Source organism: Podarcis tiliguerta (assembly GCF_965153285.1).
Source record: "Podarcis tiliguerta genome assembly, chromosome: 13".
Taxonomy (NCBI): domain Eukaryota; kingdom Metazoa; phylum Chordata; class Lepidosauria; order Squamata; family Lacertidae; genus Podarcis; species Podarcis tiliguerta.
In genome coordinates this window covers 25213014-25348968 of record NC_139546.1, presented here as the reverse complement: position 1 = coordinate 25348968, position 135955 = coordinate 25213014, and the positions used below count along the sequence as shown (strand labels likewise).

Genomic DNA, 135955 nt, shown 5'->3' with positions numbered 1-135955 from the left:
ACTCTCAGGGTACTTGTTCAGTAAGTCTATTCAATATGCACTAGGTCTGAAAAGGGTCATTTTAATTCTTCCTCCTCTCTCCCCTGCTTGCCATTGCACAAGCTGAGAGGCTGGGGAGGGGGCTAGGCAATTGCTTTCACCACCAGGGTTTGCTTCGTACTAAAGTAATATTTAAGAGTGGTTGATGCAAGCTGTAATTTCACACACACAAGCCATGCGCTCGCCTCCTAGTTTGCAATAAATCCTTAACCATGGTTTAGAGTTTTTAGACATTACATTTAACTATGGTCAAGTATCATGTATCCAGTGGGCCTAAATCTGTCTTGCAAGGTAGATATTGGACAAGAGCTAAAAAAATGTTGCTGCAATCTTAGGGTTTGATAGATATTTACAAATAAGTGGGGTTTTGGAATTGCCTCTATCATGGGAAAGGACAATGGGTTTATATTAATTTTCTGTTACCTGGGGCCTCTGAAGCTGAGATATCTAAAAGGCTTAAGGTCTGAGCCAACAACTTGTGAAACAGTAACACAATGTCTCTGAGCATGTGCAATTAAAGCTGTTCTTCTGTTACCATTAACAACTCTTAACGCTGGTTAGGATGCAATGATTCAACCTTGGAGGTAGTGACTTCCAGAAGGACCTGATCCTTAGAATCACACAAGGGACAATTAAACACTGGATGTCAATTTCCAGAAGCATGTGATCTGGGGCACCCCAAGAAGTCGGCCTACTAACTAGCAATTTAGGGGAGCATAAATTCCAACTTTGATCACTGGGAACATCCTTCCTTTAGTTTCTGATACTGAGTAGAAAGTGACGTTATGTAAACCCAAGAAACCATGGTTACAGCTTGTGGTTTGTCAAAAGCGAGACAAACCATGAGCCCAGGTTCAGATGACTCGTGGCTTAGCTGATCGTGGCACAGCAGCAGGAGGAGGGCAGCAGTCGCAATCTTCTCTGGAAGCCCACATTCTCACGCTTAGGCACGGGTCATTGTGTGGCCTTGGTCAAGTCACCCTCTTCACTTACAAAGCGGGAATAATGGTGACCTTGAATGCATCACCGTAATGTTGTAAGGGTAAAAATAATTTTTAAAGAATTGGAAAGATCTGCACAAATAAAATGTCATGACAACAGAAAGAGTTAATATTTAACAATTATGTAGATTGTGTGGTTTTTCATATATAGTTGTTGGTTTTTAGGGGTTATTTCTGTACTGGGGTTTTATTATCACTGGATACTATTGTCACTAAATGAAGAGTGTGCTTGCACTTCAAAATGAATGTTGTTTTTATATTGGGGTTGAGGGGCATTTATAGGGTCAGCCAGGCTATTTTTGTCTTCTGCCCAAACATCGAGGCTAGACTCCTTTTCCCTGCCACACATAGAGTGAGATCGATAGCTATGTGTAAGTGTAATATTTCTCTTCTCTTGGGTACAAGACAGAGAGGGAGGTTCTTACAAATCTGGTTCCCACTAGACTAGAGCGGGACTGGGAACCCTTCCCATCCTCCTTTTTACCATCTGCCTGCCAAGCTGTCACTTAGGTCCCAACTGCTTACAATCTGCAGGCATGAATGCAAGAGTTATTTATTTCTTGAAGACTTGGTCCTTTTCCTACCACCACAGTCAAGGACAGGATAGTATCTCCCTAGACCCTCCCTTCCATCTGTCCCCCAAATCCAGAGAGGGGAGAGATCTTGCCATTTTCCTTAACATTGCTAACTGGGGTCAAGACAGAGTTGGAAAATGTATTATGCATTTCTTGCACACCTATTTCGAGAAGTGTATCTTCTCATCTCCTCCTGTATATAGATTTGCCACCATTTTCCAGACAGAACTCCTCTTCTTAAAAGACTGGATGGTAGGCAGATGGTAGGCAGAAATTCAACAGGACCAGCCTTGGTTAATGCAGAAAATGTGATGGGGAAGGAAGAAATTGCTAAGTTTCTGCTTGTGTGCTGTCAACCAGCACATGACATGTCCTGCCAGGGGAAGAAATATGTGAAACCTACCAGATTCCTACATCTTAGTAGTCTCTTGCCCCACAACCCTTTCCCCTTTCCTCCTTCTGGAGTGTCGGAGACAGAGCATTGAGTAGAATGGAACTGTACCTTGTAAAAGTTCCTTCAGTATTACGTTCAAAGAATATTGTGTGTAACGGAGACTGCTTTGGTTGCCTTCGTGGATGATCTACGTTGCAAAATGGACAGAGTGCGTGTGTCCCTGTTCATCCTGCTGGACCACTCAGTGACTTTTGATACCATGGCATCCTTCTGCACCACCTGTCTAGGATGGGACTTGGAGGCACAGTTTTACAGCAGCTTCAATACTCCTTGGAAGAGCAAGTTCAGAAGGTGGTGCTGTGGGATACTCCTGTGGCCAATGGGATCCCTTAGGGTTCCATCTTGTCCCCCTTGCTATTTAAAACATACATGGAACTTCTGGGAGAGGTTGTCTGGAGTTTTGGCATACAATGACATCAGTATGCTGATGACACACAACTCTGTCGCTCCCAAGAGAGGTAAGATTGGCTCTATCTTCTGTTATGCTTCTGCCAGCATTCTCCACCCACATCGTTCAGTCGGAACACGAATCCAGCACCAAGGGCCTTCTGGAAGTTCACACACTGCGAGAAGTGAAGCTACAGGGAACCAGGCAGTGGGCCTTCTCAGTAGTGGCACCTACCCTGTGGAATGACCTCCCATCAGATGTCAAGCAGAAGAGTACCATATTTTTCGCCCCATAGGAAGCACTTTTCCCCCTCCAAAAATGAAGGGGAAATGTGTGTGTGCCCTATGGGGCGAATGCAGGCTTTCGCTGAAGCCTGGAGAGCGAGAGGGGTCGGTGCGCACTGACCCCTCTCCCTCTCCAGGCTTCGCCCAGATCTCCGCAAGCCGCGGGAACCCGCGCTGGGCTTCCGCGGCTTGCGGAGAGTTGCCTGTTCTGGGGGCTGGGGTTGGGGGAAGCTCGGGCTTCCCCCGCCCCAGCCCCGTACCTGGGGGGGAAATAATTCCCCCCCCCCTTTATTCCCCCCCCCCAAAAAAAAACTAGGTGCGCCTTATGGGACGGTGCGTCCTATAGGGCGAAAAATACGGTAATTATATATATTTTAGGAGCCATCTGAAGGCAGCTTTTTAAGGTTTAATGTTTTAATGTGTTTTTATATATAATGGAAGCTGCCCAGAGTGGCTGGGGCAAACCATTCAGATGGGTGGGGTACTACTACTACTAATAATTGTACATACACCCAACAACCTTAACAAGGTATTAGAACACATGGTTGCTTTTCAAATTTGGATCCTCCTGGGCAAAACGGGGGTGTTTCTGAGCCCACACTCCTCCACTTTCTAGAATGGTTATTGCTTTGGTTGATGCTGTACACACAAAAATTTGACTGGACAGTCTACTCTATCAATCAGATTAGATCCTTTGGTAGCAGGTGATACTGTGGTCCGCAATATGTTAATATCACGACTGTTGACTGCTTCTGCTCCTTCCTGAGAGATCCCAATAAGCGGTCATCTCTTTGGAATCTTCCCATTAGGAAAATCTCATGGGTTTCTTTGTCATCTTCCCTTCTGTTCTGCAAGATTGTGAAGCTTATTGAGGAAGCTGCGTGAGAAATATGAAGTGAGTTGCCCTTAATATGTGCTTGTTTTTCCTTTGCCTCCTGAACCCACAGGTCCTGCCTATTTGGTTATTGGAAGTGAAGGGTCTGGATGGGGCCAAATTCCGAATCCAGGCAAATCCAGCCTATTGCAATGATGTTAATTATTGTTAATAAGTAAACACAGACCTGCCCAGCCAATCTTCCCAGCGCTGCCCCATCTGGCTCTCGAAAGGCCAAGGGAATTTGGCTGCGGAGGGGCAATGAGAACAAAAGGTAGATTGTCGCAAGCAGGGCTCTGCAAGATGCTGGCTCCCCCAGGCGTCCTCCCCACTCCAAAGCACTTTCTGCTGCTGCCCAGCCATGTGGTTTCATCTCTTTTTGTGCCAAGCCATCTGGACAAGAGATTATAGGGTGGCGCCCACGGGATGGCCTGCCTTAATTGTGTATGGCTCATATAGTCCTAATAGATAGGCAGATCTTGGAAGCCAGTTAGGTGTGGCTTAATCTGAGCCCGCATTTAGCCCTGAGAACTGTTTTTCCCAGTGCCTATGGTCAGTCCTGAAGCATGCAACTTAGCTAAAGAGTGTGTGAGCTGTGAACCAGGAGATTTCTGATTCAAATCCCACATTAGCCATGAACTCGTGAGGCAAGCCATTATCTCTCATCCTCAACGCCTGCTACCAAATTGTCAATACTGAGAGGATAATACTACCCTTCTTTATAGGGTCATTGTTAGGTTTACAAAGATAATGTATGGGAAGCATTGTGAAATGCTCAATGTGATGATATAAGTGCTATTATGAAGAATATATTTTTGAGCACTGGGAAAGAACTTTAACCCTCTCCAGTGTGTAAACAAAACCAGGCCTTGCAGAGAGGGTACTTAGAGATTCAAAATGTTTTCCACATCTGTGTGGGGTTGATGACTGAAAGTATTATTAAAATATTACTCTGCCTGCAAAATATTTAATTTCACTGTCAGAGGCAGAATGCTTCTGAATTCCAGTTGCTTGTGGGCTTCCAATAGGTATCTGACTGGCCTCAGTAAAAACAAAATGCTGTTGTATATTTTGTCTTGTGCATACACCTGACCTGAAGATCTCCTCCGACCCCCCCCCCCAAAAAAAAACACCACCCACCCACCTAAACACACAGCCAAGTTTGCTTTATTCTGGTCATTTGACACCATTTCTCCCTTGTTAAGTGTCTCATTCCACCATTAGCACTGGGAGAGAAGCATGTGATAGGGAACTGGGTGTTTTCCTTGTGACATCTAGTTTCTGCCCTACTAACAGTGTGTCTTGGTAACAGCCCCCTGTAACTGCAGTCCATGGCATTCTTTGCAGACCTGTCACAGTACATCCATAACTGTCCCTGCTGTAAGGGCATAATCTGAGTCAGAGCTTACTAAGAGCTCTGGGCCCCTTTTTTGGATTTGCATTGAGAGAACCTCTATGCAGGTACAGACAGGAGTTCTCAGCCTCCATCTTAGAACTTGAAGGGGGTTCTGAGTGGGTGAGCTGAGGCCTATATGTGTTGCCTAGCAACTCCCTACACCTCCATAGAGAGCCCAGTCCCCCCAAAAAGTATAGAAGTGGAATCTGGCTCCAAAAGGGCAGGGGCCTTGCTGTTTGTGCTAATGGGTTAAGCTGGCGATTTGGGGCCTGGTTGCGCTCCTGTAGTGTTTTCCCCCGTTCTAGCTTGATGGTGGCAACATTGCTCTTTGGGAACTGAAGCTCATGTTGCACCACCGTGAAAACCTATTCTGCTGTGCCAGAGACCAAATGCAGGTTTGGCTGTGGGTTTACGTGGAGGTCGTTTGAAACAGGGCATCTGAGAGACGGAGGAGGTAGTGAATGGCAGAGATGGAGCAGGCTGCCAAAATGGGTGCCGTGACTGACTCCCGGGACCCCACTTTCTCCCCTGCTTGCCCCCACATACATTTCCAATAACTGGGTGAAGCAGGGTGGTGTGGGCGAAAGCGTCTCGAGCTGATTCTCCGCTGCCCCAGAGGACAACATTTAAAACTATATGCTTCCCGAAGTCTAAATTTTCATTTGTAGCAGTGGCGACCCACGCCAGTTGCGGTGTGAATGCAAGATGGGAGTTTTCTTTTTCTTTTTAAACACAATTGAGTGAAGCAAGAGCAATGGCAAGATCTTGTTTTCTTCCCGCAGTCACTTCCCAAATTTTACCCTGAGAACCGGTTGCCAGGCAACCGGCTTTAACATGGCAACACACATAAAGGCGGCAGGAGCTGATGTAGGCCCCATCCTCCATCTCTACATGTCAACGCACATTCTGTTCCCACCTCAGAGAGGATTCCTCTCCACCCCTCAGCCCTTCCACTTGTTCGAAACAAAGCTCCAGCGGATATAACTGAGCAAAAAGCCAGAAGAGGCAGTTCCTATCTGCGTTTTCACAACATTCTTAAACCCATGAAGAGTTTTATCAAGTTTACATGTTTGTTATATTTCTCTTCCCTCCCCCTCAAAGAAAAAAGGACAAAAGAGGTTTCCTCACCTCATATTTTTATACTGCTTTCTGTGAAGCAGAAGGGGAGTAGTTTCAATGCAAAATCAAAGCAGCAGTACCTTGAAATACCCCAAGGAAGGACCCGGGTTCAATGGCAGAGCATCTACTTTGCATGCAGGTCCCAAGCCTCATATATGAAAGATCAAATAAAAAAACATATTAGGAGATAATTTGCAAGATTTAAACTGCCTAGGGGCCTCCACAGGATTTAATCCAGCACTGGTATAAGTTAGTAAAAGGTAGATTTCTATGGTCTGAAATTATTCAGAAAATACTATACATCAAATGAACTACCCATATATTATGAAGCTTTTATAATAATTTAATAATAATTTATTATTTATACCCTGCCCATCTGGCAGGTTTCCTTTTAATGGGGAGAAGGGCAGGGTTGTTGCTGTTGTTCTACATGTTCAGCTTCCTTGTGAGGAGAATACGGTAATATCAGTTTACACATTTTCAAACTGAGTATGAGAGAGCAGCTATAAGTGTGTTAGCACCTACACAACTGAAACAGCACCAGCTGCTCAAAAGCAAACAGTATATGCTTGGAGCCTCTACCCCCCCATCCCAATAATAATTCAGGGTTGCCTACAATCCTCAGCAAACCTCCCTTTCGGTGACTAAATTCTTCCACACCGCTTCTCTAAGCATCCTTCCACCAGCCAGCAGAACAGGTGGGATGGGACAAGTGGCCACAAACCCTCAGAAGTTATTGACCAAACATCATCTTGCTATTAATGCCTGTGGCAGAAGCATTTCTAGCTATTCATTAAATGAAAGCCTCGAGGAAAGCTCATTTTCTATATCCAAAAAATGATGCTTAAAAACAAGAAGGTTTAATGTACAGCAGGCATGCAAAATAATGATAATAAAAGGGGACTAAAACCAATGTCTTAAAAGAGAAGTGAGATGTTATTTATGAGTCTCGCCTTTTGCTTTGTCCCTAATTTGCTGGCTTGTAGGATTCTGGAGCTGCAGACTGAAGCTCAGCTGTTCAAGGGAAGGTCACCTGCTGTCAGACACCCATGAGGCGGATCTGGAGGGGTGGGGGCTTTTAACTCTCTGCCTCCCAGAGCTGAGGAGAAAGGCAGGCTTGTTCTTTTATAATTTTTAAAGCAGAGATGGGTGGTGGTGGTGATGATAGGTTTGAAATTCCCTGTCTGCCCATGTTCAGAGGTACTTTTCTCTCGGGCCAGTTTGTGGAAGCAAATAATAATTTAAAAAAAGAGGGTCAGGAGATGAGTTATAGGGAGTTTAGAAGTGAAAGGATGTGAAGTGCAGTAAAGGCTAGATCCTTTCCTGACCTATCTGCTTCACCTCTGCTAGCCGTGATACCACACTTGCTTTTTGGCTACTCGGACTGAATAATCTGGCAGCCACACTTAAGACCCTTAGTGTCTCACACAGGACTCTGCAGGAGGCTGCTAAGACATGTAGTAGATACATTGCCCAAGATGGAATATTGGTGCTCGGTTCAAATTTCTGGTAGCTTTGTCATTCAATTTATAACAATTGAACTCTCCCCTCTCCTAGAGAATCTTACCCAGGAGTCCTGTTCTGACGTCTTCCAGCAATCTCCCATGTGTGTGTGTGTGCGCGCACACACACACACTGGTAATTCAAGGCCATTTGCTTGTCTGTCACCTGTGTTTGTGTGTGTGTGTGTGACACCATTCCTGCCTCTCCCTCTCTCTCCCTCCCTCTCTCCACTGGCAGCTCTTTTCATCTGCATGGATGCTTTCTCCTGCTCAGCCATGCAGAGGGAGATTTTATGAGGCAGGCAGCCAATGCTTGGGCTATGGACAGTCTTAAATTAACTGATGTAAACCCTGTTGCTCCGCACGCCCCTGAGAAATCACTCCTGCCTAAACACCGCCTCTTGATAGACAGCAACTGAGACTGCAGATTCCTCAAGCACCGTCCCATCCCTGTGTCTTAATAGCATTTGACCACAAAAAGGGCCGCACTCCTTTTGTTATCATGGCATAGAGAGAGGCTCAGCCTGAAAACCTTTTTCCAGTGTCAAAGCTCAGTCTGGGAAACACTAGAGCAGGAATAGCCAGTGCAGTGCTCTCCAGATATTTCTGGACTTTAGTTCCCATCAGCCCCAGCCAGTGTGACCAATGGGCAGGGATGATGGAGTAGCCGTTCAGTGTCTGGTGGGTGCCATGTTGTCTGCCTTTGTAGTAGGTGAATGGTGCATTTCCTTTGGGTCAGCCCCTGACTCATCTGGAGGCGGAAGGCAGGACATTTCTGCACCCACCAACCTACCCACCCACCCTCAAAATAGATAAATAAAAATACAATAATCCATCTGAACAAAGCTTTTAATAAGAAGGGCTACTTTGGGTGATCTGATGAGGTGGGTGCAGCAATTCAAGTAGATTAGCATGCATTTACTGTGATCTAGAGTTTAAAACGAGCTTTGTTTATTTATTTCCAGCATGCTTTGAGTTTTTAGAGAAATAATATTAATAGTGGTAGTATTTATTAAGCATGTAAGTGTGCAGTCATAATACTACAAATTAGTGTTCTAAGTCACAGCAAACAAGAGAAGAGAGAGAAAGAGAATAAAAATACATGTTCCATTAACAAACAGCTTAGTGACAAGTGGAAAGATATTTACAACATCTGATTCTTTTCATTAAATTCTAACTTATTTATTTATTAATTTTAAAATAAATAAATAAAATATATAGTCTCAAAGTATTCTCATCAATGCATATGTATTTATGGTTTCATGTATCTTATTGCACCAGTATATAATAAAAATATTGCATTCTTCAGCAAAATTCCATTCTTCGGTAACCAAGATGGCACCCTCCAGATATTGTTGAACTCCAACTCCCATCAGACACAGCCAGCATAGCCAACGGTCAGGAATGAATTATTAATTTTTAAATTTCTGTCCAACCCTTCCTCCAAAGAAGAAAGTTGTAGCCCAACAATATCTGAAGGATATCATGTTTACTACCCCTGCTGTAGATGGAAATTGGGAATAACAGGGACAAAACTAGGTGTCAGGGGCTGGCTGGATGAAGAGGAGTGGTGGGAGGCACAAGCTGGGGAACCCGCAAGGGAAAACCCAGAGGAGGAAGGCTCAGAGCCAGGAGATTGGTGGTGGGACACTGAGGAGAGGTCAGAGTGAGAAGATTGGGAGGAGGAGTTGGATGCTGAAGGGGCAGCAGGGTTTAGTGAGCAAGAAGAGCCAGTGACAGGGAGCAGTTCAGACTCTGAGGCTGAAGCAGACGAGGGGGGTCAATATGCTGCTGAATAATCCAGGGAGTCTCCTGCTGCGACAGGCTCTCCTCCTGCCTGATCTCCAATAACTTGCTGAGTAATGAGACTAGTGTAACAGAGGCCAGAGGTGCGCAGACATGGTTTGAAACTGCTTGGGAAACATCCGGGAGAGGAGGAGCCTTAGAGAGGGTGGAGGTCAGGAATTAGTCCTGGCAACTGCTCCATAGGGGCAAGGCCTACTGGGAAGGGTTGCTGATACCACTAGGCTGAGTTTCCTTGAATAAAGCATTAACTTCAACAGCAACAGAGGTCTGCTGCTTTTATTGCTGACCTATGTCTGACTCCAGTCCTCACACTAGGATAGAACAATTATCCTTGACATTTATATATGCAAGGGATACTTTCTCTCTCAGTTGGATATGGAGAAACAGTAATGTAGGCCCCCACCTGAAGTGCCACCTCCTTCACCATTTGTGAGAAAAGAGATGCCTTCTTGCATATAACCCATAATTAGGGCCGCCATGTGTCTGGATTTTCCTCGTCATTATTGGGATTTCAAGGGTGGAATTGACTTCCAGGGGAGAATTTCCCAAAGGCGGTGTTTTGTCCTGGATCTTGGAGTTTCAGTTCTGGTTTTTACTTTTTGAAATATGGCAACCCTACCCATAATCAGAATGCCTAAGAAGAGTTTGCTTTCGTTCATGTGAACACAATATCAAGCACATATGTACGGTCTGTGCAGCATTAGCAGTATACATTGTTCAAAGTGTATTTTTATCTGACAAAACATTGCAGAGTGTGCTTTGCTGTTCAAGGGCTTTTGATTTAGTTCAGCTTGTATGGAACACTTTTGGCTAAAAACTGAAACAGACGTTTAGTTTCCATGGCTGCAGAACATGGGGGGGGGGGGGAATGTGGTTGGCCAGCCGCATGTCATAGAAACACATTGCAGAAACACAAGTGATGAAAAGTGTCAAAACAATTTCTCCCCAGAAAACTTTACTTATTTTTTTTAAACTTCACTTTTGTCTTTGTTCAACAGTTTTACAAAAGATCTTTCTACAGTTTTCTACAGATCTTGTGGTGGCAAAAAAAAGAGAGGAGCACCAAAAATAGCTGTGCAGTAATTAGGTGAGTATAAAATGATGTTGGCTTCCAACTTGATTTTGCTTAAAACATTGTTTTCACTCTTTCTGATAGTATTGATTAGGGTAGATAAAAGCACAGCAGTTTCAGGTTTGTTTTTAAGGCTTTCAACAGGAGCAACTTGTGCTAGTTACCTGCCTCCAAATGGTCTGTTTGAACTTTGTGTTGAAAGATTAAAATTCAGCTGAAATATGAGACCTTGTAAAAATATATATATGCAGATTAGCATAATTTCTCTTCTTTTTGCATATTTGATTCTGGTCTTGCTAGTGGTAGGAGCTTTTCAGGACACTGAAGGCCCAGCTCCAATCTTTGGAAATGGCATTTAACCATTCAATCTGGATCTTGAGGTTTCAACAGGCGTCGTTCAGTGTACACACACTTGTAAGCATATCTTCAAAGCCAAAAGGCCCCAGCTCTACCATTAGGCAGAGCTGAGTATATTTTAAAAAACAAACAAACACATAAAGTGTGAGTTGTTCACAATATTGTTGTATTTCTACTGTTGGGGAGAGGGAAAGGTGTTTGTGAGGTTTTCTGTCTCAGATGCCAAAATAATTTAATCAGTCTTAGGTACCACCTAGCTTTGACTTGCAGGCAGCTCAGGCAGCTTTACCTCATGCTCACCCAACAATACATTATGTGATTTATTGATTTACTAATGGGCTATCAATAAAACAGGTACTGAGTGTTGATAAACAGGCACTCACTAAACCATTCGGATCTCTGCCTCTTGATGCACTCTTTACCTTTCTCTTATTGGCTAATTGATTCTGATGTCAGAGATCCCAGCCAAGGTGTTTTTCACAATTCTTATGGCTGCCATTGGCTTACCTTACTCTGATGACATACAGAGGCTTTCTAGCCTTGACCTGGGGCAGTTAGCTCTTAGAGGTTGTGGTTTATCAGAAGTTAGAAATGGAAATCTGAGTTCTGTAAGCAGCCTAACAGAAACTGCCCCCTTCCTCTGTCTTAGTATTTTGTAGGCTTTGAATATATTCCTTTTTCTTTTTTCCCCCTTTTCTTTTTTTTGCAATTGAGTAGTCTCAGTGCCTTTTGATGAAAACAGTCAAAAATATTTAGTAATGTACTTACCACATTTATAGCCCTCCAAGTTTCTGGAGGTGGTATATATACTTCCACATTAAAAAAACCCACAAGTAAACAAGTTTGAATATACATAAAACAAATAAGTGGGTATAGAAAGAATCATTACACTTTCATTATATAGTCAGATAGACCATACAGATGTCATAAAGTTCCCAGGAGTATATATATATAGGTCTGCATTATCTTGTAAATTATTGCACCCAAAAACATTCAACATCTCCACCAAAAGGCTATCAAGTTGTCAACCTTCTCCAACTCTTACCCTATTAGTTAACTTGCCCTTACATGCAATGCCCCATGCCTGACTGGCCCAAGGTGACCTTCACTGAGTGACCTTCATGGATGAGTGTGGTTTTTAATCTGGATCTCTCTCTCTAGTCTGAGTCCAACACACTAGCTTGGCTATACGATTTAAACAAAAAAACCTGCTGACTATGTGTCTGTAAATTCAAGATGGCTATCAACTGATAAAATCAAGCATTATAATGACTGAAAACAATCTGTAAGCACAAACCATAAATAACACAACTGTGAAATGCTCAGACCTTGATTAGCCTTCTATGTAGTGCTTTCACTGGGTTTCAAATCTACACAGGTATGCTGAACAGGGATTCTGCCAACAATAATAAAGAACCCTGGGCCACAGGAGAAAAGGCCCTGCTCTGTTCTATAGCTCCTGCACAGAGAGAATTTAAAACAGGGAGATTCTCCCTAACTCTTGAGCTTAAGCATTGGCTAAGTTACCATTATACCTATTTTACAGATGGGCTATAACTAAGCCATATCTACTCTATATGTGCTGATACATATCCTGGCCATGTTTCTGCTCTACTGATATACATGTCTTAACAGTCATTGTATTACCCCAGGGAACTGCAGTTCTCGAAGGGTAGTTCTCAGCTGAAATTACACCATAAATATGTGTGCTATAGATATATATGGAAGGAGGGAGAATTGCTGAAGGTGACATAGTGAATCCAGGGCAGAAGTGGCACCTGCTGCATTTTGCCTCCCATCACATTGTTCTACCTAGGGGCTTGTGTGGGCCCTACTTTTCCTTCCCACCAGTACCTGCTCTGCTCTGCCTCTGCTTGGCACAGCTGCTGTTGCCACTAGGTTGCCCTGGCACATCTCGCTTGCACTGCTTGCTGGGGCTTGCTGGCCCTGTTGCTCATCCACCTTGACATTCCGGTTCCCCCACGCCCTTGCCTCATGGGGGCACGCAACCACCTGTTCTGCTTGGCTCCATTCACCTTGAAGGAGAGGAAAGCCCAGAAGCCAACAAAGGAGGCTGAGGCAGGGACAGGAGCTGCCTGAACCTGCTCTTGGTTGGGAGATGCCGTGGAACGGCCAGAGAAACAGTAACAGGGGGAGGAGAGCTGGCAAATGGAAGGGATTATCCAGCTCAAGCACATCTTTTCTCTTTGTCAGAGCAGAAAGGATCCCAAAGACGAGAAAGTGAGCTTTGTCAACAGTGGTGCCCCACAATGTGGAGTTTCCTCACTGAGATGTTTGCCGTGCTCACTCCATTATGACCGTTAAGGAACCCGTAAAGAGGTTTTTTTAGTCTGCGAGGCTTTCTAAAAACTATGGTTGCTATTATTGCTGCTAAGTGTTTGTGAATTTGAGTTCTGTTGTCTCAACTGTGTTCTGTGAATGGCTTTGGGGGCTCTGATATCTGAGTAGTAGTCAAGAAATCTGACTCCGAAATACAGTACATGTAAGATCATATTTGTGTGGGGCGAGCTGTTAGGGCAAACCAGCACATAATGCTCTAGAAACTGATGACTCTCCAACCCATGTGGCTCTAAATTCCCCTGACAGTGGTTAATTTATGCAGGGAGTTGCAGGGGGTGCGATGTCGCAAGCATACCTCAAACGCCTACTCTGTGAACTGGAAACCTTACCCATAAATTCCCAATGAGGGTGGGGGAATGACCCTTGAAAGCTTATACCACCTGGAATGGGAGGGAAGGTGAGTCAGGGTCAGCTGCTGTAAGCTCTTAAGGGCTCCGACCTCTTCAAACATAAGAGTTCAGAGGGGAATTAATTTAGGACCAGAGGGAAAGACCCTAATTCTACCTGCCTCCTCCAAGAGGTTATTAGAGGTTCAGTCAGGCACACACGGCTTTGCTTTTGTTTGTTTTCCTTTTAAACTGAGGCTTTTAACTTTTTTTTTTTTACTGTGTACCATGAGACAGGGACCCGGGTGGCGCTGTGGGTTAAACCACAGAGCCTAGGACTTGCCGATCAGAAGGTCGGCGGTTCGAATCCCCGCAACGGGATGAGCTGGGTTCTGTTTCTGGGTCCCTGCTCCTGCCAACCTAGCAGTTCGAAAGCATGTCAAAGTGCAAGTAGATAAATAGGTACCGTTTCGGCAGGAAGGTAAACGGTGTTTCTATGTGCTGCTCTGGTTTGCCAGAAGCAGCTTAGTCATGCTGGCCACATGAGGTGGAAGCTGTATGCCGGCTCCCTCGGCCAATAAAGCGAGATGAACGCCGCAACCCCAGAGTTGGTCACGACTGGACCTAATGGTCAGGGGTACCTTTACCTTTACCATGAGACAATGAGCATCCTCAGTCTCCATAAGGATGCTTTAGAGTTTTTATTTTATTTTATTTAAATTATTCCACACCTTCATGTACTTGGGGAAACTCACAAGTAGGCTGATTAGGTGCAGGACTGCCAAGCAGCTACGGGACCAGCATCACTGGGCACCTGGCAAGGCCTACTATACATTAAGACAATTTTGGGGACCTACACGCTAGGGGTATTTTGCCCATCCAGTCTGAAGAACCAGGCACTGCCATCAAGTGCCTATTGAATGTAATGAGAATAATAATGGTGAGATGAGATGATGACGTCAACCAGGGATAGGGAACACCTAGCCTTCTGGACATTGTTGGACGCCAATTCCCATCAGGCCCAGCTACCCTGGCCAATGGGCAGAGAATGATGGGAGCTGTAGTCCAAATATATCTGGATGGCCACAGATAGAGATTAGCAGAATCATCCTTACGTTGAACAGTGTGTGAGTTAAAAGCAGTGCTTTTTTCTGGAAGAAGGTGGGGGAACTCAACACGAAGTTTGTTTATTGCAGGTCCAGTTGCAGTGCTGGGCCGTGGCTAAATGGAAGATGTGATTAATAAATCAAGCAGACAATGACCTGGATTTGAAATGGCCACAACTTTATTGATTACAGATATAGGTGGATTTTTGGCTCAGGCAATCGGTGTATAGCTGTTCCAGCTGCCCCCTCCTGACAAAAATAGTTTAATTATTTAATTTTTAAAAGGTAAGGGAACTCAGTTCCCCTGCGTTCCTGCTCAAAAAACCTTGCTTAAGATGACTTGTATGTTTGCAAGTATTCTTGTGGGGAGGTGTGCCTCTCTGTAAGCTGCAGGATACAGCAGTCGGATGCTATCCTGTGATGTGTAGGATTTGTACTTGTTGCAACGTTCCTCCCAGGTTAACCTCTATACAGATGAATGTGAGTGCCAAAATCCTTCCCTATTGCTGTTGACCATAGCCAATTTAGCTGCATAAACCCACCGTGGGTGCTGTTTCTTGGTCATTCTTGCTGGAGTGTGACAGAACGCTGGAAAAGGGGCCTTGGATGGCAGGATGGATGGACAGGCAGATGGATGGATAAGGTCTTTGCCCAAGACTATATATGCTCTGAAGCAACCTTCCTCAACCTGGTGGCTTCCAAATGCCAATAGGGGTTGGAGCCAGCATAGCCAATGGTCAGGGATGATGGATGTTGTGTTGTTGTAAGCTGTGGATGGCACCAGGTTGCAGACAGGTCTTTTGAAACAGACTACTGTCCCACACTGTTAGGAACATGCTTCTGCAGTAAAAGATGTCTTAGTTGGGTGGTGGGGGAGAAGGTATGACACTCAGGTGTGCATTGCACCCTGACTCTAGTTGTATCCTGTGGGTAAGACTGAGGAAGGTGCCATTCATGGTGCTTTTCAGACTACCTAAGGTTTATCACGAATTTCAAAACTGGGCGTGTGCACCCTGTTCTCTTTACAGGTATGGGCAAGTTGTAAAAACATGTCCTTTGTTAACATGTTCAAAAATCAGGAAGGATTTTAGGGGTGGATAAGTACATTTCCCCATCCCCTGTCTGTGTGTTTCTGTCTGTCTGTAGTTTTGGTGTGATTCAGATTTTAGGTTTCCTTTTTTTTAATGGATGCCATTTGGAAAATATTTAGCCTTACAGAAGCAAAAAGGGAAAAGCATCTCATGGTGTTGCTGACATTGCAAACAGTAATGGTCTCTTATTGTATTAATGAACAGTGCGATCACATTACACTGAGGGCTGGCCACACACGCAACCCACCCAGAAGTTCTCTTGGGACAGCTACTTTGGAATACATAGGAGCTATGTGTTGCACAACCGTGCAGTAAATAATTTCAGCAAAGGTTGTGTAAGGATAACGTGCAGGAGGATTGCAGCACTGTATATTTTTAGGTATATATATCTAAAATGTTTTAAGGGAAAGGCTAAAATTGCAACTTGTGAATGTACTGAACAAGTGTGTGTGAACACATGCATTATACGATTGGAGGTGGTTTTCCTGGCTGAGTGTACACTACATGGCATTTCTGGTGCATTGGCCCAACAAGGGTGTGTTTTTCATCAACATTACTAGTTTTCATCTTATTAATTCTTAATCTTGGTTGATTATCTTGGTTGATTGTCAGATTGCACCACACCGACGGAGGGTGTTGCTTCACAGTTGCGATGCCTGCAACCTAGACAGGGCCACCCCAGGTCTCCGTGAGTGAAAGTGTCTGGTGCAGGTTCAGTGGTCTGTCCATAATGGAACGCCCAATTCCTTGTGCAGAACAGACCTCCTGGTATCTGCAAGAGGCCCTCTCTTGCAGAGTACAGTGTTTGATTTGGTATATAATGAACAAGATGATATTTTTTAATTATTATTTTTAGGTATCTTTGTCCCAAGCTATATAGCACTTTATACCCTAGAAGCAGCACCTTGAACAGCTCAGTAGCTAATTTGATGGTGTGTGCTCATGATGGCACTGGGGCAGTTATATGTGATCCTGCTTCCAATAATGTTTGTGCCTGCAGAAGTTCCTGGGCAGACATACTGCACTGTTTCCGGTCAGTGTGTGTGTCTTGTAACTTCCTGCTGAAATCCTCAAACTTTTTATATACCACAAAAGTGCCCAACCCAAGATTGGTGGAGGTTTTTTTTGTTTTGTTTTGTTTTTTGTTTTGCAGGTGTGTTCTGCAACATGGCATTGACACAGCAATAGTTCATTAGTGGTGGATTTATACTGGACCGACCCCACATCATACTGCCTTATTAGTTGGTCCACGATGCTATCCCCAATCTTACCACATTATTGCCACCGGGGGGGTGGGGGGTGGAACTCTTGCATTACAGCACAACAAGCACCCCAGAACACCATCATGAGTGCAAATAATCCAGATCGCATAATAAAAAGAACATGGGGGGCACACATTCCTGTTCATTTTGGGGCCCACTTTTGTTGCTTTCCAGGATGCATTCCAGACATTTGGCTGCTCTCATTCTGCCATCTTATAATACTGTAGTTCTTATCACCATTAGGGATGCCCTATCTCTCTTTAAATCACAATGCATTCGTGGTTTTCCCCACATCCTATTGCAGGCAGGTTCATCTGGCTGGTTATTTTGCTGCCACTCCTTTTAATTGAGTGCACTTTTATACTGCAAGCAAGCAAGGACCTACTCCTCAGAGATCACCAGCTTCTAATGTTTGATTTTTCCCCATCCCCACACCTCTTCTTTTACTTTCTTTTTCTTTGGGAACCGAACCCGTGTGAGCAGCATAAGGCAAAGCAATAGCTCCAGGCTTCTCAGACTGGTCCATGGTGATGTCTGTGGCCATTTAAGTATTGCTTCATAACAAAGGCAAACAGTAGAGAACTCACTGTACCCTTGGCTGTTGTTTGTCTGCTAGTGGCTCATGACCCACAACCAGGTCACGACCTCAGGACCATTTTTCTGAGCTTAGTGCAAAATTTGTACTCTCCTAACCTCTGAGGCCCTGGCTCTGTGTAAGTGACTGCTGTTGCTACGAGCTTTTTGAAGGAAAATGCAGTGAAAAGGAACTCAGAAAGCTGATTTATACAGGACTGAGTTGGACCTGCTGGTTCACCTAGTTCAGTATTTTCCACACTGGCTGGCAGCAATTCCGAAGTAATTGAATTCAATAGTGCTTCCTCCTAGGTAAGAAGGGTTAGGAATGCAGCATTATTCACATATTTGTTAAATGTGTTAAAACCAATTTAACAAATTTGATGTGCAGATTCCTCTGTGGCTCCTGCTGTATGAGGGCACAAACACTTTCCGGAACGGAACATGTTCTAATTAAAATGTTTTAATAGAATAATGATAAGCAGGGCTTTATCAAGGCTACCCTAAGTAGGGCAGATAAAAATGTCAGGTATTCTGCCTCCAATTGAAATACTAGTTTGAACATCTTAAGATGTAACTATGTCAATGCACAGTCTGTCCGTCCCCCCCCCCACAAATAGCACTTATTCATATTGCCCCTGAGTAGTTAGGTATGCTGAAAACAGGCACAGAAAATATCCAGTTAAAAATCAAACTATAATGGATAAAACAGATCAGTAACAGTATTAGCAATAAAAACAACAAAGAGTCTTGTTGTTTATTATTTATTAAGGCATAAACTCTCATAGACACTTTAATGCATGCGAAAATACTCTTTGTTGCCTTTTGCTGCCACAGAGTCACAGCAACCCTTCTGGAAGCTGTTATTCAGGCATGGCGGTGGGACGCGGGGGACAGGACCGACCCATCCCTAGGAAGCAGAAGGTGAATTGGGTATGGATGCCAAAGGCACAGATCTCTTGCCAGTTTCATTTGTGAAGGTAACCTCACAATCGTTAAGGTGTAAAGGAAAATAAATACTCATACTACACACACACACACAAAAATACTTTTTTGCAATTTAAATTTGAATATATCTTGGTGAAAGCCTTTAGACTTTGACGAGTATCTCCCCTCCAAAAAAGTCCCACTCCACTGTGCCTTTCTGAAGTGGTGCCCCTCCTTTGATGGTGGTCCCACAGTTGTGGACTGTTCTGCCTTGCAAAGCCCTCTGTGCAACACCATCTTAAGCTTTAGAAGACTGCTGAAAGCGTAGGCCTGCCACCGGGCTTTGAGGGATAATTAGGCAACTTTTGTGCTCTGTTCACTGGTGTTTGTGCATGTACGTGTATAACCATCGTATTTATGCCATTTAAGAGGAAGCTGTTGGGAGCTGGCATCCGGGGTTTTGGAGCGCAGTGTCATCAGCATGTGGATGAAATTCAGCTTTTTTACTCTGTTCCCTCTGCATCAGGAAAGCCTGCCTGTCTTTCCAGTGACGGATTGAGGCAGACTCCTGATAAGACGATGGTGCTGTGGTGAGGCCTTTCTCATGCCCAGGAATTTAGAGAGACAACCTGTTCTGGATGGGGTTCCCCTGAAGGAGCAGGTGTGTAGCTCAGGAGTGATCTAAAGCTCACCTGAGGCCCAGGTGGCTTCACTGGAGTCCTGTGATGAGCTCTGGCTGGTTCATCAGCTATGGCCATTCGTGGACCGGGATAGCTTGGCCATGGTAGTCCATGCTCTAGTAACTGTAATATATTTTATATGGGGCTTCCCTTGAAGACTGTACGGAAGCGGCAGCTGGTGCAGAATGGGTCTGTTAAGCAGAGCAGCAGGATGAAGCATGTCAGCAATCCTGAAAACACTGCACTTGTTGCCTGTGAGCTCTGGGCCCAATTCATGGTTCTGGTCCTGTTGTACAAAGGCCTGAGCAGCTCAGGGCCCCAGTACTTAAAGGAACACCTCCATCTAATATCTACTGGCCTGTGTTTTGAGATCTGTGGGATGGTGCTGATGAGTATGGCCCGTGGGGCAGCAACTCATGGCAGGGCCTCTTTCATGGCACTCCCTCCCCAGGAGTGCATCCATCCCCAACACTGATGGCCTTCAGGTGCCAACTGAAGAAGACATATCTGTTTGCTTGGGCTTTTGAAGCATGAATATTGATTGGCATTTCAGCAGCTGGTGTTCTTTTTTCCCCTTTTCTTTTTTGCATACGTTTTGGTTTTAAAGGTGTGTTTTTCTATGTTGTAATTATTGTACAGCTTGCATTTCCTCCGTTGTTCACTGCCCTCGGCTCCCACAGGGAGAAGGGCAGTCTAGAACTGAAATAACATACAATAAATAAATAATATCCTACCTTTTGGTCCCGCAGGGTCCTTACATTATTTCAAAAATAATATGCAGTTAAAATTGTAACATTCAAATCGGGGGTGGAGAAAACCTTCCATAAAGCAACCTGCAATTATTACCAATTAAAACCTAAAAAAAAAAAAAGACACCAGAAACACTTTAACAGATTAGAACAGAATTCAACAGCATTGTTATTATTTTATATGTGGAGCTTATTATTGATGTAGTTTTCTTTATGCTTTGTGACAATATGACTTAACTTGTACTGCATGCTAAGCATTTGAAAGCAAATTACGTACTTTAGATGTACAGTATTCCGCCCCAAAAACCCATACAAGATAACATCTATTAACAAACAAACTCAGGAGTCCAGTGTTGACATTTGGTGGGAGCACCAGTCCATGTTAAGCATTTTTTAAAGAAAAGGAGGGCTCCTTGTTGAGTCCACCTGTTTAGATATTATCCAGTGGCAGATCACACATTTTGTGCACACATTATCTCTGGTTCAGTTCTCAGCATCTTTCACTAAAAGGATTGCTGCTGGCAGCAGGGCTGCACAAGATCTGCACATGGTGCCTGACACCATGGAGAGATGATGTCAGTGCCAGAGAGTAGACAACACTGGGCTAGAATAGATAGACCAATGAGAAAGGGCACGTAGCTCAGTGCTAGAGCATCTGCTTTGCATGCAAAAGGTTCAATCCCCAGCATCTCCAGGGTAGAGCTACTGCCTGGAACCCTGGAGAGCCACTGCCAGCCAGTGTAGACAGCAGAGAGCTAGGTGGACCAGTGGTGGGATTGCATGGCACCTTCCCGCGTTCCTTCCTATCAGGCAGCAGAGCTTCATATGTGTATTCATTTGTGTATTGATTAATTCAATTTATATCTTGCCCTGCCTCCCTGAAGGGTGCCCTTTCTCTTACGTATTCAGAAAGGAGCCCTATAAATATAGACATAAATAAATTGAATAGGGTGTGTGTGTATAGTAATGGGGGATGCCAGCTGTAGTGACATTCAGATGCGTATATACCCAAGTAGGAAAAAGGCAGACATTCAGGGTCACACACACTGTTGAATAAAGGTGATTTAGAACTCAAAAAGAAGAAGAAGAAACCACTGCTGTGAAATTATTTAGTGTAACCAATATTTATCCACCGGGGCAAAGAAAAGAGTCTGAATGTATCAGAAATAACCAAGAGACTTGTGAGCCCTTGAAGAAGGCATAGGCAAACTCCGGACCTCCAGATGTTTGGGACTACAATTCCCATCATCCCTGACCACTGGTTCTGTTAGGTAGGGATGATGGGAATTGTAGTCCCAATCATCTGGAGGACCGGAGTTTGCCTGTGCCTGCCTTAAAGACTACAACATTTCTTGTGCCATGAGCCATTATGGTCGGCAAGAAGTGCCTGAAGTTTTCTTGAAGATATAAGATTTCCCTCTCCCACCATTTAAAAAGCATCCCGGAATTCAAAAGTTTATACTTTGTTGGTGTCTGTGCGTGCAGTTTGCACTTGAACCCATTAAACACACACACACTCATTAAGTAATATGAAATTGAGTGTGCAATAGAATAAAAATCTTTAATAATTCAGCCGGCGTCAACGACCCAAAATGAATCATCTGACTTTCACTCCAAGCAAGCTGAGGGCAATGTTTTGCATCAAGATGCAAATAAAGCCCCGATTAATCTTGCAACATTGCCCAACCAGCCTGATTTCTCACCATCATGCTTGTTGTTTTTAGTTGGGTTCCCCACCCCCCACCCCCAGTTATAGTCCAAGATTAAGGTGTGGATTTTTGGCTTCCTTGCCCCCGCGTAACAAGTGCAGGCAAAATTAGCGGCTGGATGAGGAACCGGTGCAAAGACGGGGGAGGGGCCGGAGGAGGCGGGGCGGGGCTGGGCTTGCTCCCCTCCGGAGGAGAGGCGGCGAGGGAAAGAGACTGGCTGGCTGCTGCTTTGCGAGAGAAGCCTGCCGACTGGCGACTCCGCCTGCTTCTTTCCAGGCCAGGAGGCACGAAGAAGGAGGAGGGGGGTTCCTGCAGGAGGGGGCGGGGGCGGTCAAGCAGAGAGCCTCCCCCATGCAAACTCCCCGGCAGGCAGGCAGGCTTCAGCCCCCGCTCCTGCTGCCAGTAGCTGCCTCCCCCGCTGTCATGAGCATCCATAAAGGAGGATCCCGCTTGCAGCGGCAGCAGCAGCCTGGCGAATAGGGCGCGCGCGCGCGCAGGGCGCACGGAGTGGCAAAGGCGAAGGAGACGAGGCAGAGGCTGCGGGCTGGCGGAGGAACAGGAGAGATTCAGATTGCAAGAAAGCCGGGACGCTTCGTCGGCTTCGGGAAAGCCCTGCGGGGGCCGAGGGCACGCGCCTCGCTTTGCTGGGCGCAGAGGTGGGGAAGGGAAGAATCTCCACCCCCCCCTCTCTCTCCAAAGGGGAATTACGCTCTCCACGTTTCTGGCGCGGCCGAAGGGAAGACTGGACTAGACGGCAATCCACCTGTCTGCCTCTCACCGCCTCCCACTTCAGGAGGGCGTCAGGACGCGAAGCCACCGGAGGCGCCTCTGGTCACTCCCCCAGCAGGGAGAGTCGAGCAGGACCCCGCGCACCCCGCCCCCTAAAGCCTTTCCACGCTCGGTAAGGTTGGCCAGAGCAGCGCCCCCGCTCCCCACCCCACCCCCCAACGCCGGACACGCTTTCCTTCTCCAAAGAGGCAGCTCCCTGCCACCTTCTTGGCCAGATCTTCGCCCGCCTCCAACATCTGGCATAGCCATGACTCTCTGATCGCACGTCTCTCCACCCCCGCCGCAGGCACGCAGAGTGCGCCGCCCCTGATCCCCAATTTTGGCCTAAGCTGAAAAGGGCACACTGGATCACCCCTCGTCCTGGGGCCCCGCTGAGCCCCTGGGTGCCCCTACTGCCGTCGGCGGGATGAAGCCTTTGGAGAAATTTCTGAAGAAGCAGGGGTCTCACTTGGCTGCCCGGGCTGGCCCCGGGGCTGGTGGGCAGCTGCCTCGCAGGCAAAGCGTCTCCAAGATCCTGCTGCCCGGGTTCCTCAAGGAGCCCCCCGAGGAGCCCCCCGAAGGAGGCACGGACACTGCTGGCGATGGGCGATGGCTGGAGCTGCGGCCCCCCGATTCCTCTCTGCGCTCCCCAACGTCCTTCTCCTCCGAGGAGCTGTCCCCAGGCGGTGGCGGAGGAGGCGAAACCCAGCTCAGCCCAGAGTCTGTACCCACCTGCTGCTGGGCACCGCTGGCAGAACCCGAGAGCCCCGATCGACTGCTGGGAAGGCTTCTGGAGAGGCTGGGAGGCGACCCGACAGCCCCCCATGGGCATGGCTGCGGTGCAGGTAGGGGACGAGGCTGGGACCCTGGAATGAGAGTGGGAGGTGCCAAGCCAAGGAAAGGAAAATTCACAGCTCTAATATCAGGGGCTGATAGTGCCATAGGGAAAGGCAGCAGCAGTAGCTGACATTTTTGCACAGAATACAGGTCGATGTAGGGACTGACAAGGGTAGGATCAGATGGACATGCCTTTACTTGGGCCCTGGAAGTCGGAACCAATTTATCTGGCCTGCATAGCTCAGTTGGTTAGAGCATGGTGCTGATAACACCAAGGTTGTAGGTTCGATCCCTGTATGGGAGAGCTGCATATTCCTGCATCGCAGGGGGTTGGACTAGATGATCCTAAGCGTCCCTTCCAACTCTAAAATTCTATGATATTGTGAATCAGTCCCAGAACATGTGGCATAATACTGAAGTGTGCCTCTGAGCATGTGCAAAGTGCCCTTTCCTCAGTAACTGAATCCTGTCTCCCTCCCGCTTCTCCATAATCCAAACTGAGCACCAAGCTTCCAGGTGCGATTTCCAAGCAAGCATGTTACCCTGTGTTTGAGAGGGTCTGCAGGGCCTCATTTTTAGGGAACAGAATCAGGTAGCAGGATATGGTCTCGGAATGATCAGGCTCTCTCACCTTTCCATCATAATCAGCTGGTATCATCTCTGTTTGGGATCTTTGATCTGGAGAAATAGGCCCAGCATGGAGGAAGAATTTTTTATGGGGGGTGGGGCAGTGAAGGAGCAGGGAGGGCAGTAACAAAGTTTAGGGGGGGGGGCCCTTCCCTCTCCTTCAGCCTGGTGATTGCACCTGTTTAAGGGATGATGGCAAACATAGGAAGAGCAGACTGAGTGCTGAGTGCACTCTCTGCTGGCAGGAATGCTGCAGATGGACCATTTGTGTTGGGGCAGGGGTGGAGAGCCAGTGGCCCTCAACATGTTGCTGGACCGCAACTCCCATCATCCCTGACCATGGACCGTGCCAGCTGGGGCTGATGGGAGGAGGAGTTCAACATTCCCTAAAGGGCTCCAGACTCCATATCCCTGGTGTAAGGGGTACTCGTGATTGGGGTTGGGTGGAATTATGATGTTGAAGGCTTGCCTGCTCTTGGGGTTGCCTAGAGGGGTTCAGTGGAGACTATGTGGCAAGATCAAACTTTGGGGGGCTTAAAATGTGAAAATGGATGCAAAAGAGCTTCTGCCACATGGTGAAGTTTCCAGTGAAAGTTATAACAACAACAACAACAAAAACTTTATTATTTATGCGCTGTCCATCTGGCTGGGTTTCCCCAGCCACTTTGGACGGCTCACAGCTAGTTGTATGGTAGGGGTTTTGGGGAAGAAGGTCTGGGGTCAAAGAGAAAAGACATCTAGGAATGGGTAAAGGAGGGGAGTGGCTTCTCCAGAGCTTAGTATTGGAGCTAGTGGAGTTTTAAGAGGGTGAACTGTCAGCTAGAAAGTGTCAGGTCAGTTTGATCCTGGAATCATTGACTCGCATCAAGCAACTCTTAGCTTCAGCCCCCACTTCTATGGGAATAGGGACAATAATCTCTGGTCTCCTTTGCTGTGTTGTTGTAAGGTTAGTGAATGAGGATACAGTGTGTAGGGTTTCGAACCCTTTGGCAAAAAGTGCTACATGAGTGCTAAATATTTTGTAATGGTTAATTTCTCTGTACAGTGGTACCTCGGGTTACATACGCTTCAGGTTACATACGCTTCAGGTTACAGACTCCGCTAACCCAGAAATATTATCTCGGGTTAAGAACTTTGCTTCAGGATGAGAACAGAAATCGTGCTCTGGCAGCACGGCGGCAGCAGGAGGCCCCATTAGCTAAAGTGGTGCTTCAGGTTAAGAACAGTTTCAGGTTAAGTACGGACCTCCGGAACGAATTAAGTTCTTAACCTGAGGTACCACTGTAATTAGGTTTTTGGTTTTTTTAAGTACAAAATGTATTACAGTACAGCGATTATTCTCACATCTGTCCTGCCTCGTGAGAGAGGTTGACTTTTACTGCACGCTTGTAAATAACTGCTTGACAAGTCACCTGTGGTGAGTAAGAAACACTTCCAAGTGACCAGAAAGGAATGTGTTTGTAGGGATGAGAGAGAGAAGCCTCCCCCTCTTCAGACCACTGAATGACTAATAATAGAACTAATTTGAATTGTGGACTTGTAATCTTTGTGATCTGAGTTGCAAGGCTGTTTTATCCTTGTTTTGCACATGAAGAAACAAGGTTGAGAGAAGGAGTCAATTTCTGAGCAGGCATTTGAACTCAGGCTTGTTCACACTTGCATGTACATCACCACTGGCAGCTGAACATGTGAACTGGCTCCATTGCAAAGCGTTGTATGTGAGGTGATGCAAAGTAATATCCAAGTTCTTTCCATTGCATTAGATCCATGTTGGTTCATCCACACATGGACTGTAGTCATTGCTGGATGCTGCAGCCCTCAGGTGATGAATATTGGAGAGATAGATTTGAAGTGGCATTAGGACATTGGCACAGTTTGCACATAATTCTAAGGCAAACCATGGCCAAGCAAGCATGTGGGTACTCAGAGAAAAATCATGGCTACTTTGCTTCTTCCTCAGCCTTATTTCTGCTGCACTATGCAGAGCTAAGCCGTGGTTTGGTTTAGCATTAAGTCTGAACATGGGTTCATGGTTTGTCTTCCCAGACTGGTGGAACGCTGTGCTAAACCATGGCTTAAGTCTAGGTAGCGTGGCAGCAGTCGGATTGAAGGAGGAGTAAAGCCGCCACATTTTTTACTTTGGGCGCCCATACATTTGTTTGTTCACGTCAAGCCATAGCCAGATACACACCACAAATTTTGATGAGAATGCATTAAAAAAGAAATAGCTATCTGTGTGTGTAGGGCTTATCTTCAGTGTTTGGAAAATCAAACCTAGAATTATATTCACTGATGTGAAACTCTGGTGATGAAAATTAAAGAGAAATAGTAAAAAAAAAATTTTTTTATGTGTTCTGTGCAAAGCTCTTTATATATATATAAAAGGTCTGTACATGAGCCATGCATTAAAATGCTACCATCTTTCTTAGTTGTCTGTAAGGTAACAAAAGTTAAGTATTGTCAGTGCATATGTGTGTGTGTGTTGTGTAACAATTTTGACATTTAGCTGCAGAGTAGGCATTCTTGGTATCCAGCCATTATTTGTGTTTGCTACTTGTGGTCCCGTTGCCCCAAAGTCTCTGGCACATGCACAGGACTTGGGAGATGGGAGGCCTCAATCTCCCACTTCATGCTTTTAGCATACTTAGCTTAAAGGCCCTTAGAAGTGTCTCCAAGGCAGTAAGAAATAAGGACTGCCTTTGGTAAACAGAAGTAGTTGGACTATAGCACACTACACCAGCTCCCTAATGAAAGTATCCTCCAGGATACTGGGAACAATTCTCCTTTTTTTGTTGAGGAGAGCCGGACTTTCTACTCACTGTTTTTTAAAAATTAGGAGTGTATTAATTTTAGCAATGAGATAATTTTCCTGGCTGGATTTTTCATGCCTAGTTACTTAAGCTCAGAACAGTTGTTGCAAGGCAAGAAAGGAATAAATATACAAATTCTTTCTGGGAATGTGCAAAGTGCTTTTGGGTTGTGTGATTGACTATACATCTGAGACTAGAAGGAAGAGCTTCCAGGTCAGAAGGCACAAAATTTCCAGGCAAAGGTGGAAATGTAAAAAGGTAAAAGTATACAGTGGTACCTTGGTTCTCAAACTTAATCCATTCTGGAAGTCCGTTCCAAAACGAAAGCATTCCAAAACCAAGGTGCGCTTTCCCATAGAAAGTAATGCAAAATGAATTAATTTGTTCCAGACTTTGAAAAGCAACCCCACTAAAACAGCAATTTAACATGAATTTTACTACCATGAATTTTACTACCATTGAGCCATAAAATGAAAGCAATAATCAATGTATTGTGCTATAAAATAAATAAGACAGCATTGTAGATGATTTTTTTAAAAAAAAACCTTACCTGCACTGATGATAGTCATTGTTTGGATGGGGGCTTTTATCCATTTCTGCAGTCACACAATCAATCAATCAATCAATCAATCTGTAGCTGAACTGGGTTCCACACAGTCACAAAAACAAATTAACCAAAAAAGCCTCAAAAACAAAAATGCAAAATAAATAACAAAAACAAAAGAGCCAAAGTAATCCATTCTGAAAGTCGTTTGACTTCCAAAATGTTCGAAAACCAAAGCGCAGCTTCTGATTGGTGCAGGCGCCCCAGAAACAATAGCCGACAGCCGCATCGGATGTTCAGCTTTCAAAAACCGGTACACTTACTTCCGTGTGTTCGACGTTTGAGAACCAAGGTGTTTGAGTACCAAGGCATTTGAGAACCAAGGTACCACTGTATTGGGAAATGATCTAAAATGAATTTGGGGAAAATGCTTAAAATTACTTCCCCCCCGCCCCGAGTCATTTTTATTGCTAGGTGTCAGAAAAGGTTATTTATATATGCAACCACTGCGGCCTGTATTTTGTTAGCCCCAAAATGGAAAGTGAGCCATGTCCCAACTAAAGAGGACTGGCAACTTAAGTTGACAGAATCTGCAGGACTTGCAGATTTAACACATAGAATAAGAGAGCAAGAAGAACATATATTTAAAGAAGAGTGGAAAACATTTATTGAATATATGGAAAATTACTGTATACAGCTGGAAACGCTGGCTGCATTAAGATAAATTCAATGGCGTAAATAATATTCGATTGATGTAAAAGTGGAAAACTGATTTGAATGGTTATAGTAAAATGTGCAGGAATGTATGACATGTAAAATGAAGCATGGAAGGATAAGAAGGGAAGTCATTTGATATTTTAAAGTTTGTAAAATATTTATTTTGAAAGGTACAATTGAAAACTTAATAAAAAATATTATATATGAAAAACAAAATTTCCAGACAAGCTTGAGATCTCCTAGAGATTGGCCTCTGGGTGGTGAATATTTCAAATCTTAAGCAGAAATTTGCAGTCAGCTGCAGTTTAAAGGGACCAACGGGGCAGAGGAAATCAAAGTTGCCTGGAGTGGGTGGCTACATGCATACTTCCTTCAGTTACTATTTGGGCACAATAAAAGATCAGGTGGGCACAAACTGTATCAAGCCAGATGACTTGGAGTGGACTTTGGTTTCACGTCTTGTGTCGTATGTAACACAGATATCATAGGCCCCAAGTCCCTGAACCTCTCTGTTAATCTTTAACACCACTCCAATGCTAAGGTTAGCTAGTATGAGAAGGAAAAGGCAGAAACGGCCTATGCTCTGTCTGGGAAAGGATGCTCATTAAACAGAGGCCCCTTTCAGGTGTTCATTTTCTACCTGTTGGTGGATTATTATTTTTTAGGTTGCAGCAGCGCTTGGTTTATGTCCCTTCCCAGTGCTCATTGGAGAGCTTTGGAAGATGTATATTATTTCATTCTTGAGTTATGTGGTATTTAAAGCAGAGGACTGCAGGAATCTTCATGGTACAAAGGTTAAAACAAGAAGGACACACTCAGGAAGTGAAAGCGAGAGCTGTATTGTGTACTTCAGACTCCTACATATGGAATAATTGCTGCTGCAGACTTTGATCGAATTGCATTATCTTCTGGGTGGAGTTAGGCACATCAGGTGGAGTGGAACGATATTGAAATAGTTTCCTGTTCCCAACTTGTGTCAGAGATGTGGGCCATTTCAGGAGACCTTTTGCATGGGGAGTTTCCTTGTGAGGTTACTAGAAAGAAGTTGAATGTGAGAGCAGGGAGCACCACTACATCCTACCCAACCACCTGCAAAAACCCAAGCTGCTGCTTTCTGCTCCGACTATATAGACCAGCTTTCTTTCTAGCCCTGTGCCAAAAAGGAAAAAGGAAAAAAAAGAAGGAACACTGTTCTCAGCTCATATACTCTTTTTACTTTCTGGTGGCCACCAGTCATCAAAAGTCTATTAAAGATGCGTTGCTTCATGGCACATTGATGCTAGCTAAACAAAAGCTACCTCAGTTTAAGGACAGGAGTGCTGTGGCAGATTTGTACTGCAAACACACCCAGCCACTACACAGTTCCACAGTACCCAGTGACTCAGCTGAACGTGTGAAATGCATCCCTCGAAAAGTATTTCGTTTCAGTTTGTCTTGAATGCTATGGAAATTCTCTCTCTGGCCGTTAATCCGTGCTGGCTCCTTCACACATGTCTGTCTTGATGCTGCCATTGACAAATTCAAAATGTGTATGTCTGTGCAATATACACAAGAGAAATGCTTAGCAGGTGACAATGACCTTCCCCCTTTCTGGCCTTCTTTTGCTTATTCTCACTCCTTTCTGCCGCTTGCCTCGTTCCTCTTCCACCCAGACCTGGGATTGTCCTGTGAGCTAAAACCTCTACTCTGGCTTCCAACACCAGTAATGGTGCCTTTTATTGCTCAGGTTGATCCAGCAACTGCCCTGAGCTGTAGACGCAGCTCGGCCTTAGACGCTGCTCTCTCCTGGGTCGTTCACAGCCCCAGCCTGACCTTGACATGGCACATTCACAGCTTGAGAGTGGGCAGGCAGCATTGGTTTTTAAAGCAGTGTCAGTTCCCCTCAAATTCAAACAGCAGCCCCTAAGCTAGCAATAACAGTGTGTGTGTGTGTGTGTGTGTGTGTGTGTGTGTGTGTGTGTGTTTTGCTGGCTACATTCCACCTCCTGTCTTGGTGGAGACAGGTAGAAATTAAAGAAGACTGAAGCTTGAGGGCTGAGAGGACTCTTTGGTTTACTATGAATATATCCACCTCCTTTCAAAACTAACACATGGATGCCCCTCAAGTGTGTGTGTATGTAAAGCCAGGGATTAGAGTTCCACAAAAAGAGGCAGAATTATTTGAAGATGTCTCTCTGAGCATTCAAGGGATAGAGCTTGTTTTTAAAACATTTGCTCAGCCACAATGAGAGCTAGAAACTTGCTTTTAAAAATAGTAATAATTATAACAAAATCTGAGATTCTGCAATACTGTGTGATGGAAAGGAGGGTGGGAAGATAGCTTTTTTTTGCCTTGTGGGGAGGCTGTTAATTAACTAGAGCATTGATCTTCAGGACTGAATCCTGTGGAAAACAGCGCAAACCCTCCACCCTAGCCCAGGGCTCTCAAATTGTGGTAATTGTGGGTATAAAAAGCAACTTTATACATTGACTCAGACCAGTGGATTGTCTAGCCCTGCAGTGGAACTGCTTTTAGCCTATCCGAAACCCAGTTTTGCAAGCCAATGGGCAGAATTTATTTCCCAGTCCTAACCAGGGCCCTTTAACTAGAACTGCTGGGAGATGAAAATAGACTTCCAGTAAAGCAAACTTGGCTCCCATGAATAGCTGGATGAAAGGAATTGAGGTTTCCATGCTCAGTTTTAAAGACCTGCAAGGCAAAGTACAAAATGCATAAATTCACCCTAAAATGGTAGACTCCTAAGGACAGGAGTCTGTACTGTTTGATATTCCTGCAAATCAGCAAGCTCTGACCAAAAACGTTCAGCACATGTTCAGAGAAAAAATGGCGTGGTGAACAAGGGAGAAATGGATACACCCGGCAGCAGTGATCATAATTGCAATGGGGGGGGGGAGCCGAATTTCTCTGAGCCTGTGCAGAGTTCTTTTCCAGTCTTTGCTGGCTAACCACAGTCTGCTCCTCCTATGCATTTTGGATTAGGAGGAAGTGGGGGCTTCCAGGTCATGGTGGGTGGCTTTCAGAGAGGATTGTGCCCTAGAAGGGCTCCTTTCAGAAGCCTAATTTCATCCTCCCCGCCCCCTGCCACCACTGAGATTCTCCCCTTTCTTCCCTTCCTCCCCCACCCATTGCTGTGGGCACCCCTTCTCCTCCTCTGGCAGAGGGTGTGTAGTGCAACCCAGAACTCTTGGCTCCAAGACCTCTTGTTAATTTATTAGACTCCAGTCGTCCTTGCTCCCAGCTTCCCACTCCAACCACTGGAGACACAACCTCCTTTTATGTTGTTCCCCCTTAGGATATAATTATATGCCCTTTCTCTCTCCCTCTCAAAAAGAAAGGCAAGGCCTGTAGGCTTCTGAGGGCTGGCTGAAATGTTTGCACAGGCCTGCCGCGCCTGGGAAAAGAAAAGAAAAAAACACGAGGCTTGCTTTTTCCTTCCTTTATTGTTGCGCATCCTTGCTAATTGCAGGACCACCCCAGCCGCAGAGCATGGCTCCCCATTGTGCCAAGGATTTCCTTAATCCTCTCCTCACTGCACTGCCTCCGCCGCTGCCGTCACTTGTCCAAGATTCCCTCCCCGCAAAGCAGCCCAGAATCGCTTTGATCTGAGCTTGACATCCAGGCCTGTGCCTCTCTGCTGGAGCCAGGAGGATTTCCCATGCCTCACCACTTCTTTCCCTCCCGGTGGCTCACAACACACATCACCGGTGAAAGAAGAGTGGCAGCTTCACCCATCTGAGCCAGAGAAGGCAAGCGACAATCTTTTTGCTGGATCAGGCCAGGGATGCATCTGGTCCAACCGCACCCTGGTCAGCTAATGTCCTTGGGATGCTCAGAAGCAGGGCATGATGGAGATAGTTGATTCGCTGCCCTCCCCATGGTCTAATAGGAGACAATGGGCCTTGGAGCATCCATTCCTCACCACTTCCCATCTAAGACTGCCGTGGCTTCCTGCCCTCTCTTGCTGCCTCCGTGGCATAAGCATCCATTTCTCATTTCCCAAACTCTTCCCTCTCTGCCTCTTGCATGCACCTCTTCCTTCATCAGCATCAGAAACCACATAGCCTTGCCTGTTAAGCCTGCCCAAGTGACTTGGCCCTAAAAATCTAGATTAGTTTGCCTGTCCAAACATGCCTGTCTGTCTGTGGACAAAAGCCCAGCTTTGGTGAAGTTTCTGGAGGCAATTCTCAGTTGTTAGGGGCCGCCCGGCAGGATGACTGTTAACATGCCTTCCATATTCCCCTTCCAGCTCTCCTACGCACTCATCGTCCACCTCCTCTCTTTGCCCCCTTTGCCCCCAGTCTGTCTGTTCATTATACCCAGGATAGCCTTTCCATTCACTGAGCGGTTTCCTTCTCTTCTTTTGGAGGTCTTTCCTTGAGATCCTTTTCTCCTGCAGAAGCTTTGCTGAACCACTTTATCCGCATCTTACCTACACAGTCACTTGACTCTCCCTGATCTCATGCTTGCTGCTTATTTGACCGTCTGTGACTGTTCCTCTCCCTACCCTGCAGTCAGACTCACATATAGGCTGTGCACACATTAATGGTTTAAACTGCAGTGAGGTCGTTTCTTCCCCTGTTGCTTTTCAAGTCACATTTGCATGTTGCTGTACACACCAGAGAGGGGGCAGGGAATGTCTTCCCCCCATGTGCGTTATTTGTTTGGTTTCCCCACGCCTGCAACCTCCACCCCTGCGCTCTTATTCATGAAGGGGTCACCCGGGCATGAACTGTCATCTGCACACAAGCAGTGACTGTCTTAGATGTACACACCTCAGTTTAACAGCAAAGCGAACGTGGCTTGCATTTTCAAATCAGGTGGAAGCTGGTTTGAGGGGGAAAGGCACCAAGCGGCAGTATTTCTCAAGAAACTACATGATAGGTATGGATTGCGGCTAATGTCATGTGTACATTCAAGCACCAGCAGTGGGAGCGCAGTGGAGTATAAGAGTAAACTGTAACGTGCACACAGCCATAGATTGCAAGCCCTCTGGCACTCTGTTGGGGCTATGCAACTATTCAGGAGTAACAAAAAAGGGGTGTGTGCATGTGATCGCTCTCTGACTGTTATCCAGTCTATGGATGGGGGAGAAATTAATTCAGTTTGCGTTTTAATGCGAAATCACCCAATTCACAGCTCTCAAACCAATGCACAAACTGGAATTTGCACCTCCCTGAATTTTGTGATGCAGTTCTCCAACCATCGCCAACACACACCCCTCCAGCAAAATGTATTAAAAAAAACAAGGATACATTAGGGGAAAATGTGCACCAAAATGTATCTGTTAATGAAAAAATGTGCAAAATGCAGAAAGGTGTATATTAGTTGAAGTACATACAGAAATGCATACAAATTTTCATGCAGACTTAAAAAAAAATATGTTTGCAACCCGAGGCAAAAATGGGCCAAGCTGAATTTAAAACTGGGAAAATGCAGAAATGCAAGAGAAACTGAAACTGACAGGTTCACCTATCCCTAATCCAGCCACTGCTGTCTGTCTTCATCTTTTCCTACTCCTTCTTGGACCCTGCCTAATGCTCAGCATTTGTCTCTAGGCTTCTGTGCCCTGGAGGCAGCTGGCAGCATGCTGTTCCTTGCAGTGAAGGGGGTGACTCTGTGACACTTATTCTTGCCTGCTAATCCCTCCCCTGTAGAGCAGTCTCGAGAGCCTGTTGGCTTGCTCTCCAATCTCTGAGCAGTTTCTCTGCCAGAGTTGGCTGGCCATTTCGGTGTCCTTTTGCTTATTAATCACACTGGGCTGGCATTGCTGAGCTAAGAAAGCCAATATCCAGGGCTGTAGCCCCTTTCTGTGATTTGCTGTCAGGCTTGCTGTTGCACTTGGCGAATCACTGTCCCAACCTCACGTCGCTCCTCCTGCTTCATCTGACTGGCCGTCCTTCTTGCCTGGGATTTTACACATAAACCATCCCAGACCGTCAGATTCTGCTGACCTGGAACCCTGAATTCTGTCACGGGGATAAATAATTCCGAAATGCGGTAAAACATGGGGAAACTGCTGGATTGCACTGCTTTGTACAACCCATGTGACACAGCAGCTAAGAGACTGAGCTGTAAGTTAGGAATACAGTGGTACCTCGGATTAAGAACTTAATTCGTTCTGGAGGTCTGTTCCTAACCTGAAACTGTTCTTAACCTGAAGCACAACTTTAGCTAATGGTGCCTCCTGCTGCCACTGTGCCGCCGGCGTGGGTTTTCTGTTCTCATCCTGAAGCAAAGTTCTTAACCCGAGGTAATATTTCTGGGTTAGCGGAGTGCAACCTGAAGCGTCTGTAACCTGAAGTGTATGTAACCCGAGGTACCACTGTACCTTCCTTCTCTTGGCGGATCACTTCCTCAGGCTCATCCCATCCATCTGCTCCCTAAGGATAATAATACTGGCCTGGCCAGTACAGGGCTGACCACTTTAAAGCACTTTTTAAAATGCTAAGTGTTATCAACAGTACTCCTTTGTCATATTGTGCTCATTTGCACAGACCGTTCCAGCAACAGGGTGTATGGTGGTATCTCTTGTTTTGCTCTGGTGGTTAAAATTTAAAGCTCCCAGCTGTGTCACAGGCTGAAGCCCAAAGGACCTCTGGACTTAGTCGCCAGTGGGGCCCGATCTATAAAACATTTGGGCTGCAGATTGCAGGAGCATTTACACTAACATTCCCAGAATTATTTTGGGTGGGTGGTGGGAATTGTGCTTGAATGTATTTAGCTAGAGTCACCCAGTGAACCCCAAGACTAAATGGGGATTTGAAATTGGTTGTCTCCTCTTCTCATCCAGTATTTAACAACCATACCACATTGGTTCTCGTGTTCAGAGCCCAGATTCCTCTGACGAACATATACTGGAGGCAAACACAGGCAATGGCTGCCTCCCACCATGCTGTCATGCTTGTGAAGGTCCTCAGATGATCTGGGTATGCATTGATTGCTAGACTTAGATGGCTCTTTCAGTCTGATTTACGGAATCAGATCAAATCACATGTCCTTGGGCGCAATATGAAAATAAAATGAAGACGCTGGGCGAACCTTTCGGGCGATAATTTCCTCCATCATTTCACAGATGGAAATCAGGACAAGTCTGCTTGCGTCATTCCTGACTCTCACACCGTGGCTCACTGTGTGAGTCTGCAGTCCTCATGCCTCACACTCCCCCTCACCTCACTTGCTTTGTTAATTTACCATAGCCTGTCCTGTGCTGGTTTTAACGCAAAAAGGAAAGGGTTTCTTCTGATTAAAGATATTTTAGCAAAGCAAAAACAATATGCAGGCTATCAAATGTATTTAAATAAATGTGCAGAGTGGGCCTGCAGGAGTGAGAATGTTACACCCCTCCCCCCGTCCACACCATTTTGGTCTCCCTCCAGTTCATGGAAGGCGAATGTTATGAGTTTGTGGGTGCCAGACTCCCCTAAATTTCTGGGTCCAATAGTTGATAGAATTTAATCAAGACTTGGGGGGTTGAACTGGATGCCAGACTCCTAATTCCTGGACCCATCTTCTTGTGTTCAGGAGATCATCTGGGAGATGGGCCATTAAGACAACCAAGGAAAGGTAATGTGCCATTAAGAAAGCAAAGGCTCTGGGCCAAGTGGGTGGAGCCCCTCCATCATTTCAGAGTGAGTTAGGAAAAGAAAGCCAGGGTTGAGAGTTGGCTGTTATGTGACCTAGGAGACTAAAGGTTGCAGGCTGGAAAAGAGCATGGTCATAGAATTAAAAAAGCATAGGATTTGATGTCTGCTTGAATCCAAGGCTGCAACTGTGGGAGAAACAAGACCCATTTGAGGTGCTGATGCTGTAAATCCCTCCATCGTAGGTTCAGGTTGTATACATGTGCAAATAAACTATATATCCTAAATACACCACAGTCTCTGCTGTGCCTCATTTCCAAGTGGAAACACAAACCCTGGGTAAGTGCCTGGAACCCTGGAACCTTGCACCTGGAGTCTAGCATCACTCGGAGACTGGGGTGGCATTCAACAGCAGCCTTTTGAAGCAGGAAGCCTTCCGTATCCGCCAAGGCTCCTCACATGTTTTGGAACCTTGATTTTTCAGAATTCCTGAATGCATGGGGAGCTTTCAGGAGTGCAGAATGCTCCACACTTCAGAAGGTCACCTTCCACGGCTCCTTCCAGATGGCAATAATGTGGTAACATTGGGGAAGCCTCACAGAACAACCAATTAACCAAAGGATGTGTGGTGGAATACACCCTAAAAACCAACCCCAGTCTGGAGGGCCCTAAAATCTTGTGAGGCCAAAAACAGCACAGGGGAGGTGCCAGTTTTATGGCTGCTCAGACCACCCTTTTGGAAAACCTCGAGCTGCTTCCTGGTGCTGCCCTGTTGTTGCATCAGATAAGATTCCCTGTTTAAGATCTCCTCCTGTAGTATAAAATCCTTTCATTCTTTCCATTATTCTGCATGCAGCAAATACCGTATTGGCCTGAATATAAGCCATACTCCCCCCCCCCAATTCCGACCGTGAAAAGTTGAAGTGTGGCTTATATTCGCGACCTTACAAAAATTATCCAGTATGCAGCCAGGAGTGTGGGGCAAGGAGTGCCAGGCACGTGACAAAGTGGTGCTTGCCCTGAGCGTAGTCCCCTGTCCTCTCCCCCAAGGCCGAGAAGGGAGAAAGCAAGGAAGGGAGCAGCTTATATTTGGTTATTGTCTTTTCCCCCCTCTCCCCTCCCCCCATGACTTTTAAATGTGCAGCTTATATTCGGGTGTGGCTTATATTCGGGCCAATACAGTAGTGGGAAAGTGACAACTGGTAACCGCTAGAAAGATCCCATCTGGGTATGTTCATAAAGGGGAAAGTGCATGTCCATCTGAGAGCACTGGCCGCCTCTTTCCAAAAGCATATTCCTAACGTTAGGTCAATTATTCCCAAATACTGCAAGATAACACTTACTGTATCATGAAAAAAGCAAGAAAAATGAAAGGTTTGATGTGTGTGTGTGCGTGTGTGTCTCACCCTCACCCACACCTGCTGCTGTATCACTGCATGATTTGCTGCTCAGGTCTCAATTATTTCCAACCAACCTCTGCTGTAAGTTGCTCATATTCTGCCCCATCTCGGCATCATGTATGGGGCTGGCTGTGCTGTTGGCCAGATTGAGGCAACTTGTTTTGAGTGTCATGAAAGGACAGCATTGTACTATACCAATAATAATGTCTTATTATTTTATTTTTGCTGCCAATGAGAGCAAGAGGTCCTTGTGGACTTTTCTGCCTCAGTTTCCAAAATAACTTGGCTGGCCTTCAGTATTATGTACCCTAACATGGAGGTGGGGACACAAACAGCATTTGCTCCCCCCTCCCCACCCTCAAACAGCAAGATTCTTGGGCCTATCAGGTATGGTCAGATCATTCAACCAACTCACACCGAAGACTTTTCTAAGGGCTGCTTATTCTTACTACTTTTTCACCACCTGAAAGTAAGCTCATGAGGGTACAGTAGAGAAGGGTGCCTCCAATTATAATTCAGAAATGAATTAAGCATTGGTTTTCAGTTTGGGAGATGATACACTTGGCTATCTGCGAGTCTGACTTCTTCCTTCCCAGCAACTAGTAAGAATGAGCAAATGTGACAATATCGGTTTCTCCTAGTTTCTAATTTTTTCAAGTCAAGTTCAGTTCTCATTTCCACATCACTATGCAATATTTTTTTAAGTCCTCATGAAATTTCATTAGCAGTGTGAATTTCTCCTGACATACTAATTTTTGTATGCAATTTGGCCTTACATGCATGTTTTTGCAAAGCAGTTTTCCCAAATGCAATCCATTTCTCTATGCTTATTTTCACTAATGCGTGCATCGTTGTGTGCGCGTTACCTTTCTGGAGAAACGCCCTGCAAAATTTGGAGAAGCAAGATTTTCAAAGAACCGCTGTGTTTTGGTTTGTGTATAGTTTTGGAAAGAGCAAGCCGGGTGGATTCGCCTTTAAACGCAAAAACTGAATCAAATTCCTCTCCCAGCAACAAGTCAGTTTGGCTGCTACATTGGTGATTAGCTGGAGCTGACTAGGCTGAAGTGGGCATCAGCGATGGGGCATTCCCTTCTCTGTTGCTAATCTGCACCCTGGCCAGTTTGGCCTGGATTCTTGCCTCGCTCAGGCTTTTATCATCCTTTCTGGGATACTGTCTGGTGCAGTGGAGGCAGGGATCTCTTTCCCAGCGTCACTCTCCATGGACTGTTTCTCCCTTTCCAATTAATTAAGGCTTAGCTCAGTAGCAGGCAGTGAGCCAGCTTGGCAAGCCCACTGGATTGCAGAGTTTGTGATCAGCTCTGCTGAATGAATGGTGTTTAGCCGTGGCCAGCGCTTGCCTGAGACCTTCTGCCCTTCCTGGGAAAGATGCTGGACCCCTTTCCACACTGGTGAGCTAAACTGAAAACACCTTTTAGTGGTGTGATGACTATGTCTCCAGCCAAAAGGCCCTTGTGTGCACTGTAGCAGTAGGGTGTCGGTTCACAATATCTCCTTTTTATTAAACTGCGGTAACTATGCATTGCCCCCACCCCATGAAGAATCTCTATCCTTATGATCACTTACAGAATCAACTCTTTAGAAGATGTCCTCAAGCTCTCTTGGCAGGAGTTAATTAGCGGCAGCATGGGTGACATAATTGCCATAATTCGTTTTTGTAGTGTTTCTCAGCCAACTGAAAGTGTTATTTAATATATTCTATTTCTTTACGTGTGTGTGTGTGTGCGTGCGTGTGCATGTAACCTCTGACAACCTCTGCTGCAGAAGGAATATTAATAGCAGAAATCTAAATTATTAAGAATACCTTTTATTATCTCCTGAGTTGCACACCAGCTGATTGCCGCACACACAGTATAAACACATATCAATGGCCAGTTCAGAAAGCAATTATCTTGTGGCCAGGTGGACATAGACTTCTGTGTGCGCTGACAATGTGCATAGCTGCAGCGCTTGCTAAATCTTCCCTGAGCTAACTGCGTGCTGCATTTGATGCGCCCAATATTGGGTGTGTGTGCGCGCACAACATCATGCACATTGCGTGTGTGCATGATGACTGTTGCATCGGCCGACCAGGCCTCCTCCCTCTGTAACATTCACATGCCAGGCTGTGCTGGTTGGCCTGGGATAACATCCCACCAGGCCTCCTCTGCCCCCTTCAAGATTGGGGTAGGTGGGTTAGCCCCATCCCAGTGGACATGGGGGAGTTGTAGAGGCCTCAGCTCCATCGAGTTGGTATGCCTGCTTCTAAATACCAGTTGCTGGAAATCACAGAAGGGCAGAGTACTCTCCTGCTCGATTCCTGCTTGTGGACATCCCATAGCCATCTGGTTGGCCACTGTGACAACAGGATGCTGAACTAGGTGGGCCACTGGCCTGATCCAGCAGGCCCTTCTTATGTTCTCATGAGTTTTCCCCACTGGAAATGCACACCCACTAGAACAGTACAATATTTTTCACTAGTAGAAAATTAAGGAGCTGCTACTTATTGAAGAAGGGACGCAGGTGGCGCTGTGGGTTAAACCACAGAGCCTAGGGCTTGCCAATCAGATGGTCAGCGGTTCGAACCCCCGCAACGAGGTGAGCTCCCGTTGCTCGGTCCCTGCTCCTGCCAACCTACCAATTTGAAAGCACGAAGTGCAAGTAGATAAATAGGTACCGCTCCGGCGGGAAGGTAAATGGTGTTTCCATGCGCTGCTCTGGTTTGCCAGAAGTGGCTTAGTCATGCTGGCCACGTGACCTGGAAGCTGTACGCCGGCTACCTCAGCCAATAAAGCGAGATGAGCGCTGCAAGTCCAGAGTCGTCCGCAACTGGACCTAATGGTCAGGGGTCCCTTTACCTTTACCTTTACTTGTTGAAGAGGAGCTGTCAGTGAAATTCTGGATGTCTGGACATTTTGAAGAGCCCCAAACGGGTCCAAAAGGTGAGTCAACTCTGTAGATAGATAGACCACAGTATGGCGGGGAAGAAGGCTAGCACCCTGTTTTGTGACTTAAGGTGGATTCAGGCAGAATTTTGTTTTGTTTTTCTGAAGTTTCCTTACCTGATGATGTCTAGAAATCTAGCGGAATCTAGTGGAGGTTTAGCACTATTTCTTTGTTAATCACTTCCAGAAAAAAACAAAAACAAAATCCATGTCGAACCCTGTTAGCCTGGAAAATCCGTAGGGATTTTCCGCTATGATTTTCCCACCATTTACATGGATCACAAAATTTGGACGATAAAATTCGGGGCGGTATCCTGGTGTACAGTTCTTTCCTGACATGGGTGAATCCTGGGGGAACAGAAGCACTCATGTGCATGAAGGGTGGTGAAATGCCCAGCGACGCCTGCTGCTATGTCATGCCCGGTTTGAGTGAAATGTAGTGTGACGTGGCAGTAGATAGATATATAAAAAGACACAGTTCCATAATGCAACCAGTACCGCAGTGTAAATGCAGCATTAGAAACTGTGACAGATTAGAACCAGGCATGCTAGCACAATAACCTCCTAGTCTGAATACATCCTTACTTAGCACAGTGATTAATCCAGCCCACCCTGAGGCATTCTGCTCCTGATATAGAAGCTTGTGTACGTTTTAACGGTTTATTTAGTGGGTGTCAGCCTCGGATTAGAACCCTGTCGCTGGCAAAGGCACAGCACAAAGGTGGCTAATTAACTTCCTCTTCTTCTTCCTCTCCCTCTCCCTCTCTCCTAGTCAGACAGTTTTGATTGTCTGGGAGCCTAGCTCTGAAGATCCCGCTGTCTTTTGATGTCTGGCTGATGCAAGGGATTAACATGCTGGCCTCCTTTCTCTGTCTCTTCCCTGCCCCCAATATACTGAAGTGAATCCAATAGGATTTTCTTGCTCACGAGGGCTATGCTAAATTTGCCAGGAAGCAATAAGTTCACACTACTCCCTTTCCTGTCGTGTGTGTGTGTGTGTGTGTGTGTGTGGTGCTGTGCAGAGGAGGTAGAGATACGGACAAATTAAAACACATGCTTTAGCCTAAGCAGTAGCCATAATCAGGTGGTGTTGTCGGGAGAAAGATGCACAAGAGCAAACATCCCAGGTGTCTCTGACTGCATCCTCTTCTTTCTATTTACGCAATTTCTTTAAGCAACCCATAGTTTAATGGTAGGGAATATGTTTTGCATATAACTTGACACCGCATGTACACACACACACACAAAATCTCCAGTAGGAGAGCTGAGAAACAACTTGGAGGACAACACAGAAGGGATAGAAAGGTTATACACTGGTGTCTATTCCTCTTCCTTCTCTTCCCTGGGAATATATAGGGCAGTGGTGGGGAAACATTTTCAGCTTGAGGCCCGCATTCCCTCATGGGTAACCCTCCACATGTGGCCTTGGCCAGAGACAAAAAATGGGTGGAGCAACTCTTGCCTGTGTATTCCAGCAGCCAGGCACAAGCCAGAGGTGTCTGCACACCTACACCAGTCTCTCCATCCAGACAAGCAAGAGATAATATCATAGTGTGAAGTCACATTCCAGCCAAGCAGAAGCACTTAAGGGTGCAAAGCTGTGCCGGTGAGGATGTGTGTCCTGAGGATCGGATAGAGAGGCTTAGAGGCTGCATTTGGTCCCTGGGCTTGAGGTTCTCCACCCCTGGTGTAGAGAAACAAAAGCATACCCTCCAACATTTCTCCAATGAAAACCAGGACGTCTTATTCCATCGTCATCATAATTTTATTACTTATACCCCGCCCATCTGATTGGGTTGCCCCAGCCACTCTGGGCGGCTTCCAACATATATAAAAACATAATAAAACATAAATCATTACAAAAATCTTCCCTATACAGGGCTACCTTCAGATGTCTTCTAAACGTTGTACAGTGGTACCTCAGGTTACATACGCTTCAGGTTACATACGCTTCAGATTACAGACTCCGCTAACCCTGAAAGAGTGCTTCAGGTTAAGAACTTTGCTTCAGGATGAGAACAGAAATCGTGCTCTGGGGACGTTGCAGCAGCAGGAGGCCCCATTAGCTAAAGTGGTGCTTCAGGTTAAGAACAGTTTCAGGTTAAGAACGGACCTCCGGAATGAATTAAGTACTTAACCCGAGGTACCACTGTATAGTCACTTATCTGCTTGGCTTGTCCATCGCATAACACCATACCCTTCAACATTTCTCTGATGAAAATAGGGACGTCCTAAGGAAAAGAGGGACTTTCCGGGATCAAATCAGAAACAAGGATGGCTTCTATAAAATTGGGACTGTCCCTGGAAAATAGGTACACTTTGGGGCGGGGGGTCTGCAAAAGGTGTGATGTGACCTAAACCTCATCTAGGCTTTAGGAACTTTGTTCTCTGAGGTAACATTCTCTCCAGCCCCTGATAAAACTATGTTTTCAGTTTTTAAACCTAAAAAGGACCTCATTTGAATGTCTGTTACCTCCTACACTCCATCTTCAGTCTCTTACTCGATGCAAACATGGATGGTTTGAACACAAGCCAAAAAAACTCTACCTTCTCACTTTCAGCTTCATCATGCATCTAGCTGGATGAAGAATTCTGGAGAGCTCACAAGCTTGCATATGGTTTTCTAACGTTTTGGTTGGCCATTATACGGACAGTGAGAGAAGACTCAGGACGGTTTCTGATAGAGGGGAGAGAAACAGACTGAGGAAAACATGAGGAATCAGACTCTTTTCAGGCTCAAAGGCTAGATGCTTTGGTTCTGATTAGCATCTTGCTGATACATTAGCCAAGCTGTAAGATAATAGCTTTCAAAATTAGTGGAGCAAATGTTCTGGGAAGAAGCTGAACAATTGTTAAGAGAACTCTGCTGCTTAATTGTTATCAGATCTTTCCCCCTCGGGCATTTTAAGGAAGAGGCAGCTTAGGAGGCCTTATTACTTTTCTGTTTTACAACAAAGATCAGTTGGTTATAGGTGGAGGTGAGGGGTAGTTATTATATAGGTGGAGGAGCTTTGATTTTTAGTCTCCTTGTGGGAGGGATATGTAGACTTAATATTAACAGAATAATTTTAGGAATGGATGGTTAGGGAGATCTTCTGGTCTTTGGCGGATTGATTTGCAGACTTGTTCCTTGTCAAAGGTCCCTGGTTCACTTATTCCCTGGCATCTCTGGGTAGGGTTGGGAGAGACCCCTGTCAGAAACCTTGGGAAGCCACTGCAAGGCAGTGTGGACATCTTCATCAACACCTGGAGCCAAAAGGTTCCCCACACCTGCCCTAAAAGTTGCGCTCTTTGATACCCTCACGTGAAATACACAGGGGCTGATTCTGGTTCATTCCATGCTGCCTTACATAGACACAATTTTGCCACATGTTCAGAGACAACCTGTTCCAGGTGTGAGATGGGACATTAGGAATAGTTTCCGGGTCTGGGTCACACCACAGCACACCACTTTTCCGACGGCGTGAAGAAAGAGCTAACAGGAAAGCGGGAAGAGATTCCATTTCCCTCCTCCGTATTTGAGATGAAGGTTTTGCAACGCTGCCTTACCCTGAAAGCCTTCTCTGTCCCCAGTGCTGGGATACAGGAGGCGGGTCCTTTGTAACCAGTTGGATTGGGCCTTGTTATAAACTCCTTGTGACCATGCTTATCTGCCTACGTGCCCTATCCCGTTACACCACTGAAAAGGAAGGGTGGACCGAATTCTTTGTCAGTGCTGTCGCCTTGCACTCTCAGGGCGGGACAGCAGTATAATCCCTCTCTTTTCTTCCTTCCTTGTCTTTTCTCAGACCTGCTGCTAGACGACATCGTCCTCACCCACTCGCTGTTCCTGCCCACAGAGCAGTTCCTTCACCAGCTGCACCAGCAATATCCTTTCTGCGTGATGTTTTGGAACTTCCCATAATGGTCGAAGGGTTGGGGGAAGAAGTGGGGGGGTGGGGGAGGAATGCATGCCATTCTGACACATTTTCCTGCAGGAGAAACTCTCTTCGGGTCACCTCATATTTCTCGTTCTTGTTGCATAGAACCCTGTGGCTTCTGCGGTTCGGCAGGTTTTATTTATTAGTTTTCTTATTTAAGAAAGGTTCATACCTCACATTTCACTGTGTGTCTCAAAGCAGCTTGCAGAAGAAGAAACAAAACGTGCAAAATGTACAGCACAGATTTTTACATCCAAAAAATAGGAAACAGAGCAATGTTATATAGCGCAAAGGCCTTCTGAAATGAAACCATCTGCAATGTAACAGTGATGGTGCCTGCCAGTTTTCTAATGGGAGGGAGTGGGCAGAATGTGCTAATGCAGAAATTTGGCTTTGGAGAACAAATTTAACCTCTTGAGAGTGTGAGTTCTTATTGTTGTTGTGCAAAATCACCCTTTCGGTTCCAAGCAGCACGTTATAGCAAGACGTGTGGGGGAACCGCTGATCCACGTGTTTTCCAGTGTGTTCTCGGTAATATGTAGTAGAAAGAAAATATATGATGTCACAGCATCTCTTCACTTCCTGCTTCACTTTATTGGCCGCTGCTTGAAGGAAGCAAGGAAATACTAGCATAATGACATCACATGGGGAGATGTGCGTTGATGATGCCCGCCAGTCCCCACTCACCTGTGCTTTGGGTCTTACCCTAAGCAGTCTTAACAGTATTGCTATGAGGATAACATTAGATGATACAGTCCTAGTTTATTTTCCCATGTATGTGTCCTTGAACTTTTTGGAGTTTTGGTGGTCATGGTGATGGGAACCTAATAATAACCTTATGAAGAAATCTGCTCAATCCCACATCATTTGCCAGGCAGATTAAATCTCAGCCTCTAGTGTGTTACATTTTGGGGTCTGCCGATCAATCTTCCGCGTGTTTACTCAGAACTAAGTTCCTCTTCCTTAGGGTGTATAGGATTGCAGCCTTAATCTCTCTCCTTTAGCCTCATCTGTCAACTTCTCTTGTCACACAGGGCTCTCAAGAGAATAAGATAACATTACACAGCTCTGAAAAAATAAACAACCTGGGTGGACTTTGTTAATTTCAGCCAACAGGTAGCAATTAAGCTGCTCCTCCCTGTTAACAGCTCCCACCACCATCACAAATTCTGGTATTGATAGACTGAAGGGGGTGTGGATGTGGGTGTGCGGAATGTGACCTCCTCTGGTTCTGTGAGTTTCTGGTGATGACATACACACAAACATATAACACTGCATTAAAAAATCAGCCCTGGTTTTTTGCATTTCCTTAGGAGCGAATTGTACATGACATTTTGTCTACTCTTATCAGCCATCTCAGTTACCCCTATTTGTTTGTTTCCCATCTCATCTCTGCAACCACAAAATCTCGAAACTTGCTTTCTTTTCCCCCCTCGTGGAAACACTTGAACTTAAATAAACTGGGATTTTCAGGCTAAATAGCTTGCAGGGGCAGCCATTGTTGCTTTCATTTCTCTCTCTTTCTTCCAAAGAGCTCGGATAGTTTACATGGCACTAGTTCCCATTTTTGTCTTTCCTCACAACAACCCTCTGAGGTAGGCTAGGCTAATGGAAAGTGACTGGGCCCAGGGTCAGGTGGTGAGCTGGGTGTCTTGGGTGGGGATCTGAACGCAGGTCTCCTGGTTCACGATTGAAATGTGAACCACCACACCACTGACATAAATCAAGATTCTCCATATTCTGAATTCTGCACCAAAAGATACCAAAGTCCACAGCCTCCTGGATGGCTGAGGGATATGCAAACTATATCCATTAATGGAGAATGGGGTTGTTGGCCTGTTAGTGATCTTTGCAGTTTCTGTGATCTGTACTTGCCATCTTGCTATCTGGACCCAGAATCAACCCACCCCATTCCAAACCTCATCACTTCGGCTGTTCTCCTTTCTTCCAACCACTCCCTTCTGTGGCCGCAGCCCCGATATTTTCCCTTGACTTCCATGTGGTCACCTTCATGACAGCGTCGACAATCCCATCACCGCCATGTTGGAAGGAAGGCGAAGCCATGCACCGAAAGCGAGCAGTTTTGGTTATTTTGCTTCACTTCCTCGAGACGTACAAGGGGATCTTGCAGGAGGAGGAGAAAGCAGGCAAAGTTATCAAGGTACACCATGACACCCCTAACCCTATTCTCATTACAATGAGAAACTTTTTAAGAAAAGAAGAATAGCAACAGATTGCAAAGTATTAGTCCAGCCACAGTCCCCCGCCCCAATGTCCTTTTGCCGTACTTGGTGGCAAATAGCCATCGATCCAGGGGGGCAAAATAGAAGGTACCCCTTCCTATTATATCAGAGCATGATGGATCAGGCGACTTTCTCTTTTCTCCTAGGACCTGTATCTGCTCATTATGAAGGACTCCTCCCTCTATCACAAACTGGAAGATGAAATTTTGAAGCTTCATCAGCTTGTGGAGACAGTTGAACTCAAGTAAGGGGGGAGGGGGAGTTGGAATATGGAATGCAGAATTTCTCCTGCATGGGGAAACCTCTCAGGCTGCTTTTCCTAAGTGCATTATGTTGCCGGTATTGCATTCGCAAGAACGGGTTTCATATAACCTCCTCCACATCTTGGCAAAACAATTGTTGTGGAGGTTTGCCTGCACAAACTTTGCCGCTTTCCACAGTTGCCATGTTCCTCTGTCACCGCATCTTCCTGGGCAGACCACTGTTTTTCATTTGTGCATTTGCTGGGCAAAGTTTCAACAAGATAGCTCAGGTTAAATAAGCCCCAGGACTCCAGGAATTCAAACTTCTGTGTCAGTAGTTGTTCTCCTCATGCAATCACAATCCCACTCCATATGGAGGAGCTACATGCATACAGTGGCACCCAAGCAGAACGTTTGAACATGGTGTTTGGTGGTGTGCAGGGCCAGATCCCTCCTGTGCAGTCCTGCGACACACACACCTACACACTTTCTTTCTTTGTTTAGAGGGGATGATATGAACTTCCCCAAAGGTTGCAAACTAAGAGGTCATCTCCTTGCAACTAGAAATCAAGGAGGACCATGCTCTTAACCACTATGCTATACCTAGTTCTGAATAGTGGAAGCTTTCATAAAGCTGAGGTCACCGCAATCCTTGTTACTTTGCAACCCAAACAACTTACTTATACCTTACATGGTACTGATGTATATAAGAACATAGAAAGCTTAGGGTTTTTCCATATTTACCTTTCGCCCTGTGGCTTTCCAGGTCCAGGAGACAACTCTTGGGGTAAATGTTTAGACTCTTCTAATAGTGGCCAGCTGTCTAATGGTGGGTTGTTACAAGCAGCAGCCTACTCTCACAACAATCTCCCTGGCCAAACTGCCTCTGAAATCCCTAAATCATGATTGGGGAACCTGTGGCCCTTCAGATGTTGTGGGACTCCCAACTCCTATCAGCCTTAGCCAGCATGGCCCAGTGGGTGGGGATGATGGGAGTCAAGTCACATCTGCAGGACCTCTAGCTCCCTGCCTCTGCCCTGAATGCTCCTTAGAAACTGCATTCAGAAATTCAGACTCCTTAACCCCTCACAGAATGGCACGGATGCCCTGCTCCTCTGAAAATTTCCCACATTGTCGCCCATGTTGCTTGCCCCTTTTCTAGCTTCTAAATCTTGCCTTCTTGGCCGCAGGGTGACTGAAGAAAGCCATCCCCCCAGCAAGCAAGTCAAACCCCTTTTCAGGCATTTCCGGCGCATAGATTCCTGCCTCCAGACACGGGTCGCTTTCCGTGGCTCAGATGAAAGTAAGTATTAAAGGAGATGAGGGCGTTGGTGATGGTCGTGTTGGGGTTCCCGCTTGGATTGTCTTTAAAAGGGCTGATGAGTGCAGCTGCAGACATGGTTCTGCAATTCCACCCATAAATCCTCCTCATCAAATTACAACCATAGAAAGCTTTGGCAGCACACAAGTAATAGAACAAAATCACTTCAAAAGCTTGAGTGAAAAGGTAAACCTTTACCTGGTGCTTAAAGCACCAGGCGGACCTCACTGGGGAGAGCCTTCCACAGACTAGGAGCCGCAGCTGGGAATGCTCCCTCTGACATCACCCTCCAAGTGTCCCTCCGAGGAGGGGGCTGGAGAAGAGCCTCTGGGAAGCCCCTCAAGGTTATGAGGATGAGTCGACAGAGGGGATTGAATCCCACAGCGACAGTAGGCCGAATCCCCTCCTTATTGCAGGATGGTTGTTATTTTTAGTTTTTCCCAACCTAAGTGTATTTGTTCACCATGGCTGTCCTTTGCTGGCTATGGATTCCAACCTCCAGCCTCTCGGCTCTGTTTCTTTCTAGTCTTCTGCCGTGTTTACATGCCAGACCACTCATATGTCACCATCCGCAGCCGCCTCTCGGCCTCCGTGCAGGACATCCTCGCCTCGGTGACTGAGAAGCTCCAGTACTCGGATGAGCAGCCCACCCGGGAGGAGGCTCTTATCCTGGTGGCAGTAGCGTCCTCAGGAGGTAACTCATAGCATCATAGAATCATAGAGTTGGAAGAGACCACAAGGGCCATCGAGTCCAACCCCCTGCCAAGCAGGAAACACCATCAGAGCACTCCTGACATATGGTTGTCAAGCCTCTGCTTAAAGACCTCCAAAGAAGGAGACTCCACCACACTCCTTGGCAGCAAATTCCACTGTCGAACAGCTCTTACTGTCAGGAAGTTCTTCCTAATGTTTAGGTGGAATCTTCTTTCTTGTAGTTTGGATCCATTGCTCCGTGTCCGCTTCTCTGGAGCAGCAGAAAACAACCTTTCTCCCTCCTCTATGTGACATCCTTTTATATATTTGAACATGGCTATCATATCACCCCTTAACCTCCTCTTCTCCAGGCTAAACATGCCCAGCTCCCTTAGCCGTTCCTCCCGAGGGCTGGGGTGGGGGACAAGGCAAGAATGGCAGAGTGACAATTCCCAGAGGGTTTTAACAATCAGTCCCTCTTCTCAGGGAACTCTGGGAATTGTAGCTCTGGGAGGGGAATACGGGTCTCCTTACAACCCTCCGCATTCTTAACAACCTATAGCTTCCCAATTTTTTTAGGAGGAGCTATGGTTGTTTAAAACGGTATCATAATGCTTTTAAATGTATGTGTGAATGTGGCTATAGTCCAACAATATCTGAAGGGGCCATGGGTTTCTGACCCTCTGCCCTAATAGAATCCTGGCCACATTGCACTGTGAGCAAATGCCCTATTTCCATATGCCTCAAAGAAGTGACCTACATGCCGGAGCGGAAGGGGGTGTGGGGGAGCAAGAATCCCTGTCCACTTTGAAGTTGAGGAAAAACCCTACCAGACCCTGAACAAATACTATATATATATATATATATATATATATATATATATATATATAACATTTCCACAATATAAATGATAATACTCGTCTGTTTTGAGATATGTTCCTGCTGTTGCTCCAGATTGTTCAGGAACTCTTTCTTTCCTTGCTTTTTGCCAGAGAAATCTGTGCTACAGCCCAATGAAGAGTGTGTTTTCACTACCCTGGGGATAAACAGCCATCTCTTTGCCTGCACTAAGGAGAGTTTCCCATCGCTGGTGAGTGAGCTCCTTTCTTCCCCTCTGCTCTGCTCCTCCCTCGGCTGGCAGGGACTTTTTGTCATGCGGGTGCTGTGTTTCTTGGTGTAAGCAGTAGTGTAGAGGTAAATTTTGATGTGCAGGAGCTCTTCATGACAGCTCCTATAGCAGTCTATTGTGTAATACCCAATTTATCAGGCTCAGCTGACAGTCATAGAGCATGTTAGGGATGCAGGTGGCGCTTTGGTCAAAACCACTGAGCCTCTTGGGCTTGCCAGTCAGAAGGTCGGTGGTTCGAATCCTCACGACGGAGTGAGCTCTGTTGCTCTGTCCCAGCTCCTGCCAACCTAGCAGTTTGAAAGCACATCAGTGCAAGTAGATAAATAGGTACCGCTTTGCGGGAAGGTGAACGGCATTTCCGTGCACTCTGGTTTCTGTCACAGTGTTCCATTTTGCCAGAAGTGGTTTAGTCATGCTGGCAACATGACCCAGAAAGCTGTCTGCGGACAAATGCTGGCTCCCTTGGCCTGAAAGCGAGATGAGCACCGCAACCCCATAGTCGCCTTTGACTGGACTTAACCGTCCAGGGATCTTGTTAGCTAGCAAAGGGTGGTGTATTGATAGTATGTTGGAATTTGGCTGAGGACCTGGGTTGACATCCCTGATCAGCCAGTTGGCATGACTACGGTCCTATGCATAATTACCCTGAGAGTAAGCGCCATTGAACTCAGGGCCATGTACTTCTAATTGCATAGATTCAGCTTGTAGAACACATTGAGCTTTAATGAAAGGCCTTCAGCCAGCTGAAATGCAGCCTTAGATTCTAATTAGCAGTGCAAACAACCCTGCAAAGAAGTGTTACCATTAAATTGCCAGTGTGAAGTAGGAACCCTATCAAGGAAAAGGGGGGGAAATGTTCAATCTCTGCTTGATTATTTATCTGCACTTCCTCTGTCCTAAACCATCACTAGTAAAACCTGAAAGCCTTGTTATCAACTCATTCACTTTCCAGAACAAGGAGGTCCCCTCAATCACCCTGGTGGGATCTGGTAGGCAACATCGCCTCTCTTGCACTGAAAAAGGTTCCCAGCCCCTGCCCCACTGTGAGCTTCTGTGCCTCTGTGGGTTCAGGGAGCTGCAGTTGCCAGAAAGACGCCCCGCCCCCCCACCCCTTGTGCTCTAAAAACACCCAGGTTTTCTTCTTGGTTCTAACACATACATTGGAATCTCTCTCCCTGCTCTCCACAAACTTGGCCTTTCCCCCAGGTCCCTCTCCCTGAGGAAATCCAGGTGTCGCCAGGTGACACGGAGATCCATCGAGTTGAAGCTGAGGACGTGGCGAATCACCTCACAGCCTTCCATTGGGAATTGTTCCGCTGTGTCCATGAGGTAACAAAAATGAATTTGCCCCATAGCTGGTGAGCACGGAGGAAACTGGGCGAGGGAGTTGGATTGGGAATCTGAAAATGTTGCAACTTAAGAAGGATGTGCATGGCCTTCAGAAGTGATTGGCAGCTAGGTTAGGGGCCAATATTACAGGCTGGATGCCCTAATTCAGGGGGTGAAGAGTTTGTTTCAGCGTGAGGGCCACATTCCTTCATGGGCAACCTTTGAGCGGCAGTCACATGACAATGGTGGGCAGGGCAGAGGCCAGAATGGGTGGAGCAACAGTTGTGAGCCTTACCTTGGTTCAGCAAAAGAGCCATGCACAAGGCAAAGGCACTTGAGGAAAGTGCAGAGCAAGGCTGGTGATGGGTGTGGCTTGGGGAAGAGTCCTAAGGGCCAGATAGAGAGGCTGTCAGCCCCTGGGTTCTCTGCCCCTGCCCTAATAGGGTGGTGCCTTCACATTCAGAGCAGCCGCAGATGAAGGATCAAACTGCACGGGATATTAATCACATGGTTTGCCCTCAAGTGCACGATTCAGGAGACAATTAGCATGTCAGGGAAAGGGATAGGTGTCTCCTTGGCAGCTAGCTTTCTATGTGGAGGGAATTCCACCGTTGCCCCATGACTGAAGGAGCATTCAGTCATGGGAGCCCCTCACCCCTCTGAAGTGGTGAAGCCCAGAGACATGGTTTGATCATCTCAATCTGAACTAGGTCCTCAATTCTATTATTCTTATGTTCCCTCTGTGTAATCACTCCTCTGCCCCTTCTCCATCCTTGATATATATAAAGAGGACTGAAGGATGAAGCCACTCCTTTTAACCGGATAGCTGGTGTTGTGGCTGTAAGGCAGGGGCACTCAATGTGTCCCCTGCCCAGTGGTGCTGAACTACAATTCCTGTCACCTTTGACTACTGGCAGTGCTGGCTGAAACTGATGCGAATTGTAGCCTGCTGTGTAGAGTGAGGCATCCTTTCCCTTCACTACAGGCCAGGGGAGGGCTACAGGCACGCAGGCTATTAACTTCTGCTCTGGCATCCTTGTTTGTAGCTGGAATTTGTGGACTACGTGTTCCATGGGGAACGTGGTCGGCGGGAGACAGCCAACCTAGAGCTGCTGCTGCAGCGCTGCAGTGAAGTTCAGCACTGGGTGGCCACGGAGGTGCTGCTGTGCGAGTCGCTGGGGAAGCGGGCCCACCTGCTCAAGAAGTTCATCAAGGTGGCAGCCGTGTGAGTGCCGCATCTTAACCCTTTTCTGTCTGGGGCCAGGGTAGAGACATGCAAAGATCAAGCCTTTGGCGACTTTTTGAAGACTTTGCACAACCTGAACAGCTTCTCTTCTTTCTCACAATGCATTCTGAAATCCCCCGTTTTCCCAATTAATGGCGGTGTCACTAAGTTACGGAGTTGCGTAAGAAGCTCTGCATGTTAGAAATGTTGCTCAGGCGCACGTTTGGCTTTCTGAGATTTGAGCAGGAGCTTGTCCACACATTTTCCAGCATCACAAGGGCTAGGAACTTTACTAAGTCTGAAAGCTGAGATTCTGCACCTGCTGCGCTTTTTCTGCACTCCTACAGAATCACATCGCACACCCAGCCTCAAGTTTACAAAGTAGTCGCCTCTGTCCAACAGAGTTCCTGCAGCTACTCTAAAATCTGAGAAAACAGGGTTGCAATGGTTTTGGTGAAATTTGCTTTGTCGGCGCTTGGACATGTAACTGGCTCTCCATGCAGTAAGAGACACAATTTGAGAAGTCTCTTAAGTGGCTGCTACATAGCATGTATTAATTTGAATCCCCTCTCTGAGATTGTGTGCCTTACTTGCAAGGGGTTGCCAGTTTCAGTTCTGTCCAAAGTGGAGGCTGTTCTGATAGGGCAAAAGGGGCACTGTGTCATCAACCTCAGTCTGCTTTAAACCAATCCCTGCCTTCCCTTCCTTCTTTTTTAGAACCAGTCCAGTGGGTGACACTGCTTGGCCGCTTCTTCCTTAGACCCATTGTTGCCCTTGTAGAACTCAGCAGGGAGGAGGGTGGGGACAACGCTAGAATTAGTTGGCTCTGCCTGCCTACTGCCAGTCTGCCTATTGTCTTCCTCCTTACCAATCCCAATGGCCGCCACTGCCTGTGCAGTAATTTGGGCTAAATGTAGTTGGGTTTACCCGCTAAAATCTTTCCCCTAAGAATGGACGATCATGTTTTATTGAGCAAAAGTGCCCCACACACCAGTAGAATAAGTCACCTTCAAAGTAGCCTTCAAATTATGTTTGCCACCCCTTTTTCTTTCTGAGGCTCCTGTATCCTTAAGGGCTGCATGATAGGCAGAGAGCCATCACAGGGGGCATTTCCAGGCACAAAGAGGCAACAGTGGGGGGAAATTCACTTGCCAAATTCCTGCCTATTCCACTGCTGCTCCAAGCATTGGAGCCCTACCAAGAAAAAGGTGTCAAATCCTATCCAGAAGAATTGGAGCTATCTGAACCCACAATCATCTACCCACTGCTTCCAAATCATCACCGTAGTTTTGGTAGTGGCAGCGGCATCGAATGACTGAGGTGGTTTTGGCAGCAGCAGTGAGCAAGCAAGCGGCCAACATTGAGAGCAGGTTGGAGTGCTCTGGGAATGCGGAGAGGCACTCCAATCTCCTCCGATGTTTCCCAAAGGCTGCTGAAACACTGGAGAGGATCAGATTGGTCCTTCCTGCTTTCAGGGTGTTCCCACCAGCCAGCCATGGTGGTGGCTTTTCTCAGCTTTGCTACAGAACTTGCCACCCAACCCACCATAATTGCAGTAGTGGCGGCTTGCTCAGGGCCACTGTATCTGTGTGGTGAATGTGGATGTGTCTATATGGGGAGGATGTGTTATGCATGTTCGGCATTTGTGGTACATGTGTCTGTATGTGTGGTAGCCGTGCCCACCACTTGGACATGGCCCTCAGAAAGTTAGGGAGCTGTCAGTGCAATCCTTGGGTTGAAAAGGTTAGCCACCCCTGCTTTGATTAGCACCTGGATGCAATAGCTTCCTTTGCGTCACTGCTTCCTGCTGAGCACACTGGTGAATTGCCCCTTCATTTCCCCACAGTCAGCCCTGTTCCTCATGTGGGTGGGTTAATGCCTGAGTTTCTCTTACCTTTTGTAACAAAGCAAATGATGACCATGAAAATATGACTGTAATTAACCTATTTATCAGCAGATATGCATAGGAACGGGTTGATTAAGGGGAATTAATCATTATAGCTTGGCTGCACTCAAGGGAAAGCAAACTGGAAGCAGAAACTGCACAAAGGAAGCTTCTAATTAAAGCTGTAGAGTGTTTTTGCTGAACAGGATTTAACTTCTGAGTAAAAAGTATAGAAATATATTGATCTGGGGGTTTGGCTTTGTCCTGTTATATTAAGCAGCCCACTGAACCTCCATTTTTATTCTGTTTCCAGGCGATTGCAGAAAAGTAATGCCTCAGCATTACTCAAGTCCCTTGTCTGTCAAACTGCTTATAACTAGGGCTGGGCAAAATTTGTGTTTGGAATTGATAATGAAGCATAAAGTTCATTTGCATAGGCTTGGTTTGTGAAGTTGTAATCTGAAACCTTTGAGGAAAATAAATCCATGGAGAAGGAAATGTTTTATTAAGATGTGCAATTGTTTGCAAAGAGGCTATAAGGAGCTTCCTTATTCTGAGTCAGACTACCAGAGTGCAGTGCCAGAAATCCGTGGGAGGCAGGGCTGAACAAGAATTTCACTGGATGAAGATTGGGGTGGGGCTTCAGTGCCCTGCAAAATAGAGGGGAATTGCAGAATAAGTTGTGCAAATGTACTTAATTTATGTAATTTTTACATGTTGTAGAATTCAGAATTTTAATTTTTGTTTGTTTGCTCTGCACAAAGTGCACATGGCCCCAGCCATGCTAAAAGTGTACCGTACCTCCTCAGGGTAAAGGTAAAGGGACCCCTGACCATTAAGTCCAGTTGCGAACGACTCTGGGGTTGCGGCGCTCATCTCGCTTTACTGGCCAAGGGAGCTGGCGTACAGCTTCCGGGTCATGTGGCCAGCATGACTCAGCCACTTCTGGCAAACCAGAGCAGCACACAGAAATGCTGTTTACCTTCCCACCGCAGTGGTACCTATTTATCTACTTGCACTTTGATGTGCTTTCAAACTGCTAGGTTGGCAGGAGCTGGGACCGAACAACGGGAGCTCACCCCGTCGTGGGGATTCAAACCACCAACCTTCTGATCGGCAAGCCCTAGGCTCTGTGGTTTAGACCACAGTGCCACCCGCATCCCAAAGTGCACCCGCACCTCCTCTGAGTGGTGCCTGTCAAAACAGAGATCTGAGCATGGTGGCATTTGGCGATTAATAAATAAATAAATCTCAAGACTCTTCTTCTAACTGTATTCCAGTGCAGGATGCTCTGTCCCAAGTGTTTTGAAAACACTTTGGCTGCACTAGCACAGAACACTAATCTATGGTTTGCTTCCCCATGATAGATTTCACAGATAAGCTAACAAGCCATGCCTTGCTTCTCTAAAGCTTGGCTTGCTTCCCAGTTGCTTTTGCCTTGTGCCTTTGTAGCTTGCCTTGTGAGTGTATTGGGTGGGTGGGGGGAGTAGCCAAACAAACCCTAGTTAAGCATAGTTTGTTAGGGGTCAGACATGCCAAACCATGGTAATGACATCATGGTTTGTAAGCCAACCACAAACCATGGCTTCACATTATGGCTTGTAGCCAGAAATACAAGCCATAGTTAGGCTGCTGGATTGACTTCAAACATTTGGACAAGCCATACTTCAGCTAAGCACACTGTGGCTTTTTGTTATGTATGAACCTTTATGGGTAGCCGTTTCCTAGTCACTCTTTCCCACCAAAAGGAAGGAAAGGAAGACAAAAGAGAGAGGGAGACTGAAAGAAGATGTTGGGGAAAGGGGGTGGGTTAAGAGTTTAGTATGGGGGAGAAACCATGAGGCAGTGAAGCCAATGGTCTGCAGATGCAGGGAAGAGATAGTGTGGGGCTTCGTGAGTGGAGACTACAGGCGACCACCTTCCCGTGTGGTTCCATGTAGTCAGCTTTTGGTCATCTTCCAATTCTGTGAATTCACCCTGAAATATTCATGTCTGCAGATGCCCAAAGTCTGTGCCTTTGCACTACAAAATTTCTGCTGCTTTCCCCTGCCTTCCCATCTTTGCTCTTGTCTTGTGTTCAGCTGCTGCTGGGAATCCCTGTCTGCCTTTCCCCCGCATGCTCAGGCTGCCTTCCGCCTCCCTGGGCGCTAGTGGCTGGTGAAGTCACAACCTTGACACCATCACCCAGAGTGACTCTAACAGCCCACGACAGCTGTATTATTGCTTCGGCTTCCTTCTCAGCTTGCTTTCTGCATTGAGGAGTGGGGAAAGGAGGCCAGAAAGGCTGGAGGCTGGAGTGAGGAGCTGAGCAGAGCCATGTACTTGGAAGCGGGTTTGGTTAGGCTTTCTGGTCTTGAATACTATGAATCAGAAGTGCTTGGGTTGTAGAGAGGGCTTGTGGCCTCCTGGTTTTTATTTATTTGCAGTGGCCCCCATTTGCTACAGGTGGTGGGAGCTCTGGGTTGCGGCTTGTGGGTTTCCTTAAGGGGAACCACTCCGGCCCCTACATAATTCAGTTACTATTGATTTGCATTTGCTTTCTGTCCAGAGGATGCTAGGTGATGGATGCTGAATGTAGAAGCAAAGTGGCTGCTGTTCTAGAGAGCTTACAATAGTTATCCCAGCAGAGGCTATTGCAGGCTTGAGCTTTATCAGTGTCTGACTTCTTACCTGCCCCCTTTTCCCCCTCCCCACAGATGTAAACAGAACCAGGACATGTTGACGTTCTATGCCGTGGTTATTGGGCTCAACAACGCACCAGTCAGCCGTTTGCGTCTCACCTGGGAGGTAAGAAGAACCAGGGAGCCTGATTTGTTCACATATGTATGTGGGGGTGGGTGGGTGGCAGGGCTATGTGTAATCCTGCCCAACCCCATCCAGATTCTGCAACTAATCAGTTCCTCTTCTACAGTCAAAACCCCAAAATCTACACATTGGTTCGTTGGCTATTTAAAACAGCAACAGCTGGTTTGGTGGGGTGGAGCTGTCCTCTTGACACGGCTGTCATTGTAGCTTACCTAGGCAGAGTTGGGGTGAGGCCAGGCCCTGGTAAGGTCAGGGCAGTACCTACTCTGCCCTCAACCTCATCACTGTCCTGCCCCACCCCAGCGTCGTTTGCCCTCTCCCCACTGGCCGCTGCTGGGGCGGGGTGGTTGTAGCCTTTATCCTACGAGTTCAGCCAAGAGCAGGCCCTTGTGGCAATGAACAAACGTAAAACACGTGTAATATAATAAGCAGCTTAGAAACAATGCAGAAACGCTGGAAAACCAAAAGCACTTCTGCAGAACCAGGGAACTTGAGATGAACCAGCAAGTAAAGCAAGGCCTTCAGAGACACTAAAAGGATCTAATTGTGGATGCAGCTATGCTCTTGTGTATACTTTAGAAAAAACAATTAAAAGCGAATAAATGCAACACTTTATGTTAACACCCAAAATAAGAACAGATTCTCAGAAGCCAAGGTGGATCATAACAAGGCAACACTCACAGCTCTCAGGTTGGTATGTGTGGGTTGGGTTCAGTTTTCCAGAACCCCTTCTCTCTCTCCCTCCCTCCCTCTCTCTCTCTCTCTCTCTCTCTCTCTCTCTCTCTCTCTCTCACACACACACACACACGCACTTACTTTCTCTTTAATATCCACCCACACTCCTTCCTCCTCTCTGTATTTCCAGCCCTTTTGCAATTGCAGTCTTTCCTGTTTGCCAGGAGTTGTAGGTGCACGTACTTTTATGAAAGGGTTTCCCCCTCCTTTCCTTTCTTGTGCTCCTCCCTAAGAATTCACACATAATCTTTGCCATCAAACTGGGTCATCATCCCTGAGGAGGGAGATAAACAAGGAGCCGTCAGGCTTCTGGAAGCAACAGGATCCTCCCCTGTGGGAAATGGTCCTGATCCTGGCTAAACATAGCTGGGCATTCAAGAAGCACTGCTGCCTCCAGCTGTGGAGGCAGGTCATAGCCTTCAAGGCTAGCAGCCATTGATAGTGTTATCTTCCATGAATTTGTCTAATCCTCTTTCAAAGCTATCCAAATTGGTGGCCACCGCTGCCTCTCTGAGTGAATTCTATAACACAAAGTGTTATATTGCCTCAAATGTGGAAGTAAGATTCAGCGGCTGCTCCAATCAACTTCTGTGTATGGAATGGGGAAGGGACAATTTTCTCCTTCACCTCAGGCAGGATAATGTGTTGAATTGGCCCCGTCACCATATTATATGCTTCCTAAGCTTGGGTGTCAAGTGAATATATTCTTGTTTGGCTAGGTCTTTAGCTGTTGCACCGCCAAAGCCAGCGCTTAAGATGGCTTGTAGGATAATATCTGTATTTACCGTGCCACTTTGAGGGCGCAACCCCAGACAAATCTAAGAACATTTTAAGTCTCGTTGATTTCTGTCGGAGAGAGTTAGGCAACTGCTTTCTGATGAAAATCAATGAGACTCAAAAGAGCTTAAGCGTTCACTCGGAGGCTGATAGCTGTGACAAATGTATGTCACACGAGCTCCGTGTATAGGGGCAAAATGCTTTGGAATACTAGGTGATTTCAGAACGTCGTTTGCAGAGCTTGGTTGGGGGCTCCAAGAGGCATCAGGCTAGCAGGCTGCTGTTAGAAGCACAACACTGGACTTAGTGGGAGAGGATGGATTACCATATTTTAGCATAATAAGTTGAGGTGTGAATGAGCTTTTGGCCCAGGGCTGGCCCTGTCATTAGGCAGAGTGAGCTGGCTGCGTCTGGTGGCAACTGCTGGGGGTAGAGGGTAGGCAGGAGCAGTGAGGTGTGCCACACAGCCTGCCTTGCGCCCTGTAAAAGTGAGCCTTCTGCCCTGTGCTGGAGGACTCTGCCCCGTCACCAGTGTTGCAATATAATCCAGCTATCAGTCTGGTTGGCGTCCTCACACAGAACTGGGGCAGGATGCTATTTTCTCCCGCAGGCAAGTGCTTTTGCCTATACATGCATCCCCTTTTGCTCTCTTCCCTTTTACACGAGCCAGCAAACAAATCAATAATTTCCCCGCTGATTTTAGCTTCCCGTTTTGCCCAAACTCTGTGAGCCCACCCAGTGAACTTCCATTAACAGGTGAAACATAAATATTGCAAATAAACAAATAACAGCAGCAGCAGCTTTGGAGGATCCTAAACCATGGCTCGAAGTAGATTTAATATCTTGGATTGTTCCAAAGCTGTTTTCAGGCTTCAGTGAAATGTGAAACTGTAGTTAATGGAAGAGTTTGTGGTGTCTTTGCTCACTTGCAGGGAGGGAGGGAGGCGTAACGGGGCTATATAGGCGAAAGACCCATTCATAAGGGCTCTGTCATATATTGGCATATTAAGCCAAGGTATCATCAAATGTCATCAAAACCATCCAGTTCACAAAGGCGGTTCTTAGGTTTTTCTGGATTATGTTCATATTTGCGTATTGCTTACTTAATCACATTTACTTATAAAAGCATTTCTGTACCTCAGTATCATAAAGTATTATCATTATATACAACATTAAAACATAAGGAACTATTCAAAACAGTAGAGACAATCATTAAAGTGACTGGCTAATAAGAAGAAAGAGAAGTTAGCTGCAAAGGCCTGTTGGCATAAGAAAAGTCTTCAAGAGATGCTAGGAAGTCAAAAGCGAGGGTGCCTGTCGCATCTCTGCCGGAAGTGTGTTCCATAACATGGGACCAGTGACACTAAATGCCTGGCTTCTGGTTGAGGTCTCTATAACATGGGGGACAGTGCCTCTACAGATGATTATGTTGCTTAAAAATAAAAAGCCCTTGGATGGCTTTTCGAAGTGGAAATACAGTATGGAAAATGTTAAAAGATTTGGGGGGGAAATATTTCACAATAGTTCAAAACATGTTTTGGTGCTGGCGAGTCTTGGGTTTCCTTTTCCCTAAACTGAGCCTGCCACACCCTTGAGGGCTGAGGGCAGTGCCTGCTGTCGGGCAAGTCGCTGCACATTGCATGTGCACATTGCATGTGCGCTCCCAGACATGCTGCCCATCGGAGTTAGTTCAGCACCAACACCTAGGCTGACTCATTGCATGAGACAAATCATGTTTGGCACATTTCCCCGGGTTGGTTCATCCACGCCCCAAAATATGCAACGAGGTTACCGTGAGACAAACGGGAGACGGGTCTTCCATAGGAACCTAAGATGAGCCTTGCAGGATCAGACCAAAAGCCTATCTGGTCCTGCATCCTGCTTTCACAGTGGCCAGGGAGGTGCGAATTAGCCCTCTGCTGCTGGTGTGCCTTGACTAATACTGAAGGCAGTATATAGCCACAATGACTACAGTGGGCACTGATAGCCGTACCCTCCGTGTAAATCCATCACATACACATCTGACTGCTCTTAATACCAAGCCTATTCATATAGCCTTGGAGGTATGCATTATAACTGTGCACCACTGAGTCCATAGACTTGTTATTTACCCCAAATCCAAATCCATGGAATGCAGGTTTTTCAGTCCCATTCTGGAACTGGAATTTCGGACCTGAGGCCAGACTCAGAGTTGAAGCCTGTGCTGCAGCTAGCCCAGCTCATACGGCCTGCTGATGTTGCGCTCCCCTGTTAGCTCCTTGGAGGAAAAGATAGTATTATCAATGTGATAAATAAATATGACCTAAATAAATAAGACCTATCGAGTCACTGTTTTGAACTGAGTTTTTTTCATTTGCTTTTTTTCCAGAAGCTTCCAGGGAAATTTAAAAACCTGTTCCGGAAATTTGAGAACTTAACGGTGAGCCTTTTGCACTTCTTCTGTTTAGAGCTGGAGTAAAGTAGAGGCCCACACTCTAAATATTCTCTGCTTTAACTATTTTCTGCCTAGCCTTAAGCAAACCCTTATCTCTCCTCTTATGGTGCCTCCTGACTGTCACTGTTTTGTGGGAAGGAGTCATGCGTGGACCAGAACTTTAGGTTTGTGCAGTTGAAGTGGATTAAAGTTCTCTGTTCCAGAAGCTCCACAAATCCGATTTTTAAAAAGTAACAGACTTTTGCTGTTAGGAAAGTGACGTAGAAATGCATTGAAAAGTGTGAGATGAACCAATAATTAACAGGGAGACCTATAAATATCCCACAACCAAGTGAGGATGGATGCAGGATGAATGATCACTGTCATGTAACTTAGGATTTCTATATTTCAAAAAGTGAAAATCCAGGCACAAAAGTTCTGTCAAATTGAAGTTTTGGGCTATTTTTATGGAAATTCACCAAAATATACACTTCCGACATGGGTTGCCACATGTCTAGATTTCCCCGGACACTGTTTCCGATGGCCGAATCCTGACTATGTCTAGGAAATTCCAGACGTAGGGCAACCCTATTTAACTACCCTATAAACAAATCAGAAAGAATGTTGAATCAAGATTAGACATAGTCTAACCACCTTGTAAGCTTTGTGCAAGCAAATGCTAAATAAAGATGCCTTATTTGATATAATATTTAAATTTCAGGGTTGTGATAACTTTCACTGAGATATCTCTAGCATTTTTGATCCAGTTAGGAAATATACTATGTAAATACAAAGTTGTATAGTTATTCCATTCCCAACAATCAGGATATGGCATGGGTCTTTTGCCCTTTGATGATCTCAGATCTGTGGTGTGAAATACCCCTACTGCTGTCCTCTAGCAGAAAATAACTTTTCTACTTCCTTAATGCCGCAGAGAACCCTGGGGCTCTTTGGGAAGCTCATTGGAGAAGTTTGGGGACAGTAGAGAGATTCCCTGAAAGATAGGCCCACTACTTCTGCTCTCCTGCACAACATGCAGCTGTGGAAGATTTGTAGGTTTTGTTCTAGGTTACACTCTCAGTACAGATGCAGCAAGAGCAGGGAACCTGTGGCTCTTCAGATGTTGTTGAACTAAAACTCCCATCAGCTTCAGCCATCATGGCCATTGGAGAGTTGCCTAGTGTGAGTCCAGCTTCCTCATCTATGAGGTAGGGCAGTGAGTGAAGCCCAAGAGGCCTAGTGCAGCTGAAGTGAGTGTCTCCCAAACATGACCTTGCATGCTCTGCAACCATGTATTGGTTCAACAGCATGCAAGTTAGTGGGAAAAGAGTTCTCTGCTGGTACGAAGATTTGAAATCACTGCCTTGATAAATTAATTAGTCAAGGAGATGGGTTTTCATCGTCAGGGGGGTCACAGATAAAAGAAAGATTGTGACCATTCCCTTCTCTTTCCCCCCTCAGTTTCCTTTTCTCACCTTCCTTTTTTTTTAAGCCCTGTGTTTCTAGTCCAGACTTTCTTCATATTTTAAAAACAATATTTTAAGAAGTCCCATCTCTAGATGCACCTGCATGCTCAGCTGTCTGCACTTAACAGTGTTAACTTTTTGGTATTCTGGCCCCAGCTGTACTTTGGCAGCAGTTGTTTTTCTGCATCTTCCTCCAGCCGAGAAACAACAGCATCTTTTTCTCTCTCTCTTTCGCCTTGCAGGACCCCTGCAGGAATCATAAAAGCTACAGAGAGGTCCTCTCGAGAATGAAGCCCCCCATTATCCCCTTTGTGCCCCTCATCCTAAAAGGTGAGTCACACCCACTGGAGCGGGGGTTGCTGTTTTTGAACTGGGGTGTGTAGAAAGCTTTGTCTTGGCTATCCTGGTCGGGGCTTAATTTGAACTAGGGGCACTTGAAAAAATAACGTGCCTCTGTAGGAAAAGCTCGCATGCAGTGTTCTGTCACACTGAAGTGTAGCCAAGAAAGAGAACCCTGAACCAGAAAGGGTGGGGCTATGCAAAATAGGGCCAGGCTCGATTCCCAATGAAAGGGGTGACCATGTCTGACTCACACGCCAGAGGTGACCGCAAGTGCATGCTGTCTTTTCTCCCTATACATGAATGTTTTTTGTTTACTCCTATGGGAAAGATAGATTTGGGGTCTGTGTTGTGATGAGTTTTTAACCAGCCATCACTGGATGGGATCGTGAGTGTGTGCAAGTTCACACACGGTGTGTTTCAAACACTTCACCTCCCCTGTCACCTGAGTCCTTGCAGTTTATAAGCCCTCCCTACACTGTATACAGCTGCTGTCATAAGAGCATGTGCAGAGCTCCCCTTTCTCTCATCATTTAATTGCCACAAACCATCCTGGGTGCCTGGGCTTGGAGGGAAGCGCTTCCAGGCCATAGTTACAACCAGGCACCTTTTAAAAATTAGAATTTAACTGTTGCCAGGCTACCACTCCTCCTCTCTCCTCTCATAAACTTTTCCTCTTCTTTTTTCCCCTTCTAACACTCAGATCTGACATTTTTGCATGAGGCTAGCAAAACCTTGGTGGACGGACTAGTCAATGTAGAGAAGCTGGTAAGAACATCCCTCCCTCCAAGTCTTTTGCCCCTGCATGTTCTTCTGTCTTCAGTGCTGAGCACAATTACTTAATCTCTACAATGGGGATAACAACCAGAGAACTGGGAGGAATCCAAAAGTTATCAATTCCAACCTGTTGCATGAGACAGATCTGACAAAGTGGAAGGCTGTGAAGTTAAATAGGAAAGCAGTTATCCGTATGATAAAGGATCAGGCAGTTTTTAAAAGCGCCGCAACGATTGCAGAAATTTTGGATGGGAATAAGCAGGAACAGGGCTGACCACCTGTTGCAGAAATGAGACGTTCATCCCCAGAGACACTTCTGAGGGCAGCTGCAGATGTTTATTTTCAGATATGGGGGGGATACAGAAACTGGAAAGAATTGTCTGTCTGTCTTGCAGAGACCCTTTCATCTGCCTGGTAATAGTGTTGAATAATACTGCCAATAATACTGTCTGGGCCTCAGGCTCAGGGGTCAGATTTGACCCTTCCCCCCCCCCCCGAGCCTTTTTTACCTTACCTCTGGAGTTTTCCCCTAGCCTCCCTCCGCTCCCCCAAGGGCACACCCCTCCCTTTTCCTGTCCCATGCCCTCCTGACCTGAGTCCTTGAGCTGTGATAATGTTGTTGGCTTGGCAAGACGAAGGTGTGTGTGTGTCTGCGTAGAAATCAGAAACCTCTGGCTTTTGCACAGCTGGAATGTTGTCAACTCTATAAAGCTAAAACTTACATCTATGGCTCCATCCCTTTAGCTCTGGAGCCCCACCCACCACGACTGGCATGGTTGCCCATGGAGGAATGTGGCCTTTAGACTGGAAAGCTTTCCCCACCCTTGTTTACAGGTAGCAGTGAAAGACGGCCTCTCCGTAGCAGAACACCTTGCCTTGCATACAGAGAGAGGTTCCAGGTTCAATACCCAGCAAATTCAGGAAGGGCTGGGAGATAACCCCACCTGAGATTCTGCAGGGCCACTGACAGTCAGTGCAGATGGACCAATATAAATCATCTTCCTAGGTTCTAGTAAGTTGCATTTATATGCTACCTCCTTTGGTTCTGAGTTGGTGCCAGATTTCCTGCTGGGCTCTGGCGTATGTGTTTGGCTCCGCTTTTGCCACGCTTATAGTGCAGAAGCGCCCCTCTGTGTGACGGCATTGGAGAAGCAACGCAGAGCTGCTCGTGAAATGGAGCAATTTGCAGACAGCCCAGAACGAATGCACCCCTCATGCACTGTGCTTGCACCAATGACATGTTGCAGAAATTTTAAAAAGAAACCCCAAATCAATCTGGAGGAGACTTTGGTGTTTTAGCTGTGTGTCCGGAGGCCTTCCTCTTCCTCCTCCTCCTGTTGCCCCTTTTGCCCATTCGCCTCCCCTTTCCTTCCCAAACTGCTCCCCCAGAGTGGCTTTAGAGAGAGAGGCAGCAAAGGATCTTTGGCATGAATTTTGTCCCTGCTGCGTATCTGGGAAAGAGGAGAGATGGCCTGGCAGGCTTGAGCATTGAGCTCTGCTCAGCAAATGCAGCATGACCTTGGGAGGATCTACGAGCGCTCAGGTGGTCTCTCTCACCCCACCCCCACTGCCATCTCCCTCCCCCTGCGGTGGTGGTGGTGGGGATTAACTAGCGGTTGGTTGGTCCTCTGTATGGTTTCTAGCCCAGTGGGACAGTCGGGTTGCCATGGCGATGGCTTCACAGAAGCTCCTCCAGCTCTCCTTGTCAAGAGACGAGTGTGCGTCTGTGCGTGTGTGTGTGGTATGTGAGATCAATGCTGGAGTTGGCCCAGATTTTCCTGGCCTCTAGGGAGGAGGGGATGGGGAGGGGGGGGAGAGGGATGAAGCTACGTCACTGTCAGCTGAGCTCTAATTTCCTTCCCAATCCCACACTGTGCAGAACACAGAATTATTCCTGTGCTGAACATTCATATCCTCCAATTAAAAAAAAAAGTCGTATAATTATTAATGTATTCCAAACAAGGGTATTTCTACAAAAGTGCTTATTTTACAAAATGTGACAATTTGTCTACTTCTTCTTTGAACCTGTTTTTTGTGTGTGTGTTTTTAAATAGGTGGGGTTTCTCTGGTAGGGGGAAGAAACTGGATAGTGAATACGGGAGAAGCAGCAAGGAATTATTTAGGAAGAAGGAGCAGAGAGGCTATGTGGGAGGATAAGGGATTAAAAAAAAGAAATAAGGGAGTCATGCAAGGCAATGGCTCTCCATCCTTAGAGTGCTAGAGGCGCTTTGCTGATAGCTTGAGCAATGAGAACTAGAAACCTGATGTGTAAATCATAAAATTGTAGGTCCTCAGTAGTTCAAAATATGTGTTGGAGAGCTTCTAGGAATCCTTTTTGCTGGGGAATCGTTAAGAACATAATTACTTTGGCTGTGGCACCCCAGTAATTCCCCTAAGCACAGCATTCTGTCTTCAAACAACTAACTGAGCCAAACTTGTGCCTTTAGACTGTTAACAGACCGTATCTACTCCCGGTTAATCCCCAGCATTTGATAGCCAGAAGTGGGGCTTCATTTAAATTGGGGTTTCACTGGAGTTTAGTTGGGAACGTGATTTTCTGTACCAAGGCTCAACCTGTAAAATATGTGATGCAGATATATAGAGGGCTGACTTTGTGCGTATGTGAAATATACTCAGAGTTGCAAAGTGATTTCATGCTCTTTATTCAGCTCATAGTGGTGAGGAGGAATAAATGAAAGTCCCCTCAAAGTATCTGCTTTATATACATTATTTACACAATGGGCTGCACATGATTGGCTAATTCTGGAATTCTACTGTAAGCCAATCAGGTTGTGGATTCACTTATATTTGGAGCATGATTGGGTGGTTCCTGCCAACCAATCATACTGCTGCATTGTTCTAGGACCAATCAGACTGCTGCAGTTTGGATCCTATTCAACTCAGTACATAACAGTATGCAAACCCCTTATGCTCTTTCAGTATTGGAGGGATCACAGCCAAACCTACCCTCCTCAGTATATCTTAGCAGCTGAAACATGGAAGCATGGCCAGTTAATCCCAGCAATATATATGTGTGTGCACTGAGGAAGGCATCGCTCAGGAGAAAAACAATATTTTACCAGCCATAAATAGTCATATTTGTTGCAGGGGAAATGCAGTCCTCTTTTCCCTCTCCTAACTTCTCTTACAGTTGTGATAAGTAGATATGTATCGTTAATGATGCCTTCCAGCAGTTTTCCTGGAGCGGACGTTAGGCGGGCAGGCCTGTAATTTCCCAGATTCCTGCTAAATGCGTTTTTCAAAAGGATTGGCTGGTTTTCCAGTCCCTGTGTAGCGAGGCTGATCTTTGGGACGAGTTACATATTTCTATAAGGAGATCAGCTATGACAACATTAGCTGTCCTCCGTGAATAATGCTCTCAGCTGCCGGGAGCAGAAACTTGCTGGTTGCAAAGTTCTACACGAAGCAGCCATTCGTACAGGCCAGAAGCAGCGCACAACAGCACTGTCTTTTTACAGCAAGCCAGGTGCTGCCTCTCACCTGGCAGGAGAAGCAGCAGAGGGAGAAAAGCCCGGGATGGGGGGGGGGGGGGGGTTAGACGATGCCTGTTTACATAGGCATTTTCTTGATCTCTTTACCTGAGCCTCCTGCTTTAATTAATGTGTTGTTTTAATGGGATTGTTTTATTGTGTGTTTTAATTATGCACGTCTAACTGGTTTTTGTACTTCATAAATAGCTTAGAAGCCCATTTTGGCATTAATTGGTTTTCTTCATTTGGTGGTGAGGCATCTCCACGCCCGCCTCCCTCAAGAACTCTGAGGGCACCATCCAATTCTCTTCTGCAGGGATTGCTTGGGGTAGGTGAGCGAGACAGTCTTTCAGCGAAGCTTGTCCACTGATCTCCCCATTGAGGAACCCCTTGACTAGCTTCTGAGGACCCGGTTGCAGGAAAGGTTTTTTTTAAAAAAAATAAATCACTGTTTTAACCACTGGGTGTTGTAGAAAATCACGGCAACTAAGTGAATCGGCTTCAGAATACAACAGTAAAATGTGGTCCATGCCCCCACACCCCATTTAAAATGTTTTTGGTATCTTTACACACCCACTGGACACGGGGTGGGGAACCTGTGGCCCTGCAGATGTTGTTGAACTACAACTCCCATCAGCCCCAGGTAGCATGGCCAGTAGTCATGGGTGTTGTAGTCTGGAAACACCTGGAGGGCTACCTCTTCTGTACCCCTGAAGTGGTGCAATGAGTGAGGCCTAAGAGAGTGTCTTGGTTTTTCTCACCTTCCCCTACCTTTTAAAATGTTTGAAAGGTTTCTTCCTGTCTTCCCCCACTCTTAACAACAAGTTAAGAGTGTCTTCTTTTTTAAAAAGCATAAAAGTCAGACTTATTAAATTTACTCCTTGGAATCTGGTGGCAAAGGGAGCAATATATCCAGCAGACACAATTTCAAATAGCTTGATGGAAAATAATATCAGCATAAAACCTCTGCCAGTGGAGAGCGTGGTGTTAGGCTCCCTCTACTGGTACAGAGCTATAAAGGCATTTTATTTAGTCTGCTGAAAAGCCTTCGTCTCTCAAGGCCCTTATGCATATAACAATAACTGTGCAGAGATCCAAGTTTTCTGTTCAGCAACTAATTTTACAACAGCTGTGCTTTGTGGAAAGGATAGTCCATCCTCAAAAGTAGACTGCCAACAGGTTCTTTTTTCCAGAACCACCTCTTTCTCCTGTCTTTGCTTCTGGGTTGGCAGCAGTTCTGCTGCTACTATTCAGGGGGGCAGATCTGCCCTTCGGGCCTCTAATTGCTGACCTCTAGCACAGTATAATTTTGATGAATTTAACGCATATTAATAATAAAGTGTGATTTATTTCATTCACTGAAATCCCTGTCCTATTCACACTGGAAACTATAGGCCAATTAATGCAAATGAATAACTGAAATTATATATCCTATATTTAAAAAAGCTATTTCCTTATTATATTAACTCTCCCCTACTGAGAGTTAATCCTGTGTACTCCATGAATATTATGTTTTACATTTCACCCGGGAAAGCGAAACTCTGTGACCTGTATAAATTCTGCAAATCAGAGCAAAAGATGTGCATTTTCTTAATTTGTAGAATCTAGTCAGCTTTCCCACCTTTATTATTCTGCATAACTCTGGTTTTGCTAGCCTTGCAAAGTGGCCTAGAGCTATCCAGTCCCCTAAATCCCAACTCTTGACAAGTAAAAATTTTAATCAGCCTCCTCAGCAGGCTCTTCTTACGTTTTTATAATGGACCATTTGGACGCATCCATTTTTGTCTCCTGTCCAACTCACATACTAGGTGTTTCTGTGGCTGTGAAATCTAGCATTTTCTCTATGGTGTTACTGAACAGTTGGTAAATATTGATGGAAGATGTAAAGCAGTGCCAGATCATTTGTTCATTTATGACATTTATGTTTAGCTAAAGGTGGTGTGTGAACCTTGTTCTTCCCCTTTCATCCTCACAACCATCCTGCGAGGTAGGTTAGGCTGAGATAAAATGACTGCCCCGAGGTCACCCAGTGAGCGGGGAAGTGAACTCTGGTCTCCCAGCTCCTAGTCCAACACTCTAGCCACTGCACAACACTGCTGCTCTCTGTTTTAGATCTTAGCTACAGTAACACCAAGGTTCTTGCAGAAAGGGATTCCCAGCTGCAGATTTGAAGGTCTGGTGCTCTGGGACAATGAAACATCTCTCTCTCCTCCTCTCTTATGCAGCACTCAGTAGCAGAGAAAGTTCGGACAATCAGGAAGTGCCGGAGCCGGCCCCTCTGTGAGTATCCATGCCCCCACTAAGGATGCAAAGGGAAGCCAATGCAATTACTTCACTGCTACTCTTTTTTGACAGGTGCTCAGTACCAGCAGCATGCTAGGTGCTGCAGAGCAGTGCTTGCATGCCTTTTTGGTATGGCAACCCACAAGACCAAATTCACTTGGTATGGTGACCCACTGTTTTATTGTCACATGAATAGGTCTCCAGCTGCTATCAGTTTTCTGCATCATAACTGCGAATGTGCCTGTTTCATAACCCTTACTTGAGGCATCTAAGCAAAAAAATTAATGTGGAAACTGTTGAAATATGTGCAGTACTTAAAAAGTTATGTTTATGGGAATAAGAACACCAACCATCAGATTGCAGAATCATGCTTTGTAAGCTATAAAAATTTATTCTAAAAACATACAGTTGCACGAGCCATGTTAGATATAACCAACTATGGATATTTGTGATAGTTTTCTTCATGATAAAACCCATTTTAGCAACTGTTGTGGGGGTGGGGTGCTGAGCTTGCCTTTTGCCACCGAGTAGTTCTGTTGGTTCTCAGACATCATCCCAGATCATTATGGACACATAGGGTAAAGGTGTTACAGTCGTACATTGGAAGTCGAATGGAATCCGTTCTGGAAGTCTGTTTGACTTCCAAAACGTTCGGAAACCAAAGCACAGCTTCTGATTGGCTGCAGGAAGCTCCTGCAGCCAATTGGAAGCTGCGGAAGCCCCATCAGACGTTTGCTTCCAAAATTTGTTTGCAAACTGGAACAGTCACTTCTGGATTTGCGGGGTTCGGGAGCCAAAACGCTCGAGAAGTAAGCTGTTCAAAAACCAAGGTACGACTGTATTTCTTATTTTTGCTAACCAAATCTTAAATCACACTTGGCTTGACTATTAACTAACCTTGGCAGCAGATCTGTGGATAGCTCACCATAAAGTCCTCATAGATGGAGTTGCTTTGAGTAGTTATTATTACTCAAATGGCATCAAAGGTGAGTTGTAATAGTCACTCAAAACAGCTCCCTGTAAATTGTCATTGGCTCTGCCACCAGCTGCCAGTGAGGAGTTCCCAAGTGTTAAGGTGTAAAATTTAAGCCTTTCTGATGTTCAGTTACAAGCATCAACGCAGTATTGTAATAAGCCAACAAAACAAAAAATTGCACAAGGTATTCATCATACCTGTTAAAAAATCAAAAACAATAATTACTTAGGGTTTACTTATGAAGCTCCCACTCACACAGGCTTTGTGACCCATTTGCGGGTCACAAGCCACAAGTTGGAAAATGCTGCTATAGAGAACATAGAAGAAGCATGGTCTTTTCTCCAGAGAGCTTACAGTCTACATAAAGCAGAATTGTGGAATCACAGAATTGTAGAGTTGGAAGGGACCCATGAGGATCATTTAGTCCAACCCCATGAAGTGCAGGAATCTTTTAGCCCAATTTGGGACTCGAACCCACAACCCTGAGATTAAGACTCTCATGTTCTACCAACTGAACTATCCCAGCAACAGAGATGAGGAGATTTTTGGGGTTGGCCAAGCTGTCACCAGATTTCATTCGGCATCGATGCCCATATATCACATTTTAAGTCTATCTTTGCAACTTTGAAGAAACTTGCTTTCACTTTAAATATGAGTTGCAGATTTCCTTAAGATTCTGCACCTCACACTCATTTCCATACTTGAGCGATGCTGTAGATTTGCAAAATACACACCACCCTGGGTTTGTCTGGCCAGCCGTGTTTGAGTGTCAAAATCCTCGGGATACGAGCGTCAAACAAATGTGCATGGGTCCATAACTGAGGTATCTATTGTTGGGTGGTACCGTTTCATTCTTCAGGCATGGGAATCGTGTGCAAATGCTCCCACCCATCATATTCTCATTTCATCTTACAAAACTATCATGTCAGAGAGAGTCAGACATGAGTCTTTGGATCCACAGGTCTTGGGTGTGGAGGGGAATTTTACGTGGGGCACACATTCCTTCCCCTGCCTTCAATATGAAACAATTCGGGACAGCAAGATCTTATCAGGTGGGGCTAATCCTGGACTCCTTAAGGAACAGATGGGGAATCTGTGGGCCTCTGTATATTGGACTGCAGCTCTTAAGGTCCCTGGCTGTTGACCATATTGTGTGTGGATGATGGGAGACTGAATGCAATAATATCTGGTGGACTACCAGTTCCCCGTTCCTGCTTTAGAGTACCTGCTTATGCTAGGCATGATTGTTGTGTTTAGCTTTAGAATGGTGTCTCTTCCCAAATGACTGTCTTCTCCTTCTTCCCCCAGGCCTGGAAATGGAGTCATCTCCCCAACAGCTGCAGACGAAAGCTTACGTCCGGCAGTTCCAAGTTATTGACAATCAGAACCTGCTCTTTGAGCTCTCTCACAAGCTGGAGTCCAACAGCCAATGAGGCAGATGCCCACAGGGCAGGCGTCACTAGCAAAGAATGTTTACTCTGCGCAATACTCGAGCACTTTTTGGGTGTACAGGGGTTCCTCCTTAGGGTCTGACCCTGTTGGGAGAGGAGAGCACGGAGTCGCCAAATGGCAGGGATGGCCAAGCTTGGTCCAAGAAATCCTGGTGACTGAGGTGCAAAATCAAAACAGCACCTCGCCTTCCTACGGTTTGAGCTTGGGACACAATTCGCCACAGAGTTCTCCTGCCAGGGCTGGCCCCGAGATAATTTTGATGCCAGAGATTGAAAATCTAACTAGCACCTTCCTGTCCCCTCGTCCCTCCCCCAGCAGTAAAAAAGCAAACAACTATTTAAGTAACCGAAAAATGTGCTGCTCTTTTAACCGTGCCCCCAAATCTATTGCCTTTGCCCATTGGCAGAGCTCTCTTGGTCTCCTGTGTGAGCTTCATTTAAGGGAAGGGAGACTCCGCCAGAGCATCCCGTGAGAGGGACTTGTGTAGAAGAATCTCCCAGGGAGTATTGGGGCCCCTTATCCTCCATCTGTTGGTTTCCCTCTCCACCACCTGGAACGGCGCTCCAAATCGGTTGCCTGAGGTGACTATCTCACTTTGCTTCACGGCAGAGTGTAGAGCGGTTTGGAGGACTGAACCCAAAATGGCCCGAGCAGATGGAACAGTGTTTTGTGGAGGAGGTCAAGACAAAGCAGGACATCTTGACTTGCTTGTGGGACAACTCACACTAGCTGCCAATGCCCTTTCTGGCAGTTTCCCTCCCCACTATAACCGTAATCGAACAAGTCCTTGAAAATGAACGCTTTGTGAATCAGAAAAATAAGCTTCCGGTCTCATGAGTCGGACATAGTACAGTTGCCAGAGGCAGTGTGTGCAGAAACGTCAAGAAATGTCAGTTTTCTACCTTTCATTTCTCCTATTACACTACTCTTTATCAGTGGGCATTTTTATTTCTGTATTAGAAAGGTTTGATGTGGAAACATTATTATTATTATTAAGAATAATTCACAGGAGACTCTCAAAAGTATTTTTTTGGTTCTGTTCTCACAGAACGTTGCTTTGTTTTTAAAAAGCTGGTCCAGGTAAACTGAAGTGGGAAAATATTTTTCCCTGGTCTTCTTAAAATTCAGTTTTGATTGGCTGTGACGGATAAGACAGTATTCAACAATTTCCATTCTTTGGGACCTAAGCTACAGGAACTTTAAACAGGCACCAAAATTACCGGTATAAGGCTGTCGTAGTTCCTTATTGAGGCAGAGCCAGTGCAGTATAATGGTTAGAGTGTGGGAGGCCAGGGTTCGAATTCCCACTCAGGCTTACTCAGTGACTTTGGGTCAGTTACTGTCTCTCAGCCTAACCTACCTCCCAGGGCTGTTTGTTGTGAGGATAAAATGGGCTACAAACTTAACTGGCCTAAAAGTCATTTCAGGCCCCCACAGTACTGCAGTTCTCTGACGGGGACTTAGGGCTAAAGATCTGCCTTAACAAAGAATCCTCGTCACTTTCACCAAACTACAATTCCCAGGATTCTTTGTGGGAAGCCATGACAGTTTTAATTGTAGTCTAGATATACAGTTTCTGGTTTTGGCTGCTGTCCGAATGTTTTTTACATCTCTTTGTGTTGAATAAATTTATTTTTAGGTAGGTTATTTTTTGGGGGGGGGGAGTGTTGGCAAGAAACCAATTGTCTCTTCCTCTTGAACTGGGCTCTAGATATAGGTCACTCTTGAGTCCTGGGATGTGTCCTTCAGCAACTTTGAAGAGCCTTGGAGGGGCAGGGAGATTTCCATCTCAGGATAGGATAGTGGGGTTTCCCCTCTCTATAATATCACAGGGACGTTCACAATAACACTTAACTATATTGTCCCTTGTTATTCACACAGTTTTGATGGTTACACAGTGATAAAACAATTTTTGTTCTCACTTCTCCAAAGTGCCTTTAAAGGATGCAATGTGTTGATTTCAATCTATCTTCACGTTAATCTGGAATAAACTATTGAGATTAATAGAAGACTGGGGAAGATTTCCATAAACTTTTATGGAAACAGCATGTTGGAAGAGGGATGATCTTTTTCTGTACTTCCCCTCCAATTGTGTGAACAAAAAGTTGATTTGAAGTGTACTGTACGAATAAGGTCAAGTGACCTCAAAGAAAGACTTCAGTTCTCAAAAGTGTTGAATTTAATCCATGCTGGTAATTGTGAGATCAGAACCAGAGATACTATTTATTTTGGATTATTTAATCTGGGACAAGAATTTAGTGGACCCTCCCAATAGGTTTTAACCAATTTTCTGTGACACAGATTGCCAAACACACATATAGCCCAGCCCTTCCCCCATAGACAATTTGTAATCCACCCTACAATTGATTATGAGGGTCAGCAGTGGGTTGCAGTGGGATAGTCCTGCTATCTTGCAAAAGTACTGAACCTCCTAGCATCTTTCAAGAAGCACAGGTGAATTATTTATCTTCGTTCTACTTGGAGCAACTGCTTGGAGCAAAGCAACTAAAAAGTTGCTTTGAGCTTAGGGAACCCCTGTGATACCGAGTAAAAACTCTTGGTCTTGCCCTATAACTTCTGCATGGAAGAATCATATCTCAGGGCTATGTCCCAAAAGCTGTGTGTTCCCCCTGGAATTTGTTTCCAGTGCCATGATCTAATCCTGGAAATGTGAAGTAATAATAAGAATGCCTCTGAGCCAGTCCAGAGTGCATTGTCCACACTACTGAATAACCACAGCCCATTCCCACACATTTCTTGATTAGGGGGCAGGGATTTCAGGTCAAGAGAGAAAGGCGCCTGCTTCTCTTTTTAGAAATGAACTGCTTTCCCTACCATGTTTCTAACAGCTTTAATATTAGGTCAAAAATTGATATCAAAGAGCAGGTGTTGTAAAGAATTTCTCTCGTTTTTTTAAAAAAATGGCTTTTCTCTTTGCTGACCTCCTCCCTTCTCTTTGATAAGGGTTGTTTTTATTTGTGTGTCTTGGGGGGGGGTTGCCTCTTTTGCAGGGGTGAGGAACCCGTGGCAATCTGGATGTTTCTGAGCTTCATCTCCTATATATCATTGTTGCTGGCCATGTTGGCTGGGGCTGATGGGGTTACAGCAACATCAGGAAGGCCCCAGGTTCCCCATACCTGATCTAGTGGCTTTCTGTTCAGGGACTTTTCATTTCAGGGTCTCTCGCTTTTGTCTATATTTCTTTTTCTCTCTCCCGGTGAGAGTTTCAGGTCCTAATGCGAGGATGTGTATATATTTATATATATTTTTAACAAGACACTCTTGAATTGTACATTTATTTTTTAAAGAAGAGCCTTGTATCATTGGGCAATTGTACAGTGAATTTTCTACTGTTGGAATGAGGGGATCGCTTGCCTACACATATAACCCTACAAGCTTCCGCGAGGTGGAATGTAAGATGTATTGTGTTGTTCTGGGGAAGCTTAGGTTTTTTGTTTGGGGGAGGTCTGGCTGTTGTTGATATTATTATTATTATTATTAATTATTGTTGTTATTGTTTTGGTACTGCAGCACTTGGGTAAGAAGCCAATGGTGGAAATAAATAATTGTGAAAAATAAAATCAGTGGTCGGCTTTTATACAGATTATTAGGTAAAATTCTTTTATATAGTGCCATCAATGTATGTGGCTCTGCACACAAGGCATACAATCTAAAAAAACAGATACAAGAAAAATGAGTAGTTTAAAATGCAAAATTCAGTGGAACGCAGTGAGCGGGCAGCAATATTGTGACTTCTTCATATGAAATGTGAGTGAACAAAGGATGGCAATTTCAGACAGGTAAACTTCTAACGTGGAAGCAACCCATGAGTTGATAATAGAGCATCCATCTTTCGTATATATAAATCTGTTTGAATTTGAGACTGAAACTAGCTTCTGGTTTTAACCCAGAAAAGGAATTATGCCTAGGTATCACTGCTGTGCTTCTAAGAGCACAAAGCCCCTCAGTGTGAGAACAACCCCAGCACAACAGGGAATCCTCCTGCTTGCAACTATGGGCTTTTAATCAAGGCATCTGTCCTCCAGCATTTCATAGATGCAAACGGGGCATGCTAGCAACACCCCTATTCTCATACCAAGACTAGTCTGCTGCATTCATTCATTCAACAGCCTGTCTTTCATTGTTTCAGTAATCATGATGATGCTTATTCTACAATCTGTTATCAACAGATTGCATAGACAAATGCATAGATTTGTGGAGTTGGTAGGGGGCTTGAGGGTCATTTAGTCCAGGCCCCAGCAATGCAGGAATCATTTGCCCAACCCACAAGCCTTGAGATCAAGAGTTTCATGTTCCGCCGACTGAGCCAGCCCAGCTGCTAATAAGTGGGGAAAAAGAGGCTTCATTCAGCAGACATGCACTGGAGGGCGGCAAAACACACACACATCCCGTATGCAGTCGAGATTTACTGTAATTTACAGGCTACAGATGAAGACTTTAGAAAGTCTCTAGGCACAAAGTAATGGGCAGTATAACACCCGCTGTATTATACAAAATATAAGGCACCTTTTAGGGGCTGCATAGCCGCTTTTCGGAGACGTTATCGGGCGATCTTTGAGATCCCTATGATTTCATGATTCTTGTTGTACATCGGCGTGGCTACTTCGATGTGGTTAGATGTTTCTAATTTACACAACGCCTCCGGACTACATTGCAGGGTTGTCGTGAGCCACCTTCCCTGCCTAATCCTGCAAGGGCTTTCAACCTGCAATGTGGAAAACAATCCAGAATTGCCGCAAAACCCCGTCCAACATCCATCCCCGTACAGTTTAAAACGGTGGGCTGCGTCGTGCATTGCACAGCTCTTGCAAACTCACAAGTTATCCTCAGCCTAAACCTGCCGCTATCCTCCTTTGCTGTGCCTGAAGAGATATTGGGGCGGGGAGAGAAATCCCCTTCACGGGCGCTGGAATTACGAGTCTGAAAGTTGCGAGTCTTGTGATTTCGTGTTTCCACTGCCCTTCCCAACATGGCCAAGCTCGGCACCGATTCTTCTCAGGCCTCTTGGACCTTCTTAATATGGCGACCCAGGCACCCACCCAGCCTCACTTCCTCCCACCTACTCCAAACGGGAAAAGGCGGAGCCACGTTGCGCGTGCGCGTTGGCCCCGGGGAGTGCTCTTCGACGCCATTTTGCGTGGCCGCCGGGCGGGCACACGGCTGTTTCCGGGTTGCAGGCCCCGGAGCAGAGAGAGAAAGAGAGAGAGAAGACCAGAGAGGCAGAAGAGCTTGTGGGTAAGCGAAGAGGGCTGCGGAATCCACAACGAGGGGCGGCTGGTTGGGTGTGGGATCCGTGGCCTCCTTGAGAAGCCTTTGGCTGAGTGGTTGGGTGGGTGGGCGGGCTGCGCTTTGACATTTGACCCGTGTTCCTGCGGAGGTCACGGGGCTGGGGAGTGGGCGAGCAGGGGCGGGGTGGAGCGAGAGGGCTCGGCGGTGAGGGACCAAAGGGATGGCGGGAGGAGGGAGCACAGCAGGAGGGACTGGGAACAGGGGGGGAGAAGAGGGGTGGGCCCCATTGGCCTGTTGTTGAAGGGGGTGGGCGATTTGGTAGGAGCCCCTGGGCGCTGGGGGAGGTGAGGGGGAAGAAGAGGGGTTTCTGGGGTGAGCAAAGGTGAGAGGATACTTTGATTCGTTGACCAGGAGAAATTTAGTATAAAGAAAGGGGCCTGGAAGGAGGAAGAGGAGGAGGAGAGATTGGAAAATTGTATTTAGATTTTATTTTCCCCCAGTGTCGCCGCTTGTTTAGGTACTGGGGTTATTTCAAGCCAGGGGTTGGGAAAGAGGAGTTGGGGGGAGGGGAGAGAGAGACCCTTGGTGTGTGTACAGGCTGGGGATATTGGGAGGGTTACGCCTGCGAGAATTTATGGGGAGAGGTGGGTCAAGAGCATTGCGGGGCTTGGTTAGCCCGGTTTGAAATATACTGTAGTTGGTATTGAGCAGGTGCTTTCCGGGGAAGGGGTGTGTTGCAGCGCCAGAGGTTTTTGTCTGCGGGTGGTTGAGGATTTAGACATAAGCTGAACAGGTGAAGCAGATAAATATGTGGTGGCTTATGTATCTGGGTGATACATTGAGGGTGAATAAAATGGGAGCAGGTGACAAACTGTCAGGAGGGAGGGAGGTTTACATAAGCTGCTGTGAATTTTGTGAGGGCTATACATGATATACTTTGCTGCTGAAATGGTGGCATGGAGAAGTATCTGTGGAAGGGGGCTAGGTTATTTAGAGGGTGAGTGAGGGTGTGGCATTGAGGAAACTGCCCTTTTTCTTCCTTATTCTTCTAAGTTGCTGGATGTTGAGGGTCAGACACAACAAGAACTGGTGACGAGGAGGGATATGAGTTTCTTTGGAGTGTCACCCATAATATTTTGTTCTTAAGCTCCAAATGAGGCACTCGAAACTTAGATGCGCACAAAGATTGAGGGAGTTTTAGTATGTCCTCTGAATATGAGCTGAATGCGCTTGGAATCTGACATGCTTACAGGCAAACTGCATCTGCTTAATTCCCAAAGTCCTCTATTCCTTTTTGCTCTCTTCCAAACCAGGGCCTCTTCCGGATTATATGTTGTCTTTCCCTTTGCTGTAAATGGCCTTTTGGGCATATGCTGGGTGTGGTCACCTTTTTGTTCCTCCTTCAGAAGTATGTGTTGTCAGTCAGTGAATAACTTTAGTTCAAGGAACTCTGCACTCACCTTTCTGCAGGTGGAGTTGCCTTCCTCAGTTGCTTTTCTTAGAATGTTATCAGTGCTTGTCTGACTGTAGTATTTGTTCACTAAATGTGTGGTTCTCAAAACTCTCAACATACTTGGAAGTGGAGAGTGCAGAAATACCTGCAAGTTAGGTGGGGTGGGATTATGTATTAAGGCAGCGTGCTGGCATACAGCTTTCTCACTGAACAGTTGTTTGCATATATCTTTTCCCCATAGAGCTTTCTCTTTCCATTAGATTCCTCCTTCATTGCAGTCCTTGCTCACTGGGGATCATGTTCTGCTTCAGTTCTATGATGGCCTGCTGGAGTAAAATGATGGATTTGGGCAATTTTTCAGCTTCCCTATACAGTGGTACCTCAGATTAAGAACTTAATTTGTTCTGGAGGTCCTATCTTAACCTGAAACTGTTCTTAACCTGAAGCACCACTTTAACTAATGGGGTCTCCCGCAGCTGCCGCTCCGCTGCTGCACAATTTCTGTTCTCATCCTGAAGCAAAGTTCTAAACCCGAGGTACTATTTCTGGGTTAGCGGAGTCTGTAACCTGAAGCGTCTGTAACCCGAGGTACCACTGTATTCTAAATTGGATATGGTCCTTGGCTTTGCAAAGCATTGTGCGTTTTAAGACTGCAATGTAACTTGTTCCTGTTGCGGTCAACATTGCATGGCACTCCTGATTTGCATGTCTTGCCCTCTTAAATGTGTTGCTATTTGCATGCCTGTGATGGGTAATTGTCATTCCAAAATGTGTGGAACCTTCTTTGAAGTTTTATAAAACAGGACAGATTGCACAGTTATCTGGCAGGGATTACTTTTGGTACAGGATACCCTGTAAACATGAGAAGGCTCTACTGCAGAGATGGGGAATCCAGTGCTTTCTAGACGTTGTTGGACTCTCTAATTCCCATTAGCCCCAGTCAACATGGTCTGTAGTTGGGGAGGATGGGAACTGTAGTCATGAAAAGCATCAAAAGCCCACCTGGATAATCTAGTTTGGTCCCAATTCTGGGTTTGATTCTAGCACCTGCCTGCCAGAGTATTGCTCTTTGTTCTTGTGCTGGCCTGACCGGTGACAGGGCCTTTTCAGACCCTGGAATGCCCTCCTTAGTGAGGTGTGCTCTCTCTCATTATTGATGTTCACGAGAAATTTAAAAAAAATTCTGTTTACCAAAGCATTTGATGACAGAAGGAAACTGTTGCTGACAACCCTGATCACTGATTGTGAATGTTTTTAACTTTGAAAGAATGTTTTTAAACTGTTTTTAGATTTTAAAAATATGTTTTGCCATTACTGTGTCAGCTGTCCTGGGATGTAAATCCAATAAATAAAATAAATATTGGTGCCAGTTCTGGAATGATGCATGTGTTTCTTTTCTGAGCAATAACCACAGTATCTCCTTTCTACATGCTGCTTTCTCCGCCTGTAGTCTTGTCCTTGGCCTTTCCATTTTCCATCTTCCAAAATCTGTTGTTGTATAGAGATGCTAGTCCTCCTTGTTTCTGATTATAGTAGGCAGAAGAGTGGAGCAAGAGACAGGCCTCAAGGTGATTAAACTTGATTGTGGGGTTCTGGCCAGTGTAATTGGTACAACACTGAGAAGGGAGGCCAATTATTCCAGCAGGTCTTTAGGAACTGACTGGTAAAAGGGCTCGTGCTGTGATGTTTTGTTTTCTTCCACTTAGCTATATTTTCAAATATATATTTTTGTAGTGTTTCAGTTCTGTAAGTGTTTCATTACTTTTAACGTCCATATTTTCTGTTTTATTTGTAAGGCACCTGGGGTAAGGCAGGATAATAATAAGAAGAAATACTGTGGGAAGGATCCATTGGATAGGGTCAATTAAGCATTACCTCATTGATACAGAAGCCACTTATGGAAAAGCAGATTGGCTCCAGTAATTTTTAAAGCAGGGGTCAATAAATTTGTGGCCTTCTAGATGCTGTTCACCTTATAGTATGGCCAGCGACCAGGGATGATGGGAGTTGTAGTGCAGCAACATCTGGAAGGCCATAGGTTCCCCTACCCTGGTTTTAAGGACCCCTGACTTGATTATGTTTGGCATGCCACTCACAGTCTCTGTTTCCCCTATGATAAGGTAAAGGTAAAGAACACCCGGATGGTTAAGTCCAGTCAAAGGTGACTATGGGGTTGTGGTGCTCATCTCGCTTTCACGCCGAGGGAGCCGGCGTTTGTCCATGAACAGCTTTCTGGGTCATCTGGCCAGCATGACTAAACTGCTTCTGGTGCAACTGAACACTGTGACAGAAACCAGAGCACACGGAAACACTGTTTACCTTCCTGCCACAGCCATACCTGTTTATCTACTTGCACTGCCGTGCTTTCAAACTGCTAGGTAGGTTGGCAAAAGCTGGGACAGAGTAATGGGAGTTCACTCTGTTGCGTGGATTCGAACTGCCAACCTTCTGATCAGCAAGCCCAAGAGGCTCAGTGGTTTAGACCACAGCACCATCCGTGTCCCCTGTGTAAGTCTGTTTCCCCTATATGCAATATGGGAATATTGATGATGTTTTTGGAGATAGCTAAATTATATAGGCAGATAATACATAAAAATGTGCTTCCTGGAGAAAAAGTTTATTAAATACCATTTTGGCTGGTATTGGATGATATTCAGTGCTAGTGCTACTCAGAGTAGACCCATTGAAGTTAATGTATGTGACTGCTTCATTAATTTTAATGGGGCTAATCTCACCCAGAACTTAGTTGAATACAACTCATTGTATCCATTCAATACGTTGCTAATTGGATTTCTAAAATAGTTCATTTTTAGACAAAAAGAATTCTGCAGAAAAATATAGCTGTTTCTGCGGAATTATCCATCCCAAAGTACTGCATTAAATAAGCTTGGATTGTTTGCTGTATTAAGTGTGCATACAGCAGAACCATAACTTATGAATGCCTGAGGGATGTTAGCTTTGCATGAGGTACCTGTAAAATATTACACCAATCCACCGCTTCACATTGTACAGCTTGCTGTACACCTTCCCCCTTGTAATGGCTCAAGTACTTGACACAAAATCAAGTGAAACCAGCAAAACAATATTCTCACTAAACCAGTGGCTTTCAAATTTTGTTCTGGGGAGCCCTGGGTTTCCTTATAGCAGAGATTCCTCAAAGAGTAAATCAAGACTAGCAGACAGGCTTCCCCGAAAGGCAGCTTACCAACCACTGCTGATTATCCCTTAATACACATCTGCAGGTGAGTATTGGGTGTGTTCCAGGCGCTCTCCTACAATGAAGTCCGACAAGCCTGGGAAGCACTTTCGTGGACTGAGGATCTGCCTTGAACATCTTTCAATCCTCTGCAACGTGCAAGGTTTCTTGGGGGAATGGTGGCAGACCGGGCAGTGTGGAAGTGATTTACAGAGATGTAGAAAGCTTGCTAACTACTACCTTGAGCCAGAACTAGCATTGGTTATACCAACAAAAAACTAGCCCTCAAATAAGATTCCTATAGTACTTTCCATCTCTTACTGCATAATGTTTCATGCACTAGAGCCTGCATCATTGGATATAGAAGGGGCTTTCTGCATTGTGGATAATAGTCATTTATGTAAAGGTATGCATAGGGAACAGTCGGCTTACAGTGTAAGGTGATTTCTAGGTGGCTTTCTTTTAAAATAGCTGTGGTGCCTGGAAATAATAGGTTGCTGTTAGGTAAAGCTCAAGTAAATTGTGGAGCTGGAGAAGGTGAAAATCCTGATGAAACCTCTTGAACAGCTCCTTATTAATTAACTTAGAAGCAAGTCATTAATATATTGAGGCATATTAAGTGAGGTGGATGGTAACTTTTCAGGAAGTGCTGTTGTATGTCAGCCGTAACAAGTTTGCATAGTGTAGTGATGTGTGTGCTCATTTATCCGCGAATGTAATGGTAGCTGTGCATGAGGATTAAGCACCACAGTGTTGGTATGAGCTGTTCTGTGTGGAATGATCATGATTGCCTGAAATCCATTCACATGGCCATCTAGGCATGTCATGATTCAGTATGTATGGTGGTCGTTATGGTGGTTCTTAGGAATTTCCAAATGTTACCCTTCTTTATAGCACTGACTTTCGCAACCCCTGGCCTATGAATTTTTGGTACCAGACAAAAAGTGTCAAAGGGTTTTTTGTGGAGTTGTAATCATAGTGCTGCCTCATATTGGTAGACAAAATCCTTAAGAGCGATGGTAATTTTGGGCTCATGCCTGAGACTGAGGGCAGTCTATGTAACAGTCTAGTCTGGGATTACGTTGATGGGTTTGGATCACTGAGTAGCTGTGTGTGAGGGAAATGAATTCACAGGTTGTGATAGAGTGACTCAAGGTCACCACACACCTATGATATGTCAGGTTTAGGGTGGAAGGATGGGCCACAAAGCCGGATAAGTGCTCTTCTCGAGTAAATTGTGTGGCTTGATAGGTTAACGTTATTTAGAGCATTTTGATTCCTTTGGCGCTTTCTCAAGTTTTAATCAATCTCCTTCTTGAGGAATATGAAGTGGATGTTGCATTTTCCCCTGTGTTTGAATATATACTGATGACATCAGAATAAGTTGAGGAAATTGATCCACTGAAGTGTGTACATCTGGCTTGCATCCTTTATTTTAAGGATAGATTTAGTTCTTATAAGAACAAGGATGAACAGCACTGACTGATTGCATTTCTTCCCTGTTCTGTAATTGTGGGAAAAGGAGTTATTATTTGAATTATTTCAGTTTAACAACTGCTAATGTAGTTTAATTCCTGTTCATTTCAGGGGAAACCCCACTGTATACTCCTCCTAGGACTTGGGAATGCTGCTAGGGACTGTATGTTTATTCTCTGACATCAAAAAGTATGTGCCTTCACACTTAAGGTTGGACGCCTTCTCCTTTGTGTGCTGGCTTTTCACAGGTGCGGAGCTTTTATGGCCAAGTATTCAACCTTTTCTCCTCTCCTTACGTTCTGAAATATACAGTCTGCAAAATGTGCTTTCTGAGATTGGGTCAACAAATGTGGCAGAATAAGGCGAACTTTTCCACTTGAGAATGCTGGTGGGGATAACATTTTTTTTAATGCTTCCCCCTGTGTGAAACCCACTCCCTGGAAATAGAAAACAAGCAAATTTTCTAGCCTAGCTCTTTGCTTGCTATTTTGTTTTTATATTTTCAGGGATCTTTTCCCATAGGAGAGCATAAAAAATGTGACGCACGCCCATACACCGCACACAAGATACCTGCTGTCCATTCTACTGAATGAATAAAGGAGGGAAGCGGGAGCATGGATTGCTGTTTGAAGAACATGTCCTTGTACCTTGGAACAGTTATTTAAATGTTGTCAGAGTATAAAAAGATAAGTCTGCTCTGCCCCTTTTCAGGGTCCACCATAGAGAGGAAGCGATAGCATCTTCTTCTTCAGAAAACCAAATGGAGGAAGGCCTTGCTTGACTGAACACAAGCAGCCTTGTGAGGAATACATTCCTGCGTATAAAGAATGCTTAAGCAGAAAGTCTGTGCACATCGTAATCCATGCAGAAGTATCTAGCACCGTTTATATTCCTGACAGAGGTAGTGTGGGAAATGCCGTGTATAACTAATGTTTGAAAAGTTTGTCCTATTCTGCAGATTCCTTGTAGATCTTGGAAAGGGTCTTAATGTAAAATACGGGGACGGTGTGAATGAGCAAAAATATTAGAAGTGAGCGAGCCAGCTTGTTTGCTCCGTTTTGTTGCTGCCCTAACGGAGGGAACAAATAGCACTAAATTTGGAGTGGGTGGAGGAAGCAGGTGCTACTTCCTTGAAGTGTTCCCCCTTTCCCCTCAATATTTGGTTTAGGGTGTTCCTTGCAAGATGCTGTGGGTTTTGGCACCTGCATCCCAAAGTCCCCATTTAACCTTTCTCAGGCCATGCTTGAGAAGCCGTGTCTGTTCATGCGGCGCCTCTCCCAGCCCGTGGCAATGTTGCCCATCCAATCATCCCTTTGAGTCGCAAGCTGATTCAATTTAAGCCACGGCGGTGCCCTACTTGGCGTGTTCAGATCAATGTGAGAGCTTTCTCTTGGGCCCTGCCACCTTAGCTTGTCTCCTACAGCACTTCCATCATGGGCTGGTTTTGTCTTCCGGCTTGGAAGGCCCATCTCCCACATGTTTCTAGCATTCCAGGTCTGTAGGTCAGCCTTTCAAAAAATAAAGTAAAATGGTGTGTTTTTAAGAAATGCCAGATAGATGGCCCCCACACTTGTCCCTAGATGTTACAAGGCAGTTTCAGGTAAGGATCCAGTCAGTTACTTGCCCTGGGCAGGAGGTTAATGGGAAGACTGCTATGACCTATTCATGTCTTCTAAGTGTTTTCGCGGCTCTTATTATGCAGTTGTAAGAAATTTGCCCCAACTGTCCATTCAGATAGCATTCTTAACACTCTCCATACTACAGGCTTTGGGGGAGAAGGTCAGTGATATGTTAAAGTACTATAATGTGTGTTGATTTTGATAACTGTACTTCACCTTATTAATGCTGCTCCTTTTACTGGTTTGCATATGCACTAATTACATTACCACCATTGTTTTCTGGCCTTGTTGTAGCTGCAGTGTTCTTAAAAGAATGGTTAGCATGTGCCTGGACTACAGGATTGGTACCTGGGGAGGAGGGATGTGTACCCTGTTCAAATATTTGAGATACGGCAGGAGCAGACATGGCAGTGGGGGGCAGACAAGCCATTCCAGGGAAATGGAGATCAGAGACATAAAAGTTGCCCGCTTTCCACTACCTCCCCCACCCCCTTGAGTTACCCTATCAACAGATGTTGCTGCTAAATCCCATCATTACAGTCGTACCTTGGAAGTTGAACGGAATCTGTTCAACTTAGACTTCCAAAAAGTTCGGAAACTAAAGCACGGCTTCTGATTGGCTGCAGGAAGTTCCACCGAGGCCCCGTCAGACGTTTAGCTTCCAAAAGAACGTTCGCAAAGCAGAACTGTCACTTCCGGGTTTTGATCGTTTGGGAGCCAAAACGTTCGACAACTAGGCTGTTCAACTTCCAAGATACGACTGTATTATTATTATTATTATTATTATTATTATTATTATTATGAGCAGCAGCAGCAGCTGATAAAGAACATAACATTTTCTAAGCAATGTACAGATGACAAAAAGATAAGACCCAGGCCAAAGCTTCTTAACGTTAAAGGAAAAAGGAACAGAAGAGAAAAAGAAAGCAATGGAGTTTATATATGGGATCAGCTTGGTCCAGGAGATGGGGCCATATGAAATCTCCAGTGGCTCCTGTTCCCTGACCAGGAGCAGAGCCCAGGGCATGCCTGCTTCTGTCTAGCACTTGATCCTGGCATGAATTACCAAGGCATGGATAGACAAGCTGGACAGACTGGAGGGCTCAGGAGTGGCCATGTGATTCATAAGGATGTAGTCTTCCTCTCTAGGGTACTTGTGTTTGTACCTGGTGTGGAGCAGCAGTTTGGTAAATTCTCCTGAGGACATTCTCACCAAAGGTAGAAATACATTCCATTATGCTGACCACATTGCCAACATTTTGCAGAAGATGTTTTTACTATATGAGGTAATCTTACGGTGGTATAATGCCCCCCATACTATTTTGAGCATAGCTCTTTCAGCCCTTGCAGAATTATTGCAAATTCCCCCTGCAATCAGAGTCATTTGCGGCATCTCCTAGGTCACTTTCCCAACACTCTTTTAGGTCACGAAACACAAATGTTCTGTATCGTTTAGATGTCCATCCTCTCATGTTAACAAACAACACTTGAAAGTACAAGCTGTTCAAAATCTTTGAGAGTGAGGGCAGCTTGAGCCTTTATTTCTTGTTGTGATATAAAAGAGGTGGTTTGTTTCAACACCAGCCAATTACATCCCAGGGTTCCAAGTTTCTCCTGCAACACCCTCCAAGTGGCTCAGAGTTTCAAGTAAAATTCATTTAAATGATATAAACCTTTCTCCTACCCCAGCCATAACAATACTGAAGCCTGTTCTTATTAAAAGGGGGGGGGGCATTTTTATCCTGTATTTGCATGCCCATTGAAAGAATAGCATCTCTTGAAATTTCCATATTGTGTGTTTCTTCCATTTGAACCCATGCATTTCATATATCTCTAGTTATTAGGGATGTAGCCTGTCTTAACTCATTGGCTTCATAATACAGGTTAATTTTTGGTGTTCCCCAACCACCTGTTTTGCCTGTTTCATACAGATTGGATTTATTCACCCAAGCCTTTTAAGATCCTGATATTTCAATGGCCAAATTTGGGCTGAAAAATCGAAAAGAGATAATAACTTAGGCAGACAAGACATATTTTTTTTACGGAAGCAATTATTCCCAGTATGGAAAGATTAAAGGAGGTCCACCTTCTAAAATCACTTTTAATTTTTTTCTATCATCAGGGTGAAGTTGGCCAGAAATAGTTTCTTTAGGTTCTTGGTTACCCAAACTTCTGAATATTGTAAGCTTTATGACTGGTGCTTCCATCAAAGCTATTGTCTCTTTGTGGAATACAGAGATGAGTTTCACAAATGACACAGTAGAATATATTTGTAACAGTTCCATGCTTATGCTTGGATTTCATAAGTCACTTCAAATATAGGCTACGAGAGGGTATGCAGCTGGGGTTAAAGCAAAATTTCTGTTGCCGTTGCCGTTTTGCAGCCTGGTGACTGAGGCAGAGAGAAAGGACTTGGTGAGCTCATGGTAGATGTAGAATTTTGTTTGAGGACATCATGGCACATAGTTCAGTCCCTTAGTCCCCATGCAACACCAGCTCCTGAGGGGGGAAGTTTTGTAATTGAGGACTGTCGGTGGACTGGCTCTTGGCATGTCATTGCTGTCCAACTGTGTTGTTTTAAGTGACATTCAGAGGATGCTCTTGGCTGAACTTGGTAAAGTATAGGAAAGGCATAATCTGCTGGCCCAGTCCCTTAGCTGGGTGCCTTTATGGGAAGTCTCACCCTGTTCTTTTAGACCACAGTTAGCATTGTTAACTGGTGTTAGCAGTTTGGAGAATAGGGAGTGCTTGGGTGAATAGTGAGCTCTAGGAAGAGGTCAAAGCAGGGGTAGGCAAGCTAAGGCCCATGGGCAAACAAGCGGCCCACGGGGGTCGTTTAACCAGCTCCTGAGTCGCCCCTGAACCGAGCCGCCCGCTCGGCAAGTCCCCATGCACTGCACTAAACTAGCGCGGCGTGGGGACTCACTTCTGCGGTGCCGGAAATTGCGTCTGCGCATGCTCAGATGCCGAAAATCGTGTCTACGCAGACGGCGGATATTGTGGCCCCACATGATCCAGCCCACGGAGGGATCTCTGCTGGAGTGAACCAGCCCAGGCGAGGTAAACCTTGCCGACCCCTGGGTTAAAGCCTGCTCCCCATGTCTGAGAGATCACCAATACTGTACAATTTTGCTGCATTTATCACTCTCTCGCTGCTGCCATTCACAGAAAGTTGCATTGTGGGAGTAAACATGTTTGCTTGGTTCCGTTTAGGGCATATGAGGCACGCAAAAGGCGACCATCGTTAGGAAAGTAATTGTCAATATCGTAAATGCTGGGCAGAGAGAAAACAGCATCTTGTTTTTGCAATAATGAGGGCGATTATATCTGGCTCACTGTGTTTCTGGGAAGTTAATGAGCCAGGGCATCTGTTATGATTAAATCACTTCTATTCCCACAGTAGCAGTGCTACAGCAAAATTAAAATAAAAAATAAAAATTCCAGCACAAGTCACTAGTAAGCTTCAACATGGTGACATAGTACCTTGGAGTCATCTTTGGCATCTTCAAGGCTGACCAGCACATTGTGATACAGGCATTTACGCATGTTCATTATGTGTGCAATTGTGCACATGCGCATCACGCCAAACGCGGAAGTGACATGAAAATGTCACAAAAGGGGCAGAATGGAGTGTTTGTATACCTTTTCAATGGTGTTTCAAATATACGCGACTTCACTTGGTGCTTTTTGTAAATTCTAAATCCTCCCCCTCTAAATTCAGATCCTTCCCCTCCACCCCAGTAATCATGTGCACAGTTTAATCACCAAATTTTCACGAGCAAAAAGCAGAGGAGACTCAGGCAAGTTGCTCCACGGTTGCTTGATTCAGTGTTTTGCTTAGGAAAAAAGTCAGTGTTCTACTATATACAGCAAGTGAACCAATGGGACAAACTCCCATCAGTCAATCAAGGGTTTTTCATGCTAGGCATAGCTTCGGCTAACTTTGCCAGCTTACATGTCTTGCAGCACATGCATTCCCAGAGACTGTGTGATTAATTGAGGGCTTGCTGCCTTTGGACCAGTCACTTCCCATCCTCCTCAGGTGACCATGCTTTGAAACCATCACACCGCCCCCATAACATTGTAGTCACATCATGGGCATTGCGTCTTTGCATGCTTGTAAACCCAAGTGTGACTGCACACTGGGATGAGAGTCGGAACAGGAATGGAATCGGAGAGGCAGAGCTTCAGTAGATGAAACAAACTAAATTGTGTTCTGTGACTTCTTGATTGAAAGCTCCTATTTTAGGTATGTTTTATTTTCCATCCAATTTTATTCCCTTTCAAGTAGTTGTGAGGATCTTTCAGTACTTTATTGTACAATGCTAGTGGTGGCAAATATCTAGCCTTGGGTGTACATTTCTCTGATTTGATTGCTTTCATACTGAATATGTTAGTATTTAGCATTTTTATTCCTAAATTGGAGATCTGAGTAAATAAGGGGATCTGATATTCCAGGCAGAGAAAAGAAGTTCTCTGAGGACAGCTGCAGGTTAGGTTAGACTGCCTGTCCTTTGGGCACCCGTAAACTTGTAGACGTTGACCACAAGTAACGCGGCAGAGGATGCATAGATCCTGGTAGCATGAAATACTTTCAACAACAGCTGGTTGGGGCAAAGACGTCTGACAATGAATTGACATTTGTTTAATCGGGTTGCAGTTCTAATATCTAGCCTGTTCTAAACAATAAAAGGTAGAGGCGCCCGATTTGCAAACAAGTGGGGACGGGAAGAAGGAAAATAAGCCGTGGAATAGAAGCGTGTATATTCTTGTTGAGTATCGTCCAGCCAGCTTTAAGGGAGACCGACTTATAGGTCAAACAAAATATCACTGGTCCAAAAAACAAAAAGCATTTACCTAACAATAGGGAGAGTGTTTCCATTTCATTCATGGTGTGAAACATGGTGGCAGCACTTCTCCAGGTTGATCTCTTCGAAGGCTCAGTCACTTTGCCAGAGTTTGGGATGCTTGGCTGTGCCATCTCTTGTCAACTGCCGCTGTCTTACCAGGCAGAGCTGAGATTTCCAGTGATGACTTCTAGACAGCCTGTCACAGTTTAAGGAAGGTTGGCAGGTAACCACTAGATAGATTGTCTGTAGCGAGCAGGAATCTTCCTTAGAAGACCAAGTAGGAAAACCTGAATGAAACACTTCTTCCTCCCCCCCCCTTCTTTTGGGGGGGACCACAAGTGACTAGCCAAGGTTGTGTGGAGGCAAACAGGCAGGCAAAACATCCAGTAGGCTGGTGATTTTAATGACTTTATTTGCAAGAGCTGTTTAAGGGTAGCCTGTGAGACCATCTTTGCAAACTTGGATTGCTTGCCTCGAGGTGCTATGTTGCATTGTGCTTTCCCCCCTAGTGTATTTAATTCTCTGTTCCTCTACAGCAGCGGTTCTCAACCTGTGGGTCCCCAGGTGTTATTGGACTACAACTCCCATCATCTGGGGACCCACAGGTTGAGAAAGGCTGCTCTACAGTTCTGTGTTTGTCATTGCCGTACTTAGGGAAAGGACAGCAAAATGATTATTTGGGAGGAAATGCTCCTTCCTGCCACATAGCCTGCGCGCCTCTCATGAAAGTTGAAATTGGAGGTACCTAATATTTTCTGTTCCCTGGATATTTGAGACCAGAGATAGGCAAGTTGGGTCCCTCCAGATGTGTTAGTGGACTGCAGCTCCTATCAACCTCTGCCAGCATGGCCAGTGATCAGTGATGTTGAGAGTTGTCGTCCAGCAACACCTGGAGGGCAGGCACCACTTTGGGAATCGATATTTTAGGGGGAAATAGCTGATGCAAGCATCCTCTTTCACATCTCTGTAACCACGAAGGTCAGAAGCATTTCTTTAAAAACAAAGTTTTTTTAGCATTGGAAACTGCAGGTGCCCTAGAGCATATCCAGAATAGATGTGTATTCTTGCAGCTTTTTAAAATTTCACGTATGGGAAACCTTCTTGGTGGATCGTGCCTTTCGGCTGGGAAATGCCTACTTTCGCCTGCTCTTAGGGTGGTGGTGGAGATGCCTGGAGTTGCGGTCTCACAAGCTTTTTTCATTCAGTATTGGACTTGCTTTTTAGCCAGTATTTTAAAAAGCTTCGCACCTCCTCTGGCAGAGCTGGAGTTTGGCAAAGCTATCCGGTCTCTTAAGTACCATTATGGGTTGCCTTGCATGAGGGTTTCAGGGGAGTGAGCTTTCTTGGCAGCTCCTCCTTGGTTGGACTTCCTCAGAACTTCATTCTTCTGCTTTGCCTCGAGCTGCTGCAACTCCCTTCCTTGGACGGGCAGGTGCTGAAACCGGGTGCATTCCACTAGCATTAGACTGGCTTGTCTGTAATAGTTCCGACTGGTAATTTGATGTCATTGGGCTTGTGCTTCTGACAGGTATCGGCATTGTGTATCTAGGGTGAATCACACCCCTTCTTCCTGTATCTGCTTCGTCCAAAGTATTTCTGTGGTGACGTGGTGGCGGATGCTTCTGCCTGTCAATCAGGTTATGCAGAGCCTGCTATAGCACTGCCAGCTAACGCGGTGCTGTATTAAAACTGAACTCCTGTTCACTTTCCCAGGGTATAGGTTGGCCTGCACTTAGAAGTGTCAGAAGCATCCTTGCACATTCTTATTCCCAGTTATGGGATATGAACATGACGAATTCTTTGATCCTCACCAGACTTCAAGTGCTTTTGATCCTGGGAATTTTCCAGGCTCACTTATTATAGTTGTGTTCATGAAATATATTCACCAGGGGGCGGTTTTCATTATGAGTCAATCTCTCTACAAATCGAAACTAGTTTTATATCACTTAAATTGTCACGGCTTCCTTCGGAGAACTGTTGGAACAGTCGATTTGGGAGAGTGTTGAGCATGTTGTTAAGAGATCTTCGGTCTCTTCACAAGACTATAGTTGTCTGGGTGGTTCCTTGGTTGGGAACCGTGGCAGTTAAATGAGTTTCTTTCAAACCTGATTAAATTTGTGGTATACCTATGTTCTCAGTGTCACTTGTTAGGAGGCTGTTTACTGTAGTTTTCCGTCTATAAGATGCCCCCATGGATAAGACGCCCCATATTTTTGGGGACTCAAATTTCAGAAAATGGGGGGAGATTACACAGGGTTGTTGAGCTTTTGGGGGGGGGGGGTTGCCATAAATTGCTCACCCGCACGTGTCACAGCATCCACCTCCCGTCTGTTCCCCTCGCCAGCAGAAGTTGCTGATTGCCCGCCCAATTGCCACAGTGTCAGCCAATCAACACCACCCATTGATGCAGCAACCAATCACACGCACAATAGCCACTAATAGACGCAGCAACCAATCAAATGTCCACCCTATTCACTATCCATGTATAGGATGTCCCCAATTTTTTAGCATGATTTTTCAAGAAAAAAATAGTCTTATACACGGAAAAGTATGGTACCTCTGTATGAGAAAGGGTTTTAAAATAAATAAATAAACAAACGAGAAAACTAGAAATCTGGGTACCATAGCTAAAATGCTGTATATAGTACAGAGGTATGAGCACACTTGACTTCTACCTGCCACTCTTTTCCTTTATCCTTCCATTTTGTTGGCTAGTTCCGTGGCTTATGCAAAAGATGGTAGAGAGCAGCTCAGAATGCCAGCATTGTTAAATGATAGCACAATATAAAAAGGCCCTTCCTTAATCTTATCTTGTGACTGCCCTGAGATCTCTGGGTATAGGGCGTAGTGATGTTAAGTTCTCGAGAATATTCTCGATTAATGAGAATATTAGAGAATTTTCATTTAAAATAGGAGAACATTCATTTTAATGCATTGAAAATGATATAATTAGTTAATATGCATGTTTATTCATGGGTAAACTTGTTTAGATGGCAACAAAAAACTTTACAGATACTTTTATTCAGTGGGGCAATGCATTGAATTCACATTCTTTGATATTTTTGCACCAAACTTTAAATTGAAAATTCAACGTGAATGACTCACGTTAATCACTAAGCCTGCCACTAACTTACACCACTTACACTGGCAATATCACAGCTTGACTTATTATTTACTAGATTTTTTTAATGTGGGTTGTAAAACTAGTTCTTACATTAGAATTAGCAGTTTGTGGAGAAAATTCTCCGGAGAATATTCTTATCTCACATTACTAATAGGGCGGTATATAAATTCAATAAATAATGATAATAATAATCTCTGTTGATAATCCGTGGGTGTGTGTGGAATACTTGAGTTGTCATTTTTATTTTTAAATTGCATTTCACTTTTTCAGTTAAGGCAGATAATTTTGATTTACATGTTGTCCTCCAGGTGTGCCCCTCTGTTGTCTTGAATATGGTCTATATTGCAGATGTGTCTCCTGGGTCTGCAGCTTCAAAGCTGGCTTGCAGCTACCTTCGTTTCCCCTCGCTTTTAAAGCATTTTCGTTCTTATCTTGGTGTGTTACTTATTATGTAGTGGTGCTCCTGCTTCTGTTGTGTTGATTTTCTTAACTGCCTTGCAGTCAGCTTGCATGAAAATACTTAACCTCAGTGGCATTCTCTCATGACAGCTAGTGAAGTGGGTATGAAACTGCAGCAATGCCCACCAGGTTCCATCACTGCCTCCTGCTATTTCATTTGCTGTTGTTTCTCCTTTGTAACAGTTCTCTCTTTCACCCCTGTCATTGCAGGTTTATGAGTGACCAAAAGTTCTTTTTACGCTGAGTCGGCAGGGAGTGGGGCAAAGATGCCAATACCTCCTCCCCCTCCCCCTGGACCACCCCCGCCCCCAACTTTCAATCAGGTAGGTGGTCCTCCTGTCCTTGCTGTCCACATGCAAAGAGCCCTGCTGAAAAGCATTCACAGGGGCACCCAAGAACTACTCCTGTGCTTACCTTTCTCCACTTAACCTGGTTGCCGATCTTCTCCTTTCAGGCTAACACAGACCCTCCAAAACTGAGCAGGAATGAGCAGCAAGGGAGGGGAGCATTGCTGCAAGACATCTGTAAAGGGGCCAAGTTGAAAAAGGTGACCCAAGTCAATGACCGGAGTGCACCCATCATTGAGAGTAAGCATGGGGTCTGGGGCAATTGCAATAAGTTCTTTGCTATCTAATTGGGAAAGCTCACGGTGGCCTCCTCTCCCTCCCCCCCCCCCCCAAATTTCCAGGTGGTGCTCAGCCCTTCTGTTGAGCATTCACTCTTAAAGGAATTCAGTAGCAGGTATGGGAGGAAATGGCTTAGAATCTCTATGAACAGAGGCATCAGGTGAGGCAGGTAGGGAGGGAGAGGGCTGTGGCCCATGAAATTGCCCTTGGGGTGAGGCTTTTGCTTACGTTTGTCTGTTTGATACGCTGTGTGCTTGATCTGGCATTGTGCTGTATGAGGAGTTGGGGAAAGACAGAAGGGCCGGAAGGGGAGGACTCTTCTTCTCCATGCACTGCAGCATGTGGCTGGGCTCACTCGCTTGAATTACTTGGAGTCATTTGCTGGCATACGCCGTGAGTCATTCTCAACCTGCCACCCCATTCCCCCACTTTACTCCTGAGCAGAACCTCGCAGGAGTAGCAATTACTGGCTGCGCTACTCGGGTCACTTCTTAGCGGGTACCTTCTGTGCTGAACTCACTCATAGCTTGTGGAATTTGGTGGTCTGGATTGCATACCTTCGTGGAATCAGAGAATTGGAAATGATCACAAGAGTCATCTAGTTCAACCCCCTGCAATGCAGAACTCTTTTGCCCCATGTGGGACTCAAACCCACGAACCTGAGATGGAGTCTCAGGCTCTACAGACTGAGCTGTCAATAGCTCTCTCCATTGATCTGTTGGGGGAAAGGCTCTGCAGCAGTCAGTCCCTTTGTTTTGTGACTGAGGCTATCATTCCCTCTGACAGCGTAAAGCATAGGAGCCTCCTTGTTTGGCAGCGTGAGTTCTTGCACAGTCCCCCTCTGTATGCCAGCATAAGAAGAGCCTTGCTGGATCAAACCAAAGGTCTAGCTAATCCAACATTCCCACCGTGGCCAGTCAGATGCCTCTGGGAAGCTCACAAGCAGCACTCTCCTGTCTGCGTTTGTAGTTGCAAAAAAATGTTCTCTTTGTTCTCTGAAGGAAGGCAGCAAACTTCCTCCTAAACTGCACAGGTCCCAGTGGTGCAAATGCTTGAAATAAAGTGTTGCAGTTAGCAGTAAAATAAAACTGGCAGCTGCACATTTAAATCCTCGGAAACAGGTGTCTCTAAATCCTGGTGTGAAGGTAAATGCACAGCCTACGATGTATTTGTGCTTAGCTCTTTAAGCAGCAGCCGCTGTCTGATACCCATGTGATCTGGAGCAGTAAAGTTACTCCCTTCTCTGCTTTCATACTACCACTTCAGGAGGAGATGACTCCAATACCACTGGGTCTTTTCTTTGCCCACATGCTGAGAAGCAGCACCTTGAGTAAAAGAATATGGCGGAGGCTGCCTATGTAAAGCCCAGAAGAGAAGAACCAAAGCTCAGTGTAGAGCAGAGCAGAGCGTCTCTTTAGAGCATCTCTCGTGTACAGTAGAACCTCTACTTACGACTGCCTCTACCTGGGCCCGATCCAAGTCGCGACCGCGGCAAACCCAGAAGTAAATACCGGGTTTGCTGCAATTCGTGCACGTGGAGAAACGGCTTCCGCTGTTTGCACACGCGCAGAAGCAGCTGCTGCCATCTGCACATGCACACAACGGTACCAGCGACCCGTTTCGCCTAAATGACGGGCCGCCAGAACGAATTATGGTGGTAAGTAGAGGTTCCACTGTAATTAGAAAGCCCCAGGGTCAATCCCTGGCACCTCCAGTTAGAGCTGGGGGGAATTCCTGCCTGAAACCCTGGAGAAAAGCACTGCCGAGCGGCATAGACAGAACTGAGCGGCTTGGATCTATGGTCTGTCTCTGAATAAGGTACCGTATTTTTTGCTCTATAAGACTCACTTTTTCCCTCCTAAAAAGTAAGGGGAAATGTGTGTGCGTCTTATGGAGCGAATGCAGGCTGCGCAGCTATCCCAGAAGCCAGAACAGCAAGAGGGATTGCTGCTTTCACTTCACAGCGATCCCTCTTGCTGTTCTGGCTTCTGAGATTCAGAATATTTTTTTTCTTGTTTTCCTCCTCCAAAAACTAGGTGCGTCTTGTGGTCTGGTGCATCTTATAGAGCGAAAAATACGGTAGTTCCCTATGTTCCCGAGGTGGTATTTAAAGAAATGTCTTTAGAAACTAAATAAATAATCCAGGGGCCTTTTTCTTCCAGAATCCAAGGGCAGTGGTGGCTACAACTCCGGCGCATCCCCTCTGCCACCAAAGGGTGGCCTCTTCCAGGGTGGTGTCCCCAAGCTTCGACCTGTGGGAGTAAAGGACAGTTCAGGTGAGGACCACAGAATGTGGACTGGACTAGACTGAATAAAAGTGGTTTAAATCATGATGTGTGATTGAACCTTGTGTTTGAGTAATCAACTACCCTAGCTCCTGAAGAAGAGTGATTGCAACTTGGTTTTGAGAGCAAGTCCATTCCTTATTGAAACGATCAGGAAAATTTATGTCGGCTTGTAGTGGCACTTAATGCCTGTGGAGCTGAGACTAATCAGGCTTGGAAGGTAGAAACTAGTCAGGGAGGGTGGAAACCATGTCTCCTCCCCCGCCTATCTGCCTGTGTGTATTACTGGTGTATTACAAGACTGCTTGCTTCTATGTGAACTTACTTGGACCTCTAGATCTTCTTCTGAGGCCCCCCTTTGGATACTCTGGCCATCTAAGGTGAAGCTGGTGGTGGCCAAGAGTGGGTTTTTGAGGGTAGGGGTGAAGCGCACCCTGTCTATGGAATTCCTTCCCCAAAGAGACGTGTGTGTTTACATTACCTCTGATAAGTTTCTGTTCTGAATTCTAATATCGATCATTGTTTGACTTGATTAGTTAAGTTGTTGGCTGCTGTGAAAATCCCTTGGGGTTGAACACTGTCATTCAGTTGCTGTCATTCTCATATATATAGACTGACTCAATGGAGAAAAGTATAAGCAAGTGAATAGGGTCTGGGAGAGATGATAGAAAATTACCAGCAAGGAGTCCTGCCGAATCTGCTGGAAGAGCATTGCACAGGAAGGGACCATCAACACTTAACACCTGACTTGTAGTTGAAGCCAGTCGGGCTTCTGAAACATGGGGGAGAAGAGAGAGAAGTTAAGGGGCAACAAGGAGCTTGAAAGCTGAGAATCCAGTGAGGAAAAGTTGCACTGGAAAGTAGGGGGCAGTGGGCTGCGAAGGAGCTGCATGTGGACGTGGGGTTGGCCAAGGATAAAGTGCTGCAAGTGAGGACTCTCACAGTGCCTGGAGATGAGGGGTGGTGTGCTGTTGATGCTGGGAAGGCCAAGTGGGTTGAACAGGCAAGGGAATCAGAGGACCCTTGTTCAGGAAGCTGTAGATGTAGGAAGTTAATGGACGGAATAACAGAATTTTGCACCCCTAAATGAGTGAATTGTCCAAAGCTTTTAGCTGCCTGCCAGGATTACATTGGCAATCAAGAAGTCGCCCTTTTCTTTCCCCTGATGTCCTTTCTATGTCCAGCAATTAAAATTTGACTTGCGTCGTTCATCCCTTCTGCTGTGGGAAACATTTGTGCCCAGACATCTGAAAACCTCCCAGTCATTTAGAATATAGGCTCTGCATGAACAGTATATCACTGGCTGTGGTCTCAGTACAAGGACAAACGTTGTCAGTTTCCACTTAATTGGATGGTGGTTTTTGCCAAAAGGAGTTGCTTTATATTGGAAGGAGATGTTGATCTATTTCGCTTCTCTAATAAGCAACTCTGTGCTGGCTTTCCTTGGTTTCAGAAAGTCCCTCTGGGAAGCAGTGCCTCCAGGTCCCTGGGTCCAGATCAGCGGCTCCGCGGCCCCCGGTGTCTGCAACCAGCAGCCGGCCCCAAGATGACGCTGACAACAGCCGGGCTTCCCCTCCGGAACTTCCGCGCATGCAGAGACCTTCCTTGCCAGATCTCTCGCGGCCAAATACCGCCAGCGGCACCGGCATGAAACACAGCTCATCGGCTCCGCCGCCTCCGCCCCCGGGACGCCGAGCCAACGCACCCCCTGCCCCTCCTCCCATGCACAGCAGCAAAGCACCTTCCTACAACCGCGAAAAGCCCTTGCCACCAACGCCAGGACAGCGGCTCCCAGGGACTCGGGATGGACCGCCAGCTCCTCCCCCTATCAAGCCACCCCCTTCCCCAGTGAATATCCGAACGGGACCAAGCAGTCAGGGCCAGTCTCTGGCGCCTCCTCCGCCGCCTTACCGCCAACCCCCCGGTGTACCCAACGGCCCCGCCAGCCCCACCAACGAGTCCGCTCCCGAGCTTCCGCAGAGACACAATTCCTTGCATCGAAAGACACCAGGGCCTGTGAGGGGTATGGCTCCTCCCCCGCCCCCTTCAGCCTCCCCTTCTTTACAGAGCAGTCGGCCCCCACCTCCTGCCCGTGAGCCTCCAAGCCGGGGCGCAGGTAAGAGTATCTCCTAGCCCTTGTTTATGAAAAACTGTAAGGGGTCTTGGCGTTGACAGCCTCTTGTTCATCTCTCAAGAGGAAAAAATGCCTTCTTGTCCATAGTCTCCGATCTTGGTGCCAGGATGTGTATGCAGTGGGTTTAAGGTGGTTAGGAATTGCCTGGTTTCATGCTCTGTAGCATAGGAAGTTTTCCGTTTGAACCATACCCGAAGGACCAGCTTCCCCATCCCAGGCATTGTGCACAAAGGGTACTGCCACCATAGCATGTTAGTGATGCTTGGAAGACTGGAATATAAATTCAAGTTGCATGGGGAGAGTCTTTGCAACCAAGACACGTGGGATCAAATTTAGTTTTCTAAGTTGTTCAGAAGGGTATGCCTTGCCCTCCTAAGGACCCCAAAGCTTCATAGTTATTAAAAAGCTGGTCATTAATTAGTAGATGCTTGTGCTTTTCGGAACAGTGACAACAAAAAGCAGGTATTACATTCTTGCCCTACAAATAAGCCAACCTGTTTAGTGTGGGGTGTTTGTTACTGTGGAGCACGATCATCTGACCAGCCTATTTTGTGCCCAGATTGTGACTCCCCATGCAACTGCAAACCCTCCAAAAAGAAGCAGAAATGACAGTTGGTGCAGGTATGTCACGATCAGAATGCAGCAATTTTGCAGTCACTTCAGCATGCGCACAATGCTCACCAAGGGCTTGGTAGCCTACAACTCGCCATGCTAAGGGTCACATAGGTGAATTAGCCTCTTCAATAAGAAAGAAAATTATTTAACGCCGTTGGGAGGTCAGGGGGAAAAACCCCAGAACCCTGTATAGCAGGTGCAAGGAAAGGACAAGGCTGTCAAGGGCCTGCAGAGCCAGTGATGTTGATGAAAGGCCTAGGGCTGTTTGCTTGGCTACCTAGGGAACTCTGCTTTTCCCTTTTTTGGCTACTAAGCTAGCTCCTGAAATCCTGACCTGGGAAATTTCCTTTGCAGCCCCTCCACCGCCACCACCCATGATCCGAAATGGCGGTAGAGATGCCCCTCCGCCTCCCCCACCCTACAGAATGCACGGGACGTCAGACCCTACGAGCCGTGGGAAACCCCCACCCCCACCCACCAGGACGCCAGTTGGACCTCCTCCCCCTCCCCCACCCATGAGAAATGGACACCGGGACTCTATTTCCACTGTCAGGTCTTTCTTAGGAGGTGAGTAGAAAGAACCTGCTTGTTACCTTAAATTATAGGTGTCAGGTGCATTTAAGTTGGCTTTTAGGACATGCACTGGATTCAAAGGAAAACCAGCCTGCCCAGAATTACAATACTTTTGCTGGTTTGGCTGGTATCGGTGGCTATAAAAAATACTGTGATCAGCCAGGAAGAAGTGTGTTTGTTGGGGATGAAACTTCATTCATACAAGCTTAGGAAGCAGCTCTAAAACGAAAGACGCTGGCATAGACGTGTTAGCATAGGCTGCCAAGTCATACTATGGCTTGGCATGAATGAGTGACCCTGTGGGGTCCCAGAGAGGAGATTGATGCAGTTTTGCTCCTCCTTTCATCCTGCTGATGCTGCACTGCTGTGAACTAAGCCATGGTTTCCCCTAACGCTATGTCCAGATTCGGGTTCATGGCTTTTCTTTCTCCAGACAAACTCAGCGTGTCCAGCCTGAGAACAAACATTGCCAACATCTCATGGTTGGTCTGAAGCAAAATAGACCAAATGTCTGAAGCTAAGCCAAACTGTGGCTTCACTTCTAGCAACCCGGAAAAGGAGGTGCAAAGTTCTCTGGGAACTTCCTCTTTATCCTTCGTTGGGTTTGGCTTAGCATGTGTACAGATGGAGTCGCTCTGTCCCTTTTGGTGTTGACAGCTTGTTAAGCATCTGATGCTTTGAATTATATATCCACTGGATGCTTTTATTTATAGTCTGTACCAGTTTATTTTAGGTACATTTCATTTTGTACAGAATGCCCAAACAGCTACTTGGAGAAGCAGTGACACAAACTATATATATATATAGATATATCTATAGGAATGTTGAAATGCTGACTCATGCCCATTCTGACACTCTGCACAAAGCTCTTATTACCAGTCTGGCATCTGCATATAATGGTGACCAAAATTTGGCACCTGGAGATCTGCCCCTAGCCTTACTTTCAGGGTGGGGCTGCTTCAAGTTTTGCCATTTTAGCCATCATTCCAGCCTCAGGGTTTTATGGACGTGAAAAGTAGGGCAGTGGGAATCCTTCAGACCAGAAATGGTTTTCAGCCCTTATTTTCCTCCTTTTCTGCAGATGACTTTGAATCTAAATACTCCTTTCACCCAGTGGAAGATTTCCCAGCGCCAGAAGAGTTCAAGCACTTCCAGAAGATTTATCCCAGCAAAACGAATAGAGGTGAGCACGGATTTGGCTCACATCTGCTTATTGGTCTCCCAGGTATCTGGCTGATAGTTCATAAAGCAAACTTATTTTCAGCTCCATGCTTGAAAATTTGGCAAGTTGTGATAAGCAATTTAATTCCGTGGGACTGAGAATATGGCTTGCCAGCATTACGAATGAGATGATTTTATTTAAAATCATCAACAATTCCTTCATTCTGTTTCTGGGCCTTTTCAAATTATGCAAACTGTGCAGTCTTGCATAAATTTAACACTGGTTCAGATTTGGACTTGTCCAAGTTCATTGTGCTTTTGTGAAGAAGAGGGAATGCAGGAGTCACAGGAGCAGCTGCAGAAGCAGAGCGACTGGGGAGCCCCGGGGGTGGGAACATGATGACTCACTGCTCTTCATGGCAAAGGATTTGCTGGAATGGGCTGAACAAGATGTAGAAGCCTAGCTACCTGGAAAACATGAGAACGACGTGCAAGTTTGAAGTGGCACAATGGGTTAGCGTGTCTGGCTGTAATTCAGAAGGTTGGTGGTTTGAGCCCACCCAGGGATGGCTGTGGGCAGGATTCCTTCACTGCAGGGGGTTGGACTAGATGTCCTTTGGGGTCCCTTCCAACTCTACAATTCTATGATTCAGTTTTATTTTTATTTATTTTATTTTTTTTGGCATAACTCAAATCTGCATCATGCAATGGTGGGGAACAGAATTTGGCTAGCGCGGCAAATTATTATCTTCCCCCATCCCACATGGACCAAGTTTTATAGGTAGGTAGATCCACCCACCTGTAAGTCACCTGATGTCACAGTGGTGCCAGGTCATCCTTTTTTCACCCAACAGGTCTTGCATAGCACTTTACAAGGGATTTCAAAACACTTTACTGTCAGCTGATAGCCTGGCCTTGCTGAGCACTTGGTACGGGGCTTTGCAGTCCCAGCTGATCAGTAGTGCCTGCAAAGCCCCCTTCAGCTGAGCTAGGTTATTACGTGCCCTGCTCTTAATGTCAGGTGTAGGGCAGGTGGATGTAGCTTGGCAAAAATAGCCTTCTGGGCCAAACAGGGAGGCCTGGTGGGCCTAATGAGATCTGCACCTCATTAGCCCTGGCAAAATGACTACCTAGGGATAGTGGTAGCAATGTGGAAACTTCGTATTGATTATTGGGAGGTTATTGATTTTGTTTTGTTTTGTATTTTGTATCTGATTTTCTATCGTGAACTATCCTTGTTCTTATTTTATGTTGTAAACCATCCTGGGATCTTTGGATGAAGGGTGGTATACATACTACTACTACTACTACTACTACTAATATTAATATTAATATTATCTCTTTTGCTTTGTGATCAGCATCTTTGTAGAGCCTAACTTCCTATGGTGATGCATCTGTGGCATTAACAATCTCTTTCTTTTTCAGCTACTCGTGGGGCGCCTCCTCTGCCTCCCATCCCAAGGTGAAAAACAGCAGCTGGGCACGGTTCCACAGCACCAAAAAAAATGGACCTGTGTTCTCAGATTTTCCCTTTCCTTCCCATCCCTCAGAAACCTGCATGAAAAATACATTCCTGCTGTTGATTCCCCCAACCCCCAAACTGTTTCAAGAACCCGGACAAACCTACCATTACTCACTTCCATCTATGCATTTCACACCTGGACTTAAAAGGACGTCTCTTGGCACAGCTGGGTGAGAACCCTTTTCTGCAGATCTGTGTGGGTTTCTCATTTCCCTTGCCATTTGTGTCATGGAGGGAAGAGCCACCCCAGTTCATAAACAACTGCTGTTCAAGATCAAGGGTCCAGTCAATATTTTCCAGAAACGCAAGCCAAACAGCACTGTTTTGGATCTCTGGGCCAGGTTGAAGCAAGTGATCCTTGCCTAGCGTAGGGCAGAGAAATGCCTGCGAAGTGGGGAATACTGGTTTTTTTCTTTTTAAGAGGTGAGCATTAGAAGGACTGAAATAGCTATTCCGTTTTTGAATGCAGACACTACATACTAACACGTTAAAATTGTGGTTAACTTGAAGAGAGGAGGGGAGAAAATTAGTATAAACAGCATCGCTTGGAGCGAATTCTAAATGGGGAAACCTATACAACTGTAGCAGCATCCGTGGTAGCACAAGTGAAATTCAGGGTGCACATTTACACTCCATCGCTGCAGCGCTCCTTGTCCTGCAGATCTGAAGCTGTCATCTTTCCCTTGAGTGTCGGCTGCTAGCATTCCAGTACAAATCCCTGTGGCTCCTAATCATGCCGATTATAATCTTGTCAGTCGCTACTGCCACATGTGTGACATTGCCATGGGCGCAAATGTCGCGGCCATGCAGGGCAGAGTGCACTTTAGGCCCCAAGTTGTAGTTGTTGTTCAGACTGTGACATTGACTGTCTTGCCTCTTCGGAAAGATCACTTCCTACTGTTTCCACGAATGAAGTCACGACCCCATCTTGTCTCCTCCAGCCGTGGGTAGCTTTGAGAAGGAGTTGTCCTATGTATTAATGCCCTCTGGCAGCAGGCGTGTTTTGGGGGCTTACCATTGGGCTGAGGGTTGAGTGGGTCCCGGCTGCCTGCCTACCCTGAGGCACCAGAAGGAAGTCAGATAGGGAAGCATTCAGCTCTGGTTATGAGTGGTATCCTATTCCAAGCAGCGCCCCCTGCCAGTGTGTGCAAATGCAAACGGTTAAGTGGTAAACTGATCACTCCTAACTCGGAGTTGATCGTTGTGACGGTTAATAATCCAGGAGAGTAGCTGCTAAGGTTGGGGGTGACTAGAGCCTTCATGCAATATATTTTGTACACACATGATCATGTTCTTGGTGCTTCTTGCACACGAGGAGGAGAGTTGCCATCTGTGCACGTGACGGTTGGGGTGCTTGCTGCTCCCCTTGTGGAAGTGTCGCCTGTGCAATCTAGGTGTCTTGGTTGTAGCACGGAAAACCTGGCCTGGCATCAGAGGGAAATCTCATAGTGTTGTTTTGGGGCTTGAGGTCAGAGCAGCGGCATTCTCATTTGCCTTTTTACCAGTAAGCAAGAAATACACTCCAGTTGTAGATTGCACACGTTCTTCTTGGTGTGGCTTTGTCTCCATGTGTGGTGGCCTGCTCAGAAATCACTACTACACTGCTTCCCAGAAGTAGATGCATCCCGTTCTGTGCTGAACACTATTGATCCTGAAACAGAAGCAGAATTCCTTCTTGGCCCCTGCTCTTGTTTTTACTGGATGCAGATGGTTATAACATCAGACCTAGCTAGCTAGCTGGTTGGTTGATTTTTTTTTTTTTTTTGCCTTACACAGTACTTCTGTCATGTGATTGGTACCAGATTTGTTATAATTATTGTGTATATTTACTCTTGAATAACTTGCGGGTTGGGAAATACGTGTTATAATCATAAATATTGATCTATTTTGTATGTTGTAAAAAGTTTGTAATATAGGATCAAGGTAGGCTTGCTGGCCATACACTACAAAAGCTCCCTCACCTTCTACTTAATCTTTCTTTTTTTTTTTTAACGATGATGGAAATTCATCCACTTTTATGTTAATGACCAGGCAGTCCCTCATGTTGAGGGCTAATGCTTGGTTGGAGGAATTCCTTTTTTCTTCTGGAGGAAAATTAAGTCTTACCCAGCAAAGCTTGCTGGGAAGAGAAGTTAAATGCACTGTGCATTTTTGATGTGTGTGTTTAATTTTTATTAAAGATTATGTTCCCTATAATGTTAGCTTCCCGTAGATAAACCCTTTGTGAAGCAGCTGTGAAGGGGGTTCCTAAGTTCAAAATGGCAGTGGAATTAAAACTTCTTAAATGAGGCACCTGTGTTATACTTGCACGTTCTGGGCCAAAGCACTGCTTTCTTCCTCCTTCCTTTTTCCCCATGTTAGATCTGTTTTTATTGCCTTGGCGGGGGGGCGGGACAGGTTGGGGTTGGGGTGGCTTTGCATTTCCTTATTGACCAGGTGTGTTGGTACAAGGGGAAACTGGCACACAGAGAGACATTTTCCTATTTCATCCTGTCCTAAAGCCTCAGACCAGGTTTATATAGCATTTTAAAAACCACAAATGTGAAACTCGCATCACCCACTACCAAGATGAAAACCTCAAATTTGCTCTCCCAACTCATTGACTCTGCCAAAAGGTATTTGAGTTTTGCTGAAGGTGGCAGACATACTTTATGCCTGGAGACCCTTAGCAGTTAGTTTTGTTTTTAGCAAAATCAAGCAATGAAGTTTCTTTCCCCTGGGCTGTACCATTTCAGGCTGCAGATGAAGGAATCTCATATTTGAATACAATTCCTTCTAGAAAAAGTTTATGTATGTTAAAAACCATGCTCAGCCTGGTCATCGTCTGGCATGGGTTTTTTGTTTGTTTTTGTTTTCAAATAGAGGACCGAAGCGTGTGTCTTTCTGTATACATCTTGAAGAACAGTCCAGGATAAGCTTTTATTGTTCCAAATATTTACTTCTCTGAACAAAGATTCAGGAATGGTGACCAAGATGCCAGTTTTGATTTCATTTCCACAGCTGTCCCTATTGATATGTTGTTGTCTTTCCAGGATTAGCTGCAAGAAAATGCATAGTGGCCTGATTCGCACATCATATTAAACCATAGTTAAAATAAACTGTGGTTTAATGTGAACATGCAGTGTGCTACTAGGCGCTGCTGAAGTTGCGGGTGGTTTGTTCCTGCACTCCTGGTGTTGCTATGGCTTACCATTATGTCGAAACCCACAACCTTGATTTATTTTACTCCAAACCACCAATGACTGGTAATCAAGGTTTGTTCTTGGCTTACCACTTGCGGGGTGGGTTCAGACATAACACTAAGCCATCATTTTAAACCGTAACTATGGCTTAATATGTAAAATATGGACAAGACCAATCTTAAGAGTGTAATGCAGGTTGCAGCTTTTGGGCCTCATCTGCCTGGTTTCCTGAAACGGTTGCCTTACAGATTTGGGTGCTGGGTTGGTAGAACATAGCAGCAGAATGCAGACATGCAGGAGCCTCTATGTTGTGAAGCTGTGAAAGACGCATATGCTGCCAAGAATAACTGCACGATATTGGAGATGCAAATTCAGAGGACTGGCTGCCTGCAGCTCTGAATCAGTAGTACTGTGTGTGCCATTATTCCATGGAAGTCACATGTCTTGGTGCAGAACTATGTTTTCTGAAAATGGACCCTGGACCATTTTTGGGGAGTCAAAAATGGTTCTAGTCCTTTGTAGCCAACAAGAGGTGCTTGAAAACATGTGGGCAGTGCCTAGTGGAGTATTAACCAGTAGAACAGCTGGATAAGCTTACTGGTGGTCAAGGGAAAGAGAAGCCTTCATTGTTCTGTGTGGTTCATTGACACTAACGCATGACTAGCAGCATTAGAAATAGAAAATGGGGCAGAAACAGAATCATGCAGATTGGCTAAATTTGTACAGTAGGTTGTAGAATTCCACATTTCTTGGTATAGGATTTGAGTTATCTTGGCTCAGTTCTTGTGTGCGCACCCAGCCCTTCTCTTATAGTCTTCCATTGTAACTGAAGTGTGAAACTGCATGAGTGTGCCAGGGCAGAGGCTGTTGTGGAGGGTGTAACACACCCATTGTTGAATAGCAAGTTTTCAGAGTTTCACTCACTGTGCCTTATCCTCAGGTGGCTCCCATTGGGGGTTTGTGTGTGTGGGATATTGGTCAATCTTTCGTCTCTTGCAAGCTTATATGCACTCTGTATCCTATGTTAAGCTTTGGTTTAACAGTATCATTACTGTTAAGTGAAGAAACACTACTGAGAGCCACTTCTTGTGGTTTCAATAACTAGAATTTTGGTCTCTTGCACTGTTACTTTGTTTCAAGTCTACCCTTTGCCTTTAAGATAAAGCTGTCCTTTCGTTTGCCCCATGACCTTTGCTTTGCTTTTGTAAAGGTTTCAAAAAGCTTCATCTAGACTGCCTGCACGTGAAGAATCCCAGGATTCTTGAGTCGTTTGCTGTGAGCAGAATCATGTGAGGCATCTTTCTCTGTCAGGGTTATAACATTCTTACACAATTTGCTTATCCCATTACAAGATAAGCAACTGTGTGCTTGATGTGGCATTTGGAGAAACCCTTGGTGTTTTTTAAAACCTTTGGTTTGGTGTTCGTTTTTTTGCTGTTAAAATGGTCAGAATGCTTTGAGAGAGTCTTAAATTCCATGAACTGTGAGCTATCACAATAAGCACAGACGGTTTCGGTATTCCCGTATGAATGGAGTACGTGATCAGTTTTTATACTAAGCATCCCTCTTCCTGAATTTATTTCCTAATGGGAGCTCCAAAGAGCAATTCCTGCCAGTTTCCTCTAAGGCTTATTTGCAGAGGGCACTAGTTTAAGATTTGAGTTAGCAGCAGCAGCAGCTGTATGCCCCCGTTTCACAAAACTGCTGGTAGAGGGCTTGTGAGAAGGGTTAGTGAATAACTGTGCTACAAGACATACCCTGAGACTTCCAGTACAGCACAGTATCCTGCCCACTCTGCAGAGCATGTTTGTTTTTGAGGCCAGCTCCTCTCCCTCCTAAATCCATATCATTCATCATACAGTAATCCTATCTTTGTTTTTAATGGGGAAATGACTAGTCCTCGTCATTTCCGTAGAGATGAGGGTTTAACACATGAAGGTAGTATCTGGTGAAGCCTCTTGAGAGGCTGATTGAAGAGAGGGTGGAGGGATTTTACTCTTGCTCCCAACCTACTATGTTTGATAGTGCCTCCTTCTCTTTTACTATTTCACTACTTTGCAAGACACTGTACCTGACCCACAGTAAGTGGTGCTGTCTTTACTAAAATTGTAACTGCGTCTGCTGATGCAGAATTGAGTCTGTGTCCATGATCTAATAAATTAATCAAATACAAACAGTGGTTTGCATAATTTGTTCTCTGCCTTCAAGATGCATATTGCCAATTGAACGTGTAGAGCATGGGTAAGCACATTGAAGCTTTTTTTAATATATTGATATCTTTATCTTGTGTGGACTCAAGGCTACTTGAAATTTCACAAATATCTGACTAAAACCCTTCAGAATTTCCAAGCACTATGTTAGATATGGGTGCCTTGAAAGAAGCAAAGGAAGGGAAACAAACATACTTGCTTCCCATTCACTGCCACCTAGCCCTTTTCTCCCACAGGCCAGGGTTCTGATTCCCACACAGTGACCTAGTCTCTCAGACTATCCTACCTCACAGGGTTGCTGTGAGGATAAAAGAGAGAGGGATGAGAACCCTATACACCACCTTGAGCTGCCTGGAGAAAAGGCAGATATAAATAACAAAAATACATGTATTTCTTACACAGTACACCTCATTCTAGTTGCATTCTCTCTCTCTCTCTCTCTCTCACTCTCTCTCTCTCTCTCACACACACACACATGCTTGAAATGTGAGACTCTGAACAGAAATACCCCAAGGCCTCAAAAGCGTACCTAGGAGTTGGTGAAACTGGCCATGCTGAGGGCGTAAAAATGATCTATCAGAGTCTGGAATTTATTATGTACACGTGTGTGGCAACACAATGGCTCTATCGTGACGGAGATCAAACACGGGGGACGTTTCCCATCCTCACACTGTGGCCCAAAGTTGTGCAAACTTTTCACCCTTCTCGACCTCACTCCGGAAGCTTTGTGTACTTGGTCACATAAAATGCTACTGTGAGGGGAGAAGGAATTCGAAGCAGCTCAGTAAGGAGATGGAACCAGGGTGACGTGCCTGTCATAATTCCTTCTGCTCCGCTTCTTAGGTGGCCCTCAATTATGCTATTGCAATTGAAATACAAAGCAACTGTTACTCTACCTTTAGTGTATTCTAGTCAGTGCTATGAAGCACATAGAAATGTATTCCTATCTCTCATTTGGAGAAAACCTTTCATGTGCCTCACCGACCACAGAAGAGGGCTTAGTAGTCTATCTTTAAAAGTATTCTTTCCTTTGCTCTTCCATAAGCCGTGGAATTCAAGAAAGCCGCAGCCACGGAAAGCCTCGGAAGTGTTCGTCTGCTTTCCCAGCCTGCAAAAAAGCAAAAAACGCCGCTCACGCATTTCTGGACTACATATCCCAGCGTGCTCCTCCCAATATATCGCTTCGATTTTGCAGCAATGCTTTCTGGGGATTGTAGTCCACTGATGGGGAAAGAGCTTTGAGGGCGGGGGAGAGAAAAGGCTTTATCAGAAGAAGCCGCTTTGGAAGCCCCGCCCAGAGCGCGGGATCAACGTTCCAAAATCAAACCGGAAGCTGGGTCCCCTGTGCGCTGCTTCGCCCCTCGGAAGGAGGAAGGGAGGGAAAAAACCACCACGTCCTTATAGGAGGAGCCCGAGCGATACGGGAAAGAAGGCGATTGGCTGGAACGCCCTGGGCGGTTGCGGCGGGATGTTGTTGGGCCGACGGAAGGTTTCAGGTTTGGCGCGGAGAGCGGCGATTGGCTGGGCGGGTCCGGCGCGCGCGCTCCGGGGAACCAATGGGCGGGTCGGGGCCGGTTGGCCACGCGCGGGCAGGCGGAGTCGCTTCATTTAGTCAAGCGGGTTGGTTGCGGGAAGAAGCTTCGCGCCCCTTTGGCTCCGCAGGTTCGGGTTGACGGTAGGTGCGCATGTTGGCGCGCGAAAGAGGCTCTGGCTGTAAGGAGGCGCTTGGAGCAGAGAGGGGGTCCGTGGGTTGCGCGGGGGCCTGAGGGGAGGCGAAGCGGTTATTGCTGCTGTTATCAATAAATTAAGAAATTCTGAAAAAAAAGGGAAAGGGCAGGAAAAAAGCGGGGTTCGTCTGTGAGATGTCCCGCTGCAAAGGCTTTTTTGGCGCTTTGGCCCTAAGGACACGCTCGCCAAGGAGCAGGATCCGCTCAATGTGCTTCTGAGGGGCGTGAGACCCACCTGGCTCACTTTTCGCTTTGGGGAAGAGTCATGTAGAGCGGTAAAGCGCGAGTGGGGATATTAAAACTGAATCCACCCCCATTCAAACTAAAAGTCCTCTGGTCCCCCCCCCCCCCATGAAAAGTTGGGAGATCTGATCACATATCTCATGGGCCACCTCGTCCTTCAGTGCGGCTCTTGGAGACTGGCCTAAAGTTACTGAAGAGGTTTTTTTTTAATGGCTGGGGGGCGGGGATTTGAAATTGCATTTATTTTCTTCCAGTTTTAATAGTGTGTGTGTGTATATATATTTCCAACAGTCTTATCTTTGAAATCAGCAAGTGGAAACCTTCCCCCCCCCCGCCCGCCCCCGTCTATGTAATTCTGGAAGGAAGGCAGCAGAGTGTAGAGAAAAACAGGCAACTCTGGCATTAGAATTTACTGCCAGGCCCTTTTAAGGAATGGCTACTAAGGGCTTTTCTTAGATAACAGGGCAGCTGACTTTCGGGTTTGGTGGGTGTGCCTAAAGGAGGGGAATTAAGACTAAGGGAGCTGAGTGGGGGGTGCTCGTGTAATCTCACTGTATACAAATTGTACATGTGACAAAGTATTTCAGTAATAATCATTTAAAAACATAGGCTACTGTACTTAAAACAGATAAAGCAAAATAAGGCTTAGGGTTGTTGTTTTTAATTATCACTATAAAAAGAAAATAGAACAACAGTGATGCCACAAAATGAGTAAAATGAGGCAGGTTGGGGTGAATATTTTTAACACAGTATGCTTCTGCTCCTGGAACAGAGAGTGAGGATCCAGCAGGAATTTGGGTTTCGAACTATTTCAGCCAACAATTATGTTAGGTGGTGGGTAGGTTTATCACCTTGACAGTTGTCAATGTTTAACCTTGAGCTTACCTATATGGGAAATAAAGAGCTTGTGCTGGGGTGAGCATGATTAATCATTAGGGGCAAGGGTGTCTGGGGATAGTGAATAACTTGCTAAAAATAGAGGTGTGGGTTCATAGACCTGTATGGGAGCCTAGCCCCTTAAGCCCAAATGTAAGACTTAAGCTGTTTTCGGTGAAAATACTCTGTTCCAATCAGGTCTTTATTTTGTTGTTCACCTAGCGGGAGGAAAGGCATCCCTGGGGGGGGGGGACAGGATAGTTGTAACTGTTAGAGACTATTTGTGAAATTTAAAAGTGTGTGTGCGCGCACATGCACACTTAACTTAAATGTCTTTCATTTGCTCTCTTTGGGCTCCAGTGTCCATCATGCCTTGTACCAGATCTCAGTCTGAAAGCCAGAGCACCATCAAATTCCCAAAGCGGAAATCGATTAGGAGATGTCACAAACCTCTAGAGAATGAGGAGGCTTCAAAACTGGACACAAGCCCATTGTCAGTTTCACCCCAGGAGCAGGTCTTGCCTCTCAGCCCCCGTAAACGGCTTGGTGAGTTGTCTTTCTCTTCATCAAACCAAAATATCCTAACACGTTCTTATATCGAAAGCCTGCTCAGCCATTCCGCTTGGCACTAAACCAGCTGTATTTTAAGCCGTATTTTAATTAACTGTTGTTGTTGTTTTCTTATTACATTTTACTGTAATTTATATTTGGTGTTAGCCGCCCTGAGCTCAGCCCTGGCCAGGGAGGGCAGGGTATAAATAAATTATTATTATTATTATTATTATTATTAATGAATGGGACTTTGCTAAGTGATGCAAAGATTTTCTCAGATTGAACACCAGAGTTAAGAACACAGGAAAAGCTGCCTTATACAGCTTCAGGCCATGTATCTCAGTATTGTCAACACTGATTGGTAGTGGCTGCAGGGTTTTGGATGGGTCCTACCTGAAGTTAATAAGTGGAATTGGGACTATTTTTTTCTTGCAAAGCATCTGGTCTATTTCCCATGAAGGCTAACTCGAAAGATAAAAAGTAATTCATAGGTAGGCCTATTTGTGTACTGCTGAAGAGTCTTGAAAGAATTGCTCTTCTCAATAGTATTCCTACAGACAGGCTTATCTACAAAGATTGAAGTGGTTATTTGTATTCTAAACCCAGCATTTGGAGTTTTTGCAGTAGGGTTGATGCAGCAAGTGTACATTGCAAGGGGCCCAGAGGGAAGGAGCAAGCAGAGCGCAGCAACACTTCTCTGAATAAGGGGGCATTTGACAGGCCCTGTGCTTGTGCTTTTCCTAAATGATGCCTATGATAATAAGAGCTCTGAAATTTTAAATGAAGTAACAAAAGGCATCTTAAAGACATCATGTTGTATGGCAGACATGAACTCTGGTAAAATAGAGGGCAGACAAACTTGTCTTTTACATCTGGGTTCTTGTCTGTATTTCACATTCATTTTCTTCTGCTGCTGCTTTCTTCTAAACTTGGCATGGTGTGTCTTTGTTTCCCACAGGAGATGACAATCTCTGCAATGTCACCCAGTTGCTGCCTTGCTCCCCGAGTAAGCAGGGTAAAAAAGAGAATAGCTTTCCACCCACTTCTCCCAAGGGCCGGGCTTTACTCTTCAGTGAGCGTTCAACCCCCAAATCTCCAACTAAGGGAAGCAATTTGGTTCCCTCTCCCTTTCGTGGTGGTCAAGAAACCCCTAACGCTTCACCGCAGCATCGCCACCCAAGGAAAGAACTGGTGTGTACTCGTCTCTTTAAGCAAGAAGGTATGTAATAGCATTGTGTATGGTGGAAGAACTGGGTACTACATCTTCTGCGGTTGCTCGGATTTTTAAAAATGGGTTTATAAAGAATTCAGTCTCTTAAGACCTCAGAATCCAAGGCTAGTTCACTATTACTCCCACAAATTGAGAAAACTTAAGGCATGGCTGTGTCATAAATTCAAAATGGTTTTCAGACTTTTTCAATTGTTACATTACCCGCAGGCAAGAGCCGCTGTGGTTCCATGGAAGGGGTTGGACTATTTCTCAGCAACCTCATAAAATTAGAGTTCCTAGGATGCTTTGAGGGAAGCCAAGGAATAAAAACCATAGAAATTTGTGGTTTAGCTGTGATCACAGATGGGCTTGACATACTGCCTTTCATCTTTAGTCATTTATTGCTGGTCAGAATATTGCAAGTAAGTTTTATTGGCAACGTTAATGTTAGAATGGCGTCCCTTCTTGAACATGCTTATTTGATTCTTATGTCGACAATCGTAACAACTGCAGGCAGTGTTCAAAAAAGCAAGGCAATACATCAGTAGTATAAAACAGAGCTGTAGAAGACTTGTTTGAATAGGCAAGGGTCTATTTAGTCTAGCAATCTTCTTTCAACTGCAGCTAGCTGCAACGATAGAACAGCTCAATAAAAGGAGCTTTTAAAAAGAGACAGTAAAAGTAATCATTTATTGTAATAGACCTCTTCCTAAATCCAGTGCTTTTTTATTTTTATTTTATTTTTTGTCTACTGTTGTGTCTGTTAGAAGAGAGCTGTACAATTAGTATTTGTATAGTTTTTTGTTAGGTATATTGAGGTTTTTTTATTTGTTCTAAACCTGTCTTCATTTTGTTTCTACAGGCACTTGTTACCAGCAGGCAAAGAGTCTCCTGCACACGGCTGTTCCAGACCAGCTGCATGCAAGGGAGAAAGAGACAGGTGTTCTGCATAGATTCCTGAGAGAGCATGTCTCTAGGGAGATCCCAGGAAGTCTTTATATCTCTGGAGCTCCAGGCACTGGGAAAACTGCCTGCCTCAACAGGGCCCTGATGGACTTAAAGGTAAAACTGCTGGATTTGAATTTGGACGCTGGTCCTCTTTCAGACTTTTGCTATGAAACATAATGCCGGAAGAACCATTGCCCAGCTCTGACAAATGACATTTAACATTATATGATACAGCTTTGGGTCTACTCTTCTTTCAGAATTCTCCCATATGCCATTAGGTGTGGGAGAACTATGTGAATTCAGAGCCCAGTGAGAACCTTTTCCTGCAATCACTCTCCAATGCCCATAAAATACTTTTTGCCTGCATATCTTACACTTTTAATATTCCAAAACAAGGTTAAGGAAGCTTTACTGTGGTTTGTATTTGGCCAGCAAATCATATCCCTGGTTTAAGATGGGTATAGGAACCTTGGTTTTGTGCTAACTAAAGTTTGGTGTGGTATCTGAATTGACAAACCACTGCTTTGTTTCCAAAAGTAGGAGTGAACTTAGGAAGTGCTGAAGAAGTGGGGAAATGAAAGCAGACAAACAACTTTAAAGCGGAGCTTAGCTGAACATTTGGAAGCTCAAACTGATATGAGTTTTAAGCTATGGTTGACACAGACCATGCTTTGGTGTGCTGCCTGAATTGAAAATATTTTGCCCCTACAAGATATATGTGAACACGTGGCTATTCCATGGATTTCAAGGACCTGCATTTCCAGGGCGGTATGCTTATAATTTGTGCCTGATGGGGGCAGCTTAGGAGTTTTGCCTAAGAGAGTATATTTTACCATCCTTCATGCTGGATTATTGGTCCCCAGGCACAAGAAAGTTGCCTCCTGTAATTTTCTGTCCTCCACAGTTTCCTTGCAGGTACTTCAGCTCAGTGATGGTCTGTGGAATTGCTGTCTCTTTGTTGCACTACTTGTACTCTATTGCAAAGTTTGATCTACTCTAAAACACTCCTTTGTCTCTCTGGCAGACGGAGCTCTCTGGGTGTCAGACCATAGTCCTAAACTGCATGGCCCTGAGAAGCTCCCAGGCTGTGTTCCCAGCAATGGCTGGACAATTGGGCCAGGCTGGAGCAGACAAAGCAGCCAGGGGTGACGTGATCAGAAGGCTGGTGAAACGGTTGACATCAGAAAGTGCACCCATGGTGTAAGTACAAGCCCTTTGTGGTGGGAGGGGGGCATTCTTAAAACTAGCCAGTTTTGAGCAGGTCTGTCATAGGATAGCCATAACCTCTACTGGACAGGCATCCTCACGTCACTGTTGTGTTTTGAGTGGCAAGGCACATTTTGTTCTATAACCCTTTCATAAAAGTCTCTTAATGAGGTTTTGAGAAATATGGGTTTAGTGTGAAAGGTCATTCTAGTACTTCAACAGCTATAATATCTGAAACCTATTATAATGGGCACTTTATTTTTGCTGTGCACTTGGTGCAGTATATGTGGCTGAGCCGTAAACCTTGCTCTCGGAGAGAGTTTAGCAGTGTCAGTCTAAAAGCCCATATTTTGATAACAGGCTGCGGGGGGGGGGGGACGACGACGACGACGGACACTTAGTCTTTTGGATAATGGTAAATTTGATTCTGGACCTAAGCAGCACATTGCTGGGGTGGTGTTCACGTGCTCACGTCTTTCATCTTCACAGTTTGGTTGTATTAGATGAGATGGATCAGCTGGACAGCAAAGGGCAGGACGTCCTGTACACGATGTTTGAGTGGCCTTCCCTCCCCAACTCCCGGCTCGTTCTCATCGGTGAGTGTCAAGAGTTAATGACGCCCAATCCTATGTTTCAGAAGAGAGGAGAGCATGACTGCAGGACTGGCATTGTGGGGTGGGTGGCACAGTTGGAAATCTTCAAGCACCCACACACTGCCAGCCACAGTGCCCTCGCTTCTGCTGCTGTCCTTCCCATTCACCGCTTGTACGCCTGTCCTCTCTCTGTGGTCCAGAAGACACAAGTGTCTGGAAAGCAGGAGCAAGCCACCACCTTCCTAGTCACCTGTCTCAACCCACTAGTTGGAGGCAAGGATATTATGCAGACTGGGCCCAATTTTGCTACATGAATATGGCATGGCGAAGGCAACAAGGCCAATGAAGGCAGAGGGAGGAGGAACAACAGGAGGCAGTGAGGAGCGTGTGGACCTGCTGAGGACATTTGACCTGAAGGCCTCCCCAAAGCAGATCAGGCACTTGCTCCACAAGGATTGTACGCCACTGCCCACCTTACTCCCTTTGGTGGAGGAATGAGTTATTCGTAAATTGGTTCAGTGCATCCTTTGACAGAAATAGAACATCCAAAGGGAGACGGGGAAGCCACCTGGGCGAGTTCCCTGTACAAAATTCAGGACCACGCACCCACCCACCAGCCTTCCACTGACCAGCCTATGGGATACAGACCAAAGGCTGAGCAATGGCCTGAAACCCAGGAGCTCCAGGTGGCTTAATGGAACATGCAAGTTTATCACAGCATGCCACAAGAAAGTTGCTAATTCCTAAGCTTCTATATGAGGTCTACACTTTTCTGTCATATTCATTGGCTAGGCGTTGATGGAATATAAGGTCTTTTCGTGAACTTATGCAAGGTCAGCATTCTAGGTGAACACTTCAAGCTGTATGTGAATTATTGTTTTTGTTGTGTGGTCTCCTATTTTAAGAGTGCAGTCCCTTCATTTCTGAGGCAAGCTATATGAGTGGGAAGCTATGGGGTAAGAAGGATAGAAAGGTATAGAAGGATAGAAATTGGGTGTCTCCAAGGCCTCTAAGCATCTCTTCTCATTGGTAGGGATAGCCAATGCTCTGGACCTCACAGACCGCATCCTGCCCCGCCTGCAAGCCCGTCCCAAGTGCAGGCCACAGCTCCTAAACTTTCCCCCGTACAACAAAGACCAGCTTGCCTCCATCCTCCAGGAACGCCTTAAGCAGGTAAGATCTCAGAAGCTGAGTTCCAAAATTCCTGTCCTGTTGTTGCCGTTGTTATTGTTGTAAAATTTGTATTCTGCCTTTCATTCAAAGATCCCAGGGCGGTTTGCAACAGAAAAATACAAAATACACCTAAATGACTTGCAGAAGGCACAGTCACTTCTGCTTTGGAACCCTGCTAAATTTGTTATTATCTTAACATGCAAAATATATACCTCTCCTGTGCCCTGGCACTAGGGGTGCTTTCCAGGTTCCCTGCGTTTGAGAACCAGACCACTTTCTCCCTCTTGCGAGATCAAGGAGCAGTGGCTACTTTGTAAAGTGAAGGAAGGCACAGAGTGCTAGTAAACTGGGGGAAATGAGAGATGCTGCTATGCCATAAACAGAGTTACAGCATATAATAGAGTGAAACAGTGGTGTTTTGTTTTTTTAAAAGATAAAAATGGCAATTCAATAATAAGAGGGTCCAAACCTGTGGACCAGGGAAAGCTTGGGCAAAAAGGGACAATGTATTTACAAGACACATGAAGCCAACTGATGGATGATGACCTTGAACGTGGCCTGGTAGCAGATCGCCAGTCAATTAAATTCCCTCAGTTTTGGTGCAATACATGCACATCCAGGAGCTCCACGTAGCCCCCTCGGCCGCAGCATGCAGACATTGTCTTTACTGATAAATCAGTCCTAGCCTGCCTTGTTGCTTGCTAAGCCCTTTGCTCTCCACGTATCTATGCCACTTCCTGGTGGCAACAAATAAGATTGGAAGTCGGGGGAGGGGGCGGATTAAGGACTGTGAGTGGGACAAAACAAGAGTTCTTGGGCTGTTACAAAGGAGCTGCCTTTACACATGCCCCCAAAACCCTTTTGGTATTTTTTTTTACTGAATCCAGGAAAATGTCACGCAGCAGAACTTCCAAGATTTCTCTTGCAACTCCTGTTTTCTTCTCCCTGTCCCTTAGGTGTCAGGGGAGCAGGTGCTGGACCACGCCGCCATCCAGTTCTGTGCTCGGAAAGTCTCTGCCGTCTCTGGGGATGCGCGCAAAGCTCTGGACATCTGCAGGTGAAGAATATATAGCACTCTTAAAAACCCGAGCTAATTACAGCGCATGTGGGATGTGATTTAAAGCTTCATTATGCTGTTTGGTCCCCCTGCGTGGGAGGTGGAGGGGGGGAGAGCGAGCGAGGGAGAGCCCTCATGCCTTTGTGGTGAGAGGGGAGGGTGCTTCCTGTTCCTGACTGTGTTAATGTCTGGAAACGTTCACAGCCCATTACCTATGAAGGGTGAGAGGAATTGGTCCTCCCTGCTGCGATTATAGATTGGTTAATTACATTTGGATTGCAAAAGGCTCTCATTAACAGTTCTCAAGCAGACATCTTTATGGTGCTTAGAAGTACTTCCTTTCCCCTTGCAAGTTGGCTTTACGGGAGTTGCTTCCTGCCTTCCTTGACCTTGCCCAGGCATTTGCTTGGTGGCTGCCTCTTCCTCTGTTTGACTCAACATTTTTTTTTGGGGGGGGGGGAATGAAAACATGTACTTCAGCACAAGCTGATGATAAATGTGACCCCTTGGCAGAAGGAAGGGCACAGATCTGTTGGCACAGATCTTTCTCGCGTGTGTGTGAAATAGGGTTTAGCTGCTCATAGGTTTGGAAAGGAAACGAGACCATGGTAGGAATCTCCCTGCCAGACCTCAGAGGTTGGCTCATCAGCCCGTTTGGGAGGAAACAGCGGCCGTCTTTCTTGGGCCCAACATATATGATGTCCGGTGCAGGAAGTGTCAAGTTTGCAACTTGAAACTTACAAGCCACAGTTAAGAGATAGAAGAATTGGGAGTGTTTTAGCTTAGTCTGATTTGAGTATTTGTCAACTTAAACAGAGATTTAGCCGTGCTCTGCACCACCCGTGGGGTGCCCAAATTAGACAGTGGCTGGCACTGGGGCTTCAGGTTGAGAACTGCCTCCAGCATCGCTTCCACTACAACAAATAGAGCGTTAGTCTCATTAAGAGGCAAGATTGTAATGAGCTCCCATTAATGGGCCATGCATGTGCCACTCCAGGTCTCCCATGTGTGGGGGTGGGGTGGGGGGGTTTGCTTGCATAGTTTTCCCTCTTGTGACTTTTCAACACTGCTTTGAGAGCAGGATTGGGGTGAGAAAGACAGAACAGCCACATGGTATGATAAAATTACGGGCTGGTTAGGTACCTTGTTATGACAGCAGACAAAAGCCTAGAAACACAGTCCTTCTGGACTGCTGATTTTCGTTGATGGGTCAGGACCCATAACCGGTTACATCCAGGCACAGTGTCCTCCCTTCTTCTTCTCTCTCAATCTTTTTGGGCGACTGCTTATGAAGATAAGCTTAATCGAACCATTTGCTCCCTACCTCCATAGCTGTAAAGGGATGGGGAAGCGGGACAAAATAAGGAAACTCAAGCGCCAGTCCTTAAAATGCTAGTTTCTTACAAATGAGCCACCAGAATGGAAATGGGAGGAGCCTAACGGAGCTGCTGGAATGGGCCAGGGGAGGTTGGCTTGGTATATGCTCCACCTGTCATGGAACTCAAACTCACAGCAACCCTCGCCAGCCTGGCCAGTGGTCAGGGATGATGGGTGGTATAGTGATCAGCAACCTCTGGAGGACCACAGGTTAAGCTGCCCCTGGAATGGGCCCTGCTTTCCATGCCTCCCACTGTTGCAGCCTGCTGGAATATCTGCTGCCAGATGGGAGATGATGATGACTATTGCTATCATCATTACTATTACTATTATTAATAATATTTAAAAGTGGGGTTTTTTGGTCATACAAAAAAAGTGGAAAAAGTTCTATATCATATATATTCAATATTGTACGAACTATATTCTGTATAAGCTCATTCCAAATATCAATATATTTGTCCAAGCAAACCCGTGTCTATAAGCAGTCCATTCCTATGTTGCGAGTGTTGCCCTGTCTTCCATCCATCGATTCAAGGGGACTAGATGAGAATTGAAGGATGGATAGCCCAATGGAACTGGTCTTTCAGTGGACAACCTAATGAGAAAATCTGGAGTAGCCCTGTGCTGGGGAATGATAAAAAGCATTAGCAGGGAACTAACGCCTTTGTCTGAAATGTTACTCTCGTCCTTAGGAGGGCCATTGAAATTGTGGAGTCAGATGTGAAGAGTCAAACTGTGCTTAAACTGCTGCCTGCCTGTAAGTAGCTTTCCTCCCCACTCTTCCCCCTGAGCAGGTCCTAGGCTGCTGTGCACTGCTGTCATGTTTCATTAAATGCTTTCCTGACCCTAGTTGGTGGCGTTTCTTCCCAGGGACTTGTTCAGGCCTTGCTGAGGGATGTGGGGGGCAGCGGTGAAGGGAGACAGAGAGGAACGTGCAGCTGGCTGGTATGGGAAAAATGTTCTCCCTTCCAGCAGTCAGCCCTGCAGAGGGAGGCGAACACCTGCTCCTTGCACTGGCTTTAAGTGTAACTCGAGCAGTGCAAATGCAGGTGTGAAGCTACTGCTATGTCCAGGGAGTGGGAAAACAAGCGATTTCGGTTTTCAAAGCATGTCCCAAAATGAACTGAAAATGTGAGCAGCTTAGGGACATTGTACTCTGAAAGTGTAGTTTTGCAATAGCTTTGGGTCCACCTTGCCTCATCTTTTTCTCATTTGCTGTAATGTATAAATGGTGTGGACATCTGTTACTTCTGCTTCAGAATGGGCAGGATGGAGAGCAGAGACACTTTTAAGTCTGTGCTAGGCGAATTGGTCTGGGTCTGGTCATTTCCTGAGTATGAGACTGCCTGGGAACTCTAGCTATGTCACTTTGAGCTCTTTGGCCCAAAGGCAGCATATAAACACAAGAAGAGTGTATACATTACAGTGGTACCTCGGGTTAAGTACTTAATTCGTTTCGGAGGTCTGTTCTTAACCTGAAACTGTTCTTAACCTGAAGCACCACTTTAGCTAATGGGGCCTCCTGCTGCTGCCGGGCTGCCGGAGCACGATTTCTGTTCTCATCCTGAAGCAAAGTTCTTAACCCGAGATAATATTTCTGGGTTAGTGGAGTCTGTAACCCGAGGTACCTCAGTGCAATAATCATATGGGAATGAAGCTTTGCCTTTTGAAGATACAACCCATGCCAAGACCCTCCTATTGAGCTCTACCTGCACTGCCTTACTCTCCATTCAGCGGCTCACTGTCTTCTTTCTGACTTCTCCCGTCCTCAGGCAAATCCTCTTCTAAGCCAGCCACAGACTCAGTAGTACCCCAGCGGGTGGGACTGGCCCACGTATCCCGGGTGATCTCTGATGTGTACGGTGACCGTTTGGCCTCAGGTGCAGGCCGTGACGATGCCAATACTTTCCCCTTGCAGCAGAAAATCTTGGTCTGTTCTTTGCTGCTCTTAACCAGGCAACAGAAAACCAAAGAGGTGACTCTGGGAAAGGTGAGTGTGCAGATTCTCTCTGCCCCCCCCCCAACCTCTTCAAATTGCCACTGCTAGTGTATTATGTCACTCTTACTTGGCAGGGGTCTTTGCTTTGCAGCACAAGAGTTCGTCTCTTAAAACCAGAGTCCTCGGGAGCACAAAGGAAGAAGTGCACAAGTAGTTTCTCTGAGTCCTACCATGGACCCACTTAAAAATGTTTGGCTGTTTATGCGGGACGTGCAGTACACAAAGAACTAGAGTCCCCAAAAAAACCTTCAAGGGAATTGGCTCCATCTGCCTCTCTCTTCCTCTCCTCTTACGTCTCCCGTCCTTGCTTTTTGTTTGTTTGTTTTTTAAGGCCATGGGAGTTAATGAGAACTGTTTGCTTACAGAAGTAAGCTTTATGTAGGAACGGAGTGGAAGATGACGGCTTGGAATGTCTTTTAGTAGTGTTTGGTGCAGCATAGGCTACGTGCATTGCACCCTAAAAACCTCTGTCTTGTCTTTGTGTATTATTATACCCATCCTAAACTACTGTGGGGTGGAAGGGTTTTGTGTCTATCCACCATCAAGTCAGTCTGGATAGCTCACTCGGTTAGAGCATGGTGCTGATAACACCATGGTTGCAGGTTTGATACCTGTACGGGACAGCTGCATATTCCTGCATTGCAGGGGGTTGGAGTAGATGGTCCTCAGGGGTCCCTTCCAGCTCTATGGTCTGCCCCCCCACTTGCTGTGGAAGTGTGGGTTGTAGTAGCAGTGCTCATATGCCAGAGGTGTGGAGCAGCACTTGTGTGTTGCTTTGCCAGCAACTTTGGCTGGGCTGTGCGGGACATAAACAGGAGATCTATTATTCAGTTATAAGCCACAAAGAGAGATCTAGCTAGCCCTGGGGCATTTGGAGGAAGCCATAGAGAGCAAGGCACATTATGCACACTTTTCTGTTTCCTCTACTCAAAAACGCTGTGTTTTTTCAATGGCATTTCCTCCTAGCTGCATGAGGCCTACAGCAAGGTTTGCCGCAAGCAGAAAGTAGGAGCTGTTGGCCAATCAGAATGCCTGTCGCTTTCGGCACTCCTGGAATCCAGAGGCATTGTGGGGTTGAAGAAGACTAAAGAAGCGCGTCTGACTAAGGTACTACTGCAGACCTACTTTTGCTATGGCCTGGACTCCAGCAGGGGTGTGGAGGGCAGTATCCAAAGTCCCCTTCACCTCTCAGAAAAGGCCATAATCTGGTGGTGGAACACGTGCTCTGTATGCTGACCCATCTTCAATCTCAGCATCTCTAACTAAAAGAATCCCAATGCAAGGAGAGAACCGCCGCCACTCAGAAAGGACTGTACTATGGTAGTTGAACCCAATAGTACCACTCCATATGGGGCTGCTGAATATATTTAATGGGGCAGTTTGCTAGTAAACATCAGAACTAAGTTGTGTGCTGAGATCTGAAAATTGTTGTGTCCCTAGCAAATTACAATAAACCTTTGAGAAAGGGGTGTGTACTTTGCTGTGGAAATGCGTGGCATTGGAATTAGCCCCCTGCCTTTTAAAGTGGTTTTACATTTATTTAGATCAGTGTTTCCCAAACTTGTTGCAGCATGTGGGAGAGACACTCTTGCCTCTTCACAAGCCTGACCCACCTCTGCCTCTTGGCCTCCCTCCTTTCCAGCTTCAGCTTCTGCCTCTGATTCTGGACTGCTCTTTGCCACCAACTCTCCCAGCTCACTAAGACCTGTTACCTCTTCACCTTCTGAAATACTCCTCTTCCCTCTGACCACTCAGCATTGTTCCACCATCACTCCCCGGGCTCTGAGTTCTCTCCCTTGGGGGTTCCCCAGATGGGTTCATCCCACCACTCCTCTGCGTCCAACCAGTCCCTGACATCAGTTGATCTGCCTGTGTAAGATCTGCCACCACCAGTGCAGCTGTGAAAAGTCTCAGGAGCATCACAGGGCACTTTTGGGCCGCCATGGTGCCATTGGCTCTGCTGCACAGAGATAATGGAGGTCCCCCTGCTATCCTGTTCCCCCAAGACCTTAGCCCTGAGCTAAGTAAGTTTCGAAAAGGTGGGGAATACCTGCCTCAGGATGACATTTTATCTATGCAAACAATGGGAATCCTTCTGTGGAGCAAGGAGCTGTCAAGAGAAGAAGCCGTGATGGTTGAATTTTGTTTGATGGCCAAAATTGGTTTGTTCTGCAGCTTGAGGAAGAAAGCAAGTGCTGGATGAAGGAAGTATAAAGTTACAAGACACCCATTGCACCTGGTGGTTTTGGGCCTCCTCCCTCTGCCCACAAATGTTCCACCTTCCATCTAGTAGCGCAGCAATAAAACTGCTAGCACATTTGCAAAGCTAAGCAGGGCCTGGTATGCTTTCAGATTGGATGCCAGGCTGTGTATTGAGATTCTTGCCTTGCAGGGGTTTGGACTAGATGGTCCCTCAGGTCTCCCTTCAAATCCTTTGATTCTACGACCTTGGGAATTGGCAGTGGGGGAATCCCACGACAGGTTGTGAAATTCTGCAAGAGTCACCATACGATTTTCCTGCCGTTGCAATGCGGGCTTTGGGCACTGGGTGGAAGCGGAGCTGTTTGGATGGCATTGTGTATAGCAGATGTGCCTGTATTCTCTCTCCTCATCTTCCCATTACGGAGGCCTAGTGATTTCCAGCGTACTACAAGGAGTGGCCTCTTGTAGAGACCGTGCTTTTTGCAATGATGGATGCTGACTACCAGTTTCCAGCCTGACAAATCCTTTTCTTCCCAGGTCTTCCTGAAGATAGAAGAGAAGGACGTGGAACATGCCCTCAAGGATGGAGTTTTGGTTGGAAGCATCTTGGCCGAGGGGATTTAAGAGTTCTTACTCTCACCTCCCTTCTTGCACAGAATGTTCCTAACTAATGGACCGTAACTTCTTGCCGGAAACATTTCATGAGGCATATCCCTGGGTGGACGATTATGATTATCCCTACTCCTCCCCCCACCCCCGGCCCCAGCAGCATCAGTGTTATAAAGATGCCCTGTCTATTTTTCCAGTGGGTGTTTTTTAAACTGCAAGGTATCCTAAGCAATGGGTGGAATGGAGCTGACTCAGTTAATTTTTAGGGACTGGACTTCCACCCTTCGCCTAGGTATCTCCCCTTTCCTACACTTCCCGTTTTCTTTTTATGAATCCCGGAGGGAGAAACACACGCCAAGGGTGTTAACATCTCCCCCCCTCCCGCCCGCCCTCCACCTGCACACGTACTGGGGCTGCTTGTGTCACTCCTGGGGCGTCTGCCTGTCTTAAGCACCCAAGATGAAAGAGGATGAAGGCTGTCAGCAAGAGAGCCCATTTGCCAGAAACAAAAACCATTAACATCGCAGGAGGAAATAAGGAGGCAGCAGCTTCTCTCGCAGGCTCCTTTGAAGTCAAGGCTGTTTCCGCGAAGCAGATGTCAGTCATGCTGAGGCTTAGCATCTCAGGAGCTGCAGTGGGGCTTAGTGAGAGAGAGCGAGGCACACAAACCTGAAGTCTCCAAGCGTCTTAACGTTTATGAACTGTGGATGCAGCCTTAGAGCTGGAACTGCTTGCGGCCTGGGGCAAAGAGCTGGTCTGTTTCGTTTCTGAGCCACTTCTGCGAACTGCCGGCTGCTTAGTTTGAGGCCTTTGTGTGGAACTCAAAATTCTTATAGTTAACATGAAATGGGTTTCCACACTGTGCCCCTCCCTCTTTGAGTGGCTTGCAGCCCTGGTGAGGGAAATTTCAGAACGTCTCTTTCCCACCCCACCCCATGAGTTTATAGTATTTGAGATGTACTGAAATGCGTATTTACAGCCAGATGTTTGGTTTTTTAAAAAAACAGATAGAGTATATTCCCATTGCTTTTAAAGTTTTTATCGATTAAAACAGTCCTGATTATGGTTTTGATATGTGGCGTGTGCGTTTTGTTTAGTTGGGGCTCAGATTCACAACTTTGTGTGTTGGTTCCTTTAAGGCAACGAGGTGGCGCAGATTCCCTCGCATAGGATTCCTAAGTTGCATCCTTCATGTCGTGTTGTGCGTTGCTTTCCCCAGTGGCGGCTTCGTAAGTGAGGGAGCATCCAATCTCTTGTCCGTTAGAGCAGGGCTGCAATCGTGTTTCTAGTACCTTCAAGCAGCAACCGCTCAAGATTTCCTATACACAAGGGTGCACGTTTGGGAGTGGTAATTCGACATTGGCATTCATCTAGAAATGCAACAAGCCCTGCGGATTGTGGTTTAGTGCTCACCAGGCTCTTGTCATATGTCACCTTGAATGTCACGTCACAATGTACTTGCAAGTAGTGCTTTTACGCATTCCGTATGCTGCCCTTGTCTTCTTCCAGATTTGTGCTTGCATTCGGCATCTGTTGCAGTTGGTTCTGTCTGACTGTGTGTGTGTGTGTGTGACAAAATATTAAGAGCATTCACCCCTTTGCAAATATTCTAGTTAGCCCAGGTATGGTTGAACTGCCAAGGACCTTCAATTTTATCCATATTGTCCCCTAAGTTTCCATGCTGCCCAGTACCCTAGTTTGCGGAATTTTGCTTACAGCTGAGTGGCAGAAGCCGGGAGACGTACTACATGCATTTTTTGTATTTTTTTGGCAAGTCAGAGTGGCTTTGGCAACTTGCTTGTTCAAACACAGCAGAGTGGGTTGACTTGACCCATCTGCAGCCCTGATGGCTGGCTCCTGTAAACCACAATGGCATCGGGTGTTAAAAATCCGTGACAGTGTTAAGAGAAACCAGCCCAGTAATAAAAAAAGAGGGGGGGGGGGCGAGTGGGATTTTGTGGCTCTGTCTCCTAGTCTAACCCTTAGGCGGTTAACCCTTTGCAATATCCTCTGGAATAAACTGCTCAGGCCCATCACCAACAAAGTTCAGTATTGCTAACCTGCGAGATTCCCAATTTTCTTCCCCCTCCAGTTTTAATAGCTGTGCTGTCCTCCATAGGGCCTAGAGAACCACACTGAGACTTTGGGCTCCTAACATTGTTAGTAAAGCAAGACCGTGCACCACGGCAAGCCAGCTTTCAAAGAGTTAAAGGCCTAGAGCATTCACGGCTAATAGAAAGCAGGCTTTGGGAAGGATTGAGAGCAGATGGGCAGCTGCATTTTAAATCATATTTTGCTAGCTACCAGGACCTTGAAAGCGAGACAGCACTTCGTACAGCATGGGCATCTATTCTCCACCCCAGGGCTGTATGTATTTTGAGTGAAAAGAAAGCGGGGCGGGGAGAGTCGGCAGATAAACAACATGATGTTTTCTCCATCTGGAATTCATGTTTTCAGTCTATGGGGTTGGGAGTGGATAGGGAAAAGATAAATGAAAAGTGCCCCCAAAGACTTGAATCAATGTTAGCAGGGAGTATTAGCTAGGGGAGAGGAGCACATAGGCACAGTGAAGGCCCACTTTCTGGGAGAGACTTAATTTTCTAGTGACTTCTCAGAACACGTTCAAATGTTTTTGCTATGGGGCAGGGGGGAGTGTTTTTCTGTAGGATACTTTAACACATGGCCAGTGTTTGAAATTAGCCAGGCTCATTTTGCAACTGGTGCGGGTCCAACTGCGACCCCCTGGATTGGCGACTGACATCTCCATCTGGCTAGTCTCTTCAGCATTTTTAAGCAGGGGAGCTTATTCATTGCATTTATATCCCACCTTTTTTTCCAAAGAATGCATGGTTCACACACACATCCCCTCCTCAGTTAATCCCTATGACGACCCTGTGAGGTAGGTTAAGCTAAGAGGCAGTGAGCTTCATGACTTGAGTGGGGATTTGAACCCTGGTCTCCCAGGTCCTAGTCTGACACTCACCACTATACCGCACTGGCTTCCTAAGTACTTCTGCTATGGAGCAGCTACCTAAATTAAATAGGCAAATAAATATGGGAAAAGGAAAATGTCACTTAGAGGAGAATCTTAATTTTTTTTGTGCTTGGCTCTTTACTCTCAAGGCATTTGCATGATTAAGCTTTCATGGAAAACATTGAAACTCCCAACTCTGTTGCAGCGTGTCTGCCCACATCAAGAGACAGAAATCTCCCTGGAAAATTAATTGCAGTGGAAACCTAACCAGGTCTTCCCCACAATCCCTGGATGGGGTGGTTTTGCTTCTGTCCACTTTCTGCTTGTTTTCTGGGAACAAGGTAGCAAGTGGGATCTTCATCTCTCTCTCTCTCTCTCTCTCTCCTCGCCCCCCCTCCCCACATCTAAAGCCCTTAATTGGGTTCTGAATCACATCAGCTTGCTTTGATCTCTCAGCCGGTTCCCACACAGCCTCAAGAACAGCCTCATCAGCAGTTTCTAATGAGCGGGCCGTTGGTCTTCTCAGGCCCGTCTTCCCCGGTAATGAAGCAGCGAAAAAGAAATCCGGGGCTTAGACATGCCTCTGGCCATAGCCTCGGCAATCCAAGTGTAAAGTTTGGAGCGACTCCGTGTCCCCCTTGTCGGAAGGTAGCGGACAGAAATGAGGTTGCTCTGAATTCCTCCTACCTTGGTTTACAGCTGCTGCTGGTGTGCGCTGCGTCGTTCATGCGAGGTCAAGCCCTCCTGCTCGGCCTTAATCCAGAATAAATGCCCATCGCCCAATTATTTGCTCCCAACTCAATAATTTACATGAGATTCTGCAGCCTACTCAAAGGCATGCGTGGAGATTTGGAAGAAGGGAGAGATGCTGCCTTATCATTTATTACCCTTCCTGTGAGTAGGACAAGGAGGTTAAAGGGCAGCTAATCAGTGCTTTAGGTGTTCACCATTAACTACGGGATATATTGGAGTCGCTGATGAATTGTACCTGCTGGATACAGGCCTGCTTGGGCTATCCATACTGTGGTCACTTGACTGCAATGTGTTACTTGTCAGGCTGCCTTTGAAAGCTGCTGTTTGTTCAGAATAGCAAGACTATTTAATGGGCTCTGGGTGATTTGATCATATTAGGCCATTAGCATCTGCGTTGGCTTCCACTCCTGATTCAAAGTGTTGGTCTCGGTCTCCAGTGTACTAAAGAGCTTGAAAACAGGTTACCTGAAGAATCACTTCCCTCTTGTATATACTCAGACCCTGAAATCGGTGGCCCTTCCATCTCCACCATGTGAGGTCTCCTGAGGAAAGGTCCTCCTCAGTGGTGGCACCCTGGTTATGGTCAGACAGCCTTCCCCAACCTTCCCAATATTGTACTGCAACTCCCTCCAGCCCAGGACATTGGCTATACTAGCCAGACTGATGGGAGTTGTAGGCCAAAACAGCTGGCGGAGCCAAGGTTTGACAAGTCTGTGGTGCACGCTTCCCAAAGAGAGACATGCTAGGCATTGCATTTGCGGTCTTTTTAGCACCCAGTGAATACCTTCCCCCCCTTCCTCCAGCTGCCCACACTTACAAATTTTGTACAGGCAACTTTCCCACTTAAGCGAGAATTACATTGACCATGTATTACATTGACTGAGAATTACAAGTACCATGCACATCAGTGAAATTGTGTATATTTGAAACGCCATTGGAAAAGCCTGGAAACACCTGGTTCTGCACTGTTCCATGATGTTTTGGGGTCACTTCTGTGTTTGGTGTGATGCACGTGTGTGCCACCATGTAAATGGAGGGGGTTACCTGTAATTTTGAACCCACTGATTTGTTTTTGGGGGTGTTCTGTATCTTAAGGCTTGCTTTATATCATCTGTGTATCTGTGATGGCCAACTTGGTGCCTTCCTGTTGTAGTTGGGACTGCAACTCCCATGTTGGTTAGGGGCTGATGGGAGTTGGAGTTCAGGAACATCTGGAGGGCAGCGTATTGGTTACCCCTGCACTATAGAGTCTTACACTCTGCTGCTGGCAAAAGGCGTGTGCTGTTTTTATTCTGGGATTTGTAAGCCGCCTATTTATAAGAGGGTGAGAGTAACGGCTCCAGGGTAAGAGACTGGAGCAGGAAAGGGAATCTAGGGTATTTTTAATCTTTGTTGGAAGCCGCCCAGAGTAGCTGGGGAAACCCAGCCAGGTGGGCGGGGTACAAATAATAAATTATTATAGGGTGAGACACTGATCAGCCTTGTTTCTCCCCTGGGTGTGGCACCGGAGGTATCATTTGAGGCAACCTGGGATGAGAGTTTGGGCAAGTGAGTATGGAGTATTGGTCACTGTGCCTGATGGGAGCAGGGGTTGTGGAGTAATGTGTGCCTATTTTAAGAGCTGCTGGTCCTATGCATTTTATTTGTCTCCAGATTACAGTGGTACCTCGGGTTAAGTACTTAATTCGTTCCAGAGGTCTGTACTTAACCTGAAACTGTTCTTAAACTGAAGCACCACTTTAGCTAATGGGGCCTCCTCCTGCTGCTGCACCACAGGAGCCCGATTTCTGTTCAAAAGCAAAGTTCTTAACCTGAAGCACTATTTATGGATTAGCGGAGTCTGTAACCTGAAGCGTATGTAACCTGAAGCGTATGTAACCTGAGGTACCACTGTATTGCACTCCTAGTCGGACACAGAACGTCCCTTGACTGCTGTCTCTTTTTCTTTTATCACTATGTGCCCTGGTGGGAGAGGGAAGAGGATTTAGGGATGCCTTAATTCCAACTGTTACAGGCAGGCAAAGAGAAGCGGTAGAAACTGGATGGGATGATGTCAGCTTCACCCATCCTTCCGCCTCCTGCCAAGGTCCAGGTTGCTCTGTCACCTAGCCTTTCTCTCACTGCGGTGCCCAGAGCTCTTCTCACACACCTGGGATTCAGAAGGTGGCTTCTGCACAAATTGGGGGCCCACCACCCTCTCCTTTATTATTATTATTGTTGTTGTTGCTGCTAATTAAAACTTGCCAGCTGAAATCCCGCATGTTGAATTTCATCCCAGAAGTTAATTCTGAGCCAACGTAAGGGAATACCTCTGGGGGTGTGTGTGTGCGTTAAGGGAGAGGAGCAATGTGATCTTTTCCCCCCAGAGATACCAAACTTAAACTCTCTCACCTCATTTCAAGTCAGAGTTCAAACGCGAAAAAAACAACAACTTTTTTTAGAAAAAATAATCCTTCCATCTGCCAGACATTAAAAAAAGAAAGGAGCTGAATCTGATTACTAAAAGCCCAGAGGGGGAGAACGGGCTGAATCCTTCCTTTAACAAGAAGTGCCGAGGGTGTGGTTGCACGGGGCTCTTGGTGGTTGTTTTTCTTGCATCTGTGTCCAATTGCTGCAAGACCTTCAGTCCCTGAACTGGATCCACGCTGGACCTTCAGCGCAGTCATGCGGAGACCGGAGCGTGATACACGAGGCCCCCCGACGGCTTGACCAGAGGTACATTGATGGGAAGTTCTGACCCTGAAGGAACTTGTCTCGTCTTGGTATTCTTTTCTATAACGCTGCCAACATGGTTGTATGCGGTGCTTTGCACAATAAACGAAAGGGGGAAATGGAAACGGTCCCGCTTCATGGAGCTTGCACTCCCAATTTGGGCTGGGAGAGAGATGAAAGGAAGAAGAAAAAAATGGAGGAAAGGAAGAGAAAGCGGATAGAGAGGACTCTTCCACAACTGGAATATTTTCATATCAACCCACTGTACCAAACTAGTTGAAGGGATATTCCCTGTGTACAGTGGTACCTTGGGTTAAGTACTTAATTAGTTCTGGAGGTCCGTTCTTAATCTGAAACTGTTCTTAACCTGAAGCACCACTTTAGCTAATGGGGCCTCCTGCTGCTGCCGGGCTGCCGGAGCACGATTTCTGCTCTTATCCTGAAGCACTATTTCTGGGTTAGTGGAGTCTGTAACCTGAAGTGTATGTAACCTGAAGTGTATGTAACCTGAGGTACCACTGTATATACATAGACATAGAATTATATCCTGTGGCAGTAAATTCCAAAAGTTAGTTCCTGAACTTGCTACCAATACATTTCAGTGAATTGTCACATGCGTTTTGGCAGTGGGTGATAACCCCCCCACAACACCCCCACTTCCATTATTCATTTATTTCTACACATATAGCCTTTCCTCCAGAGCTCATGATGGCAATCATGGTCTCTCCCCCCCCCCCCATTTTATCCTTACAACAACCCTGTGAGGTAGGTTAGGCTGAGAGATGGTGACTGGTCCCAAGCTTGCCCTGTGAGTGCTGATTTGAGCTCTGGTTACCCAGGTCCTAGTCCTGCGCTCCAACCACTGCACCAATATTATCCTCTTTGCATCATTTCACTTATGTAAACCTCTGCCTTCCTGTCTCACCCTGTAATATTTCTCTGAATCCTAGATCTTAATCGGGAAAGTGCCCAGCCTTCCTAATAATTTCAACTGCCCCTTTAACAAAAATTTGGAGAATTGTTGCATTTGCCCTTCATGAGAATATATCCTGGGTTGGTTCGCCGTAAGCTGTACCTGCTATTCTAATTCCCTGGGGGAATCTATCCAGAGGGGGGGAAACCAGGTTTGCATGGATCTAGCTTCAAGCTTCCTGCACCTGCTGTGGAGGAATCTGCATATTGCAAAGATTCTGGATGCATGCAGAGGACAGACACAGCATCAACTCGCATAGGCCAGGCTCCTTTGGTCTCCTCATTGTCTCAGATGAAGCAAGCAACTGCCTCTAGAGCAAGCTCCACTTCTATGACTGTGAACTGGAGCCAGAGATGAGTTGGGGAAGGGTTATAGCTCAGCCGTAGAGCATCAACTTTGCATGCAGAGAGTCCCAGGTATCTCCAGGTAGGGCTCCGAGGGTCTCTTGACTGAAACAACAACAGCAAAAGACCCTGGAGACTTGCTACCAGTTTGTGTTGTCAGTACTAAGCTTAATGGACCGACTTAGAACAAGAGAGATTCCTATGTTCCTAAAGTAACCAATTTTTCTCGTTGAGGAGTTTCAGAGGAACTCTCAGGTTTCACCGGAATACAGTAGGAAAGCCACTGCTGTGAGATCATATGTAGAATGAAACTTGGGAGGGAAAGCCCCAGGATTCTCAATAATCAATGGAGCCCTGCATAAAGTGATTCATAATTAAGCCCCTGTTTTGCCCGATGAAGAATGCGCTGAGCAACTCTGGAATTTGCAACAGTCCTAGAGGACTAATCTAATAAAATAGGTGGAGCTGTGCATAGAACAATATACAATGGAAAGATGATGCACTGAAGATGCCGGAGCCAGAAAGGACAAGGCGCAAAATGCAGAAAGTTCTACAGCTGGAGCTTTAATAGACAACCATCATCTCACGCTTCATCCGTTTTGCAGAACAGGGTAGACAAAAGAATATTTTCCCATGTGTACCTTTGTTGCTTGACGTCTGCAGCAAGTGGGGAACCGAATGGGCGAAAGGAGCCGTCCCAGAGGGAACTTCCATATTGCAGTGAATGCAGCATTTCTCACCCAAAGGGTGTTGTTGTTATTATTATTAATAATAATAATAATAGTCATAATAATAGTCATAATAATAATTTATTTATACCCTGCCCATCTGGCTGGGTTTCCCCAGCCACTCTGGGCAGCTTCCAACAAAAGATTAAAAATACATTAAAACATCAGTCATTAAAAACTTCCCTAAAGAGGGCTGCCTTCAGATGTCTTCTAAAAGTCAGATAGCTGTTTGTTTCCTTGACATCTGATGGGAGGGTGTTCCACAGGGCGGGTGTCACTACTGAGAAGACCCTCTGCCTGGTTCCCTGTAGCCTCGCTTCTTGCAGTGAAGGAACCACCAGAAGGCCCTTGGGGTTGAACAATGGGGGTGGAGACGCTCCTTCAGGTATACTGGGCCGAGGCCGGTATTAATTAATTAATTAAGGGGCAAGTAGTCCAAGTTGTTGGGATTTTGTGTAGTGACTAAGCAACCAAGAGAAGTTTTTTTTCCCAAACAGCCCCCCCTTACTTAAATATCTCTGTCATAAACTCCCTTTTTTTGTAACATTATTTCTCTGCTGCTTTGCAGCCCTAAAAACCGTCACACGCCCCTCCCAACTGTCTCATGTAAACACAGAAAAAAGTAGAACAAAAGCTACTTTAAAATGCAATAAAACTGACAACAGCATAAAACACCAGTTTGCCTTAGGCAACTTGTGCTCTTTCTTAGGCCCCCACTCCATGTGAAATAGGACGGTAAAGCTGACCAATATTGCAGGGTTTTTAAAAAAGAGTATATTACAAAAAGACAAATTGGACACGGACCTGTGTAAACCTCAGTATATTGTTAACTGTAACTGAATGATATACATGCAGGTGTGAACCAGTTCTAAGTTATGTGCTAAGTTAAAATACAGAAGTGTGCAGAACCAGCCGCCGTAGCTCAAGCTACCAGCTCACGAAATACCAAGTTAGTAGGGCTTCAGTGAACTCTGGTAAAGAAGCACTTAAAACAATTGCTTTCTAGTTTGAACTTAGAAATGTGGGAAGTTGCCTTATACTGTGTCAGACCTTTTTCCAGCTAGCTTAATATTACCTACACAAACAGGCAGCAGAAGGCTGGGGTTTCAGGCAAGGGACATTCCCACCGTACCTGGAGATTGAACATGAGCCCTTCTGCATGCAAAGCAGGTGTTCTCCAACACAGCCCTTCCCGCTTGCTTAGAAAAAACTGAATTGTGATCCTCCTTCAACGTGGCCCAATTTTCCCACCACTGGTGAACAGGGGTGCTAGAAAACGGGACAAACTGCCCCCCCCCCCCAGGCAACACAAGGTGGGACAGGATTCTTCATTAAGACCAGTCCAAGGGGGTGATCCTAACTGTTGGCTTCCTCCTCTGTTTCAGTGTAGAATTCAGCAGGGGCGAAACTGGAATGAGTTTGCTCTGCCTGCCGTTAGCTTAGGCTCCACCTATTGCGCAAGCTACCTGCCTTCCAGTCCCAGTGGGCACTGGGCACCACTGCACTTAATGGCTTTTGCTCTTGATTTCGGCATTCCCAAATAATGTTTATACAGTGGTACCTTGGGTTAAGAACTTAATTCGTTCTGGAGGTCCGTTCTTAACCTGAAACTGTCCTTAACCTGAGGTACCACTTTAGCTAATGGGGCCTCCCGCTGCCACCGCACAATTTCTGTTCTCATCCTGAAGTTCTTAACTCGAGATACTATTTCTGGGTTAGCAGAGTCTGTAACCCGAAGCATCTGTAACCCGAGGTACCACTGTAGATGTCGTGGCGATTAACACCAAGTACCTCTTCCCAGGGAATTCTGGGAACTGTAGGTTTGTGTCATGGGCTGCCTGGACACAGAGGAATGGTGGAAGGAACCAGTTTGGGAACCACCAAGGGAAGAAGGCTCAGGGTCCGGGGAGTTGTGGTGGGACAACGATAAGGGATCAAAGGGAGAAGAGGAGGAAGTGTCGGAAGCTGAGGAGACGACAGGGCTCAGTGAGAGGGGAGAGTTTGTGGCAGAAGAGTGGAATAAGGGAGACCAAGAGTCAGGTTGGTGAAAAATCATGGGTGTCTCTCTCCTGTTGCGACAAGCTCCCCTTTGCCCTTGTCTCCCAGAACCAGAAGAGGGTGGAGAGGTTGGCAGGTCCATTCTCCAATTGCTTGGGGAAAGCCCTGGTGAGGAGGTGGGGACTGGCAGGTTCGGCAAGTGATTTTCACGGAGGAAGGCCACCAGGAATGAGCTGCTCTGCTTATTAGGCCTGACACTTGACCAACCCTTCAGAGAGTGAGTCCCCCCCCCCACCAACAAAAGAGTAAACTCCTCCTTTGAACTGTGTGATTACTGATGCTCCTGTGACAAGGAGTCTGTGAACAAATCTCAGCACCTGGGGGGAAAGTCATGATTGCTTCAGGTGGTGCAACGCTGCTCTGCAGACGGGGCCAGTTAGAAATCCCAGCAACCCCTAACAAATGACTGCCCCAAATTCTTTTGAGGAGGAGAATGTGCTTTGGAGATAAAAGTGTTTACATGGCTTAAATTATCAAAATTTGGTTAAAGAAATCTCACATTGACTAATCCATATGTTTTAAATGAGTATCTGGCAGTGGAGGGCTGGCGCCCATTGAGACTTGCGGGGCCAAGGGCATGGAGCCAGAGCCAAGGGGAGCCCACTAAGTATTCTTCTGCCTCCATTCTTCTCCGAGAATTTTCTCCTCCATTTTCCTCCAAGAGCAAAACTGGGAGGAAGCTGGCAAGCAGAACCAACCCCTGAAAATCAGAAGGCAGGCAGGGCCCTATTTGCCATATTGGACTATAATGGTGGGACAGGGCTCCATTTGCAATAGCTTTCCACTGACAGTGCTAAATTTATTATTATTACTAGTATTACTACTACTACAGGAAACCAGTGCCTTCTCGGTGGTGGTGCCCACCCTATAGAGCGCCCTCCCATCAGGTGCCAAAGAGATAAGTAACTATACAACCTTTAGAAGACACCTGAAGGCAGACCAGTTTAGGGAAGCTTTTAATATGTTTAATTCTGTTTTTATATATGCTGGAAGCTGCCTAGATTGGCTAGGACGACCCAGTCAGATGGGCAGGGCACAAATATATTGTTGTTGGGGTTTTTTAATTATAAACCATCATGCCAATATGAATTTCATTTTAAAAACTTTTTTAAACCATTGGAGACAACCAATAAATGCTGAAATCGTGCTTTGCTTCGAATTTGTGTGAGCTCCGCCCCCCCCCCTTACTCCACCTGTGAGACCTGGCTTCAAATCCCCCCCTCAGCCAATGAAGCTCCCAGGGTGACCTTGGGGGCGGCCACTCAACTCTCAGCCTAACTTATTTCACGGGGTTGTTGTGCGGGTAAAATGGGAAGCGGAAGAACCATGTGCGCCGCCTCGAGCCCCCTGAAGGAAAGGCGGCGTCTACACGCAATTGAATAAGCAAGGAAGCCTTCGGATTCGCTCCAAGGGGCGAATAAGGCGCGGAGCATCAGCGGCGGCCTTTCCGAGGTGGATCCCGCCCAGAGGAAACGCCGCTCGCTCCGCTTGCCTCCTAAGCCAGCCTGCAAAATCGGCTGCAGCTGCAGCAGCAGCACCTCCTATCGATTTCCGACTCCGGCTTGTGGCAGCGAACTTTGGACTCGCCCTCGCCCTGCCCCGCCGCGTCTCTTCCCGAGCGACCTTTGGCGCCGAATTGGAAGTTTCCAAACAAACCCGGCGCGGCGTCGTTTCGCCGCCTCGTCGTCGCAGCAGCAGCAGCAGCTGTGGGGAGCGCAGAGGGGCCTGGGCGAAGGGGAAGGAGGGTGTTAGGACCCAGTGGGAGCGGACTTCGCCTTGCAGCGTGTGCAGACAGTCCATGCGCTGAGCGAGACGGAGGGGGAATCCTGCCCGCCACCAAAGGAGGGCTTCCCCCAGGACCTGAGGAGACCCGGCTCCCTCGGCAGCCCCCCTGGACCTGGACAAGGTAAAAAGAAAGCTCCGTTCTCTGTCCCTCGCTCCCCTCACATGCCAACCCTCCTCGCTAAAAGAATATATCCCTCGCTGCATTAAAGGTACAAAGAGAATGCTTTCCATTTTTTAAAAAAAATGTTTTAAACCTTGCTTCTCCCCCTTTTTTCCTCTTGTCTGATATTAGCTTCCACAGCCCCCCAGTCCGCAGATGCTGGCCATGCAGAGACCTCTTCCCACTTAAAAGTTGTGCACGAGAGGTGAGTAGCTGAATATGTGACTGTTCCACTTTTGCATCAATTCCCTCTCCTCCTCCTCCCTCATCGCGCAAAGTGCTCCCCTTTAAATTCAGCCATGGAATCCCCTTTCGGCAGGGAATCCAGATCGTTCTCGGTTTAGTTGGGGTAATGTTTTTGGGGATTCCCCTCCTGCGAACTCAGGTGTATTTGGTGTTGAGAACTTTGCTTAGCACCTATAGTTTGTCCTACGGTTGGTGCTGAGAAAAACAAGTGTCCAGGCTGGTGGTGTTATGGTGGAGAGTTGACCTTAGAACTGGGTTCAAATGCCGCTCGTCCATTCATGGTGCCTTGGGGCAGCTCAGGGTCTCTCAACAGACTGGGGGTAGTAACCTCATGTGC

General features: G+C 45.9%; 3 protein-coding genes and 2 long non-coding RNA genes across 12 annotated transcripts; 4 read left to right on the top strand and 1 right to left on the bottom strand.

Moving 5' to 3' along the window:
* The first annotated feature begins 21833 nt into the window (after positions 1-21833).
* RAPGEFL1 (Rap guanine nucleotide exchange factor like 1) lies at positions 21834-74959 on the top strand. Of its 2 annotated transcripts, XM_083408641.1 has the most exons (16): positions 21921-21956; positions 22572-23264; positions 43666-43744; positions 45805-45958; positions 46187-46284; positions 47473-47585; positions 48130-48297; positions 49289-49386; positions 50632-50754; positions 51801-51979; positions 56561-56651; positions 60550-60600; positions 62303-62390; positions 63103-63167; positions 68893-68947; positions 71235-74959. In XM_083408641.1, exons 2-16 carry the CDS (start codon positions 22847-22849, stop codon positions 71357-71359), a joined length of 1905 nt encoding a protein of 634 aa, XP_083264767.1. In that variant the 5' UTR covers positions 21921-21956; positions 22572-22846; the 3' UTR covers positions 71360-74959. The 2 variants fall into 2 exon arrangements, with proteins under 2 accessions (XP_083264766.1, XP_083264767.1); XM_083408640.1 differs by having other exon boundaries at positions 21834-23264.
* On the bottom strand, positions 51993-76432 carry LOC310662022. 2 transcript variants are annotated; one of them, XR_014504197.1, is made up of 3 exons: positions 76217-76432; positions 75906-76104; positions 51993-54514 (listed from the first exon to the last, which is right to left on the bottom strand). It is a non-coding gene; the product is annotated as an uncharacterized lncRNA (long non-coding RNA). The 2 variants fall into 2 exon arrangements; XR_014504198.1 differs by lacking the exon at positions 51993-54514 and having other exon boundaries at positions 73035-76104; positions 76217-76429.
* On the top strand, positions 64501-67096 carry LOC310662059. Its single transcript, XR_014504238.1, has 2 exons — positions 64501-65798; positions 66134-67096. It is a non-coding gene; the product is annotated as an uncharacterized lncRNA (long non-coding RNA).
* A 71-nt stretch (positions 76433-76503) lies between the features above and the next one.
* On the top strand, positions 76504-107077 carry WIPF2 (WAS/WASL interacting protein family member 2). Of its 5 annotated transcripts, none has more exons than XM_083408716.1 (9): positions 76517-76634; positions 83465-83654; positions 93016-93128; positions 93260-93392; positions 95594-95707; positions 97170-97832; positions 98820-99032; positions 100120-100221; positions 101625-107077. In XM_083408716.1, the coding sequence occupies exons 3-9, from the start codon at positions 93072-93074 to the stop codon at positions 101663-101665; spliced, it is 1323 nt and encodes a 440-aa protein (XP_083264842.1). In that variant the 5' UTR covers positions 76517-76634; positions 83465-83654; positions 93016-93071; the 3' UTR covers positions 101666-107077. The 5 variants fall into 5 exon arrangements, with proteins under 5 accessions (XP_083264839.1, XP_083264842.1, XP_083264841.1 ...); XM_083408715.1 differs by lacking the exon at positions 83465-83654 and adding an exon at positions 77942-78036 and having other exon boundaries at positions 76533-76634; XM_083408713.1 differs by lacking the exon at positions 83465-83654 and having other exon boundaries at positions 76504-76634.
* Positions 107078-108688: 1611 nt separating this feature from the next.
* On the top strand, positions 108689-123949 carry CDC6 (cell division cycle 6). 2 transcript variants are annotated; one of them, XM_083408660.1, is made up of 12 exons: positions 108689-108788; positions 110320-110505; positions 111470-111730; positions 112584-112783; positions 113694-113869; positions 114365-114471; positions 115502-115641; positions 116598-116698; positions 118768-118832; positions 119848-120065; positions 121041-121181; positions 122814-123949. In XM_083408660.1, the coding sequence occupies exons 2-12, from the start codon at positions 110328-110330 to the stop codon at positions 122898-122900; spliced, it is 1674 nt and encodes a 557-aa protein (XP_083264786.1). In that variant the 5' UTR covers positions 108689-108788; positions 110320-110327; the 3' UTR covers positions 122901-123949. The 2 variants fall into 2 exon arrangements, with proteins under 2 accessions (XP_083264786.1, XP_083264785.1); XM_083408659.1 differs by having other exon boundaries at positions 108733-108826.
* The last annotated feature ends 12006 nt before the right edge of the window (positions 123950-135955 follow it).

Excerpts from the sequence above, each read along its gene's own strand:
- RAPGEFL1 (XM_083408640.1), top strand. The coding sequence starts at position 22,847 with ATGAAGCCTTTGGAGAAATTTCTGAAGAAGCAGGGGTCTCACTTGGCT. Across the intron at positions 23,265-43,665 it reads TGGGCATGGCTGCGGTGCAG|ACCTGCTGCTAGACGACATC; the intron begins GTAGGGGACGAG and ends GTCTTTTCTCAG. Across the intron at positions 56,652-60,549 it reads GTTTGCGTCTCACCTGGGAG|AAGCTTCCAGGGAAATTTAA; the intron begins GTAAGAAGAACC and ends CTTTTTTTCCAG.
- WIPF2 (XM_083408713.1), top strand. The coding sequence starts at position 93,072 with ATGCCAATACCTCCTCCCCCTCCCCCTGGACCACCCCCGCCCCCAACT. Across the intron at positions 93,393-95,593 it reads GAGTGCACCCATCATTGAGA|AATCCAAGGGCAGTGGTGGC; the intron begins GTAAGCATGGGG and ends TTTTTCTTCCAG. Across the intron at positions 100,222-101,624 it reads TCCCAGCAAAACGAATAGAG|CTACTCGTGGGGCGCCTCCT; the intron begins GTGAGCACGGAT and ends TTTCTTTTTCAG.
- CDC6 (XM_083408659.1), top strand. The coding sequence starts at position 108,799 with ATGTTGGCGCGCGAAAGAGGCTCTGGCT. Across the intron at positions 111,731-112,583 it reads TCGTCTCTTTAAGCAAGAAG|GCACTTGTTACCAGCAGGCA; the intron begins GTATGTAATAGC and ends TTGTTTCTACAG. Across the intron at positions 112,784-113,693 it reads GGGCCCTGATGGACTTAAAG|ACGGAGCTCTCTGGGTGTCA; the intron begins GTAAAACTGCTG and ends TCTCTCTGGCAG.